At 46.2% G+C, this 125,562-nt stretch overlaps 4 protein-coding genes and 1 long non-coding RNA gene across 6 annotated transcripts; 3 read left to right on the forward strand and 2 right to left on the reverse strand.

Annotated features, from left to right (window-relative positions):
* The first annotated feature begins 26,708 nt into the window (after positions 1–26,708).
* Positions 26,709–47,211, forward strand: GLRA1 (glycine receptor alpha 1). Its single transcript, XM_085236934.1, has 8 exons — positions 26,709–26,787; positions 30,964–31,031; positions 39,131–39,354; positions 40,933–41,015; positions 41,942–42,079; positions 42,623–42,837; positions 43,470–43,616; positions 46,881–47,211. Exons 1-8 carry the CDS (start codon positions 26,709–26,711, stop codon positions 47,169–47,171), a joined length of 1,245 nt encoding a protein of 414 aa, XP_085093060.1. The 3' UTR covers positions 47,172–47,211.
* Positions 47,212–59,719: 12,508 nt separating this feature from the next.
* On the reverse strand, positions 59,720–82,100 carry G3BP1 (G3BP stress granule assembly factor 1). Of its 2 annotated transcripts, none has more exons than XM_010719158.4 (12): positions 81,944–82,100; positions 69,955–70,068; positions 69,282–69,363; positions 67,926–68,099; positions 67,070–67,160; positions 66,518–66,611; positions 65,978–66,182; positions 65,148–65,249; positions 64,481–64,592; positions 63,975–64,100; positions 63,762–63,871; positions 59,720–61,948 (listed from the first exon to the last, which is right to left on the reverse strand). In XM_010719158.4, exons 2-12 carry the CDS (start codon positions 70,047–70,049, stop codon positions 61,742–61,744), a joined length of 1,398 nt encoding a protein of 465 aa, XP_010717460.1. In that variant the 5' UTR covers positions 70,050–70,068; positions 81,944–82,100; the 3' UTR covers positions 59,720–61,741. The 2 variants fall into 2 exon arrangements, with proteins under 2 accessions (XP_010717460.1, XP_010717459.1); XM_010719157.4 differs by having other exon boundaries at positions 63,762–63,892.
* A 1,905-nt stretch (positions 82,101–84,005) lies between these two features.
* ATOX1 (antioxidant 1 copper chaperone) lies at positions 84,006–88,529 on the forward strand. The gene is made up of 4 exons (XM_085236483.1): positions 84,006–84,150; positions 85,277–85,352; positions 86,699–86,851; positions 88,309–88,529. Exons 1-3 carry the CDS (start codon positions 84,145–84,147, stop codon positions 86,830–86,832), a joined length of 216 nt encoding a protein of 71 aa, XP_085092609.1. The 5' UTR covers positions 84,006–84,144; the 3' UTR covers positions 86,833–86,851; positions 88,309–88,529.
* A 21-nt stretch (positions 88,530–88,550) lies between these two features.
* On the reverse strand, positions 88,551–98,834 carry LOC146543342 (uncharacterized). The gene is made up of 2 exons (XR_014886532.1): positions 98,070–98,834; positions 88,551–89,312 (listed from the first exon to the last, which is right to left on the reverse strand). It is a non-coding gene; the product is annotated as an uncharacterized LOC146543342 (long non-coding RNA).
* SPARC (secreted protein acidic and cysteine rich) lies at positions 97,630–105,487 on the forward strand. Its single transcript, XM_010719154.4, has 10 exons — positions 97,630–97,694; positions 101,793–101,862; positions 102,105–102,155; positions 102,433–102,517; positions 102,699–102,820; positions 102,976–103,096; positions 103,230–103,363; positions 103,586–103,734; positions 104,449–104,597; positions 104,752–105,487. Exons 2-10 carry the CDS (start codon positions 101,806–101,808, stop codon positions 104,778–104,780), a joined length of 897 nt encoding a protein of 298 aa, XP_010717456.1. The 5' UTR covers positions 97,630–97,694; positions 101,793–101,805; the 3' UTR covers positions 104,781–105,487.
* The last annotated feature ends 20,075 nt before the right edge of the window (positions 105,488–125,562 follow it).

The following is a 125,562-nucleotide window of genomic DNA, read 5'->3' on the forward strand; positions in this document are numbered from 1 at the left end:
CTTCAGTCTGCCTGAAGTCCATTGGAACACCCTGTATCATTCATTTGCTACTTTGACCACCTCCTGCTATTAGTTCCATCATTTTCTAAACTTCTTTTCTCCTTTCCACCAAAACACTACAGACTTTTAAAATAAAATACATTAAGTTTTGGCTCATGGCTCCTATACAGAAAGCCCATGCAAGTGTTTTTTCACAAATAAATCTCCCAGCTCTCAAATACCAAGAAAAGAGTAGAGTACTTGTCTCTATGGAAGAAAGCTCTCTTAAAAATTGAACCCAGTACCCAGTACCTAACTTCTAGCTCTTCAACAGAGTTCTTCCAAATCAGACATATCTCCAATGTTTTTTGTCCATTTAGAAGTCAGGTGTTAGTAACCAATGTTCTGTTTCTCCTTTACAATGCATAAGATTGCTTTGAACCAATTCTACTTCCTGCTTTATTCTCGTCATTACAGTCCGAGATGGTTTAAGCACAATCAAATCAAAATAAAATAAAATTCTCCACCAGTCAAAGGCGTTGATTTGCCTATTGATGTTATCTGGGAAGAGAGGGGCAGATTTTCTTTCCAGTTAGGAAAAATCTCTCCTAAACCAATATATATTACATAAAAAGTTAAAAAGTTCTCTTTGCAATATCATATGCAAGCAGAAAAGTGCATAGATATGTTACTGCATCTGCTACATTCAAATAGCAAGCCAAGGGAGAATACAGCATCACAATCTTCTTTGGTTCCCACCAAAAGATGCCCATTGATTTGATTTACTGCCTTTTGTTTCCGGACAACAGCTTCATAGATTCAGTAACCAAGCAGCAAATGCAAAGTGAGGCCACGTCTGGTCATAGGCATGGAGATTTAATGAGAGGATTGTGATTCCCCATGTCTCAGCCAAGCTGTTTCTCACCCTCAGTGTTCCAAATCTTCGCTGAAACCTAACAAAGCCTTTTCTCTGGCAAAGCCTACATAAATCACTTTTGTCTAATTCAATCACCTTGGTAGTGAACTATCTACACGGGAAGAAAAAGCTATATAAAAGAAAAATGCTGTCATGTTGCAACATCACGAATGGGCTGCAATTTTTCTCTTTGATTTTTCCAAAGAAAGTGCATGATAATATTCCAGTTTTCACCATAAAAAAACTATGTTGGTGGTTGGAAGAAATCAGAACTAGCATTTCGCCCTTTCTCCCCTCCCCTCAGGAAATTCACACTGTTTACATCCTGGGTTTTATGCTTCCATTCCTCTTAACAAATAACGGCCACTGATGCTTTGTGGGAATTTGCAGAGATTTTGCAACTTTAGCTTTTTACCACGTACACAGGAGGCGAAGGCAGCAACAGAATAGCACCACAGCACTTGTACTCAGCAGCACTCTAGTGCCTTCGCTATAGCTAAACTGCAGACACAGAAACCGCCTGCCTTCAGAGTTTCTCAAACCAGCAGTTATGTAAATACTTTGGAAAAAATACGAGAAGATTTGGTGCTGTTCCCCAATGCGTGACTTAATACTGCTCACTGTGTAGAAGGAAGGTCATTAGCCACTTAGTATCTCAGGAACATAGTGAGATTCCATTCACTGACAGTGGCAATCCTTTGGAGGAGGAGCCTTGTCAACTGCTGCGATCAAGTAGGCCATGCACAAACTGTCAAAGAGGAATGTTCCTTCCATTCATATTTCGCAGAGTATATCAGCAAAAATAACTATGCCAAATTCCCTTTGCTAAATCTAATGAATAGTCCATGTTTTCTAGCACCTTTTTTCCAGTGGAGAATCAATTGCATCACACAAAAAGTGGATAACAGAGAACATTGAATAAACTTCAGAAACATCTTATGGGGGCAAAATTTTGCCTGAGCCCGGGGCAATGAGCAGCCTGAGAGATGGCATGAAAGCAGGCTTGTACCTGTCACAGGATTTAACACTGCAAGCTGCAAGGGAAAATACTGCCCAAGGCAACAACAAATTACTTGGCAAGTGTGTTGAAATCCCAATTTTTTTCCAGTCTTTATGAGAAGGGCACCTGAGGCATGAGGTACCTCACCTGGGGCAGTGGGGATTTAGGTGAGGTGAGTGTGTTGATTTGCACACAACCCAGCCAAGATTTTCAAATGACACCTTTCACCTGCAGGTGGATTTCCAGAAACAGAAACGTGCAATCCTAATGCAGAAGCACTCTTAGTAACCCAACAGCAGCTTTCTATCTCAAATAATGGGGTAAAAATAAGGTGGTTTTAAGAAACATTGTAGCTAGCAAGCTGACTGTTTTGGATGGCACTGAAGCAAATAGAGCTTCCAGAATATGCTAATAAAATAAGTACATTTGCTAATCTGAGCAATGCAAAGAAACTGCGACGCTGAAGCAAAAAACGCTTGTAGAGAGAAGCTTCTATCAGAACAGTACATCTCAGCAGAGCAATCAAACCTGGAGGCATCTCAGGTAGGTGAAAAGCTGTTTTTTCTGCTAACGCAATATGAAAACATACCCTACTTACAGCACTTTCTGGAGCATGGAGATCGTTGGGAAGAGCAGTAATACTTCCCTTTAGAGTCAAAGATCTTCATTAGAGTGGATGAAAGATCAGACCATTTTTATTCACTAAAAGAAGAATGATCCTACAGGGTTTCATTTTATCCTTCACATGTTTGACATCAAATATTTCCGTTGTCAAAAGCCTTAAGAAAACAAACAGAAAACAACCACAGCTTGCTTCTTTCACTCCAGAAGACAAATTATTCTACTTGGTCCTGTGAGCAAATTTGGGTATGTAGGAGGATGCTTCAGCTTCTAAACACATGGACACTGAGGGGCCACTTCAGCATTGCAGGCTGTCATCTCATTTGCTTCCTCAACCTGCTGGCAGTTGGAATTTTCCTCTGAAGGGTTCTGCTTCTTGATGTCCCTTCCACACACTCCATTGAACTCAGCAGAGAAATAAAACAATGGAGGTAAATAACATTTGTTTCTTTCATTTCATTTTAATGTATTTATTTTTAAACCATGACAAGAGGAACGAAGAGGATGAGGTGAACAGCTCTTGGTCTGACATGCATGCCTCTGTGTAAGCCTCTCTCAAAATCTGGTCACCTCCACCTCAAAATAAATGGCTTCTTTCTTCTACAAGCAAGACATAGGGTAGAAAAGTTTTATTTCCTGCAATATCTGAGAGGGATGCTGAGGCAGGAGCAGGGAGCTGCACAAAAAATAGAGATCAAGAGAATATTCTCAACAACTGCATGATATTCAGCACCTGGGAAGTTCTGGCAAGACTGGCTCTAGAGGCAACTCTGGTTTATTTCTTATGCACATGATATCGTAATCTAAGATGTTTTATAGGCAAGATCTTGGAAAGAAATAGTAGTTCTGGGTTCTCAGGGATCGCCTGGTAATTATTTTGTACAGGTCAGTACATAATTAACTTCTGACTTTTGGCTCAAACTTCCCATGGAAGGAGCAATGTATTTTCTCCAGGGCTACAAGGCCTATGCTGCATCTTAATAGTTACCCTCCCAATACTACATAAATTATAATAGTGACAAGCCCATGAAATGCAGCAAGACAGCTCACAGCTAAATTCAGGTGTATAAAACACAAGACATTGAAAACTATTAATAAATCAGCACTGATGGGGGAAAAACAACCATCCTTTCCTTTTCAATTCCTCTTTTTCAGGGATTACTGCCTTAACCTGACTCACACATCTGGCACAGTAGTCAAAAACACTCACAAGAAGACCTGAATGCCTCACTCAACAAGCTCTTCACACAGCCTTCTACATGCATACAATCTGTCATGCAGTCATCTAACCAAGGGCTTTGCACCACTTCCCAGGACTCCACAACCACAGATGGGCTATGTCTAAACTTTCCATGGAGACTTTCCTCCAATGATAAACCAACACAGCCCCTAATCCTTTTGTCAATAAATACATTGCCCAGGAGAATGAAGGTCAAGTACGATCTATATAAAAGCAGAGAAAGATGTAGGGTAGGGACCTTCATATTTAAGATATTGAGCTAAAGTTTATATATGGCCTTACAAGAAGGGAAAGCATATCTGCATTGGTTGAAACACAACAGTCAGCAGACACTTTGAATGACTGCAGGAGGAAGACAATGCAGCCTTTCTGTACAGGCCACTTCTATTTTGAACACCCTTGTCAACCTGAGGTGCAGCTCCCAATAAAGAAACATACAGAAACCAGGAGATAATTTTATAAGGATATACCACACATGATGGAGTACTTCATAACCAATAAGCTCCAGCATAGTGACCAAATACAGCTTTATTACTTTATCTAATAAAAGCTCTGTTTCTATGATTAGACCTCTCATTTTTTTAAACAAATTGAAAACATTTTGTCATGCGATACGGGGTCTGAATTTCAGCCAAACATCACTCACTCACCCCACAAATCCCTCACCTCCACTCTTAATGGCCTCTAACTTCACTCTGCAATTTTCTCTGCAGAGGTCTCCACTGGATGTTTTCCACCAATCCACTGCATATCAAAACAGACCTCATCCAATATCTTACCAGCATTCAATTTTAAACATACTTTTGGCACTGTAGATAAAACAGACCTTTAAATTAGTTTGAGTGGATTCTCTTTCATCTGGATATCTTTTCAACAAAATTCTTGACTAATCACTTTAGAAAACATTGCGGGAATGTTCTAGGGTGTTATTTTACCAGTAATTGTGAAAGAAAATGCCACAGGCTCTTGAGCTTCTAGGAAATTTTTATTTAGTTGCACCGTCTTACATACAAATAGTTTACTACGCACAGAAATAAACAGGATATGAATGTACTTCATAGAATTCTTTGTAAAATCCACTGAACTTACATTTCAGATCTGCTTTTCATTTTACAGCATCAAAAAGGCAAGCATTAATACTGCAGCAATTTGAACCTCTGCATTGAGAAACACAATGAAAATACTTGGGGCACTGTTTCCTCATTAGTTATTCTCCACAGAACAAACTGGCAATAATGGATTTAGTATTCCCAAGATACTCTGAGTGTACTTTACTGTCATGCTAGCCACTTCTTCACTGTGACATATCTGGGGAATTCATTCTGTAACATATCTGGGGAAAGAAGGCAGTGTGCATGTTCTGTTTTCAACTTGAAGGAGCTTACCCTCATGTATGGGTTTAGTATCAGAATTTTAACAAAGGAAAGAAAAGAAACTGAAAAAGGTGCTGCTGTAAAATCCAGAGATGAAAATCAGACCATGAACAGAACCAACTTGCAGCTGTGAATGAGACTTCAGGTGAATCATCCAAATGGGGTGCATTTTCATTTAGTCACAGAGTGATTTCCACTGCCTTACAGCTTTTCCCTTTTCTTAAAATGATAACAGGGGTCAACTATCAAAACCAAAATGAATTCACAGACTTCCAGGAGCATTGAAAGATTCATTTTCTTCACAGAAGAAGAGAAGGAATTCACTTACATGTTTCAGAGGGAAAGAATCAGTGAGTAATCATTTCAAAGAAGAACAGACTCTAAAGGAATCTGGAGGAACAGGTACTCCCTGACTCTCACGAATAGAGAAAGAATGAAGAAAGAGGAGACAGTTAGAAAGTGGTTTGTTTCCAGCCATGAAAGGCTTGGACCTACTGACAGATGCATCGCCTGAATATATGTACACCCTTTTCTAAAGGTGTGCATGCAGAATAACGAGTTTAGCAAGCCAAAAGCATTCTGCACATTTCCCATAGCATCCTACTGAAAAGGATCTGCTCCAACTGCACAAGGGATCAGGAAAAGAGATACTGAAACAGGCTTACAGCTATAGGTGTGTTGCAGCAACTCCATCCTGGATCAGATTCGGCCTTTCATCTACAAGTAATATACAGCAAATAAAAATGCAGTGATTTTGATTCATTTCAAGCCTCACTCTGACAAATAAAAATCTGAAAGCTTCAGACACAGCAACTGAGATTTTGGGAGAGAAAATAGGCTGGGAATGTTTTCTTGTACAATTGTCTTATAAGACTGACCTAATCCCTCTGATCTAGATGATGAAAGAGATGAGTTGAAGTAACAAGAGAAGGCAAAAGAGTTATTTCACAAATTCTTTGCCATGTTCCTGTTTCCATTTTCCTCAACAGCTGCCATTCATTGCACTGCTAATATGGTTCAGTCTTGATTACAGTCATGTCCTGTTCCTGGTTATCACCATTTGTAGAACAGCCAAACGTAACACTGAAGATTAATATCTCTTATAGGAAACAAACATCAGAAGCCAATCATCCCTAAACACTAATGAAAACACGAAGGAAAACAGAAAAAACATCAGATGCACTGGATGGACTACAGAGGCCTCAGTCATCAATACTAACTGAAATGTTTGAATCACCAGAAGGAAGGATAACAATCAAATGCACCTGTAGTGAAGACAGTAACAAGGCTGTGATGATAGAACAGTTAAGATCTAGCCCACTGTTGTAGAACAAGCATCTACAATCCCAACCATGCAACACCAGCAACTTCATTTTTATTGAGGTAAGCCTAGAACTGCAGAGAACAAAGTCCCGTCAGTTGATTACTGTAAAGGTGACTCTCCACTGTCAGCATCTGCAACATTTAATAGTATCTTATGATGAAAAGTATCTGTCAGTCGTAGACCAGAAAGGTGATGACACAGAAGTTTCCAGGACAACTTTATCCAGAATGAGTTCTACAGGATTGTTATTGTTTTTATTAGTTTGTTTCAAAATGCAACAAAGTGAATACACAGCAGGTAATTCTGGCTTTGAAAGCCTCACTGAGATTATTATGGGTTAACTTTTATCCTGTTTGAATGAGTTCCACAAAAGAAAGGCATTTTATAAATGCCTTTCAAAACCATTTGGACTCTACCTGAAAAATAAGAGATCTGGCAAGTAAGCCCTCCTAAACATCACAAAAATTCAGCAAAAATCATGCACAGAGCTAAAATCCAGCCTATGAACAAGCCGGGGAGAAAAGTCCTGCTAACCAGTAGCATAAGGATCCTTGTAGAAGGGTTTCAGCGGGGGTCAGTTTCCTGTCTCTTGAATCAGCTGGGTTAAGCCAGAGAATGGGAACACCAAGGAGCAGGAGCCAGCCCTAACCACATACATAAGTAGCAAATATAGGGCACTGTACCAAGACAAGCAAGTAACAATTGCCTTGGCACCAGGAGGACAGAGAAGAGTATATAATCCAGAGGCAGACATCCTAGTCAAAATAAAAAAATAAACAACCAGAAGATACTCTGGATAACAGCAAAACATGTAATATAGGAAGTGCAGGTACATTTGGGGCCTCCATAAGGAGACATACAAAATTCACATCTCTTAAATTCACATCTCTTGATTTTCTTACCTGATCTAAATTGTCTGAATTCCTAGACATGCTTCAAAACATCTGTTATAACTTTTTTTTTTTTTGCCTTAGTTTCCCCAAGTGTCAGAAAAAGCAAATTCTTTTCTTTCGCTCCAGTAACAAGGAATGTTCAAGGACCAGCAGAAGAGTCCCCAAACCTAAACAAATCTCTCAAGTCTGCCAAAGCATCACCAGGACAGAGGACTGCAAAGCAGGTAAATTCTTCCCCTGAGAAAAAAAGGGAAAAAAAAGGGGGAAAAAAAAAAAAAAAAAAAGCAGTTTTGCAGCCTTCAACAGGAACAGCTGTAAAGCATCTTGTGTTATACACACACAGACATCTGCTTTCTCAATCTTATGCATAGCCACCCTACTCCCTAGCCCAGGGCAGTGCAAGGAGAGCAGGTGGTTGGGACAAAAGAAGGCAAGTCTGAATTCCTTTGTTATAAAGATGAAACTTGCAACCAAAGGAGAAATCCCATGAGCTGTCATATCTTTCACAGAGCAGATTTCTAAGGGAAGCAGAGGTCTGACTAGCCTCAACATTTAAGGCACAGCTGCCAAGAGATGTTTTTGCCTTCTGCCCTTGGTCCTGCTTTCCAATAGAAAACACAGGGAAACACCATTTCCCTCCTAATCCGTGGGTCCTATTAGCGTTCCCTGTTTGGAGCTCCTCCTCTCGACTGTCAACACAGTGGGGGCTGGAAAAGAACTGTGACAAGAAGCTTGTCCATGTGGGGATAAATATCAGTAAAGAAAGTACAGCAAGGAGCCAGCAAGCAGTAGGGAGGACACTTCTGCACAGAACCACATCCCCAGGAGTAACCATGAACTGAAATCAGAGCCTGTTATTAATCTAGGTAGACACTGAGACCCAGTAGCTGATGTAAAACAGATTAAACTCCTTCTCTTCAATAGATGGGAGCCAAGCAGATTCTTTTCTTTCCCTTTTGCTTTGAATGACAACCCAGGGGATATTTTTGTCTGTTTTTGGCTATACAAACATACTGATTGGAAACAAATAGAAACAGGAGATCAAAAGCATCAGGTTAATTTTGGCACTGAATAACATCCTTTGTGATACAAACAAATGTGAGAAGACTTGGGTAATTCCTAGCCTGGGGGTTACAGTACTGGTGAAACAAGCTGTCCATTTCACACATCCCCACCCCACCTCGAAGATGGAAAGATCCTTTGAACACATTGGAAATAAAGAAAACAACTAAAAAGGTGTTAAAAGTGACTCTTTCTTTTCCACAAGGAATTTTACAAAGCACAGAACAAGTAAACAAAGTAGGACTTAAAGAAGAAAAATCCCTTACAATGGGACAAAACTGAAGGAAAAAAAAAATATCCTATGCAACGTAGGAGTGCTACATTTTTATTTAAATATGCAGAAATTAATGAGAAGCAAAGCAGAGTGGCTGACTTACACAATGGCTGAGGAGCCCATTCCTCCCTCCCAAGCAACCACACTCAGCACCCTGAGAGCACAGCAGGAGCCCAGGGTACCGGAGCTTTTATATGAAACTGCTAAATGCTCCTTACCTGCCCCAGCCTTGATGGCTCTGGTGTTTGCCAAACCTCTTTGAAAAACCACATGCGAGAAGGAAAAAAGACAAAAAAAAAAAAAAAAGAAGAAGAAGAAGAAGAAAGAAGAGAAACAACAGAGATGATCCTTAAAAGCCAACAGCAACACATAGCAATTGCTACTCAAGTAGATCTTCCACGAGATGGAGACTTAAGGCACGTTACGCTTGCCATGTCAAGGGAGATGATTTCAGAGACTTCTTAAAAAGACAGTGATTTGAGTTTAAAAAATGGAAATAAAACAAAACGTATCAGCGCTTTAAAGGTTAACATCCTCTGCTGAACAACATGCGTTTATCCAACCACATCCTAGAGTAGTTTTTTCAACCCTGAGACCAATGAGCACAGCTAAGAGGAGGGCCTTTGGATGGTGGAGAGGCTGAGTTACCCCCTCCTTTCTGCTTTGCCTCTTTTCCACCACCACCCCCTTTTTTTTTTTTTTTTTTTAGTTTAGTAAATTAATGCAGCAAGAAACTCCCAAGATCTGGCAAGCCCTAGCAGGGGAGAGAGGGCAGAGGGGAAATGAAATGCATTAGGAGGACACTGAGCCACTTCCTTTCTGAACGCAATGGGAGTGCTTCCCAAGAAACTTCCCCTTCACTCCCCTCCACTCTGGCCCTGAGCAATGGGACATCTTCCCTACAGCAGCAATAACTTATTCAGGAGGAAAATAACCCAGGAAGCTGGAATCAACAGCAGCCAAACGGCGAGCAGGAAAGCAACACGACCGGGACTGCAGCACAGCTTCACACTGACAAATTCCTGTGGATGTAATTAGGAAGACACCCTGGCAAGCAGCAGAGATTAAAGCCCCGGGTTGTTGAGGGTCGCCCCCCTCCCATTCAACCCCACCATCCCGATGGCAAATCTACACCCCCTGCATCTCTCCCACTCGCCAGCCTGATGTCCGGAGCGGGATCCCGCTGAAGGGAGATCTCAGTGCTGGAAGCCCGTTCCTCCGGCCCCGAGCAGCACTGCAGTGGCGGGGCACAGCGGAGAGGCGGGCCAAGCTAAGCCAAGGCAGCGCCGGAGCGGAGCGGAGCCGCCGGCAGATCCGCAGGCAGTCGCGGAGCGCCGATCACCGCCGCTGTCCAGGGTGCTGAGCCGCGCTCCCGCCGAACGCTGTCCGCGGTGCTGAGCGTGGCCACCCTCTCTGCTGCTGTCCGGGGTGCTGAGGGAGCCGCCCCGGCCTTGCCCCCGGCCCAGCCCGTCTCGGGAGGGTGGCTCGCTTCCCTCACCAATTCTCCCCAAGTGCCGGGCTACTTTATTGGTCAACCCCACCGGCCCACCCCTCGCGGAGTACAAAATAAACATCACAGTGAGAGCTGGAAAAATGTGCAACGTCAACGCGCTCGGAGTCTACGTGTGGGAAACGGTCGTTTTCTTCAGGTAAGGCTCGGCTTTGCGGGAGGAGTATGTGCACACCGGGCTGGACTTCCTTGCCCATCTGGAGATTGGGGCACAGAGTCCGGCACGGTCTCGGCCTTAAGACAGAAGCGTTACGCCATTCTCGAGCTGCCTTTTCCCCTCCTCTCTGTTCCCCGAGATTAGCTATCCTACCTCCTCAGGTTCGAGACTTTCTGTAGCTTTGAGAGTTTCTCTGTTTAATTAGCACTGCAATCTCGCTAACCGCAGTGCTGAAAACACCAACCCCGGCTGGTTGCAAAGTGACAACTAGTGGTGGATGGGAATGCTGCACTTGAATTTGCCCGGGTAAATATCCCCACTTCACCCCCTCCTCATCCTAAGATTGCAGATTCAGATGAGTTCCATGGGATGCTTTCTCTCCTCAGCTCTGTTATCTTGAGATATATTGAGCTTTCCTTCCAAGGAGAGCACACCCTATTGCCCCAGTTTGCCTACAGCCACTGAAAGCTAAGAAATAATCCTCTTCCTTCTTCAACTTTGTTTTTCTTTCATGTTGTTTTTGGCTACTTTCACTTGTGGAATCTAATCAAAAGCAAGAGGGGTCAATGGGATTGTTTTTGCAATTATATCTATCACTGAGTAGCTGTATTTTGACTTTGTTTTAGATGCATTCCATTACTCACTTAAGGGGCAAGGCAGCAGAAGGAGCCGTTTTACCCTTCAAGAATTGCTTCCACTCCAGCTCTCCTTGCAGTGCTTTTATTAACCAGATAAGGGAAAATATTGTAAGGGAGAAAAACTCTTCCCATCTGCATGAATGGTGCAGCCAGCTGTATAGCAAGTGATAAGTGCCAGGTACATGCAACTGAAAAAAAAAAAAAGCTTTCATGATCTGAACTATTCAGTCTCAGATTTCATTTCAGTTACATGACTCTTGCTTCTACACTTCGGACTTTTTTCATAGTCTCACTTACAGTGTTTAAAGGGCAAAAACAGACATTATTTCTATGTATATCACTGAAGTAATACTTCTTATTTTACAAATAGCACTAACATTCCTGCTGACACTGAACAGAGCTTTCTAGCTAATGCTCTCTTTCTTGAAGAACATCAAACTGTTTCCACACACAAAAATCAGCATGTCTTAACAAAATTTATCTGTTAAACCAAGAAAGAGGTTCTGGAAATAACTGAAAGTATATTCACTTATATCTTCTCATATCACTTACTGTTATTGGGAATATCTGAAAAGTGATGTGTAATACTTAGTATTTCAGAGCTATTCTTTCCTGTGTTATTTAGTCACAAGCGTATAAGCAGCATTACAAAACACAGCGGGGTGAAACAAAAAGATGTGTATCTATGCACAATAGAAACTCTTGACTAACATATAACATTGAAACAGAGATGAAAAGCAAGGTTAAATAGCACAAGTACTCAGGATTGGTCTCCAGAAAAGCTAGAAGAGAAAAAGGGGAGGAAGGGGAGAGAAAAAAAAAAAAGAGTGCATTTCCAGGATTGAGTTTCCTGTGGCTGTAACATCAAAGCCATATCTCCCTGAACTGCCTGCACAAATGAATTGGTACACATTTGTCTTGCCAATCCTGTTTTATGATGCACACTGTTATGCATCACACTACACATCTGAGTACCTACAGGTTCTCAGCTCATCAGTTAAAGTCTCAGACGTTCAAAATCTTGGTAAAACAGTACATTCAGGTTCTAATGTAAATGTTTACACTGTTATAAATAATATATGTACAGTATATGTATATATGTGTGCATATTTGATTATGACACATTGCATAAAAAAGGTATGCAAGATGAAGCCCTCTTTGAATATCAAAGGTATGCAATATCAAATCAAGTATTCTTGAAATAAATATTTAAGAAAATCTGAAAATGTTTAATTGCAGGAAGTCATGAAACCAAATTGTTCTCAGTACTGCAATCATTTTCCAAACAAGAACCGATTCAACAATTCCTGCTTGAAATCGACTCTCAACAATGCTTTTCTTCCCACTCTCCACCCCCCTTCCATTTATTGCAGGCCAAAAATCTACCAGCCTTTCTAGTCTGGGAATAACTTTGCTATTTCAGCTTTAGTAAGAAAAGTTTATTCATTAAGAGTCATTCATAAACTTAGCATGCCAATTACTCAAGTGCTCAGTCGCGCATAATGTTAAAAAAAAAAAAAAACACCAACAACACACATACAAAATGATAATCCAATAATCCATAACAGAAGTATACATTGCTTAAAATGTCAGAGTGTACTACTTCATTGCCAGCCTGTTGAATATATTCTGGAAAGAAAATCCATGGTACACTACAAAAAAATGAAAGAAAAATCCAAAGTCCCAAAGGAAAATGCAATAGAGCTAATACAAGAAGCAAGACTAGATCTGTAGCTTAACAAAAGTGTCCTTTGCCAGCCTTTTAAAAAACAAGACCCTGTGGGAAAGAGTAACAGCTGGTGTGTGAACACAAACATTATGGTATTGCCAATGTAATATTTGTTTCTGCTATAGGCAGGATGTTTTAGAAGGAATTTGCCATCAGCAGTTCATTCCAATATGCCTTTCTTTATGGAGAACGTTTCCTCTTTTGCTACCTTTCTTCCCAGGCTGCAGCAACTTAGCTATGACTAAGACATTTACCGAGAATCTGGGTAGACAAATAGGGATGGAAGCTGGATTGGAGTGGGAGGAGAAACAGGTCTTCTGACAGTCAGACTGCTTTATCAATTCTTCCTTACACATCTCTGGAAGACAAAATACTATTTCTTGAAAATAATAATGGATTGGACAATATTTACACAGGTTCTTCCGTATGCACTCCTATCTCTGGAGAGTCTCCCAAAATCTAAATACGCACACTACATCTTTGTACTCCAGTTCAGCTGGGAATTCCTTCACATAGAGCAAAACACTGCCCATGCCCCATGATGATATTGCCTGGCCTTTTTGCTCTATGACAGCCTTTTAATGGCTGTAGTGATCCTGAAACACTGCTGCAGATGCCTGAGGATTAGGAGATAAGAGAGAGCCTAAGGTTTGCATTTTACCCAAGTGGACACTGTTCTGCAAGGCTCTGAAGTGGTTTGTGCCTCATTCTCATCTTAATCACTCTTCTGCATGTCAGGAACCAGAAGCATGACCTTCATCTAACCAAAATGAGTTAGGTCCTTCTGAACAGGGACTTATCAGCTAGCAGGAGTGATTCAAGCCAACTGCTCTGAGTGGTACACAGGCTCAGACACTATTGGATTCCACTACTAGCCTTTTCCTATTCCCTCTGGTCAGTAACAGAGCTCTTCAATTTCAGCTTTTTTAATAAGAAGATACTATTGTGATGCTATTCTTAACTTCAGAAGGAAAAAAAAATTTGCTTTCCACAAAATAGACTTTCAAGTAAAATAGGTAATTTGAGATCTCCTGATTTCAGCTCCTTGAAAATGCAACAAAATGGAAGGCAGGGAAAAGAAAAGGGCAATATGTATGCTTTTCCAAACCTTCTGCTATACCTCTCCAGTGCTAGATAGCATCGCAGAGATACCTGTGAATGAAACATTAACCAAAGACTGACAGAACTACAAGCTAAGCAATGTAACAAACATTGTCAGTAGATAAAGAGTGGTTTACTCACACTAAAATCTCCTAGAAGTTGTGCTTTTGACCTGTTGTGCCTCTGCTCTGAGGCTGTTAGCTCCTCCATGAAATAAAAGTGATTTAGCAGAGCCTTAGACTAGGCAGCTCTAAGGATATTCTTTAGCTTCTTTAATCTGCAACTTGTGATAGTTCCATTAGAGACCCTGCTTAAACAGTTACCTATTTAAGGTTGGAAAGCACGATTAGGTAGACAATTCTACCTAGAAGACCTTTTGAATCATTCAACAAAAGAAGATAAACTTGTTGTCATCTCACAGTAGGTGCAAAATATTTGGGACTCTGTCTTCTACAAGGATTTTATGCACACTTCCATCCATCCATGACAATTCACTCACAATTTAGGCAAGACAAATTAAAATATGTAAAATACTTTCTAACTTGCAGCCTGATCTTAACTTTTCCATCTAAACAGCTGGCTTAAAGAACCCAAGACCTACTCTCAGCGCAAAAGAAAGGCTCCACGTGAGAACAGAAACTTTCTGCTTTTACAATGGATGCAATGAACAGGAGAATAGTAGATAAGCAAGGCGATTAACAAACACATCACCAAAAAAGCTGTTGTCTCGCATGCATTAACAAAATATCCTAGAACTCTGGGGCACTGGCGCTGTGCAGAGTTTAGATTATGTGGACTAGTGTCCACTCCTACTCCTTGCACTACATTGCACTACTCTGCAGAGAGCCTCATTAGCAGAACATATATTTACTCTTCAGATACATCATGGGAGCTGCTTCCTGAAAGAGAACTATATGTAAAGAAAATAGTATGCATTGGGGCATTCCATCATATGAACTTTCTACAAAGAATTCCTTTAAGAACAAGGCTTTGGGCATGTGATTTTGGCCTTCCTCTTACTCCTCTCATGAAAGAGATGTTGGAGACACCTTGCTTGTATAGAGCAAGTCAGTAAAGGACCTTTGACTCTGTTTCAAGTGTCTCAGATTTGCTAGCAGAGACTAAAGGCTAACACGTTCATCCTGCTACCTACCAAGTGACTCCAGGCAGAAAGGAAAGTGCTTGTAAGCAGCAGCACGCTTATCTCAGCACGTTAGTGAGATGAATTTCATTAGCCAACAGACCCTTAGAAGACAACCTGGGCAGAAAAGGATTCCAGCATCTGAATTAGGATTTTAATCAGTGTCCAGAGTTAAATTACTTTATTATCCCAACACTGACCAACAATCATCTGTTATAGAAAACCAGCAAAGAAGTCTGTTTTCTTTTTATTCTAACAATACAGGTTAAAAGGGCTCTCCAAATTTCAGTATTAAGAACATGATGTCAGACCACCTAATGAATATAACTGCTATTTAGTTCCTGATGAAAGACAAAGGTTTTAAGAAATAAATCATGCTTTAAAATCACAACATCTAAGTATGTCAAATGACCAAAGTCCATTTACAGAGATTCACTTGCTCATTTTCTTTTAACTCTAAAGTTTCTCTGAGAATGCCGGAGTGACTAGCATTAAGATAGATAGAAATCAAAAGGAACTACCAGCTTACTTTATTTGTCTGTACCATCTCTTGTTGTTGTGGCACATTATATCAGGGCATCTCTATTTCCAGTAAATTACCCTTTTGGTTGGCTATTGTCTTGCATACTTTCTATTGACCTTTGTGCCCATCAGCAAAGGCAGAATGATTTCCATTCTTATGAAGAGTATGGTTACACTTGCACACTCTGCACTACCTTTAGAAAAAAATGGTTAATTCTGTTCTGATATAAGACACCCTAACAAAAAGAATGATAGTTTCTGCGTATCCTCCCCAGCATGTTTTGATTCACCAGCCCTACAAAAAACAAAATTCAAATGTTTTCGAGAACCTCATTTTGGAGGGAGAGGGAAAGCTGCTAACATCAGTGGTCCTGGGATAAATGAAGCACAGAGAAAGCAGTGAGATGTGCTCTGATGCGAAGCACAGGAAAGATCATTAGCAGCCATGAGCAGTGAGACTTCATCATCATGCTGTCTGGCTGCTGCCTTCTAGACCTGCTTGCAAAAAAGAGCAACTTCTCCATTGTGCTCAACCTTAAATATTGCTAACTCAACAGGTCACTTTTCCTGCAAGACAGCAAAAATAAATTTACCTGTCCTCTCTTTCCTCTTCCTTTCCCCAAATTATCCAAACAATTTACTTTTGCATTTGCAAAGCCAAATAACGGAGGGCATTTCCCCGGATGGGAAAAATTTACATCAGTATCTCTTAGCTATGACTACAGGATACAAAATAATACAGCCCCCGTAACCTCTTGGAAATCTGTGAATTTGCTGTAGCTGATCTGGTCTTGGAGGTCCGTGTGCTTTGATCTCAGTGGTACTACAGATTAGATATAGACCTCCCAGCTGCTACTAAACCTCTACAAATACTTCAGGAGGCCAATGCTCAAAAAATGAAGGAAGAGAAACATAGCTTTTGTGCTTCTCAGTAGGGCCAAAGCACAGAAAAATCTTGCAGAGAACAGAAATAGATGGAGACAGATGCACCCATCATTTACGCGTGCTGAGCACACCCCATTATGCAGACAATTATTTCATCCATATAATGCACCATGGTAAGCTGCTGATTTGGGGACTATACCACATCTGGCTGCTACATAGACACAGTTGGCATTCTGTAAATACATCTCTGTTGGATTTAAGTACTAGCTGAGAAAAACAGGAGAAATCTTAATTTAACAAACCCCATGATTTTGAGAGGGAGGGGGAAAACAAAAGTGTTCTGCACCTGCTTTCCTTTTGATTTTTCCTTTTACCATCTTTCCACTGTGGTTCACAGCTCACTAGTGGAAGGAAAAAAAAGGAAAAGAAAACAAATGCCTTAGCAGACAGTCAAGGAACTCTATTGTTTTTATCAGTGCCTCATTGTAGGGTGGGCAAAAAGGGGGGGAAAGCCACTAAGAGGTTGCCAAGACAAGGAATGTCGCATGCACAGAACAGCAGGGCTTGCAGTGCAATCAATCATCTCATGTGCTGCCTTCAGCTGAACGCCCACAGCAGCTCCCAACACGCCTGCCCTCCAACCACGCAAGCCAGAACGCGGATCCTGTCCCCCAGCCCAGATAGGGCTGCAACAAACAAACACACAAATCAATGTGTAACAGCTGAGATCAATGGTGGATCGGACCGCTATCACACACATCTGTTTCAGCAGTGAATTCAGTGAGCCAGAAATAGGGCAGGAAATCCAATAGAATCCCTCAGTTATCCTCTTTACTCGATTTCATTGGAAGTTTAGTTTGTTTTTTCATTTTGCATGATATGGGTAAAAAGGTGCTTTGCATAAAGCCCCAAGGAGCTCAAGCACCTCCTCCCCTCTCATACTGAGGAGGTATAAACCTGAAAGCATATAAGGGTCAGCTGCTATCAGCAGTGTTTAAAACAATTCTTAGTGATAAATGTCCCTATAGGTGCCAAGAAGCCCTAAGTAAGATGAGTAGAAATCTAGCCATCATAGTAAGATCTATGCAACACACACATTAGTGCAGCTGGGAGCAGGAAAGTAAGATGCTCTGAATTCTAAGGTGAGGCAGCTTTCTCTTATCTTGTAAGAATTGCAAAGAAAGAGTGTGGACAACAAAGTGACTTGTCATGGGTTATCCTTACAATCTTGTCTCCCTGTTGACTCCCACTGCTTTTCTCCTGTAGAAATACTGCTGAGCTGGGCAACTGCTCCTGGCATACCCCACACACAGTGAGATCATTTTCCTGCAACACAGCTCCCAAGATCTGATGTACAAATCAAAATGCATACACCTCACCCCTTTTGTTGCCCCTCACAGCTGTGAACCACAAATGTCTTCCAGATTCCAGCCCCGTCCATCAAACCATGACACGGGGCTGTGTGTTTAGAAATCAGCTGCTGACAAAATGCAAACTCCATCAAACATGGCTTGCTCTACTGCACCAATATGGGCCCTGCAGCATTGCCAGGACTGGAGCCATGGGGTTTTTTGGTCAGGGAGCTGAAGAACCCAGTCAGAGAGTGGTCAGGAAGGAAGAAGAGCCCACCTGGATTGGGGTCACAGAGCTTAGCCATTTGGTCCAGAAGTCACATTTCATTACAGATCATTAATAAGCTAATAAATTACACCAGAAATCAGATGCCACAGCAGAAAACTTTATCTCTTGCTGCCCTTATAAGGCAGGGCATTTGCTTTGTGTATGCATCCCCAAAGATATGCCAACCAAACCACACTATGCCTACAACGCTTTTGGACAAAACAACAACCATTTGTTCTATCAGAAAGAGACAAAATAAGTCCTCTTTCCTTGCACAATATAAGGTATGTACATCAGAGAATCCGAGCTGTACTGCAGGGACCACAGTTTTGTAGGTAGGTCGCATGTTAGCTCAGGTTTTTTCAGCGAAGGATCTGTAATAAAGTTTCAGAAAATAAAACCCTCCAAAACTCAGCACTGGATGTTAAATCCTTTTAAAAAGGCTTCTATTCATACCACCTCCAATTTATTATAAATGAAAAAGGCGCTTGCAACTTTCTCACTCACTCATAACAAGCACATAAATCCTTAAACTACAACTAATTTTTAACAAGCTGCCGTAGCAAAGTATTTGAACTGATGGAAACGCGGCTGATAGCGCAACTGCAGAGCTATAGATAGAAGAGCATCCGCGACTTCTCGTAATTCTCTGACACTTGTCTGGTCTGTGATCTAAAACCTTCTGACGTCAATAGAGGTTCCCACTGCAGCTCTCCATCCTAACATTAAATCAAGAACGCATCAACAAAGAGCGTATTACCACCTAGAATGTGAAATCTTTTCTTCTAGAGACGTTTCTCTTCTTTATTTACCACATTCAGGAAGGTGGTTTATGCATAGCTTTATACATCTGACTAGTCCCCTTGACTTTAAAGGGAATATTCAGTGTGTATGAGGATAGACACATGCTTTTGTCTTCACAGGGTCTTTTTTCCTTTGTTTTTCTATGAAACTGCAATTAAAAGTCTTTTTTTAAAACCCTTCAGTATACGCACATGTAAAACTCAGTGCTGGTGTTTGCTGGATTTATTTCACATTGTTGGAATCTGAGCACTGACTAGTGATCCTCCACTCTTTATGAGGTATATTTTCAACTCTGTCTCAATGGCTTGGGTTTATATATTTCCAGAAAGTCAGTACTTATGCTATAAGTGATGCATTCTCTTCTGGAGGAGATTGTAGTTGAGAATGTCACCAGATAGAATGCCTCTGGTTTCAAAAGGGTGAGTTTAACATTCTCCTTGACGGAGGAGAAAAAAACAAAAACAAACAAACAAAAAAAAGCCAACCTTAATGAAGCAGTATAAAGAAGAAAACAGGCTTAGTTTGAAATACTAGCCACTGAAAGCTTTATCTGTAATAACGAATGTAATCAAAGTCTTAAAGAACCTTCCCTGATAGCTGCCTGTGGCACATCTGGAAGCCATGGGATAGCAGGGAGAGCAGAGCTGCAAAGGTGAAGGGGCAGAGGTTCTGTGACACGCAGAAGGAACTGTGACAGTGCAAGAGACTTAGAACAGCAGTCCTTGGAAGAGCAGGAATCTTGCATGCAACTGAACACTGTTACCATGCAAACATTCATTCTCACTGAGCTCTTTCCATCTCAACTATATACAGCACAAATTTTTTTTGCCCCCTAGCTGGTTGCATAGTCATTTATTATTTTTTATTATTATTGCTCTGTCCAGGCAGTGTCAGCAATTGTTCCAAGCGCTGGTGTCTTTCCATAGAGTTAATCAGTGTAATTGGGATGCTTTATAGCTCCAGACAGGATGTTTTGCCATATGGGGTAGGAGCCATGGGCTGCAGGAAAGGAGCAGTGGAATACGTAGACATATGAATGCTGCAGTCTGACAAAGATTCCCTGACTCCACTAAAGTTGTCGCAGATTCCCTTGGCTGGGAATGATCATCAAGGGTTAATTTGCTGAAGGCTGTGAAAAAGCGACTCCCAGCTCCTCTGCTCCTCTACAGCTACAGAGACAAATGGTAAAATAGCGTGCGGGACCTTTAACCCACAGTATCCCAAAACACTCACAAAACTTTAACTGATTGTATCCTGCGGCTACTGCAATGCAGCTACTTCTGGTGCAAGAGCTGGAATTGGTCTAAACAGCTCACAGCAACTGAGTACAACCACCCAGGACAGAGACAGCAATATTTCACAAGCTTCCTTTCTCTTTTCTGCCTTTCTCTTTCCTCTGTGAAAAATAATATTAAATAAATAATAATAATAACCAAGCAGATCACTGCATAGCTTACTGCCCATTTCTTTTTCATATTCCATATCTTACCGGTCTCACTGCACACTAATATCTTTCTGTCCTGCCCCATGCTCCTATTGCACAGAGGTTCTCAAATAGCAGTCCCCCTCCTCTCAGGAAGCCAAAACACAGTAAAGTCCCAATTCTCCCCCATCCCCCCAACCCCTGCAGCACACCCCACATCTGTACTGCATGGTCTCAAACCTCCAGCAGCTGAGAGTGGCCCCATAGATTGCAATTAGCACACCTGTAGTGCTCAGAGCTCCTTCGGCTCTGCACCCCATCACACCAAAACCCAGCACCAGGGTTCATTGCCCCCCCTCCTCATCTCCTCTCCTTCCATCCTGTCCTCCTCTACTGCTGCAGACCAGAAATTCAGAGGCAACATGACAGAGAAAAACATGCAGAAAATGAGATTCATCCTTTTTAATTGAATTGTATATCAATATTGATTGTGCTATTCATTTTGATAGTAAATCTAATTATTTTTAAAAAGTCAGCTTGCAGTCTCTGGCAAGCACTCCCAGGCCAGTGTCTGGCAGCATTTCCCTCAAGATAACACATCGACGTGCAGTCAGAAATAGCAGTCTGGGTGCAGGTTTTAGGGCTGCCCCTTCCACCCCTTGCCGGGAAAGATCTCATCTATCTGCCTGTCTGTCCTTCCCCCCTCCCTCTAGCTGCTGAGGAGAAGACAAGCAGCCCCGAGGCATGCTGAACGCAGGTTGGGCTGTGCTGGGCTCCAGCTGATGAGGTCTCAGGGGTGGGAAGACAGCTCAGGAAGCCCAGGGGAGCAGAGTAGGATGGAAAGCGCTGGTGGCCATGCTGATGCCTGGCCTCACCGAGTTCCCGCAAAGCCCCTTCCCACGGGAGAGTTGCCATGGGTACAGCAGCTCTCGCTAGTTAATCATGGACAAGGCACTGCATTGCTGTGCCCAACAGCCTGGCGTTCTCCTTGCGGCTCTGCCTCTCCGCAGCGCCTGCCGGAGTCAATAAAACCTCTGAGTTCCTGCTCCGTGACGCAGGCGGAAGTTGTTGGCCCCTCTGCAGCACTTGATCTGAGCACCCACTGCTTCCAGGTGTCATCAGGACTACCTGAGTTTTCTTTCCAAGACTAAACGCGTCCAAACTGCGTCATCAACGTCCTTCTGCCCCTCCACCTCGTTGCTCAGAGTAGTGAGGGGCTGCTGCTCCTCCACCTCAACCCCAGCTTCTTCAGCTGCAGTGCTGGTATCGCTCAGATTCAGCAGACAGCATCAACTTAAACACTTTAGGAGGAAATTACTTGGAATTCAAATCCCAAGAGAACAGTTTCCACCAGGAGCTTAGCTGGCCCAACTCAGCTACTTTGGCTTACAGAGGGGTGACACTGTTTGCATGTAAAGTGGCCAAAAAAACTAAAAAGAAGGGAAAAAAAAGACACCAGCAAAAGCACACGGCATGCCAGCAGACAGGTGCTGTGCTTTATTATCACAATGCACAGTGTAGCTGTCGCTGGTGCAGCCTGTCTGTTCTACTCTTTTTCTTCTTTGATGCCCAGGATAGGCATTGTCTCATCCTCATCATGAATAACCCCCCTCATCCTTGGGAGAGGAGAAAGGAAAAACAGATATCTCTATCCCAGTGCTCACAATCAAATCAAACAATCCTCCCAGGGACAAACTGGGATGTTCTCCAGCCTGGGAAGATGCTTGTGGAGGTATCAGTTCTGCAGGACCAAACCACAGCCAGCTCCACGCACGTCCAAGTGAATAAGGCAAAGGCTGAGACCCAAAGCCGTGCAGCTTCAGCAGGGGTGCTGCTGTGTCAGAGCTAACGAGCACAGACAGCAATTTCCTTCTGCTACATCCCAAACTCCTCCAGTCACAGAAACAAGATGTGCCATGAAACTTGTTTTATGAAGGAGATATTCCAGACTGAAATCTAGCTGTACTGAGTTACTTCAGTAGTGCCTAGACCTAAATCTGCAGTAGCTGAAGATACGAGTAATGCCTATGAGAGCTGCATTGTATCCTGAAGGTCCTAAACCAGAGGCAAGTGGAGGATGTGGGAAACAAGCTGAAGTTCAGGGTAAACAATCAGGTATCTTCCTTTCCAACAACCTGCAGAGAGAGCCCAACCAGAGCGATAAGCCCAGAGCTGCTCCCATGAGCCACAGACTTTGCTCCTTTTACCCTCACAGGTATCTGATCCTTCCACTGTTTTCAGTGATACATTTCCTCTGCAAACACTTGTTTTGCAATAGTTTGTGCTTTTGCTGCCAGACGGTCTTTTGGGTTTTTTTCCCCCCTCAGAATTAAAGATTAACAATTAAATTATTTGACAGGGGAATAGAGGCCCTGCGCTAATTAAATTCCTTGGTCTCTCCTCTTTGCAGAAAGAAAAAAAAAAAAAAAAAAAAAAAAGATAGCTCTCAGTATCAGCATTCAACCAGAACAGGGCAATGTGTGATGTCGGAGTTAATTAGATGGGCGGCCATGGGCATAGTGAAAAAAAAAAAAAAAGAAGAAGAAAGAAAAAGATTAAAATATTTCATGAGGGACATACAAATGTTGGGGGGGAAAAAGGAAACAGCCAACTGGGGAGCTGGGAGCTGAGCAAACTGACATGCCAGACTGCAGCAGGCCCACCTTCTAAGCCAAATATCTGTTTATAAGAATATTTCATCTGTTTAGCTGAAACAATAATGCAGAGAGACAAAGCAAACAGCACTTGCGTAGGCTGGGAGAAACCAGGAACAGGTTTCCTGCAGAGCTTGACTGCTCCATTTTAAGGAATGTAATCCTTCAATGCCCTGAGCAGCTCAGTGGTACGATCACCCCAGATTCCACCCTCCTGTGCCTGCTGTTGGGCAGAGCTCCTGGGGTCTGCTCACACACCAGCACTAATACCACTAACATTGTCCCCGTGATGCAATCCTCTCTGTTGTTGTGACTGTGGTGATTGCGTGATGGCACTTTCTCAGCCAGATCCACTAGGGATTGCACCACTGTAAATAAGATTATCTGCTGTTTGGCTGCTGATAAAATGCACCAAGACACTCAGCTCAGGCAACATTCCGCACTGATGCAAGCTTCTCCCTCTGTGTTTTTGCTTCATTTTGCCTCTTTCTGTTTATGCAGAGAGTAATTTTTTTTCTCTCTGAACACAAGAACCTCTACCCTAAAGTTCCAGTTCTCTTTCATCATCAGTAATTTCCTAATCACTGAGATTTCCATCTCCTCATCTCAGTCAGGCCAGGAGATGACCAGTCCTGGGGGACTTCCAATGAAGCTTCTGCATGGACTAACAGACAGAGAAAACCCCAGAAAGCTCCCAGGGGAGAACCTGGCCAGGACAAATCTGGAGGAGAACAGGAACTGAAGGCTTTTTGGGTGCAGTCTAAGCTGCTCTGTTACAGTAAAGCTGTAAATCCCAACTGTTACACCCAGAGTGAAAATTCCAGGGCTACATTACATACATCTCATCTCTACAAATGATGGTGGGCTGGGCCAGCCTCTGCTTTATATCATTATGGGTGACTAGAACGTAGCATCTATCTGCTGCTGGAAATGTTTTGTTAGTTCCTCGTCCTTCATTGTCAAGACTGAGGGGAAGTTGTCATCCCTAATTTTAGGAGAACATTAAGTAAGCAGATACAAACAGGACAAAACTCAGGACTTCTCATTCCTAGGTCACTGCAGTACAACACACAAGCCAACAGAGCTCCTAAAACAAACACCAGGAGACATGAAACCATTCCTGGCAGTTCCAGCACATCCCTACTGGTGCTCACAGGAACTGCTCTTGAGGATGGGCACAAAGCTGCAAAAAGCAGTGCGGCTATGAGAGAGTGATCCTCACCCAGGCATCAAATTTATTAGACATATACTTCCATGCAGTAAATGAGCCTGTGAAATTAATTCTGCTTGCAGAAAGAATCAGAAAACGGCACCCAAGAAGTACCAGCAGACTTGTTCATTTGAAGCAGTGTCAACACATTCAGCATGAGCTCTCACACTGGTTTTACAGAAGAGCTGAACGCCCCTTTCCGTGCTCTTCCACCTCATTTGTTTTTTAAACAAATGCCAGGGGAACTGCAGGTTTTAATTATTTTTTTGCACTTAAAGGTTATTGTCTCTTTCTGCTCCCCACCCCCATTTTTTTCCACTTCCATCATTCCTCCAGCCTAGAGTTAATGAGAAGAAATCAGTGTATTGCACTATCTGGCATCTTGCTGCAGAAAGTGGCAGGACTTTTTGGTTACCAAGTCATTTGCTGCTTAATTGAAATCTTTTCTCTGGACTCACTGCCATGCAGGCACTCTATTGGAATGCAGCATTCAAGCCCAGTATTGATCCACCTCCCACTCCCAGCTTTCCTCTTATATGTTTGCAAATCAATTGCACCAGATTGTTTTCTTTCTTCAAAAAAATAAAAATAAGTAAAACAATCCCCCACTCCACAACCCCATTTATCCCTGGAACGCACTACTTGGGCTTTGCTTCAGCCCTTAGAGCAGAGATGGGGATAAGAAATGTCACGTGGCTATAGTAAAATCTAGATCCTCACTTTGTTGCACCAACTCCCAGCACAAGTGTGCAACAGCTAAGTTCAGATAAGGTTCAGTCTGAGAATAAACTGTGAAGACACAAGGGTAAATGATATCCTAGCTTTAGACCCTCACTGGAAACTGTCCGGAATTTATCTCCCCTTGTAACCAGAAGAGTGAAAAGGGTCAGAGAACCCTAACAGTCGCAGCTTGCAAGAAGTCAGCCTGCATTTGTGGGTTGGCAAGTCATCATCTGCTAATACTGGAAAAGAGAGTCAGTGCAACACATGTTACTACTGACAGCCCATTTAGCACTTGCTGGTTCAAAATGCTCTTGTGGAGGTTCATGTAGATAATATTTGTGTCCTGAGCCTCAGCTCATTGGCTTTGTACCAACAGGTCTGAGAGCTGAGTCACATTAATGCCACACACAGAAACGATCTCCAAATTCTTCTGGTGGATCTCATGTCAGTACTTAGCACTACACTACCAAGAGGCAGTGGGCCTGACTTCTGCAGTCTCCTCAGTGTTTTCACCTCAGAAAACACAAAACCTCCCAAAGTGATGCTCTCATGCTGCAAGAGGACTATAAGATGATGCAGCTTACTACCTGTGCCTGTTGTAAACATGCTTAGGCCTCTCAGCTGCTCAGCCACAGCAGTTCCCAAACAGCTCTTCTACTTAAAAAGTGGGAACTGAAAAGTATGAAACAGTGAACTGCACTTCCTACAGAGCATCTCTGACTTATTACATATGTGCATTGCAATACCTCCTGTAGGCTTCAGCCAGCAGTAGGCATCTGAACCCACAAGCAGACACAAATCTTGTCTTACGCAGCTGGCGAGTCACTTGTTGTTTTTGTTGTTGTTTGCTTAGTTGGAGTTTTATTTGTTTGTCTGACAATCTAGACAATTTCACACCACAGCTTCAGCCTGGGAAGAGATCTGTGTTTGCATAGATGCCATACATCCACAGGGCAGGAACCAAATGGTGTCTATTCCTGTCTTGGAAGTCAAACCTTCCAGCAAGACTGAGGACAGACATCTCAAATCAGGGGCCACTTGTTCCTGCACAGGAGACTTCCTCAGCCAAAATCACCACCTTGTATGTCCTGCACACTCCCATTTAGTCTGAAGACACACAGGCAGCCTTCATCAGGCTTCTAGAGGGGAAGATTTTCACCTTTAAGATATGAATTTCTAGCTTCTGTCTTTCTGCTCTAGAACCATATAACTTCCCCAAAGATTTCATTCCCTTCCATTCTCAGCCCAAAATAAGCACAATTTTAGAATCAGATTCCATACAACTCCTGGTCCATAGAATGTATTTCTGTATCCAACAGCAGATGCTGACTTGACCAGGAAGCAGGAGGCAAACACACCTATCCCCTACAGTCCCAAATGCTCTGCAGGAGATATGAAATCATACAACATTCATTATGCTTCAAATTCCAGATTGCTCCAATCCTACTTGCCTTTAGAAAATTAGACTGGGTAACAAATATGCTCCTTGCTATTTGCAGTGTAATTAAGCAGTAATTGCCGCCTAAGGCTAATCTCAGAGTGTATTTTTCCTGTGGAGCTCAGTGCCAAAGTTCACATTTGTAATTTAGTGGCATGCCAAGGAGCTGTACCTAAACTCACAAAAGGATTTTCTCCACTCATCTCTCTCCTACTTCAGTGGCAGCTGGGATTCTATATTCAGAGATGTTTGGGCTGGGCAAACAAATTAGCAGAGACCAGCCTCGTTAGGAATCCATGTGGGTACCCATCCTGCCTCAGTGTGGGAGTAGGATACCGACTGCTCTGTTTCTGGACCCCAAAAACCCCCCAGTATGGGATACGCATTAAAATCTCCTTTCTTTCTTTCTACTCACACAGCCTGGCAGCTTCCAAAGAAGCTGAAGCAGCAGCACGATCTGCTCCCAAGCCCATGTCTCCTTCTGATTTCTTGGATAAGTTGATGGGGCGGACTTCAGGATACGATGCCAGGATCAGGCCGAATTTCAAAGGTATGCACAAAAAACAACAGCAAAACAACACTTCCTTTGCAGACTTGTTTCATTTTGTAACTGCAGACTGCATGAATACCTCACTAATTGAGTAAGGAACATGATGTACCTATATGTTGATATGGAATATGTATGATAGTGTGATAATGAGAGATTTGGCACATAGATGCCCTGTGGATGTCTGAAAAGGCATCTTATTTCCACTCAGAACGAAAACAGCCTTTTAACAAATTTACATACAGTACCCATACATAGATAACAACACAAAGAGATGAGGGATCCTGCCAGTCCAAGCAGTGACCAGCAGGGAGCTGAACCTCTTTTGCAGGTTAGGAAAAAAACTAGCACCTTCTGTGATGCTCCCTTCTTACATCTACAGGAGCCAGAAAGAATCCCTTCCATCAGCTCCGGAGGAATTCAGGCAGATTTCAGGGACAGCATTCTGCAGTGCTCATTTCTTTCATTTTCTTTTGTTTCTTACCACCAAACCCTCCTCCTTCAGAGGAGTCACTGGCCATGCTAACACAGGACCAGGAACCATTAATCATGGTGACAGCACCTGTCATCCAGCTTCAAACAATAAGCCCTAGTCTGGGCTTTTAAACCCAAAGCAGGATGGGAAACTCGTGCCCTAGTAACCATCTAGGCAAAAGAAAGCACTGTCTGGAACACAGAGAGTTAAAAATACTTTGAAAACCATTACTAAAATATGCACGCACAAAAAAGAAATTAAACTTTAATATTTAATGAAATGTGTACATTATCATCTTGCTGAAGGCATCTGTATTGCAATTTTATTTGAGATAATTTAATTTCAGTTTTATTTCTGTGAACTACACCTTCCCACCAGGGCAGTTTTGCTGGCTTAGCCTCCCACCCATAAATCAAGCTCCAATTTATATGGGACATATAGGAGGGGTTTACGGAGCTTGGGGTTGCAGCTCTCAAAGCACATCATTAAAATTAACCATCAGTAACTCATACGGGCATCTTAATGGCTTAGATCTAAATGAAAATAATACCAAAGATCCCTATCAGATTGATTTTTGAGGAGAGGAAAATTAACAAAAAGATTGCATTTTCCTAAAGTGCTGTGAAGGCTGAACTCATTGTGGATTCACATTTTGAGAACTAAGGAAAGTGCATCCAGGCTTTTTGTTAAGACAGATGATGAAGTCCTAGAGGAGACTCAGGGGAGATCCTATATCTCTCTACAACTACCTGAAAGGAGGTTGTGATGAGGCGGGGTCTGTTTCTTCTCCCATATAACTAGCAATAGGACTAGAGGGAATGGCCTCAAGTCGTACCTGAGGAGCTGTAGGTTGGCTCTTAGGAAACATTTCTTCATCAAAAGAGTGGTCAGATACTGGAATGGGCTGCCTGGGGAGTCGCTGACACTGGAGGTGTTCAAGAAACATTTAGATGTGGTACTAAGGGACATGGTTTAGTGGGGAAATATTGGAAATATTGGCAGATGGTTGGACTGGATGATCTTGGAGGTCTTTTCCAACTTGGGCAACTCAATGATTCTAAATCCATAACTCAGGCAGTGACAGAGCTGGACCCAGGGGGTGTGGGACAAAGAACAAGGGCTGTAATAGCCTTAACACCACTGCTGGAAACCTGGATGCCTCTACAACCACATCCCTCTGCACAGGGGTTATGTCTCCATGGCAGGCAGGAAAGCTCCTAGAGAATAATAAAAACCTGCCTAAAAAAGCTCCTAAAAATAATAAAAATAATTAAAAAAAAAAAAAAGAATAGTTCAACCTGCCAAGTGCTCACAGTGAATGCAGCATGAAGAGCACAACGCTGAAGGGGGAATCTGTATTGCCTCAAGGAGAGATCCAGCCCCATAGAATCATTAAGGCTGGAGAAGACCACTAAGGTCACCAAGTCCAACCCCAACCCATCCCACTCACCACATCCCTCAGTGCCACATCTCCACAGTTCTCAGACACCTCCAGGGATGGTGACTCCATTACCTCACTGGACAGCCCGTGCATCACTGTTTTTTCTGAGAAGAAGTTTTTCCTGATATCCGTGTACTGGACTGAGCTCTGTCCATGCTCAGACTCACTGTAGCACACCAGCACTGGATCAGGATAAATAAGGCCAAAATCTTCTGTGTATACCAGAGGCAGAAGCATATGCATTCATTTAGGATGTTAGCTCAGAGGTTTTCTTATGCTGAGGCCATTTGGAAAGGAAACCACCTGTATGTTGACTTTCTATAGTTCACAAGCTGGATGTAGAGAGAAGCATCCTCCTCCTGAGCATTACAGAAGGCATAAGTGCTAAATCCTGGTCAGATGTTCCCTTTCAGCTGCTGGATAAGCTGCCAGCAGAAGAGTTGATTAGCTCCAGACCCCTATTATACAGGCTCATTAAAAGCAGGCCTGCCACAAGCCAGTTGGATAGGAGGGATAGCAAACAGGGGAAGAAGAAACAGTCACCATTTTGTATCTGATATTTTAGCCCATGCTTGTATTTAATCATCTGGAGAAGGAGCTGAGCAGATTGCACAGCCTGGGAGCTGCTGCTGAGCTGGCAACGAGCTGTCTGGGAGGTGGTTAGACAGAAACGTGCTCAGATTGCTTGGGACTCATACCAAGAAAATCCCAAGCCATGAAAAGCATTGCTGTAACACGGCTGCAGCCTCAGTCCTACAGGGGATGGACACAAAGTTTTAAATGAGGCCAAAGCAGGAGATGGGGAAGGGAAACAGGAGAGCAAACCAAGTTCCAAGCACACCATTCATTTCCACGCAGGAGGAAGTTTGCACTGATTATGGGTACAAGCTTCTTGTTAAAGCACAAATGAACGTTGTATGATTTCCTATTTCCTGCAGAGCATTTGGGACCAGAGGGGATAGGTGTGTTTGCCTCCTGCTTCCTGGTCAGGTCAGCATCTGCTCTCCTGCTCCCCAGAAGTATCTCATCTGACAGTAGCTACCAGACTGCAGATGTGGCCTCAGAAGGCAAGCATCACTCCCCGAGTACTGCAGAGCCATCAGGCAGTATTTGAGATGCAGACACTATCCCAGTAAAGGATGGTGGAAGAATCTAAAAATTCCCACTTGCAATTTCCACAGATCTATTTCTTCCCAGAAGCAGAGTACAGGGATGATGATGCAAGATTAATTCACCCAGACTTAAACAGGGACTTTTATTCCTAGGGTGTCCTCTGCGCCCAGTGCATGCACAGGGCAGCACCAGCAGGAGCTCCCTGGGCAAAATCCTGCCACGTGGATAAATCACTGGTGTCCCACGCACAGGAGGCAAGATATTGCTCTGGTTCCAAAGTACTCTCTTTTTTGCTCTGTGCTGCATAGCAGCTCTCAGCATGTTCCTGGGATCAAATACGGTATTTCCACCTCAGACTCACCAGGCAATATTGTTATTCATATTCATTGATACCAGTAACAAACATATTGATATCCCCCAAACCCTAACTATAGTGTTTTCGTCCTTTGAATCCCATAACTGGCCCCCTGACTTCCGTAACGTGTACAGGTTAAACAAAGCTTCATTCTAAAAGCAAAGAAAGCTCAAGAGAGGCATGGCCCAAAACCTGGCATTACTTTCACCCAAAACAGGACAGCCAGAAAACTTCTGCTGGCACATCCTGACAACCTCCTATGCAGCTGTGAGCATCAGCAAACATGACTGTTACCACATGGGATATTAGATCCACTGCCCCACCTTATCCCTAAGGCATACAGCTTAGTCCTGCACTAGGTCTATAAAGATCATAGGGTCCTAATTTGGACATTCAGAGGGAAAGACAAAGACAGAGCTCTAAACACCAGTGCCATTCAGTAGTCTGTTGGCTCTTTCCAGTGCCATCACGTTCAGAGTGAGCTTAGCACCCACACAGCAATGTCAAGATATCTAAAAAGCAGTCCTGCTTGGCTGTGATCTATTCATTTTCATCAAAACAGTTTACAGAAGAGGTATATAAACACTCATCCAAACAGTGGAGCAGAGGTGAAGCAAGAGCACTGTCTGACGTCAAACTGGCGTCAGATCCAAGGCTAGACTCAGCCGGGTCGTCCAGACAGTATTCCCAACCTCACCTCCCAGCCTCACAGCGAGCTTCGATATTGCAGAGTGGAAATATTTTGTCTTTTAAGCACACAGTGAAGTGCTGTTCCAATCTGTATTTGTCATGCAGGCCCACCAGTGAATGTCAGCTGCAACATTTTCATCAACAGCTTTGGTTCGATTGCAGAAACGACTATGGTAAGTAAAAAATCACAGCACAGCTGTTCTGCTACTGGCTTGGCCTCATTGCATTCCCAGCCAACACAGCGTCCTTTGCTTTAGTATGACCAGAGGGAAAATGGCTCTGTATTCCCAAGTTTACCTGAGATTTGAGTAAATTCCTGGCCATCGCGCACCTCTCACAGGTTAAGATCACAATTCATTTGCAACTCTACGAAAACATTGCACAGGCAAAATATAAAGGTCAAAAAAGGGAACAAATGAAGTCTTTCCTAAAACCTTGACCAAAACTCCAAGCTCCGAGACAGCTGCAGTTACTTTGTATTAAAGAGATCGTAGAACATTGATTCAAATCTCTTAAATGAAAGGAAAATAGCTGAATTCAAATCCAGCCTGCAACAGATTGCAAAGATTAGGAGAATCACTAGATTTGGAGTTTCTGGGAGACATAAGAAAAATCATTGCCTAGCAGAAGTTTTTTTTCTTCTCTTAAATCAATATCTGCAAGTTAAGGCCAACTTCGGACAAAATTAGTGAACATGGCTAAAAGCTTGATCTAATTGGCAAGGCACTAGGAGAAGAGAATCAGGAGAACAGGAGATAATTGCTCCATCTGAAAACTGTTAAAGATTGGTTGTGACATGATCAGTGAGCAGCAAACAAAAGCTCTGGAGGTGCAATACTTCAGCTCTGCGCTAATTAAAGATAATCCAGAAATATGGTGTTTAATTACACTTTGGTAATTCTTTACCTAGGGAGTGATTGAACAAAGCATGAACAAAGACTTTGCGTATGGGTCATACCCAAGTTCCTTGTAATGCACACCACGGACAGAGGACATCAACAGCTATCTCTCTCTCTATGTGTATATATATATACACACACACACACACACGCACAGTTATGAGTCTCTTCTAACACTATTCTTTATGCTTTTCTTCTGGCAGTGCTTGGGGTGGGAGGCGTTCAGTCCCAGGAGTATAAAATAGCCATGACTCTGTCCAAGCTCAAAGAAATAGGTGGGTTGCAGAATGTCAGAGTTTATAGATGGGAAGTGGACTCATGGCTTTATACACAAAGTAAGAGAAAGAACTAGAACTGAAATACACCTCTGTTCCCAGTTTACTGTTTTATTAGATGCATCCTATGATGTTACAGGCAATTCTTCACAATTCAACAGGGAAAACCCACAGACTGCAAGAGAGAGTGGCAGGCCCACAAGGGATCCCTGTGCAACACACAGAGCACATTACACAGTGACATGCTTTTTTTTAATATATCTGTCCTACACCTCAAGATGCATTGAAGCAGTCATACAAAGATGCCACAGTATCCCTGTAAGAAGGATGATTCATCAAATTAGCATGAAGTAGCGCAAGAATGAAATGCAATTCACCTCCAAGACATGCTGCAGGGTCTTGCTATCCTCTCCAGATGCCCCCCATTTCATATTCTATCTTCCGTAAAAAGAAATTCCCATGGGAACCCAAGAGCACCCTTCAGGCACATTACTTTGTCTAGAAATACCCAAGCCAGCTCTGACAAGCTAGTCCAGATGTCAGGCTGACACAACATTGCACACAACCTGATATAATGCACTTCTTTAGGGACTGTGTTTTCTCTTGTAAACACTGACAAGGACACAGACAACACAAGTACTGAAGCATTTGAAAATGAGGACCCAGCAAGTAAGAGCAGTCTTTGGAATTTGCTAATTTGGGATTTACCCTGCAGAGAAGCCAGGCTCTCTTTGCAGCAGGTCCAACAGGCAATGCCAGCTCTCCACCAATATTTTTGGGAAGGGAGGAAGGTCCTGACATGGAGCACTTGAATTGGAACAAGTGATCAAATTAGGGGAGAAAAGAAGTTTGAGTGCATAAAGGACAAAGTCCATCGCTGACTTGCAGGACTGATTACAATAAAACTCTACCAACTGCTTCAGTGATCACAAGGGAGGGAACAGTTTTGTGGTTTTAAGAAGTCACAGCCATTAGGCACCCAAATGTTAGCTACATCCAGGTCCAGGAATGCTGCATCATCCTATAATTTCACTAGTAGATTCAGGAAGAAACTGATTTTTATAGACACCACAAATAGAATTAGAGAAACCTTTAAAAATAATCAGTAATGGCACTTGTAGTTCCTACACAAAACACTAGTGTGGGTACTTGAGTTTACAGCGACTGAATCTTCCAAATCATGAGATCACCAAGCAGAAGGTTAGAGAGGTTGGAGGTGAAGGTTCCTTTACAACTTAAGGCATCACAGGGGATAGAGGAAGAGGAGAAAATTCCAAGTAGAGAATGAAGTAAGCATTTGGCACAGTCACTGAAGTCTACTAGTGCAACAGCACATCATCAGTAGGGTAAAACTAACCTGTCTCATGACAGTCTAATCTGAGCCTACGTTCCTTATTTGTAGGCAAACAATTTAACACTTAAGGTCTACAGATCTCAGAGGAGAGACAATGGATTGCAACTAAGAGAAGGCATGGAGTTCCCAACAGGTGCAGAAAGCTGGACTCTGTTCCACAAAAGTTCTAAAAGAGTCGGGCAAGAAACAGAGTTCTAGAAACTCTGATAAAGAGAGGAGAAAATAAATACAACAGAAAAACATAAGAGACAGTCATCCACCATATTGAAATCCCCAAAAGAGACCTGAATTGCTGAAAGGAGTTTACTTCCTTGCACTATTCTGAAGAACTGGAGACCAATCATAAAAGCCTTTAGTGATGCCCATAATTGATGGGACATTTATGCTAGATCGTGGCTCATACAGTATACTCATCAACCTTGATGAGTATACTGTATGAGCCACGATCTAGCATAAATCTTCTTGCATTCAGCTCTAAGGACAAGGGAGCATGCAATTGGGAACATCTCCCTGAACAAAGCAAGTGCATCTATTGGAAAGACACTACCAGATATAGAAGGCAGATGGGTCCAGACAGCCTCCTTCTGTCCCAAAGCATTACTACAATAGAGCATCCAACAGCAGGGCACTCCAGATGACAAACAGAGGATGCATCCACTTTATCAGCTTACTTTTATTTTAAAAACAAAAACAAATTAGAAGAACAAAAGCACTTTTCTCCCAGTCTTACCAAAGTAGGAAACCTACAACAAAGCTACCAAAATCATTCAAAAATGAAACAGAAGTCAAGCACCCAGGGAACAGTCTCTTTTTGTCAGTGAATAAACAATTCAGGATTATCTGAGCACTTCATCTAATAAATTTCCTGCTATAACAAAAGCCTTGGAATAAAGTGATGCCCTTGATCTCTTTTCCTGTGGAATCTTAGTTTTGTTCATAGACATCTGGCTGGCTTAGGCAGCTGGGAGTATTTTCTCCACAGTGAAGGCACATAATAAAGGAGAAATATTCTTGGATATCATCACCTCAAGTTGCCAGGAACTGGACTGAGTGCTCAAAGCAACTCCTTTCCATCTCATATTTTTAAAAGGGCTCACAAAAGTCTACAAAACTGTCAGCACAGTCTCCCTCAGACACAGCACACATATGCAAATTTATCCTTGCTGATTTCATGCCATAGTCATCTCACCTAAAAAGAGCAAATCAGACGTAACCTTCCAAACAGCTGCAGCACAGCCACATTTGCTCTCCCAGCATCTCCTAAGGACAGGAGAAGCTAAAGGCTGCAATCGTCCAAACGCAAAATACTTTTTCACAGACATCTGCACACAAGCTTCCCAATCAGATAACTAACTATCCCCACAGCAGCAGAGGTTCCAGCACAGGCTGCTGCCAGCAGTCCGAGGGGGGAGATTCCCCTGCCTGGTAGAGAAGCCCAGTAAAGTTTCCAGCAGCAAAAAATGCATATATTAATCATCAAGACATAATTTCTCCCCCTCACCATGCACTTACTTTCCATCGAGCAGCAGCCCCTCCTCAGTAGAGCCTCCTACAGCCACGAGGCAGCTCCCACTGCAAATCTGAAACCAGCTGCAGCTGTATGGGGCTATCAGGGTCTCATTAACTCAACCACAGCCTCCACCTGGTGGGGGTCAGTAATTAAAAAAAAAAAAAAAAAAGGAAAAAGAAGTCTTTGCTGCTATTCTAGAGAATTACCTCCATGAGACCACAGGCCCTGTGCTCTGCCAGCCAGGTGGGAAATTCACCTGAGGAAGTTCAGGCTCTGCCTTGTTTCTTCCATCAGTACAATGCAGAGTCTGAATCAGGGACTGAAAGCTTTTGGGCTCCCTGGCAGCCTCCATTCCCTCGACTCACAGCCCTTCCCCAGCCTGCCACACACTGCCCAGCAGCTCCCATGGTCATGGTACCTCGGGAAGGAACGGTCTCAAATAACCTTCCATCTCCTTGGCTCCTTGTGAGGCCACTACAAAGAATTTCACTTCAGCATTGTCAAGCTGAATACCTTGATCGCTTCAATTATTTTTTTCCTGCCCTGTGGCATTTTCCTCTTGGAAGCAAAAGGCCTTTGTGCTGTATTGCAGAGCTGGATGCCATCACAAACCAGGCTTGCTGCTCCCCAGCCAGCCAGAGGAGCGGGCTGCACAAAGTAATCAATGCCTGGATGTGATCAGCACACAAATGAGGAGCTCAAGTGATAAGGAAATAGAGAAAGTTTTTTGGTTTTGTTTTTGTGTGTGTGTGTGTGTGTGTGTGTGCTGAGTTTGCATCCCCAGTTCAATCCTTTTCTGCTTGAAAGTTCACATCAGAAATTGGCTTGCTCTGTCCATCATCTCGCACTGTGAACTTCTTGGTGATGCTAACTAAGATCTCAAACAATAGCATCCAGGAGAATTGCTGTATAACTCCAGGTGGCCAAAAAACAAGCATTATTCAGCTCATCACCTCTCAGCTTGACTGCAGTGCCTAGGCACAAAGCTCTAAACACACAGGGCCCTTTGGCTGGTACAGCCCATACTTCTGGCTGCATCACAGCCTCAGGCATGACATATTTGCTCTCCGTGCCTTATGGTGGCTCCTCAGGCAGTGTCATGTCCAGTTTGCAATCACAGTGTGTGGTTTCACATTGTGTTTAAATAAGCCTGGATGCAAGAAATCTAAAAGGCTGCTCAACATCTCCACTACTACTGCACGTTTCAGCTACCTATCATTAGGGAAAACTGTCTATGAGGAGAAAACCATTGTCCATGGCCAGGCCAGGACTGTGGAATAAAACTAATGAGAATAAAGATCTTCATACACACACACACACAACTGAACAGCCTCTAGAAGGACGTGGTGCAGTTTTCACATTCACAACATGCCTCTAGAGTGTTTCCACTTAGGACACAACCAGAGGACACACTGCAGATGTTGTCTATGCTCTCATGACTGCTGTAGTGACAAAGTGAAGCACACTGCACATCTTTTCTCACCTTTTCATTTTCTTTTGGCAAGTTTTGCAGCTGAAACAGTGATTTTAGTCTAGCAACAAGCCTGTCTGCAGAAACACAGACCACTGTAGAGAGATTGGCTCCTTTCCCCCCCTTCCAACACTCCATCAGGCTGAGAACACTTCTGGGCAGCTCACACTGAAGTTGCTTCCAAACATGAGTTTAATTTGTGTTGTACATGACGTAAACCCCCATCTAGAGCTGACCTGCTTGCATCTAGCTTATTTGTAGCTGAATAAGCAAAACAACCTTTTGCTTTCTACCTATTAGGTCAGCGACACTGATTTCCCCTGACTGCAATGGCTGCAGGTCTTTACATACAGAAAAGGGAGAATTGAAAGTATATAAGTTGCTTAAGGAGCTGCTGCGTGCCATGGGAAGTGGAGATTCAGGGTTGCTTTCCTCTTTCAGGTTTGCATGATTGCACTAAGATCTTAGTTCCTAGCTGTCTGCAGCTTTCTCAAGGCACATTATCTGGGGGGGACAGAGCTGAATAATTAAGTCAGAGGGAGCCACTAGGACTCATGAAGGTGACATTTGGAATGTCAGCAGAAGGAGAGAGTGTTGCAACTCTTTACATGTTCAGAAGTCTGCTCCTTTTAGCATCAAATCCTTGGTCCATTTGCTGTTGTCACAATCACTAATGTCATTACCAGCTTCTCTGCTCCGAGGACGCAGATGCCACTAAGTGGTCTGAAACAGAGTTCCAGAACACAGGCTATGAACTACCCTGTCCAAAACAGCAAATCACCCAATACACAATCATCTCCCAACCCTCCAGTGTGACAAGATCTGCAAAACTCACATCCTCCCACACAAGAGGCTGTAGGTTCATAGCTGAGTGAGCACAAGAGGCTGCAGTATCAGCCAGACTCTCCTCCAAATGAACTCTTCAAATCCAGAGCCTTGCGTTCTCCAGATGGAAAGAACAGATCTGATGGCAACATCAGAAAGCTCCTCACAGATGCCAAGTATTGTCTCACTGAAAAAAAGATCCTAGTGCCTGCAGCAGGTATTAGACACTGACAAGCACATCAGAGCCCTTCCATTACCCATCTCTTAATAGAAGTCTTCAAAGTACATCGGTATAAGAAAGGCACCAAAGAAACCCTTAATCATGATACGAACTATTAGTTTGGGATAGGGGAGTGAAATTGGTTTAATATGTGCTGCTCTTTAGAGATAGCTTGCTTCTATTCTTAGAAATGTCAATTAATTTATGGACATGGCATTTTCATTCCTCTCCTGATAGCTGGCATGTCCTCTCCCCATTTCAATTTGTTGGCTCACTTTCTTTTGTGAAATTCAGCAGAAAAGGGACATGCAGTTCACCCCAGGAGAACAGAAACTGAGTTTAATTGTCTACAAGAGCATCCAGGACATCTGAGCCAGACCTCAGCAGCCAGCCTTGGCCTGGAGAGCTCAGGGGAGCTGTAAGACACAAGGCTGAGAGGTAGATATCAGTCAGTGTGTTGCTAGGGGACCAGCTACAGCTAAAGATGGCTAGCCTATAAAATCTGCAGTATTCATGGCATTTCAATGTTAGAGAGGGGAAAACAGAACACTCATGATTAAGAGAGGAGATACCGTGCACATCCCTTCCGTGTTCATACTCTCATCAAAGGCATCAGCTCCCACTAGTTCAGCTGAACTACTGAATTTATATCACAGAATCACAGAATGGCCACGGTTGGAAGGGACCTCAAGGATCATGAATCTCCAACCCCCTGCCACAGGCAGGGCCACCAACCTCCACATTTAATACTAGACCAGGCTGCTCAGGGCCCCATCTAACCTGGTCTTGAACACCTCCAGGGACGGGGCATCCACAGCCTCTCTGGGCAGCCTGTTCCAGCACCTCACCACTCTCAGAGTGAAGAACTTTCCCCTTACATCCAACCTCAATCTTCCCTCCCTCAACCTAAAACCATTTCCCCTTGTCCTGCTGTTATCTACCCTTTCAAAGAGTTGATTCCCCCCCTGTTCATAGGCTCCCTTTAGGTACTGCAAGGCTGCAATGAGGTCACCCTACAGCCTTCTTTTCTCTAGACTGAACAAGCCCAGCTCCCTCAGCCTGTCCTCATTGGGGAGGTTCTCCAGTCCCCTGATCATCTTCATGGCCCTCCTCTGGACCCTCTCCAACAGCTCTCTGTCTTTCTTGTACTGGGGGCTCCAGACCTGGACGCAGTACTCCAGATGGGAACACTCCAGATGTACACACAGGGCATCTCTCTTCCATGGACTGCCTCTGTCACTGTGTCTTTTTTTTTTTTTTTAAACAAGACTGAAGGAATCATAGATAGACATGATATGGGATGGTTCAAAGCTGAAAGGAAGTTGGCTTCAGTGTCCCTCTCCCCTGGTCCTCTGCAACAGTTGCCTTGCTGATACCAGCCCTTATGACTACTGCAACTGAACATTGCTTCTCCAGCCCTGGGGTTAAGACTAGAGGTCCTGACACTTCACACATAGCTGAGTTCTGTGATGGAGGGATGCAGAGTTAGACAGCTGCTCGTACTATGAGATAGCTGTAAGCAACAGAAGCTACAGAGCTAAAAATATCAGTGGGTCCTTGAGAAATAATACAAAGAAGGCTTACCATAACTCGGGAACGTAGGTCTAGATGGGATTTGATTTTGAGAGCAATTTTAGCACATGCTCCCCATTTCTCAGCATTTTTTATCCGCCCTGAGCACTGATTGTGTTTCTCTACTCCCTGTTTGCACCGTGCAGGATTATAGGGTGAATATCTTCTTGCGGCAGCAATGGAACGATCCACGCCTGGCATACAATGAATACCCAGATGACTCCCTGGACCTGGACCCTTCTATGCTAGACTCCATCTGGAAACCTGACTTGTTTTTTGCAAATGAGAAAGGGGCCCATTTCCATGAGATTACTACAGACAACAAGCTGTTGAGAATCTCCAGAAATGGGAATGTACTCTACAGCATCAGGTGAGCTCACTGAATGGGGAGGGCTCCACAAAGATAGAGGAGGGCAGAGCTACATTCCTGATGTTTGAGCCTAAAATAGGCAAGTGGACACTTCGAGCACGCCTTTGGGTAAAGGGAACTGAACTGTAATATTTAAAAGAGAACATCCATTAACAGTGTCATAGAAATGTGGTGAGAAGAGACCACTGGAGGCCTCCCATGCAACCTCCTGCCATGAATATTGCTATTTGCAAGAGTCAAGGCTCTTGGAAGAAAGTGGACTTTGCCTCACAGACTCAAAGCTCAGTACTGGGTTCACCTAAAAACACCCTTGTGAATTTTGCTCCCTGATTTCTATTCAGAACCCACTTGTCCAGCGTGTGTGTGCTGCCCATTGCTGCAGCCACAGTCACTCATTTCATGTCTTGTAGATATTTAATATTAATTCTTCCCAAAGAGCTTGTTCAATGACATAATTCAAGGCTTATATCTCATTGATCAGAGGTGGAGTCCTCTTCCAAAGACGCAATGAGAAAAACATGGACAAAGGCTAGTGGAGGCTCTTTTCTACCCAGATATTGGTTTAAATACAGAAAATTCAGTTGTTTTCATAAAAAGAAGTTGTGAACAAGTCAATTCCTTCTTCTGTCACAACATCTTTTGTCACAACATGTCTCTAAACTCAAGTAGAGAATTTCTTTCAGCATAAAGATTGAGGTTAAAATATCTTTCCTTTCTGCTAAGTCCCTCGTACATCTGATAGAAAAATTCAATTCCTATCCTCCAAAAATTCTGCTATTTCTACATCGAGGCAAATAGCTGAAAAATCTAAATGCTTTAGGGAACGGCACATTGTCAAATCAAATAACACAAGTCCAGCTATCTGAATGAAATCATTTAATATCAGTTTGTTGAACTAAGCAAACATTTTGAACATAGATTGCAGTACAGGACAGCATCACAGCTTACCATGGGAAATGCAGCCAGCACCTAGTGGAAAGATGAAGCTAGAGGTCTCGAGAGACACAGTGGGAATTCAGAAAGATACAGTCACACTGAGTTGCCAAAGGGCATTTTCCTTGCAGAAAATAACACTCACATCTCTCGTTCCTCCCATAGAAATCTGCAATCTTGACCAAAGTTCTTTGTTTATTCTGATACAGAAAAGTTCTGTTCAGAGATTTCCAAACAGCGTCAGTCGCTAGAAATGTATGTTGGGTCCAGAGGACAGGTTTGGGCTCACTGCTAATCCAGACTGTTGTGAGCCTGAGGCAAGAAATGAAGGCAGAGGCAGCAAAACTTTGATGTGGGAGCACTCTCTTCTGCACAGTCCAAGATAATATTACAGTGAAACAGCACCTGCCGTTCCACCAGTCCCTGCCAGGAATTATTTCACAGACCCAAATTCTTGGCATTTCTGATGCTTTCCAACAGCACGTGTGAAAGCACAGGCAGGGAAGGAGTGAATAATCAGTCATTCCCTCCATCACACCAGACAAGTTACCAGCCTGTATGCAACATTTGGCGTCTGAGAAGGTTCATTCCCTCATCAGTACCACAAACTGTACATCACTGCCCTTTGCTGTCTTCTCTCCTCAGGATCACGCTGACTCTGGCCTGCCCCATGGACCTGAAGAACTTCCCCATGGATGTACAGACATGCATCATGCAGTTAGAAAGCTGTGAGTCCCACGCACCTCTCCATTTTCAGGAAGAGACAACGTGTTTCTCCTCTCCCCTTTCCATGCCTTCTCCATCCCCATCTGCAACTCCTTTCCTGTTCAGTCTTCACTGGACTCTCCCTGTATGGAAGAGAAAGGGGGGTGGGCAGTAGGGACAAACTTGCTCACTGTGCATGCCTGGGGCTGCTCTCTTTCAGCTTTGTTTCTCTCACTCTTCCCTGCCAGCATCCCCCTCCACAAAAACCACACGATCACCTGCATCTACATTTTCAGCCAATGCTAGCAATAAGGTTTACAATTAGAGACAGGAAACTCTTAGAACTCTTAGATGAGAGCACAGCCAATTTAGATGCCACCAGTACAAAAACCAACCTCTAAACTGCCTCAAGCAGTCCCAATAAGTGTTCGTGTAGGATTTTCAATTCATTCAGCACGTAACTTCTCCTAAACGAGCTAAACCTCATAAGGTCCCAAGAGAGATGCCTGGCTTGCTTGTATTTACATTGGCCTTTCAGTTTGGAGGAGAAAGGTGAAAGTGCTCTCTGCTGCAGATGGGATGTTTTTCTCTCTGGATGAACATTTGCCCCTTGTTCATGATGTTTATCCCAGAGGAGGGAAAGATATGAATAACTTCTTTCAGAGAACGAGGTCGGGTTTGAAAAAACAACAGCTCAACAAGCCCTTTTTCAAGTGAAAATATGACTTACTGCAGACAATATATTGAACATCCCCACAGTTCCAGAGCAGGTCATTATCCTAGCTTTTATCATATATACAAGCAGTTCTGCTTCAGCCTAAATCCCACACTTCACAGCATTGCCAAAACACCAGGCTAAGACCCCGCCTCCACGCTCCCTTCTACAAATGTGTCCCTTTCCAGATGAGTGTCTAGTATGCATTTCACATGATATTTGTTCTCTCAATAGTTGGCTACACAATGAATGATCTAATATTTGAGTGGCAAGAAAAAGGAGCTGTGCAAGTTGCTGATGGGCTGACATTGCCTCAGTTTATCCTAAAAGAAGAAAAGGACTTGAGATACTGCACAAAACACTACAACACAGGTCAGTGCTGTTTAACCTTAGCTCACGGATTTATCAGAGATGAACTCAGAACTGTGTGTTTACCAGAATCTCTTGCTATGTCTGATAACAGTCTGGTGACACAAGCTTTGTTAGAGATTATATAGAATAAAACATAGAAGTATAATATAGAAACATGGAAATAAAATACAGAAACGTAGATATATTGCCAATAAAATCACGTAGAAAGAGTCAATAAAAAGCAAATCTGTGAAATCCTCTTGTCTCCAGTAACACCTGTATCAGTTAAAGGGTGCTTGGTCTGGGCCTTTTCTCCCACCGCATTCCTTTGCCTTTAAAGTGGAGGAACAGGTGAAATTTACATGAAAAATGAAACTGCCAAAATCTTTCTTTAGTATGTTGATGTTGTGCATACGTAGTTTAGAACAGGTCAAAAGCTGTTTATTTCCTCCGCTAAACCTTCTGGTTCTAGGCAGTGTGAGGAAGGTCCTCAGACAAGAGCTGAGAACAAGAGGCTCACTGTGCCTTACCAATAAGCTTCCACGTGTCTCCTGTTCTTATCAGGCAAATTCACCTGTATAGAAGCTCGTTTCCACCTGGAGAGGCAGATGGGTTATTATTTGATCCAGATGTACATCCCCAGCCTCCTCATTGTCATTCTGTCCTGGATCTCCTTCTGGATCAATATGGATGCTGCACCCGCTCGTGTTGGCCTGGGGATCACCACTGTGCTCACTATGACCACTCAGAGCTCTGGTTCTCGAGCATCACTGCCCAAGGTAAGGGGTGAAAATAATTACCTTCTGGCGCAGCACATGTGTAAGCAACAACACAGATCCTCCTGCTTAACACGAGTTGTTCTGCTGCCATTGCACTATTCCAGTTTAAGGGCAAGCAGAACAAATTCCAGTTCCCTCCTATACAATTTTTAACTCAATTTCCATGACAAGGAATAGAGCTTCCCTAAAGAAAATGCTCATCCCAAGATCCATTTCAAGTCTCAGTAGCCAGGAGCCAGGAGCTCTGCACCTTGCACGGATATGCACGCAGCAGTCCAGCTTAAACTCATTTGATCATAGTACTTGCACAATAGCACTAAATTTAACTCTTACAAAGACAGTTTGGGTTACTATTTTCCCTGCATGTAAACCATCACAGTGGAGACATGGCTGAATTGTAAGCTGTGGAATTATTGCTACTGAATAACACACAAAACATTTCGGTCATCTGTTAATACATTCATATTAAATGAGACAGATTTTAGTATCCAAGAGCAGTTGTCAACCATAGCATGGCTTGGCCAAATCCTTCTAAAGATTTGGATTCCAGGGAGCAACTGGAAAGAATGGCAAGTTAAAAGGCTTTTGGATGAACTAGCTATCACAACTTTGTCTCTCCTTCTGATTCATAGGTGTCTTACGTGAAGGCCATAGACATCTGGATGGCCGTGTGCTTGCTGTTTGTGTTCTCTGCACTTCTAGAGTATGCTGCTGTCAACTTTGTGTCCCGGCAGCACAAAGAGCTTCTCAGGTTCAGAAGGAAGAGGAGGCATCATAAGGTAATACATAAGGCATGAAGGACATGGCTGGAATCTCTCTCAGCAGAGCATCACTTCATGGCCAGCTGTCCAGGGCAGCCCCCTGTGTATGGTCAGATAGTAAGGAGGGCCATACACCAAGGAGCAGGGCAGGCTCAATAAATTTTATCTTTTCTAACAGCTTGCTGACCCCAGGGGTCTAGCAAACTGGTTTTTGTGAGCTAGTTGAGCAATCTAAGCCAAAAAGGTTGTTCTCATCAGAAAACAGAGAGATGTTCTGTTCCAAGCCCTCTTTATAAAACACAGCAATGGCTGGGGAGGTGTAAGGGATGACACAGCATCCCCCCCCAACAAGTCAGTCTACATTAGTCTGGAGGTAAGTGACACCACTTTTGTCTCTATTATCTGCAACTGCAAAAGCATCTGCTGCTCAGACTGACTGCAAATTCCTCTTGGAAGAAATACGCATTCTTCACAGCCTTAGCCTTGCTCCATGCTCATTTGCCAACCCAAGCATGCACATGTCACAGAGACATGCACCCCCTGCAGCCTGGACTCCACAAGCTTTTGGGCTGAGGTAGCACAGCAAAAAACTCATTCCAGAGGATGCACTAGAAGGAAACACAAAGGTGACTGAGATAAATTAAAAATTGCCTTTAATTAACTAGTAGAATCAGGTGGCAGTACCAGTTTTTATCACCAGCCCTAGTCTATTCAGGACGGGGGGTAAAGAGTGTTGCACAAACACAAGGAAAACAAAGTTACAGATAGGACTGTTGGTAGCCAATAATTTCATCAGCCCAGAGCAAGATCCTGACATCTCTAATCAGCTGCTTTTGGTCAGAAGATGTTTAGTAGAACCAAAGCTAAAACTACTCATCGTGCTTTTCTATCTTCATCCAGACTCAAGCATCCTTTCTCTCTAAGCCCTGCTGTTTCAAGCAGATCACTCTAGACTACTGTTGATAAAACAATAAGAAGGAAAGTATACACTAAAATACAGAGGAGTTTAAAAGATATTTCTCAAAGTTGTTCCACTGAACACAAGGCTGCTATTGCAATCCCTGCCTAATCTCACAGCACTTTTAATTGGAACAAAGCATAAACAAAAGCACTTGAAAAAGCAAAATGAACAAGGTTTGCAGGCTCATCAAAAAACTGGGAGCTGACTGCAGATGTAAATGGATTAGTACAGCTGCCAGAGAGCCTAATTGCTCCGTCTCTGCGTCCTGATGTGTCTGGGTAGTTCTGCCTGGGTCAGGCCTGGCATGCCTGGCTGAAAACAAATGAGATGTTGCACTGTTCATACTGGCTGAGAAAGGACTGCACTTAGTAGATCTGCCCCAAATGGAACCTACTGGTCACTCTTCACAGCAAAACACCCCAGACCACGTGTCACAGTCTGGCATTAATACAAGTGAATTCAGGCACATTTCTTTCCTAATTTCCTCAGAATTAGACCCAAGGTACTGGTTCATAAGAATTTTTCTTCCTTTTTTAAAAAATAAAAATGAAATGACTAGATAGCTGTTGTCAGGTTTTTAGTTGGCTCTTTCCACCTCTTATCCTCCTTCTCTTGGGAGGGAGAAGGTGAACTAGACTAGAAACTGATTAGACAGCTCTCTCTGAATCCTGAACTATATCCATATTTACTGGGTGATAGGTCTTGTGGGAGCCACAGTGACTGCAATGGCTAGGGAGATAAAAATGAACTATCTTTGTATCAGTGCATCCGTGTTTGTGCAAACAGGGCACAGCAGAGGCAAGTTTCAATTTGAACTGCAAAACAGAGACGCGATGGTTAAGAAGAAGTCTACAAGCTCTCAGCAGCTCTCGTTATTGCTAGTGCTCAGCATCAAGGATCAGCCAACCCCAGGATCACTCAATCACTAGGATCACTCAGCTCCAAGAGCATCTGGATGCTGATTTCTAGTGCCTCAATATTCCCAACCAGGCACTGTTATGAGACAAAGACATTTAAGAACTGTCTCAGACACCAGCAACCAGATGGAGCACAACCAGAGCAGGGAACAACTATCCAAAGCCTGCACAAATTGTCTCAGCAAGAACTCTGATACAAATAGTCCCGCTGATAGGTCATACAGCTCAACAACCTGCCACCCTGCCAAAAGAAAAAAAAGAAAGAAAGAAAAAAAAAGGCTTGATTTTGTTTGGTTTTGCTCAGATAACAGCAGTGCACTCCTCCCTCTGCTTACCCAGCTCAGAGCAGCACAGTGCCTCCATCCCACGCAGCTACGCGCTTGGTGCAGGGGCCATCCAGAAAAGACACTCTGCAAAGAAAAAAGGGCAGAAAGGCACATAGAGCTGGTAGATCAAAGGGAAGCGGTCAGGATGACAGCACTAGGACACCAGTCTGTGATGGGGGACACGGCATGCATCAGCCAAAGTGGCAGTTAATTACTGCCATTAGTCTAGCATTTAGCCCTAATGACCTGTAGTCAAGACCCTGGAGTTTCTGGCCCTGCCTCTGCAGCTGATGGGCAGGTTGTGTTATCTTAGCCACACTTGATTTTCCTTATGATTACATCTTCATATGCAACAAAATAGGGCTCTGAGAAGCCCGCAAGGCATCCACCAAAAAGCAGTAGCTTGCTTTTAGTTTGGCAAATAAAGGCATTTTCTGCTCAATAATTTGAATTAACATAGTGAGCCACGTCTTACCACTGGCACATGGAAAAGGCATGCCTGTTCCTTGCCTGGCAGAGGGCCGGGCAGAGAGGGGCTGGGAATAAGAGATGTCCTGCAGGCAGGCGGGCTGAGGGCTGGTTGTGTGCTGCCTGCAGAGGTCTTTTCGTGGACAGGTCTTGGTGCCTGCACATCCATGTAACTCTGCAGGAAGCCTCATTTCAGCTGCATGAGTTACATGGAGCCCACTCCTTCTGGGCACACAGGTACCCCATGGGCAATGCAAAGAAGGTGCTGAGGGCAGTGGGGGGTGGGAGGGGCAGAAGCAAACCAGGGGATGCAAGTGAAAAAATAAATGCAGTACTTTAAACCATTCAAGTTTATGTCAAAGATACCAATGGGGTGGAAGCCAGTTCTCCACTGGGTGCCTGGATCCCCTGATTTGCATCTGTGCATCATGCAGCTGGCACCCCTCTATAAGGCTGCTCTCCTGAGGAGTTGTACAATAGTGCTGAGGCCGGGGTGTGAGAAGGGTATTTTGCCCTTACAGAGCAGGGAGCAGTCAGCGGAGAGCCTTATAGCGAGGGTGCACTGTCTATATCTCATTTTAAGTAGAGTCCCATGCTGAATCTGTTCCAGGAGGATGAAGCCGGTGAAGGCAGGTTCAACTTCACCGCCTACGGGATGGGGCCAGCTTGCCTCCAAGCCAAGGATGGCATCTCCGTCAAGGGTGCCAACAACAACAACACAGCCAACCCGGTCCCCCCGCCGTCCCGCTCCCCCGAGGAGATGAGAAAGCTCTTCATCCAGAGAGCCAAGAAGATCGACAAGATCTCACGCATCGGCTTCCCCATGGCGTTCCTCATCTTCAACATTTTCTACTGGATCATCTACAAGATCGTCCGCAGAGAGGATGTGCACAACCAGTGAGGGAAGGAGTGCAGCTGGGAGGGAGAGAGCAATCCTTTATATATGTGCAATAGCAATGCAGCAATGCATGAATTTAAGAATGTGGCAATATCTACTAAAAAAAAAAAAACAAGGGGGAGGGGGGGCTGGGAGGGACTTTTGATCATGTGAACCAAGGGTAAGAGGCACAGGGAGGAGAAAGCAAGCTCTTGAGTTGGGGAGCGCAAGGGTGGGGTTTAGTTTTACAGCATAGGAAGGTTTGGATTGCTCTGCTGCAATCCAAGCACTGTAATATATTAATATATATTCATGCTTAATTATAACGCAAAAGAAAACAATCAAAAAATGATGAAAAAAATCATTTTTTTAAAGCCTATTAACAGCTTAGATTCTCAAGTCACTGGAATGATCCATAATTCCATGTGCAGAAACCACCACAATCATGCTTTATCTGACTTTTGCTATAGAAAGGCCATACCAGTAAAGCACGTGGGGGAAAAAAAGCCCTAACAAAAGGGGAAAAAAAGGCGAGAAAATCATTCTATGCTTCTCTAGGTTTCACACTTAGAAAACCGGATAGATGGGGAAACTTAAGAAAGAGGCTGCGGCTTGTTGTTTATTTTATATATTTACTTTTTTAGTCACGAGCTTGCTGATCAAACTTTATGACTTTTGGATAGAGGAAAGCAAATACATTCTCTCTCTCATCCCCATCAGAGAGCATCCAATGGAAAATCCAAGAAGGACATCAGGGCCTCCATCAGAAGTCACAGGTACCTTCTGTCCTTTTAAACGACCTGGTAAGATTCGAGTCCCAGGCGTCAGAAATACCATTCAGATCACTAGAAATGATGATGGATTTTTCAAATTGCACTTTCTGTTTTCCAATCCCTGCCATGTTTGTTTATAATGCGGGGGATGGAAGCATTGGGTGAGTTAAAGCATAAGTTCTGTTTAAAACCTGGGCACATCGATGCCTTGTCACAACAGAAATGGGCGAATGGCAATATTCTCATGAGGGGTGGGTGGGGGAAAGGTGTGTACAGAGAGAGCAGTTCTTATTTTCAGACATTTCATAGCAGTAATATTAATAGTGAAGTTGGGCCAAAGGACCCGAAACTCTATTTTTGTAACTATTTTGGTGCTGTATTTAGCTTTAATGTGGATGGGAGAATGGAGCAGGCTGCTTTGCTCCTCTCTTCCCTAGGGAGGCTGGCAGGGAGTGCTAGGGATGGGGAAGAAGGGGAGGGAAGGTGGGATGGGGCCCATATAGGGGAACAAAGAGGTCTTCCTTTGGCCAACGTTGGCACAGGTTGGCGTCGGTGTTTGGGGTGGGGGGAGACATGCCAGGTGTCTCTGGTGTGTTATGTGGAAGGCCTGGCTTGGGGCAGGCATGGGTAAGGGTGATTTGGTCTTGTTTGTTTGCACTTTAGCAAGTCAGGTAAAAGGGATTGGGAAGGAAGACAATCGGTCTGCACTGAAGCACTTGGCGTAAGGTCTGGATTAGGCACTAAAAGGCAGAGAGATGAGTGGCACCCAGGGATGCTCCCACTCTCCCTCCATCTCATGCTCAGGACTGCTGGCCTGGGCTGCAGGTCTGATGCCCACACTGGGAGCACACAGACTGCCGCTTGCAAAAGCTGCATCCCCATAGCATCTAGAGCAGCTCACAGCAAAGCGTCCCCAGGCACTGCCATCCCCAGGTCTGCAGCACCCAAGCACGAGATGTGAGGCTGGGGAGCTATGTACAGCCACCCACGTCCCAGGCAGCATAGCAACAGACAGCTATGGGACAGGGCAGTGAGCACAGGGACCTGCCAGCTGCCCCAGCATGGAGTCAGTGCTGAGAGGAGAGAGCAGGAGAGCACCAAGGCTCTCCTGGGCTGTACAAAGGGACACCCATCTCCAATGGTGCCAATTTAGCACCTTTCACCAGCACTAACTACACTTTACTTAAAAAAAAAAAAAAATAAAAAAAATAAAAAAGAAAGAAAAAAAGAAAAAAAGAAAAAAGAAAAAAGAACAAGTGAAACAAAAGGAAAAAAAAAAACAACAAAAGAACAAGAAGGGAAAAATAAGAGGGAAAAAAAGCAACTGTCACTGTGTGGAGTAGGGCAAATGGCAATATTTCCTAACATTTTGGCAAAGGCCACCTATCTTTGTCTCCCTTGGCACTGTTGGGATAGGGAATGGTCACGCGATACCAGTGTGAACCAGTACATCAGCTTCTTTCCTCTATTCAAACAACAGAAAAGCTGTGGGCTGAGGATTGATTCCTCCTTCCCCTTGCAGACAGTGCTTTCCCAAGGAGGGAGATCTCAAGCTGTTGAGCAGAGCCGCTATCTGATGCTAGGACAACTTTCTGAGCCTTGGCTGCAGCCCAAGCCTGCTGCTGGCTCTGGTTTTGCTTGCTGAATTATTGAACTCTCCCTGCGTGCGCGACGGCTGGGTGTGCCAACTGCAGGTTGTGCGATCGCTTTAAGCTGCTCATTCTTGTCTGAGACAACGAGCAAAACTAGAGAGTTCCCCCACCTGCCTGGCAGCAGAGGAACAGCCATCGTTCTGCTCTGGCTTAGAGGTGGGTCAGGAGTCCAAAGGACAACCGCATACTTGCCCTAGAGCTGCCAATGGGTAGATAAGCTCACGGTCACTTCTTGGCAGTGGGTAAGGCCAAAGGAAGGCAAACGAGGGGGGTGGAAATCATCATCAGGGTACCTGTATTATCTGTTCGTATAGAAGTACTTTGGCTGATAGAGGAGCCCATACTAGTTTAGGGACAGAAATAAGAATTACATGCTTACCTTCTTGCCTCTGCATCCACTGCAGCTCTGCCAACTACTCAGCACTGGATGCTCACCATAAGCAGTATTACTTTCTCTTCATTAAGCAGCCAGTTTCCATTCGGGCCACCTTCCAGCCCCGAGGCTGCACGATGGAAGGGAAAGCTCACAGCCGGACATGGAACACACTGGGGTTTTGGCAAAGGTCTGATGCTGCTGATAGCTGTCCCACAGACATTTTGCCAGATCACTTCACCACATAAACGAGACCTTAGGATTGTCCTAGGAGGACATGGAAAATCTGTGGGATTTTCAAAGTGAAACACAAGAATGTACAGATGAAGGAAAACATTTATTTTCTGTGCTGCAGCAGAACTTGCTTTGATAACCTATCTCATCTCCAAAGCAGGCTGCTTTACTAGTGCCAACAATTATGTTTATTAGTAAAAGGTATAGGATTTTGATATTGCAGGGCAGCTTCCAGGCATATTGATGCAATTTAAGTTGTTAGCTTTCTTTAAACGTTGGACTCAGAGGCAAAACCTCTGAATAAAATCAACAGTGATCAGTCTGGCAGTAAGGTCCTAATTCACTTGGACTCTTTGGAAAAACAAAGCCTTATCCCAGAACAACATTATTTCCAGATGTTGCTGAAGATGTATCACATCATAAGCAGGGTAAGGTAGGATAGACTTACTACTTTTTGCTTGGGTAAATGGGTTTTTCAGTCTCTAATTCTCAGCAAAAGCAGCTCTCCAGCTTGGATCCCATGGACAGCCAGGATTGGGGCTGAAGAAGTTCCAGGGCAGAGCAGGGAGTGTGGGCTGCTGCAGCTGCGAGGCTCAGTCCTGATGTTGGCCAACACCAACTTGCCTTCAAACACATGGGCTTGCTCCATGGGTCACACAGTGCTGCAGCCCTTCTGTGCCAAACCTTCCTGGAAAGTTTGTTTTGCATTTTTTACTTTTTTTTAATTTTAAATTTCCTCCACTTCTGAAGATCTTTATTTTTAAGTCAAACCCAAGGACCATGGAGAACTATAGAGGACCATGCTTGGTGCTGGTTGGAAAAGGTTATAAGCACGTATATTTTTAAAGAAAGGAATGTATGACAGAAGAGTATTTTAAATGGCATCACATTTTTCACAGATTTTCTACAGTTCTATTTTTGTACCATTCCTTAAAAAAACCACAGCTCCTCACCCTATGCAAAATAATGACAACTTCATCCCTTTCAATGGCTCAGCATCTGGAAGCATTTGAGCCCTGCAGGAAGGCACCTTCCCTCTCCTCCCTTGTCTAAGGGAAATGTAGATGGTACCTTCTGATGTTCCTCCTTCTCAATGCATTCCAATTGTTTCTATAGCAGTACGCTATTTAAGTAGAAAGTTGTCACCTGATTGCTCTTTAGAGTGCTGGGATGAGCAGCAAAGCAGAAGTTAACAGCCATTAATTTAACATCTCCAAAGTTACTTCAGGTCCATTCCATCTTTGCAGCCCCACTCTCCTTCACCTGAACAAGTATTTTATTTCTTAATGGTAGTTTTGCATCTCAGTGAACCCAGCCTGTGAGTCTCTTACCTCATTCAGAAGTATCACTTTCTTCTGCATTCACCTCCCTTCTTCCTTCCCTTGAATTCTCATTTCTGTGGGGATATGTTCTTCTGCTCCACAGCCTTTGTAGGACCTGGCATGGGTTACTATCTTGGGAAATGCAGAAAGAAACAGAACAGCATTCCTCCAAACTAGGCAGCAGCTACCAAGTAGGCTCCCTTGCAGCAAAGCGCACATGAAAATCACAAGGGTGGGTCAGCAGCATCCCTTCTGACTGTACCCTGTGTGAAAGCAAAGTGGTGTAAGAGAAGAGAGAAGGCAGAGCTGCAACTATTTGCCTTCTGCAGCTCCATGTTTTTCAGTGAGGCAGCTATTCACTGGAAATTGGGTTCTCATCTTCCCAGTATCCTGCCACCAGCATAAGGCAGAAGAAGAAACAGCTTGCTGTGAATTAGGCAGCGTGTGAGGATGTTTTGCACAGGGCATCAGCTGGCAGCTATGCCAGGCACTGCCTTGAGCTGGTGGGGAGATGCTGGTGCTTACACCAAGTCATCCTCCCAGAAACACTGGGATGGGCAGCCCTAGGGGATGGATGATGCCAACACTGAGAGAGCACTGAAGGACACAGCCTGGACCAGCGATACTGGAGTTCGCTCAGCAGAGAGATGCAGAGGGTGAGAAATCCTGCCTGGGATCTCCCTCATTCGCATGCCTCATCAGCATCTTCTGTCATTTAAAGCAGAAAGTGACAACATGTTTGTGCCATTATCAAAGCTGTCAAGAGGAATTAGACTATATGGAGCAAACGATGAACACTGAGAAGCAAACTGCAGTCACAGCCCTCATGCACTTCATTGTCAGGCTTCCAAACAGCAATAACAGTGTCTTGGCATTGTGGTATTACATCTCCTGGGTCTATTGCACAAGAGCCCTGAAGCCCATGCTTGGACACAGCCAACTCCTGGCAACAATGGGGATGGAGAAGTCAGGGCTTGACCCAGCACACACTGGGAAGAGCCTCAGCACAACGAGATGCTGCTGTTTTGGGGGAAGTCAAGGATGGCCTTACAGCAGTATAGGAATCCCATCAGTCCCCAAAGCAGTGCTGATGGGACCTGAAGGCTGTTCTTAGCACTGGCACCACCACTACCAGTGGCAAGAAACATAAAGCACAAGGAAGAGGCACCTCAGCCATTTGCAAGCAGGGCGAGTATTCAGAAAGGGGGGAGGATACAAAGTCTCTCTAATTCCCAGCCTGAGGTCGAAGGACATTGACACCGCCACTGTAAAACCAGTCATCTTTAACTGGGCATGGAATGATACCACCAAGAAAAAAAAAAAAACAAGTCTAGCTTGAAAGTAGATTCTATTTGTAGATTCTATTTATAAGGTTTGCCACTCAAAATGTAGAAGCAGCTCACATCAAACAAGGTCACCTGCAGAAAGAACTTGGCTACACCCTATTGGGGCACTAGGCACCATCATTGACTACGTGCCCTGGCTCCATGCTGCAAGCCATGTCTTTATTGCAGGTGAGTGAAGCTTAGCATAGACAGGAACAGGTAGAACCAGCCTGGAGCAGCCAGGGCTGAAGGGCACAGGAACTCAGCACCTCATGCTGCTGGAGCTTTGGGGAGCTGAGTCACAGATAGTTAGTACTGTAGCATGATGGAATGGCCTTCCCCAGAGGAGGACAGGTCTGGCTTATTTAGGCACCCCAGTACCAGGGCACTGTCAACTCCCCAGTGGTTTCTCCACATCCTCACTGCAAAGCATTCAGACCAGCTGAGCAAGCTGTCCAGGGTTAACAGCATTTGCAGGTACAGAGCAGGTAGAAGCCTGATTCACCCTTGCAGTGAGGATGCCCTCACAGTAAAGGTGGAGACCTGACAGCGGCCTTGCTTAAATCAGCATTGCCCTGCCATGGTCCTGCTGAGAGCAATGGGCTCTGACTTCCAGTACTAGCAGCATCAGGGCTTGGGCTTTGAGGGTCATTGCTTCGTATGTAATCCATAAATAATCCTTGTTGAAGTAAAACTATGCAATGCTAAACAGATTGGGTCAAGGAGGTAACTTAGCCACGTCTCCTGGATATGCACTTAGACATTTTTAAGACTACCCTCATCACAGTTACTTGTAAGATGGGAAAGAACCAACACGAGCCCCTGTGGAGCAGAACCAGCTCTGGGGTTTGTGACATGCCATAGCTGAACACAAGTGTCATGACCACAGCTGATCATGAAAGGCTGCAGTGAGAATTGAGCAGAGGACCCCAGGCTCATCTCACTGCCAGAGAGAAGGGCAAGGGCAGAGCAGGGGCTCAGGCAATAGACAGGAGCTTCTAGTACTTCTCTCTAAATGCAGCTATGCTTGCAACTCCAGCCCATGTGGTCTCTCTGAGGGCTGGGGTTGTGAAACACAGCTGATCATTTCTCAAGGGGTTGGGGTGAGAATTCACAAGGCTTGATGTGCCCTGTGGGCAAGAGGTACATAATGGGCAGCATCAGCTCTGAAACCAAACCTTGACAAACCAGCAGTTAATGAAAGGAGGCTGAGGAGAAAGGACAACAGCAGTAAGTGTAATAATGTGCTGAAAAACACATTTCCTTGAACAAGTGCATCCTAAACTGAAGGACACTGGTACGTCCTTCACAAACGAACACTCCTGGCAAGTCCTTGTGTGTATGGATGTATGCACAAACTTGCTATCTTTTTTTTTTTAAATAAGGGGGAAAAAAAACTAAAATCACACTAATGAATTGAACTATCACTACACCCTCATTTGTTATTTTGTCCAAGTAAGCATGGCCAGCACTACGGGCCACAGTCAGTGTAGCAGAGCTCAGCAAAGCTCTGCTACAGGCTGGCCGCACAGCACCTTAGCAGAAGGGAGCACAATTTCTTTTTCCTTGTGCTCACCTAGGCTGGGAAACAACCAAACAAGGGCTTTGAGACACTCTCCTCTGCCTTTGCCTACATTGAACTTGCACTGCTTCCTTTCTCTCCTGCTATTCCCAAACCCAAGTACGTTTCTGTCCAAAACACTTGTGTTCTTCTAATGCCAAGATTAAATCAGAGGTAAGCAGGGAAAAGAAGCTCAGAACAGCATAGACCAAGCTGACAAATCCCTACGTTAGCCAACTCAAAGCACCCACACCCCAGGGCAATGCCCCCTCTGCAGCACTGAGCTGCTTTACTAAGCAGGGCAGATGGAAGATACGTGTATTTCAAATCCTTGATCGATACATCCCTCCTTAGATGAGCAGGTTAACACAAGGATCTGTCAGCTTTGGAATTCTTTGGAACGGCCTTTTTTCTTTCAAATTAAAAAAAAAAAGCATAAAAGTGCAAACAACAACATTCTTTAAGAATCTGAACGGCAGGTATGAAATCCACCTTCTCCCTGAGAAGGAAGAGTGATCCATTGGGCTTGAGCTCTTCCTGTGAGCCCATCCTGCTGCTCGGCAGCACTGTGCAGTAGCACTCAGTGACTGAGGCAGTAAGGCAGCAACCAGCCACCTGCAGAGCCATGCAAGCTGACAGACCGGCCCAGGTGACATAACTCAGCACACATGGAGTAAGTGATCCTGAAATGCACTGCTTGGAGCATCTCATCCCTACTGTGAAATGGAATTCAGAAGCAAAAGATCAAAGCTTGTGTTCGCTGAGCCTGGATTGGGTATATTGACAGCAGTGATCACAGCCAGAGCTCACTCCCTCTTTCATGGGCTTACTGAGCTGCAGGAAAGAGATGACTTTCTCAACAGAACTTCGAAGGCCACTGTGCTAAAAGCCATTCACACGTGCGTTTGAGTGACAGTAAAACTTCAGTGAAATAAGACGTTCACTGAGCCATCTAGAGCTGAAGCAGACACTGAGGACTTCACCAAAAATGGCCTGACATGCAAAGGTCACACAGCACATCTCATAGCAGTTTACCATCCCTGCAGCATTGGTGAGCACCATTCTGGAAGCAGCCTTTGAAACCTGAAAGATGCACAAAGCTGGCCCAAGCAGCTGCTTGCAACCACCCACCTGAGATAACAGCAGCCACAACTGATCGTTGGCAGTGACACTGTATGGACCGTGTTGTCTCCTCACATTGACCACGATGTACAGCATATCATGCTTATTATATTAAAACTGAGATGAAGAGTAATGAAAAATTTATGCATAAGCGATATAAAAAAAAAAAAGGAGGGGAGGACCCGGGAACTTCTCCTTTCCAACCTACAAACGCACACCCATTTACATTGTTTTGTAAATGAATTTATCTTTAGCAGAAAAAATAAAAATCTTAAGGTATTTCTGTTCGAGACAACCATTGCACATTTGATTTTACTTTGGAGGGGAAATACAAACACACAGCAGGAATACTTTCTAATTGAAAACATACAAAATAAATAGAAGTGGGAACAGTTCAGCACAGAGTGTGTTTTCATTGTGTCCTTTATAAACGCATCTCAGTTTCCCAGAAGTACCCACCTCACCAGCACAGAACCTCCTATCTCTGAAGGATACCTCCCCCAAACTTACCAACAAAGGAAGCCAATGAAGCAGATGCATTTTGTCCTATTTTCTGTATCTCTCCCATCTGTAAGCCATCTGCATGAAGAAAACCTTTGTTTCAAAAGCTTGCTTGACTTAAAGCTCATTTGTTCCGAAACACAACAGAGCCTTGATACTGTTTATACCGGGGACAGTCCAGGGCTCTGGGCAAATCTGACAAATGAGCTGGGTTGGATTTGGCAGCTGCAGTGTAAGAGGTTACTAGGAACCCCATCTCTGGGCCAGAAGCCACCCTCCACTCTGCTGGAGCTCAGCATGAAAAGTTGAGGTTTGTCAATACAGAGGGAGAGCAGAGCTGTGGAACACCTTCCTGAGAAGGGGCAAGGCAGACACCTGTGGGTTCCACCTCCCTTGACATTCCCACCCACCAGAGCCCACTGATCAATGCCTTTTGTAAACGCTAAATGCGGAACTGAGCTTCATTTGCTATCTGTTTAAGCTCAGGATTCAGGTGTTTTTGCCCATCATGCAGAAAGGAGTGGAGAAAGAAATGCAATGAGGCTGGACTCTTCGCTCTTCAATCACACTGAAGCCTCAGAAGCAGTGGCATTAAAACCACTCTGTGTTCATTCACTCATAAGTACAGGGAAAAAGAGGCACTGCTGCAGCTAAGAACCAAATTCAACTCCCACTAAATCAATTTGTACAAAACAGAGGGAGAAATAGCTCACATTCACTTGTTTCAGGCTGCTTCCTTACAAGGTGAATGCTAAAACACCATCAGCTTCTCACAAGGGATCAGAGAAGTATTCAGTCAGAATTAATCACGAGAGTTTAGGTGATAAGGAAAACAGGCAGATCTGACATGTTCTCCAAGCACCTCTGCACGATCACTACCAACAGCTTCCAAAAGATATACTGGAGAAGGCAGTTTTCACATTACTTTCCCCTCAAAAGGGTGAGGAAAATATAGAAAGTCTTAAGACAACAGAATTCTGAATAAATTGAGAGTTAACACGAAGTACTTGCATGTCTTTTCCTTACCCACCTTAAAAATAAACCTTCCTTTCCTCTATGAATGCAGTCCATCTACATGCACAAGGCTGGCAGGCACTGCACTCCATTTAAGGACATTCTGCTACACAGGTCAGAGCACAAAGCAGCTGCTTCCTTACGAGCAGTGTTGTAAAACCATGCTGCAATGAACCTCCACCTCACACAGCTTGCACAGCCATCCAGATACAGCGGCAGATAATTTCTCTGGCTTGTAAGAAGTTTTACAGTACAAAGCATTTCAGCAATTTCAAGGTATAACAACAGGAGCTTCTCTTCCCATGTCTGCAGTCATTGAACCATACATTCACACTGATTCCAATTTAAGAAAAAGATTTTTACTGGAATTCTCTGCATAGACATCTAATGCCAGAGCTCCCAGGCTACAGCCCACACTGCTGGTACAGCTGTGCCAACACAGCATCTGCCTGTGCTAACATAACATGCAATGAAAGCAAGGCAGAAGACCAGCATTACAGTTAAACCCCTTTATTCTGAATCATCTCCCCCACTGTGACCTTCTGAGTTCTACCCCACACAGCAACTCCTACAGGACCAAAGGAAGACTCTGGGCAGCAAAGTGTTGTGCACATGTATTGGGAAGACAAACCTATCATGTCTCCAGCCTGTATAAAATATACTGCTCTGCTCTTTCCTACAGCAGTGACAGTCACACAAACAGCAAGTTCTGGTGATGTTATCACACAATTGCTCAGGTTGAGAAAGACCTTCTAGATCTACCTTCACAGCATCCTGGATTTCAAAGTGTCTCATAATAGTGGTCCCTCCTATAGAGCCCAACTAGGCCTTCAATTCCCACACAAGCTGCAGCAGGTCCTGTCAAGAAACTTAGCTCACAAGGAGCTCTCAGGAGAAAAGAGAAGGGGGGAGGTTTCCCCACGCCTTTTTGCAACCACTGCACAGCACTGTTCACCTTAAAATCCCTTGGGAAATAAACCTACCATGGTGCAGACAGCCAAAGGAATATTTGGGGGATGTGAACAGACCATCACTGACGCTGAATCAAGAGAGAAAAGATTAAGTGTTTTTCCTTCAACAGTCATAGTGTCTGAATGCATCAGTGCAGCAGCAGATCTCACCTGGCACGGCAAGTGGGATTCTGTAATGGAACACAGAAGGGCAACATTCTGCCCTTCAACTCTGAGAACACATCAATAGCTCATAGCCTGTTATCTTTAAGAAATGGAGTTTAAAAGGATTCAGATTGTTTTCTGTCTCCTGAGATAAGCAATTAATACCATGCCACTCACACACCCTCTAACCCACCTCCCACACAACAAGCAAACAAGATTATCAGGATCTTAAGAGTCGTTCTTCCACATTACCAGCCAAGGGAAGAATGGCACTGCATGGAAGTGAAATAATCACGGAGATCATTTGTGCATGCTTTAGCAGGAAGTAATTAGGGAAATTGCCAGCGTGTCATTTGCTCTTAGCCCCAGGCAGCACGTAAAGAACTAAAAATACAGTGACTGAAAAGATTGGCAGACAAAATCAAAAGCTTCTGGGATCAACTCAATCTTCATGCTTGCACTGAGAACCATCCTCTTCCCCAAGGAAAGCAGGCTCCCATGTGTACAGGATATCCCTGCCACTGCTGAAGTTTCTTCAATACTGAAGTTTCTCCTCCAGATTCATGTTGGAGCTTGCTGGAAGCAGTGTGCGAGCACACAGCCTCTTTCTTGCTCCAGTAAAGAAACTTATTTCTACACATCCTACCCTATGCTATAAAGATCAGTCAGAAGAGACAGGGCAGAGATCTCGCCAGGCATACATAGAAGCACTGCACCCCCAGATCAGAGTTAAGGTAAGGGTGGTGGTGAGGTCAGCCTTGTACTGTGCATGTTACTGTAGCAGGTGAGAGCAGCCTTAACAGGCTGACCAACTTTCACTACCATTTTCTACTCTGCAGCACACTGGACATCAAGAATACTTCAAAGAACCCAAGATCCACCACTCAGATTAAAGCAGAGGTGCTAGCAGGGAACGTGGGAGTTCTGTTCACTTGAAGTCTCCTTGCAGCCTTTTCTGTCCCAGAACAGTTTGTGGACTTTAAATATCAGACATTACCTTTGCTGTAGGTACTCCAGCCTGTTTGTAGTCAAAGACAACCAAATCACACCTTCACCATTAAAACACACAAAGCATCGAAGACTTCAGACGACAGAGGTTTTAACAGCACAGTCATTGCACAAACCAGAAGAGCACGAAGCTACTGAGCGTCAAACAACAACAACAAAAAAACAATACGAAGTTTCAAAGGCCTTTTCAGCATGGGTGGTTGTTCGGTAAGCACAGAACCACAACCACAAATAAAGACATTCTCAAGTGTCACTCCATGTTTTGTTTGAGATGCTCTCAGCATTACTTGCTTCTGAGAAGTGTTTCTGCATAAGATACCCCCAAGGAAAAGGTTTCTGTAAATATTTTATTTTACCTGTCATCTTCTCTGACAAGATCACTCTCTGGGTCTTACTGTTTAACATACTGAGTATGATTAATACAAAACCAAGATACACTTCACTTTACATACTTCAGTTCTTCACTGACATTCCTCAGTCATTTTTCAACTTGAAGTGAGCCAGAATTGTTGTCTGACTTCACCACTACAGAAAAGTCGGTGTTTTTTCACGTTTATGGATGCTTTCACAGATTTTAAGAGCAATAGAAACTTTTATTAATAGCACCTCCACAGTTGGGAAGTGCAACCTGTTACTGCAGTCCTGGATTTAACATCAAGAACATCAGAAACAACATATGAGAATTAAAAAAAGACACAAACAAGGACAGTTCAGTGAAACAGTTCTGTTGCACACCTTCACTCGATGGTCATTCCTAATGAGAAGAGCTGTTTTTTTTTTCCCAAAGAAAAAATAAATACCAGTTACCACCACAAGAGGAAGCAGTATGCATTTGTAGCACTTCTGGCTGCGAGAGGGCACACACCACAGCTATTGCTGTTGCACTTCAGCTCTCCTCCATTTCATCAAGAAATCTGAGAAACATCCATAAGGAGGGAAATGATGCAACACTAAAGATGAAGCCAAAACAGAACAAAACCCACTCTACTGACATTCAGTACAACCAGGTTCAATCACTACATTTGGCAAGTAAATGACAGTAAGTTACTGCTCTGCAACAGGTAATACCTACCCATCCTTTGTAGTTAGGGCAGTTTTGCTCTAGCTTTAGAGCAAATAAAGCACAGAAGTTACATTAATAAACCAAGAAAACATGGAAACAGTAAACCCTAGCACAGATAAAGAAGCTTACTACACAGTTCTTTTATATAATCAAGAACTCTGAGGTCTGGTGTAAACTCAAGACTGCCATTCCTATCCAGATATTTACACAGAAATATAATGGTGTTTTGTCTAATACGATCTTAAAATCCCCGTAATTGAAATTTCATCAGTTTCAGCTTCTTTAGGAGTACTGGAGAGTGTTCAGTGTAATAATTTCAGGACAGAGAGGCACCTCCTATGCTTATGCCGTCTATCAGGTCTGGCAGAAGCAGGGAATTAATGCCTAAGTGGCAAAACTATCACAAGTAGTGAGAAACTTAAAGAATGTGACAGAAGTACTTGTACAGCATCAGTAATGAAAACTGCTCAGCTTCAAAAGCTCAATTTTTTTGAATTCTGCATCTACAAAATCCTTGTTTTTGATTATTCAAATGCCATCAATCTGATGAAGAACAGACAGTATTAAAGACTTGAGCTGTAACCACCTCTACCTAGCAAGCCTAGTGACAGAAGGAAGTACATCTTCCTCTTGGAAGAACTCCAGCGTACTCTTGACTTGATAAAGCAAATCTAGACCTTTTTTATTTTTATTATTTTTTTAAACAATTTGCCAAGACTGGAATGAGAGATAAATAGAAGGCACAACAATTTTGCTTTTTTTTTTTATACAAATACAAACTAAACATGAAAAAACCTCCCTAGTTCAATAAAAAAATTCCACAAGTTCAGGAAAAGTGTTTTGAGAGTCAAGTTCTAGACATTTAAAACCTATCCCACAATCCAAAATTTCAAAGTGGTAAAACAGCAGTTATAATTCTTTTCCATGATCACGTATCAAAAGAAAAAAAAAGATTCTATGGATATTCATTATTCCACTTTTACAGCGCCACAAAGAGAAAGGTGAACGTCAATTTTCGGGTGGCAATATCTCCAGATCAGATGATGTTCATATGACCCTCAAGGGATAAATCAAAGTTTTATTTTCCTGCCCTTGAAATACTTGCCAAGTACTATGTTTTCCTATAGGCTCTTGAACGCATGCATGTGAAATATTATTCCACTGACTGAAATGCACCCAAATTCAGTAGAGAGGGGAGGAAAAAAAAAAACAAAAAGACATTCTTCTAGGAAAGACCACTGGTACCAAAAAAAATCCAGTCCGTAAGTTTGAGGTGAGCAAGGAAATTCAGTTCTTTTCTTTTTAAAATCCACTCTTCCTAAAGCGTTGTTCCACAAAGCTGGAATCTGGGACAAGGACTAGAAAAAAAAAAATCACAAAACCATAACACAAACAAAAAAAGGGGCCAAAATAGTATCAAACGTAGCAGTCTATAACAGGCTAGGGCCACATTCCAAGATACCCAAGGCTGAAATTCACAAATCTGCAGGTAAAAAGGGTTTGCACCACCACGTCAACATCCACGATGCATTCACTGGCGTTGCCCGATCCCCCTTCCAGCTCCAAATCCTGGCTTCTGGGACATTCCTCCACGTGGAGGCCCTCGAATCCCACCTCCCAGCCCCCCGCGAGTGCCTCCAGGTCCGCGTGGTCTGTTATCTCTGCGGTCACCCTCCCTGGCAGCTCGTGTTTTCTTCTCCTCCACATTCAAGCGCACCTCTCCCCTGAACATGATGGGCTGTAATAGAAGAGAAAATATTTTCTTTAAGAATTCATCCGGAAGCTCCAGAAGTCAAGCAGATTTCTTTCCTTGGATGGAAAGAAGAGGATGAGAGAAGGTAGCAGAAAAGCATTTATAACTTATTATTGAATATAACCGTGGTCAAACAACCAGTCTCATGCTTGACTAGAGAAGATGAAAAGTGGCTGGAGATGTGGAAAAGTGACACTTTGAAAACATGATATAAAAGATGAGCATTCCAATACCTCTTACAAAAAGAGCTGACCTATTAACAATACCCTGATCTCATTAATACACACCAATTCAGTCTGTCATCAGAGTCCCAGATGGCTTAATCCTATGACACGAAGAATGACAGATCCTCTCTATCACTGGCCTGCATAGCAATGTGAAGCCTTTCACTTTGGTCTGTTTCAGGATACATTTTTTGCCCAAAGCACTGGGTCTCCTTGCAAAGCAACAGAATTTAGTGTTCTTCAAAGCAAGGTAGGAGGTGCGTAAAATCGTTTTCAAACGTTTAAATATGTATTTAAAAAAAGATCTTAGAAAAGCATGTCCATTCATTATAACTTAAGCATTTACATGAACCTGCATGAAAGGTACCCTGAATGAACCAACTCTGAAAGCCTACTACACATTCCCACGTCTAAGAATTCAGCATCCACTTTGTTCTAACTGCTCCAGTCTAACTGGAGCCAGAGAACAAGTACACAAAGGCCACAAAATTCAACAGCTGAGCATGCCTCTGGGAGTGTACACTCCATACACAAAGCCCAGCACTCAGCCCTTAGCTATCTCTCCCTGCAAAAGGACACAAAAGTGGACTTCTCTGGTTTTAATTCAAGAACAAACAGGCAAGTTTAAGTCACTACTGAAGGTGATGTTTGCACACTAGCTGCAGATAACTTCTTAAGGACCTACTGCCACTGAACTACTTGCTCCCAAACCAATTAGGGTTGAAGTCAGATCAACTCAATCTACATTTAGCAATGGTTTCAAGTCATCCATTTCAAACTTTACCCTAGACCACACTGGAACTGCTCTGTCTGCAAAAATGGGAAAGCATTTAAGGAAGCAACTCTTATCAGTACTAACATCTTAAATTACCAGCTCCCTTTAAGAGCTTCTACAATCACACAAAGCTCAACAACACTAACTCAAACTTTGCTAGAAATGCTGCTGGCATTCCACAGCTAAAGGTGCCTAACCACACAAAATATCCTAATCTCAAACTGAACCTCAGGGAACCAAAGTCTGCCTAGAGAAGTTGAAGCCCAATCCCTAGAGGCATTCAATGCCAGGTTGAAAGGGGCCCTGACACAGTAGCTGGCAACACCATCCACAGCAAGAGGTATGGAACTATATCTTTAAGGTTTCTCCCAATCTAAGCCATTCTATGATAAGCTACCTTCCAATTTAAGGTCAGAAATACAGGAGTAACACTGTCATACAGTATTAAAGAAAAGAAAGTATGCCACTATCTGCTGAAAAACCATGCTGTATGGGAGCATGTGGCACAGTGCATTCAGATTCACTGCCAACCATCATCCCATACATACTCATGGAGTGTACATCTTCCATGAACAATCACTGCTGATAAACTAAGCAGGTACTTTTCCTTTGTTTCAAGGAACTCTTCTCAATCTGAACACTAGTATACTTTCTCCCTCTCAACCCCTTTTGTCAATAATTCAGTAAGGAAGATCTTACTTGTTCAGAGGATTAGACTCTACTTTTTTTGTATTAGAAGCACCTGGAAAACACTGCCTGTTATTAACAGAGCAAGAAGCCCGACTGCAAGTTTATTTACCCTGTTGCTAAGGATCTTCTGAACTGGTTCAGGATCATCAAACACCACAAACCCAAAATTGGGGAGCTTTCCACCACTGTTGATACGCAGTTCAACAACATTGCCATAGCCTGCAAGAGAAGAGCCAAGTTCTTGGGTCATACATTAGAATGTTCTGTTGACCACACCAATGACTGCAACCCCAAAGCCTGAGGAGTAGAACTACCAACTTACTTTGGAAGAAGTCTTTTAGCTCACTTTTATCCACATCATGGGGAAGGTTCCCAACAAAGAGCTGGTGACTGTCTGGGTACCTCACAATCCGCCTTGTTTCCACATCACCTTGTTCACCCTCACGAACTTGAACATAAGAGAAAAGTTTAAGAAAAGACAGTTCCACAAACAAACAAGGACAACATCAGTTAGAATTAGCATCCAAACTGTGTACCCATTTATACATATGTATTTATACCCATTTATACATACCCTACACCAGGAATTTTCTAAGTGCTTGCTTTCTGTCATCTGACTGAAAGCAAATACCAAATAAAAAACTGGATACTTCAGAGAATGCTAGAAAAGCTCTACAGCTTGACAGACAGAGACCAAAACCATTCAATATCCAGGTAAGCAGAAAAACCTCACTGTTTGTGAGATTCTCAAAACTCTTGTTTACTGATTTCCCCAAAAATCACCAAATCAAAGAGCAGAAAAGTTTCACATTCTGTAGCTTTTCTTACTTGGCCTAGGACCCCGCTGTGGTGGGATGCTTGTTCGCTGCTCCCTCACTCTCTGATCCCTCTGAGGTCTCTGTGGTGGAGTCTGAGATTCAGGCTTGGCCTCAGGACGGGGCTGTATAAATTCAGAGGAGAATTATCATGCAAGAATAAAACAAACAGTAGTGCATTTAAGAACTCACTATCAAGTAATTTATCAATTCTCTTGAAAATTGAGTCAAAAGCCTGAATTCCATTCTTCTCACCTGTGACTAAACACATTAGGCTGTGGCACTCAACATCAAGTTAAATTTCCCAAGTCATTCCATACTCAGTTGCATAAAAAGTGACCGTCTGAACTATGGCTACATCACAACACACTCATTTCATGACAAAACCTTGTTCCTCAATAAGCAAAGGAAGAAAGTAAGGGAAACTGCTTCTCCTCTTAAATACATTTGTTTTAGACCGCAGATATAATCAGTCACAATCTCTTTTCTCCATGAGGAATTACTCCTCAGTCCAAAAACCAAGGAACAACATTTATGACATCCACCATGGAACACTGAATTAGACAGTCCTCAGTGCCTAAGAATTCAGTTCATCACCACACTGATTTCAGTACTTTTCCCATCTCAGCTTCCTGCCAATCAGTTTAGCAGTGAAACAGCTTTAGTTGCTGAATTCCTACCTGTGAGACTGGTACTTTCACAACATGAGGTGGTATCCCCGATACTGGAACAGCTCCACTGGGAGGGAGGTTCTTACTGGTTACTGATGCCCAGGAAAATGTCTAAAGAAATGAAGATTTAACTCAACTCCATATTCCTGATGTAACTATGTCTGTTAGCAGGATCAAAGTTTTAAGTAATCCGTGACATTATGGATTCACCTATTAGCAGTTTGCCCACAACCCCCTTCAAATCATCCCAATTCAGAAGACACTATTACAATAACTGAATTCCACTTTTAACCTGTTTCTGACACGCAAGTAGAATTGAAATTTGAGACAGCAACAGTCTAGCACTAAGTACCACAATAAAGTTAATCAAAGCATTGCTCTATGGAATACTTATTTATCAACTTCTAATGCCTTTGACACTACAGAGCAACAACAACAAAAAAAACCAGCCAGGAATGAAGATCATATCTCAACCATTTTCCCCAATTCTGTATCTTGGCTACTGTCTGTAAATAATGTCAGAAGCTCTGTTTATAAACTAAGAATCTAAGAAATTGAGCCTCTTGCTGTTACGAAAGTTCTAACACCCCCAACTTTACAAAGCTTTCCTTTAGATCATAGTAATTTAGACAAGTAGTTACTACCTAGAAATTCAACTATTTACTGTTGTATAAAAGCCAATGAGAAAAAGGCAACTGGTCATAAAAAGAGCAATCTGGACTCAGGAAAGAGTTAGAGCATTTAAACACTTATATCTAATTCCAGATAATTCCCTCAACAGAAAGTAGCATGTCAAACTTCCTGATGAAAGAACATGAAGAGTCACACTTGGTTATTACCCTGGAGTCTTCTTGCACAGCAGGAGCTGGATCAGCAGGAGCTGGAGAAGGACTTTTCTCCACAGTTTCTTCTGGAGCTGATTCCTCCAATACTGGCTCAGATTTTTCTTCCTGGACCTCCGGCTCAGGTTCCTGTTCAGGTTCTGGCTCTGGCTCAGGCTCTGCCTCTGCAGTTGTCTCTTCCAGGTGTTCTTCAATGTCATTGCTATTAGCACAAGAAAATAAGGATGATATTTACTGCATCTGATTAGATTACTGAGTAGTAAGGAATGCTACCTGTCTAACAAAGAAGCCAATCACATTTCACTAGAGGAAGAACAAAGGTAATCTAAATAAAACTACATTGTAGAATTACACAAGCTTCACATTATTACACTTCAAATCAAAGCATTAAATCTTCTGATAATCTGGAGTCTCTGCACTAAGCGTAACAGCATTTAAGTTTCAGCTGTCTTTCAAAAGGGAAAAATCATTTGTAGCAGCAAGTTCATATGACTTGTTCTATAAGTAGTCAATATTACCATCTAACAAAGGTATTACCTGACAGTCTGCTCATAGTAAGCACCAGTATCATCAGGAACAGCCTCAGGTGTTTGTTGTCTTTCCTCAGGTTCCTCCCCTTCTTCCTCCGATTCTGATTGAAGTTAAAAGAAACACCACACACTGCTTTAGTACTCAATTCCAACTTTCCAACTCATCTCCCACCAACACGCATTTGAAGTCTCTACTGAGGAGCACAAGGAAACACTACCAAAACACGGCACTAAACAGACATTTCCTTATAGTTATGCTTCCACTTGAGTTACTTGCTTTTGTCTGATATCAAATAACATTTTCTAAATACTTCAGACAACAATTGTTGCCTACAAATCTGATTGCTACTGCTCAAAAAAGGCCTTGCAGTTCTTTCAGTAGAGAAGATACCAGAAAACTATAGACAACAGTGTTAAAACGATAGAACTACAGGCAAGGAAAAGACCCAGAACACCATAAAAATTAATGCTGTAGAAAGAGACTTCCTGTAGTCTGGAAACAAAGCATGTAACAGACCCAGGAACAACACCAAATCACACTAAGTCTGCTAGTGCCCACCTTCAGGAGGCTCAGTGTCAGAGTCACCAAAAACTTCATCTTGGTAGCGGAAGATATCATTGTGGACATAAAATTTGTTTGCAACAGAGCCCTAGAAGAAAAAGAGGAGAAATAATTCAATTACATGATCTGCAATATCAAAAATTAAAGTAACAAAACACAAACAGCTGAAGCAAGTCACCCTTCCCCCACAAATACAGAAGATCAATCCAAAACTGCCTCCTTTAAAAAAGTGCACTACACAGATAGAAAGATACCATGCTAGAAAGTCAAGCATGCATGAATCAACAGGAGGTTTAATGCTTTTTATTCTTATAGCTGATGGAGCAGTAAGCAGAGAACCTTGAATCACGGGTTGTTAATTCTTAGCCCTAAGTCAACCTGAAAAGTAATGTGAATTTGCAATCCTTCCCCCTTTTCCCATTATCATTTTGTTCAAATAGTGTATTTTGAAAGCCACCTCAAACACCGTGTAAGTGCTTTACCAAACAAAATCTAAATGCTGCCTTCAAAGGACAGAAAGCATTTTCTTCCCACTTTTTCCAATACAAGGACAAGCAGCTAGGAAGGCAAACTGAGGACCACTTTTAAAAAATGCATAAGAGAAAAAAAAGTGCTGTAGCTATCAGGAAGCCACAAGTCAGGGTATTTACATCTGTAATTATGATACCCAAAGTCAATTGATGAACACACAGAAGTAGCACAAATTCCTATGAATTTGCAGAGTACTCCTACCCAATTGCATAGCAAACTACCTTTCCAGTGTAACACTGGAGATTTCAATACTGAAACAGGCCTCAAATCCTGACATGATAGTATAAGCACTGCAATAATGCTCTCACTCAATATAGCATACCTCAGGTGCAAGTACAAACGTTTGCATGAACCTGCGCACGGGCTGCATGTTATTGGAGAGCTCTCCCATCACCTGCACTACAACACCATCATTGAGAGTAGCATGGGCATCCACGTGACGGATCTTTGTGTGGCAGTCCTTGAAGTTTAATGACAGAACCTTCTTGTGGATATCCTATAAAGGACAGAATACAGGTTATACTGTAAGAGTCATTTCTGATAAATTAGCAGCTTCCAATGAAAGAAGAAACAAAACACTTATATTCTCAAACTTACACAAGAAAGTTTGACAGTAAGCTCTAAGTTCACTCTGCTATTTTATACTATGAACTTCAACAAAAGGAAGCATACCTTGATTAAGCTATTGCTGTGTAAAATTAGGCAGTTGTTCCTCCCCTTTCATAGAACAGCCCAGGTTAGAAGAAACCTCAAGGATCATGAATCTCCAACCCCCTGCCACAAGCAGGGCCACCAACCTCCACATTTAATATTAGACCAGGCTGCTCAGGGCCCCATCTAACCTGGTCTTGAACACCTCCAGGGACGGGGCATCCACAACCTCTCTGGGCAGCCTGTTCCAGCACCTCACCACTCTCAGAGTAAAGAGCTTCCCCCTGACATACAACCTCAGTCTTCCCTCCTTCAACTTAAAACAATTTCCCCTCATCCTGCTGTTATCTACTCTTTCAAAGAGTTGACTCCCCTCCTGTTCATAGGCTCCCTTTAGGTACTGAAAGGCTGCAATGAGGTCACCCCACAGCCGCCTTTTCTCCAGGCTGAAAAAGCCCAGCTCCCTCAGCCTGTTTTCATAGGGGAGGTGCTCCAGCTCTTTGATCATCTTTGTGGCCCTCCTATGGACCCTCTAACAGCTCTCCATCCTTCTTGTACTGGGGCTCCAGACCTGGACACAGTACTGCAGATGGGGCCTCACAAGGGCATAGTACAGAGGGACAACCACCTCCCTGTCCCTCTTCTGATGGAGCCCAGGATACCATTTGTTTTCTGAGCTGCAAGAGCACAATGCTGGCTTACATCAAGTTTTTCAGCCATCAGAACCCCCAGGTCTTTCTCCGCAGGGCTACTCTCAAGGACAGCTCCTTCCAGTCTGTATACGTGCCTGGGATTCCTCCGGCCCAAGTGCAAAACCTTGCACTTTGCTGTCTTGAACCTCATTAGGTTCATCTTGGCCCACCTTTCAAGTCTGTTGAGGACCCTCTGAATGGCATCCCTTCCTTCCACTATGTTTTTCCTACAGAAAGCCACTTGACGAAGTGAATGAATCAGAGCTGGATATGTGTCTCAACCACAAAGGAGACAAGGAAGTAGTAAATGACAGTAAGTTTTTCCCAATACTTACAGACTGCCCATAAACTGCATCAGCAGGTTTTCCATTGGAATCCAAGCCACCATGGACATAGGAAGAGTTCTTTCCATAAAACCTGTTGGAAAGAAAGATCTGTATAAGCTGCAGTGTTCAGGTATGTCAAGTACCCAAACAATAACAGCCAAGACTGAAGTCCTTCATAGGAACTAGATGGTGCACCCTGTTCTCCTTACCCTGCAATAAAGAAACATAGTACTCTGAATACACAGGACACTGGAGGCTTCCCTCAAGCTCTGGCTTTAAGTTTGAGGCAAGAAGCTTATTTAACTAAAGCACTGCAGGTAAGTTACCCATTTTATGGCTAGGGATTGCAAGCTGAAGCTAAATATCATGGAACTATATTCTGACAGCAGATAAAAATCTGGAACTCAAGTTCACAATATGTCCTAGACTTTTCTCTCAGCTAAATAGAGATCAGCTGACCACTTAAGTGGAAAGGTCTGAGAAGTCTTTTAACAAATCCTGAGATTAGAAGGAAGGTTTCAGAAAGACTGCTTGAATACCACCTCAAAGCACAATGAAATGAAATGCAACTATCTTCAAAAAATGAAGCTAAGACATGGGAATAATATTACTTACTGATTTTGAACATACAATTTAAAGAAACCACACAAAAGCTGATCATGAAGTGAAGCAAGAGCTTTACCTGTGCAAATAGTCAGGTGCCTGGTTCAGCAGAGTATAGTACTGTCTCACAAACTCCCGCCCGACCAGCAGGGGACTTGGCTTCTCCATCACCATTTCTTTGGTCAACTGAAAACTAAAGAAAAGCAAAAGCTCTATCAAACAGTGGCATTTTTGTGTTGCCGTTCTCATACAGACAGCGTAAGCCACATAATCACAGTAGAAAGCACACACCAAAACCTATTAGCAGTTTTACACAGTAAGCAGTTTAACCAATGTATTTTCAGAGTCATCAATCTTTGGTGCTGAAGAGAGGGAGAGGACTGCTGGGGAGCAAACCAGAGGTGGGAGAGGCTGCACAGGCAAGGGACATTACCTCATAGCATTCCAGCATTTAGTCATCCTACATACCCTCAGCAAAATGCAGGTAGCAAACAAGTATGGTTCTCCAAGAGGATTTGCTAAGTAGCTAAGTCATTTGCAGTTGATCCAAGTTCTACTTACCTCACTTGACTTCACAATCAGAATTAAAAGTCATATGTTTCAAAGTAAAGCCTGTGCTACTGTATTAAGGGCATTTATAAAAGGTCAGAAAAAGTCCAATCTATTTTTGTCAGCAGTGCAGCACTTGCTGCTCGGGAGCAGGGAGCACTGGAAGAATATCGGATTATATCAAAGGTACTGCACTACAAACAAATGCACGCTGCTCTTCTCTTATTTCTCCTGAACTCAAATCCACTATCATTTAAATCCAGAAGGTCAGATGGGTTCCTTTGCAGACCTATACATGATGTGCATTTGAGCTGTCAATGCAATAGACTTCTGGATTGAAACCCAGAATGGGTACCATTCCCAGGCCAAGGAACAAATTGATCTAGGTACCTCCTATCTCATTTCAGCAGGCCTAAGTTGTAAGAAAGACGTCTTTGTAGGAAGGTTACATAGTGTGTATGTTTCCCTCTGTTCAAGTATTTGTACAAACTGTTCAAACTGGTTCAAAAAGAAAAAAAGCACCACAGTATTCCTAATTCTGCTTATATTAGGAAGCCGTGTTAGGTTATCTGCTTTGTGTTCTGTGATACCAAAAGGTAGCAGAATAGGTGCTGAGCTGACAGTTTTGCTGTCCATGTCACATAGGCTACATAGAAGTCAGTTTCCCTGAAACTATCCTGGCTTTGTAGTGCTCACAGAAAAGAGCTTGCAGTGGTACCCACAATGAGGCAGACAAATGCTATCAAAAGGAGATCAAAATCTAGATGTAAAAACTGAACTTTCTCCATGTTGCTGACCTATGGAATCCTTTCCCTACGCAACACACCCCAAACAGAACATACTTCAAGTGTGTGCTGCAAATCAAAACTAATACACCACTGACTTGAGCCCTCTAGGAAAAAAAGTCAGTAACAACTCCTGAATTTGTGTTCATCTGCTTTTATTTAATACTACAACTGTGTAAGTGGCCTCAAGAAGTAGCAGTGCTACCTAGAAATATGAAGTCAAGCTAAGCCAACACAGCAATCTGATGGAGCCTGCAGAGCACAGGCCTTGGCAGTTATGCTGGAGCTAGCTCTCTTGTCACTGCACAAGACAGCATCCTTTACCCTAGGTAAGTAATTGCCCATGGGTATCATGGTTCCTCCCCTGGCTTCATTCAGACTGCCTTTCCTCTGTATTGCTTTCAGCCTCGCTCCAGTTCATTCCAGTATCTTGTATGATGCTTTCAATGTATTTCTTGTACCTCAGACAAGAAGCCCCATAAATGCTAGGAACCAACGACAAATTACAGCTTCAGCAGGGAGATGATCTACCAGGGAAGTCTATGGCTTTGACAGCTCAAATGCACATCATGTATAGGTCTGCAAAGGAACCCACCACACTGCAGGTGGTATCAGAAACATGAAACAGAAGCTTCAAATGCCAAAGAAATCATAAGCGACCCAGAGATTCATGATCCTTGAGGTCTCTTCCAACCCTGGCCATTCCGTAATTCCGTGTGATTCTATGATTCACTGCCTTTTTCCATTGCAGGACAGAGCTCCTACTTCACTAAATTCTGCAGAAGAAATAGCCCCTGACATTGAGTGACAAAGTGACAGAGCATGGGATTTCACATAAAGCTGAATCAAGTCTGGCACCCTTGTTCCATACCAAACCATAGTGTAACAAACATACTGTAAGCAAAAGACAAGGCAATATTGAGGCAGAACATAATTTCAATACACTAAGAAGCTTTCCATGTTTTCATATATTCACGAGCTAACCATGAAGCAAGTGATATGCCACAGCTGGGTCTGTCCTGCAGGAGATGCATCACTTTCATTTTAGGAAGTTCTCAGTATCTGTGGTTTTAAAGAAACCTTTCAATCGTAAGCACAGTATATTACATACACAGATGTCTAAGAGCATGGACTGAAGTAACTAAACCCTCAAATCTATGAAACAGATTGCCTTCAAACGGACATTAAATAAGATCCCTACAAAATATAGGTGTTACCCCACAGGGAAAGTAAGGGTAAGCTGTGAGTACCGTAGCTGATGTCCTCATGCAGCCATCTCCCACAAAACACTTCTGAAACAGCAGCACAGCAAGAGCAGAACCCTGAAGGAGTGGGAGCAAGTGGCAGACAGCACCTCCACATTTAGACTGCAGTTTAACTGGCAATACAAAACTGAACTGTTTAAAGCCTTGCCCCTGTGCCATGAGTTTACTATTAAAAAACAGTCCTACAACATCGCCTCAGATCACAACTCCATGCAGAAGAACATTATGAACTGCTTGTTTGCTCCTCTATTCTGGAAGGTGAGGGTATGGGCAGTGCATCACTCCTCAACAAAGACCCCTTCTTTGTTTTCATTGATGTCCAGAAGACTTCCTACTCACTTGTGTTAAGTGTTACATCAGGTTCCTCTGAGAATTATTTTCCCATATCTTCCGGAATGAGTGTACAAAGCTTCCCCTCCTCGCTTGATGTAGAACCGTTACCTGCAGCACTCAGATCTCAACAGCTCACCTGTATGAACCCACCAGCACTCTCATCTGCAGAGCTGTTCAGACTTACTCCAGCACTGAAAGCATACAGAAGGCAGTGGCTTGTGATTGAATCTCATATTTGAGACAAAAATATATATAAAAAGGATCTCCCTACTGAAAGGGGAAAAGGCACAAGAAGCCCTCTCAGAACTGACTCTTACCAGAGAAGGAAGAATAGCAGAGTGCCCACTTCTCATTAAGATCCAAAAAGAAATGGGAAAAGCCTTTGTATGATTTGATCAGAGGACAGCAATCTGTTTTCACTCCTGCTGCACCTGCTGCTATTCTGCCAGCAGCCATCTGTTCCTGATCTCCAGCCAGCACAACCTGAACGATACATGCCAAGCACCTCCAGATATTATTTGCTGCCTACTACTCCAAGCAATTTTTACTGTTCCTCTATTCCTCGACCTACAAATAATGACAAATGTTTCATACTGCACAGAACATGACAGGACCAAATGTCTGGGCTATCACTGTATTACTTCTGATAGAAGCTTATCCACACATTTTTGTCAATTGAAATGGAAGGGTGTTAACAGGAACAGCTGAAAATTTGATGATTTAAAGTCCATCCAGAAACACACATTCATATTACTCCATATACGTAGAGCAGAGAATAACTCAAATTACAGCAAATGGATCAGAACAATTCTGTAGTGTGATGCCACTCCTTAAGCCAGGAGACTTAAGGGAAGACAAATAGCTCCTTTACAGTGGTTATCACCTGGCTGGTGGAAAATTCCACCATCTGTTACAGTGCTCCTACTTGGCAGAAAATCAATGCTAGGCACTGAATTTCTAGAGTACAGTTATGTAAAGTAAAGCCATTTATGCAAATGGTGTATTAAATTTAGATTTATGTCCACAGAACCCATCAGCATCCACAAAATTAATAGGGTCAAAGAACAGCTAGCTAGTTGGTTCTGTATACTAATTTGGTGAGAAAAGTGGAAAAAAAATCAACTGACCATTGGCCTACATTTAGAAAAACTCAAGTCTCCATCTTGTTTCTATTACTGCCCATGTATTACCAACATCTCTAACACACACTACAGCATTCAGGTTCTCCGGACAACCAGAGACTCCAGACACAATGTGGTAAGCCAAAGCATCAGACTTCACTAAGTCTTTCAGAGTAGAATAAAACAAATCTCATTTCCTAAAGCACACTGGGATTTTAATTATCTTCTGTCAATAAAAATGACTGTACTAACAAAGACAAGCACAATTTTTGAAGTTGGAGCCCATTCCAAGCAGGCCACAGTTTGCTTTTATATCATCCCGGTGTCTTTGTTTTCTGCTTTTTATATCCATATTTTTAACTTCTGTTCCAACAGAAGCAGCAGTCCATCCAAAAGCCCACAAATTACTACAGTGCATCACAGTTCCATTTGACTGGAATATTACACAGCACACACAGGGAACAGCCCTACAGCAGTCCCACATGCTCTTCTGGCTGTCGCTGTGCTACATAAGCAAGAATATCAAATGAGTCCCTCTCAACGGATTGGTGCATTTTACAGAGCACCAAAACAGTTTCCCCCCCATGCTTTTAATTACAGGTTTAACTGATTAAGATACTATCAGAGCTGTTACGCTGCTTCCAACGCTGTAATCAGCTTCTGCTAAGTGGAATTCATGTCTCTCATTTCTGCAATTTTACCTTTCTATGTAAGGTAATGTGCTGTAACTGATGTGCTCCCCATACAGAGATTTTTCCCATTTATACCAGGAATGCCAAACTCCTGACGCAGCTCTACCCCCTTATTTTCATGTCAGTTAATTCCTTCACATAAAAAGAGCTAAGAAACACCCAGAGGAGCTCATGTGGAAGAAAGATGCCTGCATCAAAGCACGTCACAGTACAAAGCTGGCAAATGGCAGTTTTGCTGGACTTTAAAAGGTTTCATCAACAGTTAATAAGGTTGTGTTATTAAGTATCATTTTGGATTTCTTAAAATGCTCTGGTGAGTGTTGAAAGCCACAAACTACCTGAGTGGCCAGCATTAGAAACAGATAAGATTGCTGTTCCAGACAAGAGAAAAAAGCCAGTACAAATAATGATGGAAGTGGCCCAATATGCTTCCAGCAGGCACAATCTGCAGTAGAAGTTAATCAACAAAGGGAAAGAACTCCAGTTAATTCCCACTCCCCACCATTTTACATACCCACTGTTTGCTACTGCTGTTGATTAAGCAAAAAAAAAAAAAAAAGCCAGTACCTGTGTGAACTGAGATACAAAACATTGGAGTGAACAATGAAACACAAACAAGCTAAACTTGCATCACTAGGCAAATTCCAGAGCCTGTCTCATCCAGGGGGTTAGGTCACTGCACCAGCTTTCTCTCAAGTAGGAAGAGTAATGTAAACCTTTCCAAGGGAATGCATATTTAAAAACAAGATATCAGATACACTGAGATGTGAGACGCTCTTCTTATTTTAAAACAGTCTTTAACTATTTGAGGGAGAGAAGGAAGAAAGAACTACCTGTTGTTGACCTCAAGACCCAACTATTAATAAAGGACTGAAAAAGATCAAATAAGTAGGCAACGGAAGTTTCAGAACTGCTCTGCTTTAGATGTTACACAGAATTCAGAAGTGCAGCACCACAAGGAGCAACACAGCAATACAGCCTGCATTTTATATAGAGGCCATTGCATACCTGCCCACAGCTACTCCTATTTTTTTGTTTTGACAGAACCAGAGGAAAAGGGTTCTGTCTGAAAAATCACCAGAAGGCAGCACTATTTCACCAAGGCAAGGCACTCTGCAGGCAAGTGCTGAGAGCTCAGTGATGGGATAACTTGTCTAAAGAATAATGACATTTAAAGAACAAACTTCGTGAGATTATCAGCTTTAAGTCTTAGAAACCCCAGAATACCAGTAAGTCCATGGGAAGTAAGTATTGACTAGGAAATGCTACAAGCAGGTACTCCTCAAAGAGGAAAGCAGCATACAGTCCAAAGCATATCACAGATGAGCCTTCAGCAATAGCCTTCAAGATGCGTATCTGGATCCTTAAACCAAACTGCCTTTCCTCCATTCGTTACGAAGAAGGGCATCTTCTGTACCACAGTTACACTACGCACAAAGAGGAGTGCCTCATAGTGTATCTGAGGCATTTAAGAGCTGAAATCTAAGAATTAATCTGGAACCAGAATGTGCCATCTTCAGGCAAACATCTCTGTGCTGTATTAGCATCGTGCTGCAGGAAGGGAGAGCAGTATTTGAACCACTTTCTAAAACCTTTGACACGTACCAATGAAGGACACCACAGAAGAGCTACACATTGTACCATCTGCAAGGCAAATCATTACAAAAAAACTCCAAATCAAAGCTTAACTGTTTTCTATTCGTACTATCCAAATAATCAGAATAAGAAAGTATCCAATGCTACCTGTAAATGGAGTGTTTCTATTACAAAACTACAAGAAAAGTTGCTCAGAATTACATTCAGCACTGCCCATGCTGGTACTGAACAGCCCCTGCTGGCTGGGGCAGATGGGAAGCCTCACCCAGGGGCAATGCACAGCCCCTTGAACACTCTAGGAATACAAATAAACCATGAATTGCTGCAGAAGAGCTGTCATTCTACAAATCAGGCTGTGTTTTTGCTAACAAACCTAAGTGTGAGCCACAAGTACACAGATGTGATGGAGTCTGACAGTTTCCAGTCAACATTCAGCATTTCTCTTAATGTTCAGCTCTGCCAAGCAAGAAAGAGACAAACTTGTATTTTTACTGCTATTAGTCAGAATCTAAATGAACAGTGATACATCGAGGAATGCAACTTCAAGAATGTTAAGATCAAAAGCAGAGAAACACAATACAAGGACTACCCAAAGCATAAAATTGAAGCTCGTTGGGAGCAGCATCTGTACCTGTGGGAACAGTGAACCAGGGCAACAAAGCATCAAAGCCCACTTACAGTGTGAAGATGGACAGCAAAGTTAGGTTCTGTTTAAAAGGGAAAGGATAGAAAGGGATCAAACTTGGAATCTTAACTTACAAATATCACAAGTGTTTCTCACCAATTTTTTTCACCTTCACCCATAAAGCACTTTCCTTTTCCTTAATGTAGGGTCTACACCATGAGTAGTATTTTTCCCACTCCTCCTTTTTAAAAGCTCTTTCAAGTGGCTTCCAATTTCCTATTTCACACCATACAATCACTCCTACTCAACAAAAACCAAAATTAGCTACACACAGAGGGATAACACTGCAGCAGAAGCATTTGTGTTCCTGCTTAAAATTATCATAAAGAAACAGGTTTTATTGTATAATGCTTACTACAGCTGCCTCACATCCATGACTGCTCAGGTTTTACAGCCATCTACTTGAGAAGCTCACTTCACACTGCCTATTTGGCATTACTTTTTGGGAAGTTCTGCTGTTCTGTACCACGGGGGAAAAGTACTCCAACTTAGAAGACAGCCAAGCTATTCCTTATGTTACCAAGAGATAACAACGCTGACTTTCACATTTACTTTTGTTTCAGTAACACGTACTACAGATTTATGATATGGGAACATGAAACGTCTGCATTCCTCAGCAAGTTACCAGAAGCTGCACGTCACTCCTTACATAAAGGAGACACAAAACAGGTAAGGGAGAAGCTCTGGGGAGCACACAAATTTAAGTTCCTAATATCTAATACTCATTGACTTAAAGAAGGGTTACCAAGGTACTAAACTATACATCTTAATCCCTGATCTTTCTAGAGACCCAAAAAGCAACATACTGATAGCTACTGCTCTGAATTCTTCCTGAGGGAGAACTCAGCTATTGAGAACAGTGGTACATGGTCTCATATGCACAAACTGAAGTGCAATAGCTGTATGAGGAAATGTTGAGAAAGCAGCAAGAGCCAGTTTTCACCTACAATAGGTGTCTATAGAGCCATTGTAAATAGTCACTGTTTTTAGAGCACCCCAAGACAGTCTGGAGTCCCCCCAGGACCATCACAACAACCCCCACATACACTAAATCCTTTGATGTCCTTTGTGCATATCTGGATATACGGTTTTACTTCTGAGAAGCTGTAACCAGGGATGCAGTGTTAGGCAAACAGCTCCAATACATTGGAGCACGTCTCGTTCCATTTCCTCTTCGTACTGAAATGCTTTTGGGGCTGCTTATACCCTGCGTCACTTTGATGGAGGAAACTGGAATTGTCCTGATACCAAAACAGAACAAGCTAAGGAAGGCTACTCTACAGAACTTGATGCAGGAAACTATGATAACCTGCCTTGAGCACAATTAATACACTTCAGATGATCACAAGTTGCTGCACTGCATTAAGCATTATAGCAAATGGCCCTTGTGATATGACAGAAATCCAAAGTTAATTCCTCTTGAAAATCTGAGTTCTCTCAATTCACAAAGCCTCGAAAATCCACAGAAATATTTTTTTTTTTTTTTACTGAAGGAGTAGGAATAGCAGCTCCTCCCAAAGAGGCCATTCACCTCAAAGGTGAAGGACTTTCATATCTAACTGGACACATTCCAACTTCAATTATTCTATGACGAGAAGAATTGTTTTTCCACAGATTTTAGCCATGAAAATTCAATCTTTAAGAGATAGCAATAATCTGAATTGTTTATCAATTATGTCCTTAATGAAAATTTACAACCAGCTTTGAGCCCACACTGCTCTCTAAACTGCTCCTCTATAAAGCAGCAACTCAAACCCTATGATTTTTTCATTAGGACAGGTTTTGTTTTGACATCCAAGAGCTGCTCCAACAACCCGATGAAGTTGGCAGCAGGTCCAGTCCTCTTCTCTTAGCTCTGCCATTTTTTCCATTTGGCTCCACTGCAGCTTCTCAAAGTAAAAAGGAAAAGTTACTCAGGAGCAGTCAGATGAACAGATTAGAACACCTAGCTACTCAGATATTAGTGTGAAATTCGAGCTCACTCCCATTTGGATTCGAGTCACAAGAATTAAGATTTTAACAGAAATGCTTTCTGCATGCCAAGCAACAGATTCCTTTCAAGAGTCAACTACTGCACTGCTGTCCATTTTGCTACAGAAGACTGGTAATCTTCAGGCATCTATCAGCCAACTCAGACTGATCCATCCCTTGTTAAGATTCATAATCAAAACAAAATCAGCGTAACAAACCATAAGCTGAAGTAGAAGCAGGATGAGGCAACACAGAAGGAAGTGGAAAATGGCCACCAATGCTTCGAAATTCAGTATTTCACATTTGCCTCAGGAAGGAATGTACAAATCTGTAAAGAGCTCCATAACTGACAGCTCACCATCTCCAAGCTCTCAAAGCAAGTACTCCACCAGCTATGCCTTTCTGGAAGAGATCCACAGTCTTAATATAGCAAAACTAGGACTCCACACCAGGAGAATATTCACTGCCTGCAAAGTTTTGGGCATTCCTACAGTAGTTGAAGATAAAGGGTTCTGCCTGGTGGATTTTTGTTGTTGTTGGGGGCAGCATTTTGTTAGTTTTAATTACTCGGTGAGCTAACTTAAGATCATCAAGACTATTAATTCCCACAAGAAGTTCACTGCCAGTTGCTTCACATCAATTCCAGATATTTCACACAGGCATCCATAGAAAGTTTTGCCTATCACCGAGTGGATCCTATCACTTCCCCCCTTTGGTTTATTTCAAATACAGCAGATTACATCTAACAACCACCACCCAAAGCCCTGCTCTACTTTGATTTCCTCTTTGATTTTTTCCAGCAGGCCATTCACTGTAATCTCATGAACTGCTCTCTCAGAAGTTACAAATAGAACTATCAATATGTACATACAGTAACACCAGTGTTGTTTTCTTTATTGCATTTTCATTAACTTATGCTCCTCAGTATACACTGCTACAATCATTTGCAAGGAGAAAAAGGAAACTGCTGTTTTTTCTTTTTTTATGATCGTAGAACACATGATTCCATGATTCTGAACCAGCTTTCAGGCGCACCTTCAGCCACTACAGAAAGTGAGTGATAACCCTATCAAGAAACATTAGCATAGTTTGGCTCTTTCTGAACTAATTGTTACTCTAAAGTGCAAACTGTGATACCGAACTCAAACTTCTGCAATACATTTGCAAAAGACTATAGATAAATACTCAGAAATCAAGACTTAAGCAAAGAGCTTCCTGCCAGGTCTTCCCCTCTGTGTTCTCTAGCTTCAACCACACATATTCACACTCAGGAAACACATTAAAAAAAGGCAGTCTCCTATTTCCAGCAACTTGAGAAATAGAAACCATTGTTCACAGCCAGATTTGATGTATACAGGATTTTTTAAAAAGATTATTTACACTTACAAAATGAGATACATTTTGTTAAAGCTCTAGAGTGGATGTGATTCTTTTTTTAAGACTCTGCAGAATCCCACTTCCCAGTGTGTTTTAATGCTGTCTTTCAGGCAAACTAGAATGCCCTAGAATAGACGTTACTATAAAAAAAACTAGAGATTTTTATCACAAAGACATTCTGTGACTTCTGGAGTACAAGATCCCTAATCACATAAATGCCAAGATGTAACCTTATATTTTGCTATGAGGTCTACTACTAAGCTTTTTTTTTTTAATCTCAAAAATGAGATACTGAACTTCTCTAAATATATTGACTAAGTAAATACAGTGAATGAAGACTTAAGTCCACTGAATATATTGACTCAAACCCCTCTGGAAGAGTTGAGCCCAGTTCACGGGATGCACACATCCTTATAACAGCACCGTAGAATGATCATGGAATTATCTTTTAGCAAAATGATTAGGCTTCCTCTTTACAGAAAAGGAAGTTATTATTAAAAAGTGAAAACCAGGCCAAAAAGGAAGATTTTAGAAACAAACTCGAGTGCGGTTTCTGTCTGTCAGCTTCTGCACTCCCACCTCTTTTTAATGCCCGTCCACAGAGCCTTGTTGGCTGAAAACAACCTAGCATACAACGTTCAATTCATGGCACCTGAAAGCGTGAGCTTCCAGAGCTCGATAGCACCGTCCAGGTTTCTTAAAGCTGTCACTTCACCCTGTGGAACACAGGCTGGACAAAAATAGCACGCCTGGAAACATGGCGGCTCGCTGCAAAAGCTGCTTTCAGCCAATCGTGGGGGTAAAAAAAAAAACAAAACAAAACAAAAAACAAGTCATTGTTTTTGCGATGAATGCTCACTGCGCGTACGAAAGCCATAACAAAAGAAGCCATCAGGTAATCCCGTTAAGATTAGCAACTCGTCAGGTCACGCAGATCCAAGAGCAAAGCGCACGTGGACGACACCCAAACCTTTCCGCCGTTGTTCCCCCCGCTCAACCAGGCGCATTTCGGGCCTCGCAGGAGGCTGAGCGGCCTTCTCAGCAGCACCGCTTGAAATCTCGGCTCGATCCCGGCCCGGCCAAGGTCACACGGGCAGCGGTGCCGCGCCGCAATCCTGCATCCAGCGCCCCGAAATCACGCGTGTGGCACCGAGCTGCCCGGAGGGAGCGCTGAGCCCTTACAGCCCAGCGCCGTTTCCTCACAGCAAAAACAAACCGGCCAAAGGATAAAAAGGACGGGATGGAAAAGAAAAAAAACAGAAGAAAGAAAGAAAGGAAAGCACGCAGCGCGCAGAACAAAGCTCGCAGCCCCGCATCGCGCCGGCCGCTCCTCCCCCCGCGGCCGGTAAGCACGCAGCCCAACGGCGCCCGGCAGCCCCGCGCCCTCCTCACACGGCCCCGAGGGCGCTGCCCGCCCCGCCGTGTTGCCCACAAAGCAGCGCCGGGGCCGGGCGGGCCTCACCGCGGGGCGAGGGCCGGGAACGAGCGGGGACCGCAGCGCCGTCCCCATCCCCGTCCCCGTCGACCCCTCCAGGCCGCGGCCTACCCTGGGGGTTTGGGGGGGGAGGGGGGGACAACGTGGATGTGAAGGAGGGAAAGGGGATCGCCCCGCCGCACGCGGCCTTCAGCCGTCCCCGCGAGACCGCTGCCCCGCCGCCAGCTCCCCCCCGCACACCCCCGGCCCTCCCCCTCACCTGCGGGCGGAGCGGGACGGGAGCGGGAGGCGTCGCTTGACCACAGGCCTGCCCGGCGGACGAGAAGCACCTCACGCAACGGCGTGCTCTGCCGCCGGCTAGATATATCCGGCGCGCAGCCTAACCCGGCGGGAGGCAGCTCCACCAATCAGAGAGCGCCGCTCTCCCTCACTCGGAAATCGGTTGGTTCAGAGAGGAGAAAGGAGGCGGGCCGGTAACTGAATGGCAGCTCACTCCATCAACCACGAGGCCTGGCTCCGCGAAGCAGGGAGATTGACCGACACCGACCTGAACCAATGGGCGGCGAAATTCTCCTTGCTGAGGCAGGGCGAGACCTGATGGATTTTTCTCGTAGCCAATAGGACGACGCTTCCCGCGCGACCAAGCGCGAAAGGCGGGGCAGGCATGACGCGGTAGTGTGGTTGAGGCGCACGGCAGCGCCCTTGAGAAGGTGCTGGTAAACCCCGTTATAGATAGGGACGGAACTCCCATGCGGCACGGGGCGCAGCGACCAATGGAAGAGCGCGGCGGGCTCTGACGGACAGGCAGGCGTCGGCATCCTTAAAGGGACCGTCAGCCCGCACGAGGCGCGGCACTGGATGCCCGCACCACCCCCTGCTGGAGGACGGGTCTGGACCATCGCTTCGAGCTCCATACAAAACCACTAGGCCTCACTAGGCTTCATCCGGCCCTTGTAGTGCAGATCCTGAGGAGAGCAGGATGGAGGAGAAGCAGGCAGATGGCTGAGCAAGCCCGCTGTGTTTATATCACATCCCATCACATCTATGCCGTGAAGCACTCTGAGATATATTTGACCCTCTCAAACTGATTTCCTCCCCACCACCACATCCCTGCCCTCTGCCCAAACCCCTCCCCGGGTGCCCGGTGCTGGGCTGTGCTCTGCCTTAATATCCTTCCCCGCACCGCCGCTATTTATAGAGCTGCACTGCAATCTGCCAGCGCATAAATCACAGTGCGCTGCTGTGGAGCTCAGCGTCAGACTGATGACCCACAGCAACAGCTAAAATAACTGCTGCTGCTGGGACCACGGCGGCAATGCAGGGATAGGGAGCTCGTGTTTTGATAAAGCAGCACAACAACCAGGTCCTGTGCACGTCAAAATGAATGCCTGCATGGAAGCGTGCTGGAAAAAGGCATCCGTGGCCCCTTCTGCTCGGTCTCCCAGCAGAGCTCAGTCTGGAGGGTATAAATTCAGTGTATGGGGGTCAGCCAAAGCCTGCCGAAACCCCAGGCCACAGCCCTACTCAGTGTGTGAGCAAATAATCAGATGCATTCCCGTTATCCTTCCAGCTACAGGTTCAGCTCCTGAGCAGGAGGACTGTGAAGCCCAGCACTGCTCAGGAAGTCTCACACCCATGCAGTGCTCCTCAGCCCATCTCATTCCCTGGAGCACCTGAGCTGCTGGGCTCTGCCCCAGCTCCTCCACCTTGCTGCAGCGTGTAGGAAAGGACTTGTTCAGTTTGGAGAAAAAAAGGCTGCAGGATGATCTCACTGCAGCCTTTCAGTACCTAAAGAGAGCCTACAAACAGGACGGGAGTCAACTCTTTGAGGTCCCTTCCAACCCTGGCCATTCTGTGATTCTGTGAAAGGAGTCCATCCTCCTTCAGAGGGCCAAACAGCTGGGGAGAAGCCAAACAAAGCAGAGAGAACCATCCTCAGGGACCAGCATCCTCTCACTCAGCATGCTCTGAAGTAGAGATGACTCCTGATTCCTCTATCTGTCTGTAACCCTACGGTACATCTCAAAACCACTTTCTCTAAGCCTCTTGTCCTCTCAGTTGGAATTAGCCTTGCTCCCACCTTGGGTGAGCAGAGTGAGGGCTTTTTAGCAAAATTCTGCTTCGCTGTGACCCAGAGAGCCGCCATTCAGCCTCAACAACTCCAACGCACAGATCAGAAAAATGGGAAGAGAAACATAACCAAAGTGCGGTTCTCAGAACAAAAGCAACTCTCCTAAAACTTACATTGTCCCTAAAAGCCCATTAAAAACGCTTAAGAACACATCGAAACAAACACCCGCAGCAAACGGGTGAGCCGAAGCCGAGAGCTCCGAAGCTCCCGCTGCAGACACGAGCAACGAGTAGGCGGCGGAGCCTCCCGGGGCCCCGGGGGCGCTGTGCGGAGCTGAGCTCAGCGCCCGCCCCTTCCTCCGAACCGGGAGCCGGGAGCCGCGCCGCGCCATGCCGGTGGGTGCGGGCCGGGCGGGCGGGCTGCGGGGCGGCATGGGGCGGGGGGTGGGGGGGGGGGGGGGGGGGTCGAAGGGCCGGGGCTGCAGCCAGCGTGGCGAGCTCCGACCTGTACAGCCTGGGAACTGCAGACCCGCTCGCTTGTCAAAACATCAAGGAAATGCCCGTTCTGTTTGAAAATGGTAATAAATGGTGATGCTGAGCGCTGTGGTTCTGCTCAGTTCCGGATTGATCCGTGCTGTGAAGATGGTGGGGGGCGAAAGGCTTGGTTTGGAGTAAAAAGATGGAGGGGTTGCAAGTAGGAAATAGAAGTCCTGCTTCTCTTTTTTAAGGAAGTCTGGTAAAGAATCACAATTGCAGAATGGCCCGGGTTGGAAGGGACCTCGAGAATCACGAATCTCCAACCCCCTGCCACAGGCAGGGCCACCAACCTCCACATTTAATATTAGATCAGGCTGCGCAGGGCCCCATCCAACCTGGCCTTGAACACCTCCAGGGACGGGGCATCCACAGCCTCTCTGGGCAGCCTGTTCACCACTTTCACTGCATCACTCTGGTAGTAAAAAACTCCTAAAAAAGATGATAGTAAGTAAAAGGAAAAGTAAGAAAAGTAGAAAGTAAAGGAGATGAGGGTCTGTCCGGTACCGAAGGCTGAGAGCAGTGGTCAGTGTTCATTGCCCGGTGCCACTCATGAGTACTGCAGGTAGTGCTGGGGAGCAGTCCTCAAACTTATTTTTGTGATGTTTTTATGGGTTTGTGATGTTGGGGCCCAGAGGCACAAGAATGGGGTGGGCATTGCAGAGCAAAGCAGGGGACTTGCTCCTCCTGGGCTGTGCATGGTGCGTGGGTCCAGCAGAACCCCCAGAGGGCTGTACTGGCCCTGGAGGTGTCCTGCTTCCAGTGCGGTTGGACCAGGCGGTCTCTAGAGGTCCCTTGCGGTTGTTCTGTGAGGGACATCACGAGGACACCACAGGGAGAAGTACTGAGAGCTCTCAGTTTTCAGGAACCCATCTTGGCGCATTTGGACATTTTGACTGAGGAAGGTTGGAGCTGTCCTCTCTAAGGCCAAAGGAGAATGTGGAGGATGGTGGTGAATGCTCCTGACCCCTAGTCTGTCTTTTTGCAGAGACACGAGTTCTTCGTGGACATGACCTGCGAAGGCTGCTCCAATGCAGTCACCCGTGTCCTGCACAGACTGGGAGGTGAGTCAAGCTACAGGTGTGTGATGACTCTGGGGCCAGACATCACTGCCTCGTGGTCCTCCGTTTTGAGCAGGAAGCAATGTGGGTAATAGTTGGAAGTGTCCGGGTGGAAAACTCTGCACCAAATCGCTCTGCTTTTGAGCTGCTGGTAGCTGATTGCTAGCAGGGCTGGTGTGACTCTTGGAGAAATAGCATGGGAAGGAGGAGGTGCTGGGGATGCAGGAGGCTTCAAGCATCAGGTGGCTCTGTGCACCACCAGGACCTCATCCCGAGGCTGCCAGGAGCTGCACCCCACTGCTCACGATGGCTGGGCAGAAGAAGAGGTGGATCTCCTGCCAGGTGCCATTCCTTAGGAGGCCAATGGTAGTTGTGCTGCTTCCCTGGATGTGTCATCGGCATCCAAATGCAGAACAGTCATGGTGAAGAGCTGCTGAACAGAGGGTTTGGTGGCTGCTTGCACAGCCTGCTTTTTGTACAACCTGGAAAATTATAACTTGTGTCTCCTCTGTGCTGAGATCAGCGGGAGAGCAGGATCTGACCTGCACTCACCAGTTATGAGGACTTGTCATCCTGTTTACCCATCCTCACCGAGTGGGAACAGCTCTCAATCACCAAGCTGAAGGCTGTGAGAATAGAATTCTTCAGGACCCCATTGCCAGGCTGTGGTGATTCCTGTTCCTCTGTGTGTGATTTTCAGCACCTCTGTTCTCCCATCACTCTTTGACATGCTGGCCAAATTCAGCCTCATGGGATGGAGCAGCAGAGCTGCCAAAGCTATTACATAGCTATTACATACCTACAAGTTTTGTGACATTGTATGGTTGGGTAGAAGCTTCACTGAGTTCTCACTGGTTTGAGAGTGGCTGACCAGTGGGATACCCACATGGAAGGTGTCTTTGTCTTCCTCCTGCTTACAGCTGCTAGCTAGTACTGCCACTGTTCAAACCTGCCCCAACCCCATCTTAACTTCTACACCATCTCTTTCATTAGTGTCCATCCACTCCAAATCTCAGTACAGAGTGAGCTGTCTGGAGATTACAGTGGTTGGTTTAAAACTCTACTTATTCTCGTTAATGCTTGTGATTGTGCTAGTCTAATAAAGCCCCCCTAATAAAGCTATGGTGCCTAATGCACATCTATAGGCAATCTGGCTTCCTTTGTACCAGTGCTGGTGGGATCCCGCTCTGGTTGTGCTGGCTGGTCACAGGATAGAAGTTTGCTGACAAGAGGCATGTACGATTGACTTGGTGGCCTTGGGAGCACAAATGCATGAAAGTGAGCTTTTCCCTGCTCTCATACCATTTGGTTGCTTCTACCTAAGCAAAATGTTTTTCCTTTTCTTCCAGGTGTCCAGTTTGATATTGACCTGCCTAACAAGAAGGTGTACATTGAGTCAGAGCACAATGTTGACACCCTATTGGAAACTCTAAAGAAGACTGGAAAGAGCGCATCCTACCTGGGGGAGAAGTCTGTGCAGTAGCCTGCTGTGAGGAGGCTAGGTATATATTAGGTGTATGAAAAACGGAAGAGATCTGAGCTTGTTCCAGCTCTCTCAGTAAACCAGACTGTTTCCTGGGAAGCACAAAGAAGGAGAGACTTGTAGGTCTAGCTTTAGCAATCCCCTCATACTGGAGAAGCAGTGGGAGCACATGCAGCCAGCACCATTTCCATACAGGACTCCTTAGTTGCTCTGCCAAGCCATAGGATCCCAACCATGGCTGTAGTATCTGCAGCCAAAGGAGAACTATGGCATTTGATAATTTGAGAGGTTTTGGCTGATACTTGTATGATCTAATTGTGTGGAGAGGTAGAACATAGCCTCTGTGCAATTACTAGGTGAACCTAGAGTTTGCCAGAGTATATCATGGATGAAAACATACCCCAAGAACATTGGTGAAATGGCCAGGGAGAGTGACCAAAAATGCTGGGGACAGCAATGAGACAGAAAGACACCTGTGAGTAGGTGCTTCAGGGGGTTTGTTAGCAAAGGAACCTCCAGCTTTTGATCATGGTGTTACTGCAGTTACACATCCTCCAAGGGATAGAAAGGAGCAGCACCCTGTTGCTCTTACAGGCATGAAATGCTGGTTTCCAGATTGACTCCCAACTCTTTCAGCCCCTGGCCAAATGGACATCTATCTCAGAGACAACCCAATTCTTGCAGCCTGTGGATTTTCCTGGAGCCCCAATGATGCTGACATGCACCCTCCTTACTGTGAAAGGTTTTTGTGGACAGGATTTAATTTCAGTGAAAGAGAATGAAGTGAGAGGAGAGGGTTGCCCGCTCACTGTCTGTGCTGTTCTTTGGTGTCCTTGATAATTATGCAGCATCTCTTAAAAGCTTTGCTCTGTACTGGAGCTTTCTAATGCAGTAGCATTGTTTTAAAATGGCCTAGTTTGTTTTAAAATGGTCTAGCTCGATCTTCACAATTATCCAGCAGAGGTGCACCAAAATCAGTTCACGCTGATTTAATTCCCAGACAGTAAATTAAAGGAGAGGTTTAAGCCAGCAGGACTTAAAATGATTGAAGAAAAAGTCGAACTGATAGTAATATGTGCATGCAGTATATCTGCACTGTTTAGTAGACTGATTTAACAGGTGAAAAAATCTGCAATTTGTATCATATGAGCGTGCTTACAATACTTCTAAGAAGTTATTTTAAATCCTAACTTGAATCAAATAACATTGCTATTTAAAAGAGAGAGGGGGACCACGCTCTGACTTGATTGGTGCCTCAGGTAGCTTCCAGCTCACAGCACTGACTGCAGGAGCCATTATCAATTCGCAGGGGAACCTATGAACTACATCTGAAATATCTACAAAGATTAACCATCACCTTTTCCTTTGACTTGTGGCCAGCAGAGGGCATCTTTGCATAGCTTTATCTCCTCTGTGCCTCTGCTTTTTTTTTCTCCCACTTATTTGTTTGTTTGTTTGTTTATTTATTTATTACAGGAACTCAAAACCTGACCAGCAAATAAGACGGTTTAAGCTGTTTGCGTGTCTCCCACCTTGCTCTGCCATTTGACCTTTGCTACCCTGCCAGATGTCGGAAAGGAGAGAGCTTGCAGGATGAGACAGCTGCATTTGGGCTTTAAAAGTGGACATATCTAGAGGAGGTTATATGCTGTTTCTAGTCCCACAGTAAATCGAGGTGCTGCTTCTATCTTCCAGCATTCGTCTGTGTGTCTTGTGTGTCTTTATGTGGTTTTCTGTACAAGTGGCTTTTAAGGATGGGAAACTACCCATCACATGCAAGGCAGGTCTGAGGAAATTGCACCTATCTTTAGAAGCTGACTGCAACCTCTGCCTGAGAGACATGCCTCAGGAAAACTCAGCTGAAGGTCACTTAGATTCAGGGAATCTGTAGCGGATGTTTGCTTCCTCCACAGAACACACTAACTTTCCATTCAGAATGGGAAAAAGGAATTTTTGCAGAGTGGGTGCTGTAGGTCAGGGAGAACCAAACGTGCTTTTGGGCTGCAGGAGACCATTGGGCAGAAATCAGTGGATTCCAGTAACATGATTTAGCCGACAGGCCAACCACATTGCAGGTAGGAGCAGGAACACAGACTTGGCACTAGTGCAGTGCTTATCAGGTCAATACATTACTATAATACATTACCATAAGAATCATTCTGGATCCTGAGTCCAGTTCAGCACATCTAGATCAATCCCTTCACCTTCTTGCCTCTTTCCATGCCTACTTACCAAACAGGTTAACAGCACCACAAAGCCCTGATGCTGGGCAAGATCCCCAGGTGTGACTGGCATGGTAGGAGAACGCCCAGCTGATGGGAAGTGCAGAAGGGATGTGGGACTCTCTCTTATGGGCTACACTGTTGCTTGGTCTGGCTTCTGTCCATTTAGTTCAAGTCTCTCGGCCCACTGATAGGATTGTCCACGGTCATTTCACTCAGAGGATGTCTTCCATGTCTACCAGTTACGCGTGGCTTGATCTGCAGACAGGAAAACCAGCTGAAGTGGTCACTTTGTATTTAGGAGATATTTCACACTTGTACATTGAGGTTACATTTGACACTGTTGCAACTTGATCTTTTCCTGGAGAGCTTCAATACCTCAAGTTCTTCTTGACCACCGATCTGAAGCACAGCTAACTGCTGCAGATGCACTTCCAGGGGCTGCAGACATTTCAAGGAACACATTGCAGACCCTTTTAATTACTTTTTAATATAAGAGAAGCTCAATGATAAAAGTAACATCACTGCATCATTTTCTTGCATTTTCTCAGCTGGTATTCTTGCCAATATTAGCTAATTTTTACTTTCAGCTTCCTCCCAGACACAGCCAGCCCATTACTGGCAGCTGCGTGCCCAGCAGCTCTGCTCTGATGGCCATGTGCAGGGACAGGGTGCGTGCCATTAGCTTGGCACGGAGCTGAGTGGCACACTGTGGCACTGCTGTGCCTGGAGCCAGCTGTCCTTGTCGTGCACACAGGGGAGTAACTCCCAGTCTGGCTTGCTGGGAACCAGGCTCCTTGTCCTTGGCTGAAGCTTACGCTGTCCCTACTCCGCTGGCTTATCCTCCCTGCTGCTGAAATGGCTGTTTTGCTTGAAGCCTGCTTATCACTGAGCCAGACAAGCAGAGGTTTCTGCCCTCCACCAGCTGGGAGGCTCCTCCAGATGCCTGAAGCTTCAGCATCCATCTGCAGGACTGCAGCCTCCCAAACCTCCCCGAGGATGTCCTTGCTTTCCTATGGAGACTCTGTGTGTGTGTGGCTCACGGTGTTTGCTGCCTCTGCTGCACTGACCCTGTTCCTAACAGGCACATCAGGGAGAACACCAAACAACAGTGATTCCTATTAGATCAGGGCTGGTGGATCAGCCCAAGCTGCTGCTTGTTTTCTCCATCACAGCCCAGCAGGATAGCATCTCCTGTGTTCCTGCATCAACCTTGCAAGTTTATCAGGGAACAGAGCGTTTCAGCCAGACCGGGCAGCCTGCAGAACACTCTCTGCCTTCCTTTGTCTCATTGGGATAAGATAAGGAATCTCCAGAAAGATTACCTGCTGGTGTCCTGCCTCCAGGGAGTGCACTGTGCATCTCCAAGGCCACGAGCACGCAGCCAGAGATGGGTGATAACACTCTGTCACCTTGCTTAGGTATGCAGGGCCATGTCTAACCGCAGCACCAATAAGAGCTGGGTGAGCCCAGATAGATGGGCTGCAGCAGTGCTGTAGTGCTGCTACGCTCCTGGGAGGCATTTCTCACCCCATGTTACCTTCCTTCCCCTTTTTAAACCGAAATCTGAAATGTCTACTGCTTCCAAACTCAGTCCTTTATCCACAGAAGTAGAAGCTGCCTTGGTTACCCCGGCACTGCCTTAAGCACCACTGGCTTTTTGATGCTTTCTAATTACCAGCTGACTGACAGGATATGATTTTAGCCCAAGGAGAGGTTGGACTCAGCTGAACCACCCAGTAAATGAGAGAATCTCCAAAATAACCCCACAGGCTGCAGAAAGCAGGCAAGGGATGGGAGATCCCTCTCAGTTCCTGCACATGGTGATCCCCGATGGCTTGGAAAAAAACATCCCGTGTCCCGAAAGGGAGGGATTTTCTAAACAAAAAGAAAAAATAAATAAATAAAAAACAAGCTTAATTAGGGATTTCAAGAGCAGGAAGCGTGCACATGTGCTAGCCAGAGCACAAATATTTTCTTTCAGTGCTGCTGTCTTAAAGGGTTCAGCAAGGCGATGGAGGCTGGGTTACAGAACGAGGGTGGCAAACAGTGCCCACCCCTCCGGAAGGCAGCGGGCACAGGGCACTGCTGTTCTGCATCCTTCCCACTGCTCCAGCCTTGGCTTTATTCTCCCACAGTATATACTGAAGCTATTCACCCATTTGGCTGAAAGCAGATGAGGAGGGAGAGAAAACAAAGTCAAATGAGAGGGAGAAAGGCAGCTTTTGTGCTGCATGTGTTTGCATGCAAAAAAAAAAAAAAAAAAAAAAAAAAAGCCCCTGTAGGACTAAGGTATAATTTATCAGGCTCTGGGCAAGTGGAGTTTCCAAGCAGCTGTTGCAGGTGGTGGCACTGGGGGCAGCGGCAGGGAGCAGGTGGGGAGGCAGTGCATGGGGCACAGTGCAAGGTCCCCAGTTTGCCGTCCTGCCCTGCCGTTGTACCCTCCCAACTCCTCCCGAAGGGCTGCTGGCTGCTGCCCAGCTTTGTCCTCACTGGTCCAGACCAGTCGTGCTGTGTTGAGATGCTGCAGTGTGTCCGAGTTTCCCACGGAACACAGCTGTTAGGGAATTCCCAGGACAGGGCCATCTCTCAGCCATCAGGGATCAGCTCACCCATTTCCAACAGATGGATGAGAAAATGTTGAAACAACAAACTCAGCCCGTTCCCTGGTGAGTAAAAGGAGATGCTTGAATGCAGCAGGAATCCACTATGTCCGAACGCACTCAGCTGAGCTAAATCCCCCCTCTGAAGCTGCTGCTCGGCCATGGATGGAGCTTGGCCCACAGAAACCAGCGTCAGCACGGAGCACAATGCCCAGCAATCATAACAGGGACTGCTGGCTTAATCTCTTGTGCATACCTTTAAATAATAATAATAATAGTGCAGTGCTGGCATCAGAAGGCTGCATGGGACAGGGTGCTGCAGGGAGCACTCATTGCAGTGCCCATAAAGGTGGTGCTGGGCACTGATTGCAGGGAGTCTTTTCCTGCCTGGTTGGATTGAAGCATCGGTCCACTGCTCCTTCCTAGGGATGCTGTGTTTCTGGGGTTGCTGTTTCTGCGCTGAGCACCAGCTGACTCCCAGGTTCTGTGGATGAGCCCCATTGCAGGGCTGCAGACCCACAGCCAGCCCCCAAAGTGCTTGGATTTTGCCTCACTTTGAGGCTGAGCTGGTGGGGTTTACTTCTTTAGACTGTCTCCAAAAAGGCATAGGGAAAAGAGCTTGGGGTCTCCCTTAATGGAGAAAAACCTGATACCATCATTTGCATCCATATTCCCTTTTGTTTTTTCCTCCCTGGTGGTTCTGGACATTGCTCCCCCCCCCCAGCAGCAGCCAGCAAAGTGGGCAGCTCAGTGGGAAGCATCCAATTTCCAGGGCAACCAGTACAGGACTGAGTCCAGAGCTGTCCTCAGCACACAGTGCCGCCGTTATTCCTCCCCGGTTTCCTCTCCGTTTGCTTTCTTAATTCAGCTTTTCCTCTGCCAGGGGAGAAGCCAAGAAAGCAGAGATGTGGCACATCCAGAGCCCTCTCTGTGGCCTTCCAACCACTGGGGAGGATTTTCAGCTTTCAAGTTTCAGGAGCAGCCCTCCGAGCTCGCCCTGCCCTGAGGTTGGCATATGTCAAAGTGATGATCAGAACACAAAGCTGAGGAAACCGGGAGGCCAGCTCTGATTCCTTAAGGCTTCTCACCAAGGGCCCATGCACAGCACCATGCAGCCCAGATAGGGGTCAGCCAGGGCCACCCCCTCCACAAACCTCCTGGGCACAGCAGGAGCCATGGGACAGACACTGGAAGGGCCACGTTCAGACAGAGGGAAGCTAGGCAGGAACCAACACCACTCATCATCACCCTGCAAAACAATGGGCAACCCAACCTCGGGGGCAGGGTTTCAAAATTCACCCCCACAGGGGGAAGAAGGCAGAAAGCCTCCAACTCTTATTCCAGATTTACAATCGTGGCGGGGGAGCTGTAACATTCTCCATAACATTCCTTGTTTCTAAGCCTGCGGATGAAGAAGTGTGGTGAAATTAAGGGACTGGATGTGTGGCATCATCAGTGCTCATTTCACTCCTCTTTAGTTTTCTCACTGCTCTTTGCAGACTCTTGATATAATTAATTCATTTGCAGTCACAGCATCACAAAGGAAAGAGCCTAGGGACCTCCCCAGGGTTCATACTGCAAGTAAAGACATTTTTCCACGAGTTTTGTTGTTGTTTTTTTTTTTTTCCCCACATAAGTGAGACATTTAAAGGGGAATTATCCATATCTAACACTTTTACTTTTTTAAGTGTGCTTTCCACCCCCTCCCCATCCACTCAGCTGCCGATAGAGCAACGCAGGGCATAGGGCAGCACTGTTAATTTTAGCAGAAGGTCCCAAGAGAGGGAGGCAGCCCCGGGCTGGGCAGGGGATGGAAAGTCACAGCGTTCGCCCGCAGCCCTGCTGCTATTTTGGGGCTGACCACGTCCCACCTTGCCCAAACCCACAGGCACGGAGCAGCCCCAGGTCCTCCTACAGCCCCACTACTGCTGCCAAACCCAGCCGAGCTGGGCAGTGGTTTTCAAAGGGAAGTAAACAGGTTTCAGGGCTAAACTGAGCTCCCCAGAACTCATCACACTGGAGCAGTGATGAGGTATTTTCTGCATATGCCCTCATATGCAGAACACAGCATCCTGCTGTGTTTTCAGCCAGTGTCCTCTCTGGTTTCTTTCAAGCTGAAAAGTGAAATCCTTACAAATCAGCTCGGGTCAGATGACAGCCCTGCTCTCAGAAAGCATCTCTTCCTGTCTCCCCTACACCATCCTTGCTCATTTCTGAGCCCACCTGTGACTGCTTTTTCCCTCTGTACAGGATCCTCCCAAATATGTCCTGCCAAAACCAACTCCGTTTTGTCTCCTGCTTCTGGAGCTTCCTGCATCTGGCAGCCCAGCACGATCATCTGGGACACCTCAAGCCAGGGCTTGTCCTGAAGTGAGCTTGGCTCCAGCAGAAAATGTCAGAGCAACAGACTGAAAGCTGCACATTCCCAGGGTGTGTGCGTGCACATGGGGTACTCCAGCACTCACCACGTGCCCTGCTGAGCCCCATCGGGGTGCCAGCGTGGAGGCAGCTGATCCCAGAGACCTTCCTGAACCCTTCAAGGGTTCAAGCCTCTGGGGGCTCTGTGCTGCATTTCCAAGCCAAGGAGCTGCCCTGCAGCCCAGCAGCTTCCTTCGCTCTGTGTCCCAGGGGCTGGAAGTTGGATTCATGTGTATTTCCTCAAGTAGCTCTGTTTGTAGCTTCAGGAGCTGCCAAGCTGCACCTGTCAGCCCCAGGAGGATTCAGGAGTGCACCTTAGGTAAACACTTGAAGCAAGGTGGGACTGCCTGCAGCCTCCAGCATTCGCTGCACTATTCTCAGAAGCTTTATGGCACATTCTGCACACCACATGCACCAAAGCCAAGAAGTTGGGCTGAGCCTTCACCTCACAGCCCAGGCACAAAGCACTCCCGTGCTCATGAAGAAATGCAGAACAGCCTCCTGCAGCAAGGAAGTCCTTTTAAGAAAGGCAATGAGGCCCGTCGGATATTGGAGATGCTGGGCTCATGCAGGGACACACTGAGCAAGGAGTGGAGGAGCCCACGCACACAGCAGGAACACAGAGCTGCTGCTGGGCTGTGACTCACTGCAGAGCCATGCACAGCTGGGCTTCTCCTCCCCTCCCACAGCCCTCTGGCTGAAAATCTGCAGTAACAGCCACTCTTCTCTCTCCATCTGCCTCCAGCAGAGCCAGTGCCTGCTCACCTGTGTCACCCTCTTGCAGGAACAGGCACTGGAAGAGATGCTGGGAGAAGCAGCGCTCCACACTCACTCATTCACTCATCTTCCCCTCCCACTGTCCTGAGCTCACTGCACAGTGATCAGTGACATCTCAGTGAGCAACATTCCCACAACATCCCAGGGCACCCTGCCTATCTCTGTGCACTTTGGGTTTGTTGTTTGGCAGTAGCATCCACCAGCAATTAATGCAGGAACACTCCTCTCCAAAAACGTTCCTTGGAAAGTTCTTCCCTTCCTACTCTTTGCTCTTCCTCCCAGAGCTGAGAGCGAGGAAGACTGCTCCATCAGCAGGTCTGTGACTGCAGGATTATGAATCCCTTTGTATCTTTACCACTCACTTTTTCTCTCCTTCCATTAAAGTAGATTTGTTCATCTCCTGGGGAGCCCCAGGGTTCCCTGCACTGCTCCAGCCCAGATCTGCCCAAGAGGCTTCCAGGATGATGAAGAAATTTGGATTTGAAAGTGGGGTTATCTCGAGTTCAGCCCTGAGCCCTGCAAACCTCTTGGCTTTGCTGCAAGCTGAGGTCAAGCCCCATGTGCTCTGCTCTTGTTTGCATTTCCAGTGGAGCAAATGTCAGGGTGCCGTGAGGTGCAGGAAGCACCAACCAGGCCCAGGAGCTGGGCAAAACACCACAAGCACTGTGAAGATGACGAGAACCTTGGCCCACCTTCTGCCTGGCACCTGAGCTTCAGATACATCTGATGACCCTCAAGATGTGTGAGGTGCACACTTTCTCTTGGCAGCCTGACATCTCCTCTCCGACAGCCCTGCTAAGCCTTGTGAATGCAGAAAGAGCTTTTTTTTTTTTTGCAAGCTCTCCATCATTTCCACAGCTCCTTAAAGCCTGAGGTCACAGAGCCAGCCAGCTGCTCCAGCTCTGCCTCCCAATCCCTGTCATCCCCTCAGGCTGGGCAGTGTGCCCCACACAGGAGCTCGCCTCGTGTGCAAAGCAGATGGGGGTCCCATTCTTCCCCATAGCCAGGAGGACATCAAGACTCCTCACGCCAGCACACTGTATTTCCAGAAGTGGCTGCACTGCTGCACCAGGCTTCTCATTGCTTTCTCCCAAACCCAGGGTTTAAGCCGCCACGTATGTAAAGAAATCCCTGATCCCTGTTATAATTATCTTGCTGGCACTGCCATTTGTCTGAGCTATTAGAAGAGGGCTTAGCTTTGGGCTGCAGTAAAGCACACTGAGCAATTGCCACGTTGTCAGTTACAAAAACGTGGTTTCTTTTCTCTTGCTTTTTTTTTTCCCTCCCTAAAATTCTTTCCAGATGTCTCTTTTTTTCTTTTTTTTTTTTTCCTTCCTCCACAGAACTACCAACAGCTGTATGACTTCAATGCGAGCCGTGACTAATCCAGCACAGAGAGCATTCAACTCCTCGGGTGGGGATCTGCCAAATGAAACTTGGATCCTGGGGATGTGTGACCTCTGGAGCCATAGAACCTATGAGTGACACTGAGCTGAGGAGCAAAAGGTGCTCCAGATGTTCTCGTCCCTATTAGAAGGACCCATCTGGCATCAGACACCATCACCAAGTGACCTCCATAGGCACAGAGGTGGTCCCTTCTGGGATGTCCATGTGGGCGACAGCAGCATCCACACAGCATCCAGGGAAGGCTTTTGGGGCAGCATGCAGCCACATACAGGGATCTTCCCTCTCACCTTCCCAGGATCCCGACTGCAGATATTCCTCATCTCAGTGGGAAGTGGCAATGGTGACCCAGCCCCCACCACAATCTCTTTTTCCCCTTCTCCTTTTCCTTTTTGTTCCGTTTATCTTTTGCTTCTCTTTGGCCGTGCGGATGTTTGTGCTGATATCTGCTCCTTTCACATGCAGCAGAAGTGCTGTGAGGGCTGTGCTGACAATATAAATCACAGAGTATCAGGCACTCAGTAGAGCCAGGAGCCAGCACCGGGAGCAGAGACACTCTTCAGGGACAACCCAACAGCCTCCCTTCTTAGCTGCTGCTTTTGCTTTGCAGTGCAGCACCATGGCCATGCTGTCTATTGTGGTGAAATGCAAGGAGAGGGGTGCTGGGGACTTCATCCTAAGCAGGAAGAACAGAAGTGCAAAGACAGCCCCGAAAGGTTTGGCTGTTTGGCTGCCTCTGGCTGGGCAGCTGCTCAGGCTGAGTAATGGCTGTAAGGTCAGAATACTGAGTAATATCAGACTGAACTGGCCTGTAAATTTCCAGGATGGGGGCTTTGCTTTTTCTCCCAGCTGAGCACTTCTGTGCCCACTGGGAGCATGTCTCAGACATGCCATAACTCTGGAGAATGAGGATCAGGCTTTCCTCCTCCTTCCCACAAGGCATTTCCTTATGGCAGCAGAGAACGCAGGAGCAATGCCCCTTCTCCTTTCTTCTGCACCCTCCTGAGAATGGAACGCACCAGTTCAGAGACCAAACTACTGCAAAACAACAGCATTTCATACTTTAATGCAAGCCACGGTGCTAGGAGCTGCACAAACCGAGCAGGGTCACGGCTTTCCTCCCAGAGAACTGACAAATTCATCTCAGCAATGTGCGTGGGGGGTTCAGGGTCCCCTCCAGCCCCTCCGTCGGCTTGACTTCTCTGGATTGCCCTGCGCTCCGGGCCGCGCCTCTGCCCGCACTTGGAGCTGGGACAGCCCACCGCGGGGAGAGGGAGAGGAAGGGACCGATTTGGAAAGATAGCGAGGAGGAGGAGGAGGAGGAGGAGAGGAAACCCAGCCCACACTTTGCCTTCCTGCTGCCTCCTTCTAAAACCTGCAGACTCCTCCAGTCCTTCCCAGCTCCTGGAGTTCCCCCAGCCCTGCTCAGGACTACGAGGTACGGCCAGAGCCCCGCTCTTTCTTACCCCCCCCCCCCCCGCCCCGTGACACTCAGTCCCGACCACCGCCGTGCGATGCCTTTGGGGACCCCTCCTGCCTCTTTTCTCGCTTCTCTTTGCAGCATCTCAGCTCTTAAATTGTCGCTCAGTTTCACCGCCAGACCCCCGGCTTTGGTGTCACCTGGCCGCCCCTAATTACCGGACCTTACCCCTTTCCCCCCTCTGGGCTGTGGGTTATTTCCTTACTGAGATACGCTGGACCGAGGTCAGGACACGCAAATATCCCGAGTTCGAAGGGACCCATAAGAATAACCGACCTGCAGCAAATCGGCCCCAGCGTGCGCAGTCCGGGCTGAGGCAGCGTTGTTACTCACCGGGATATCTGGGGGGACGAACAAAAGAGCTCTCGGCTTTATCTCAGTGCGGCCGCTCTCGTTTTCTCCTGCGAAAACAACAAAACGAGACACTCAGTTTTTTGTTCCGAGCAGATTTTGAAACCTTTTCAGGTCCTGCTGGCTGTCCTGCTTTGCTTAGCTCCAGCTGCTCAACTGTCGGAGGGAGAGGCGGGGGAGGAAGGACAAAGCTCTTTTCTTTTTTGGCTTAGCTTTGATGGCTTGGAATCGGTCAGCCTCTACCCCCGTCCAGGCAGAATAGCCCAGGGCTCGCTTCCTTTAAAGGCAGCAGCCGACCGCTGGGTGCGGTGACGTTCAGCCTTAAACTCGGTTCTTTGTGCCCCCGACGGAGCCCACCGTGCGGGACGGGAGCTCGGCTCCCAACACAGCGAAACGCAGCGCTTTCGAGCTGCGGTGAAATCGGGGACACCGGGGAGGCGAGCGGAGCACCGGGCGCTCGGAACAGCCCGAAACGCTCCGCCATCCCCTCCAAGGACGACAGTAAACCGCGGCAGCCCGACAGGGTGGGCCGGATGGGTTTTACGTGGAAATTAAAAGCTGTCGCGTAGTGCGCAGCTGCTGCAGCCCGGCTATTGTCTGCCACATCGGCAGGAGACGGGATGCGGGCGGTGATGGGAGGGGGTAGAGCAGAAATAAACTTTTCAAGCTTTCTGCAAGCCCCTCCTTCCGCAGCCCTCTGCTCTTCCATGACTCAGCCCCAGAGGAATGTCGGCTCCCATGGAAACTCCTCCTGGGTCCGCTGCTCGGATGGATGTCGGGGCTGTTATCGCCGCAGCGGCTGTGGCAGGGCGAGCCCGGGGAATGCTTTGAAGATGGTTCGCATTTTTGCAGCGTATTTAGCGGGGTGTTGGGAGGGGTTCTTTGCTCTCTGCTTTGTGGAGCTGCGCATCAGTGAGAGATCGGCTTTCCGTGCTCCCCGGGAGCCGGAGGGACCCGTTTGCACCTGGCGCGGCACTCTAGCAAAAGGAGAAGCTCAGGCAGGACAGCCAAAAGCTGCATTGCTTCCTCTTCCCAAGTGCAGCCTGCAAGAGGCTCATCTATGCTCTTCTCTTGGTGCTGCTTTAACTGTTTCCCACTCTGGAAGCAATTTGCAACAAGGCAAGCTGTGACAGCTTCAGGCCAGCGCACAGCTGCATTGGCATGAGGGCTCCCATCCTGATAGAAGTGAGCTCTGCAAAGATCTGCTGTTTTTATAAATGCAGTCACAGCACCTCAATAACTGTTTGCAAGGTGTATGGGCTAATAGAGCAGCAGTGGGTGGCTGTGCCTTTAGTGACTGCATGGGGAGATGTGGTGGGTAGGATGTGTGCAACCATGTGCATGGGCTGAAGGGAATTTCTCTTGGCCCTGTGAGCCCACAGTATGTGAGGGGACCCTCTGCAGTGGTCACACTTTGTCACCAAGTGAGACGTGGGAGGGTTCTCGCCCTGCCGTCACCCACCCCTGCTCATGGTGCTGGGAGGTGGCATTGGGCCTGGGGTCCTTGCCTGTCCTGTGCCTCAGGGAGGAGCTATCAAAGTAGCCAGGCAGAGGCTCCTCCCCACGCTAACGTGGCATCCCACGGGGCTTATGCAACCCTGGCCACGGTCAGTGCCACATGGACCACGTTCCTCCATCCCCTGTCCTCCTCCACCCACAGAAGCACTCTGGTGGGATGGGAGGAGACATCTAGGACCGAGCAGACCCATCAAGAGGCATTTGTGGGAGCCACAAGACCATGTTTACGCAGCAGCTGGGAGATGAAGGCCTCACTTAGGATGCAAGTGGGGTCAAGTGTTGTCTGGGCCACGGGGACAATGCACTGTGACCTCCCCCTTGCTCCCCACGTAAAACCCAGTCAGAGCAGAGGGAATATTGCTCTACAGCCCCTGCATGCAGCTCTGAGCTCATCGTGGTTCCAGCTACCAGACAGCAGCCTCACTGCTGTGCCAACACCACACCTGTGCCAGCCCTCAAGTGCCATCATTGGCACAGAACACTTTCTGCCTGGCATATGCCCTATGCCCAGGAGGTTCTGGCTTCTTAGAAAGCACTGCCTCCTGTTGGTACCTGTTGGCTGGTAGCATCCTCTTGGCTGGTAGCATCCTCTTGGATAGCAGGACTATGGCAGGTCCACATGGAGGGACACGCTGACTTGCTCAGTGAGCCGTGCTCTTCTGCCAGAGCAACGTCAAAGGCTCCTGTGCTGTTATTTCAGGAGTTCTGGCCATCAGATATTCAGGAAAGGCTGTGCCCTTGCAAAACAGTCAGGGTCTCACAAATACTGCAACAGCCTCTGTGTGCAGCCTCTGACTCCAGGAAGATGTTGTTTTTCAAATAAACTTGTTTTCCTATCTCTGGCATGGGACGGCTCGGCAAGTTGTTTGCTCAGACTCCTTCATGCTCCTTCTTCCTCCAAACACAACACCGGCAGCTCCAGCTGTCTGCTGGCTCCTAGCAAGCAAGTAATTCCCTGACCCCGGCTCACTGCATGCCCAGACTTTGAAACTCAGTGCTTTAGGAGCTTGGGGAAATTATCTGAGAGGGCCTTGGTCTGGGGTTGGGTTCTTCTTCCACGTGCACATGCCATGGCCTCTCCTCCAGGCTGGGCTCTGCCCACAGAGCATCAGTGAACCTCAGAGCACCTTCCAAGGCAAACAAGCCCCTTGGGAGAAGCCCAGGAGCAGCCCTTACAAGCCAGGGGACGGCAGCAAGGGAGGAAATGGCCACATTCAGTACTTTTCCACCTCCTCTCCTAAAAACCACCTCACCAGGAGGGCAGAGTCAGCCATTTCAGTCAGGACCAGGCAGGGCCCTCAACAGCCTATTAAGCAAATAAAGGCAGAGGGCTGCCCCCAGCCACATCCACGCAGGGCGAGTAAAGGGAGCCACAGCAAGAGAACTGACTTCAATGGTGGTGGAAGCATCACCCCAGCAGGTAGAAGGAGCAGGTACCCCATTGGGGGGCATGGGATGCTGCTGGCATATCCAGCACCCAGCTGAGGGGCTCCGTCCTGCCAAACAGGAAGCAGGGAGCACACAGGGTGAGCTCACAGCTGCAGCTCTCCTCCCAGATCACATCACAGCCCTCCAAGCCAGTTTGGGACCTTCAGGTTTGGAGCAGGAAAGAGAAAAAGCATAGCAGAAACTCCAGCGTTTGGGGTGCCAGAGATGGATGCCTGATCCCTGCCACTCATACAGATGTCTGAGTCCAAGTGGGAAGCATTTTTCTAAGAGATTTAATCTTCAAAAGGCCTGCTCCTCTGTTCCCTCTTTCCTTCCTCCACTTTCTCTGAATGACAAACAAAAACATGGAGACTTTCACTGCCTGTTCCTGGGGCTTTCAGCAGGGGCTTTTAGCTTTTTTTTTTTTTTTGGTCTGAAATAATTCCTGTGAGGGAAAGGTGAACAGCCATCTTCGTGCAATTCTTCTAATGCATCCTGGAAAGCGATGAAAATCTAAACCCTCACCTTCTCACTTTGCAAAATAAAAAGAATTTGTCTTGGAAACAGTATTTGGCCTATGGTCTCAGCCAGAAAAGCCAGAATGTAGAGCTGCAGCATTGACCAGACAAGGCAGGAAATAGAGCAAGCACTCTTCTCTGCATGTCTTACTGCCAGTTGTGAGCTCAGCGTGGAGCTGAGAGGCACAGGGAGCTGCAGTGCCCTCATTGCTCATCCCTCTTCTTCCTCTCCTTTATTCAGGGTTTGCTGAAAGATGAGAGCCTGGATTTTCTTCCTCCTCTGCCTGGCAGGCAAAGCCCTGGCAGCTCCGGTGAGTAATGGAGCCTCCCTCTCTGCTGCACCTAACAGGGATGTATGTGACTCCCAATGCATCCAATGGGGATTTTCTTTTACAATGAATAAAACTGGGACCCCACTCCCAACATGGGAAGGACAGAGCAAAGGATGGGGGAGGTAGAAATCCAAAGGTGACCTTACCACCTGCCCCAGGGTGTGACCACGTTGGGATCATTGTCCCCACAGCCCCCAGCTCATGGTCCTTTTTCCCTGCAGCAAGAGGCTCTGCCTGATGAGACGGAGGTGATTGAAGATCTCACCACAGAGGTAGGTGACTGCGCTACCCCTCCCCCCCATCACCCATCCCTTGTGGCACACACTGCCCTGGGAAGAGCAAAAGGCTTGGAAAGCTTTCCTTGGGGTGCTCTCCTTCGTGCTGTGGAAATTCCCCATAGTAGAAATGAGCAATGTTTCTCAGGTTTCTTCCTCCAGGTATCAATGTTTGCCAGGAATAAGGTCTAGCATCAGCTCTTCCAAAGCATCTCCAAAGCACAGGGGAGTGGGGGCTGTGCACACCCCATGGACACAGTGCCCTCTTTTGCAGGAGCCTGTAGGGGCCAACCCTGTCCAGGTGGAGGTGGGAGAGTTTGAGGAGCCTACAGAAGATGTAGAGGAGATCGTTGCAGAGAGTGAGTCACTCTTCCCATGCCCCACAGCTTTTGCCCTCCAGCAGATGGCGATGCCATCCCTTCCTGGGGAAGGAGAGACACAGTCACTCCAAAGAAGCCCAGGAAAAGCCCAAAGGATAGGATCTGTTTCCTCAAGAAGAGCACAGGGCAGGTTCTGACATCACTCCCTGGTTTGTCCCAGATCCCTGCCAGAACCATCACTGCAAGCACGGCAAGGTGTGCGAGGTGGACGACAACAACTCACCCATGTGTGTGTGCCAGGACCCCTCCAGCTGCCCAGCCACCTCCGGCGTCTTTGAGAAGGTGAGGGTAGAAGCTGGGTGATGGGTGGGAGAAGGGAGGGACGCCCCAAGGGGCACAGCTGGCTCCAGAGGTGGCAGATCCCCTTGCCCACCCCAAGGAAGAAGCCATGTGCCTCTTCTGAAGGCTCTCACACAGCATCTCCCCATCCTGTGCAGGTCTGCGGCACCGACAACAAGACCTATGACTCCTCCTGCCACTTCTTTGCCACCAAGTGCACCTTGGAGGGAACCAAGAAGGGACACAAGCTGCACCTGGACTACATTGGGCCTTGCAAATGTAAGTGGGATCCTTGCCTTAGTCAAAAGGATGGCTAACCTGAGCATAGCCACTTAGCCCAGGGATTAAGCAGAAGTCCAAGTGGGTTCAGGGAGAGGGAGGGAGGATGCTGACCACTGTGTATGGCTTCCAGTCATCCCTGCCTGCCTGGACACTGAGCTGACAGAGTTCCCCCTGCGCATGCGGGACTGGCTGAAGAATGTGCTGATTACCCTGTATGAGCGTGATGAGGACAACAACCTGCTGACAGAGAAGCAGAAGCTCAAGGTGAGGGCTTGGGGAGGGAACCCAGGAGCTCACCCTACCAACAGAGCCCTGGGGGGCAACCCCACACACACCTGTGCATCAAAACCACAGCATCATTCCCAAACACTAAACTAAACCCTGCATCCTGCAGCTTTCTCCATGCACCCAGAGAGCTCTCCCTCAAAATGCTTGCACCCCACGTGCAGCCCGACTGACAAATGTCCCCAATCTCTCCTACAACAGGTGAAGAAGATCCACGAGAATGAGAAGCGCCTGGAGGCCGGTGACCACACCGTGGAGCTGCTGGCCCGCGACTTTGAGAAGAACTACAACATGTACATCTTCCCTGTGCACTGGCAGTTTGGGCAGCTGGACCAGCACCCCATCGATGGGTGAGCATTGGCAGAGTGGGATGGGCACCTGGCACCTCTCTCTGCCCAAGGTGGTTTGGTGGAGCAGGAGTTAGAGCAAGCTGGAGGTGTGACACGAGTATGATGGAGAACAAGAGCTGAGCACATCTGGCAGGGGCTGGAGTGAAGCTGGGGAAGAGGTGGCCTCACCTTCTGCCAACAACTCTGCTGCAGAAAGAGGGGCCTAAGCTGCTCCCACCTCCCTTGGGTGGAGTTTCAGCATTCTCAGATTTACTGCTGGGTGATAGTCCCCTAAAACACCACAGGGATAACTTCAACAGCTGAAAGAGTGGCTGCTGGCTTAGCTGTGAGCTGGACGTGTGTCTGGGAGCGATTGCACACACAGCCCCATGGAGGGAGCAACCAGTGAGCACCTCCATCACAGGCTCTTTAATGACTAGCACAGCCGGCTGCATAACCAGACACACATCTGTGACAGTGCTCAGTAGGGGATGCTGGGAGGGCACTGGCAGAATCACAGAATGGCCAGGGTTGGAAGGGACCTCAATGAATCTCCAACCCCCTGCCACATGCAGGGCCACCAACCTCCTCATTTAATACTAGACCAGGCTGCCCAGAGCCCCATCCAACCTGGCCTTGAACACCTCTAGGAGTTAAAAACAAAGCGAGGGCTGGGGTCCCACTCTGGCTCCCACAGCCAGCAGCAAGATGCTGACAGTATGGGAACCTTGGCAGGTACCTGTCCCACACTGAGCTGGCCCCGCTCCGTGCCCCACTCATCCCCATGGAGCACTGCACCACCCGCTTCTTTGAGGCCTGCGACTTGGACAACGACAAGTACATCGCCCTGGAGGAATGGGCCAGCTGCTTTGGCATTAAGGAGCGTAAGTACCTGCCTGCAGACCCCTTCTAAAAGCCCTCATTGGGATGAAGCTATGGTCCCTGGGAGAGTAATGCAGGGAAGAAGTGGGGCTGCAGCAGTGACCCCTGCAGGGCAGCCTCGTCCTCTAACTTCAACTCTCTCTTTTCCTTCCACAGAGGACATAGACAAGGATCTGGTGATCTAAAGCCCCAGCTTTCTCCTCTGCTGCCAACTTTGTCTTGTTTTAACCTTCCCACTTCCTTCAGTTTTTGAACTGCTTTTGTTTTGTTTTCCCTGGGAACAAGGTGCTAATATAGGTCTAAACGTATGTAGTATTGGTGCTAAGAGAAATAACAGTCCTTCATAGCTAACCTCTTACCACTAGATTACCCACCAGCTACTCCCACCTGCTCTCACCAGCCCTCTCTTTCTCTCCAATGTGTCTTCACAATTGACCAACCCTGTTCCTGTCCTAAATATCCACTCCATCTCCGTATCCACTCTCAGACCGACTCCTGTTAACTCCTGACTAACAGCACAGACTGCCCGCATGCAGAGAAGGCAGAGTCAGAGGATGTGGGAAGTGGGGCTTTCTGAGCAGAGCAGCTGCAGGTGACATTGTGGCCACCCAGCTTGTGGTAAGGGGAGAGCTGAGGAAGGCACAGAAAGGCGGGATGTCATTTTGCTTTATGGTCCCCTTCTCCCCCCCCCTCCACCCCCCCCCCCCCCATAAGTTTCATTCCCAGGGCTTGAATTTAACAATCACTAGGCACCAAAACAAAGGGCTGATCCAAGAAACAAGTGGGGAAGCACACAAAAAAATAACGAAAAAACAAATGAAACGAATACATCCCATCCTGTAAAACCCCCTTGAAAAATAAAGGTTTGAAAGTGCTTCATGCTTTACCATTACTCACCAGTTGTACTGCAGTTGTGTTCTGTGTGCTGTAAGGTGCGATGCGGTGCAGACGTGGGTGCCGGTGGCTGACCTGGCTCTTGTGGTTCTGCTGCAGCTGAGATAAGGCACTCAGCTGTCCCACATCACGGTGTCCTTGAGCACATCCCACCTCTGCTTTGGTCATCCTTAAATTCCAGCCCTGTTCTCCCAGGGGAGCTGCGTGTGCCACACACACACACCGTGCACTGTTTCCTCCTGATGAGGATTTCTGGGTTGAGGGATGGGTGGGAAGGGAGAAAGTGTTTGGATTTTGCTTTATGGAAAGAATTCTGATGGGAGTGAAGGGGTGGTTAAATCTCACAGGCTGAGAACTCTTTCTTACCTCTGAATGTTCCCTGTGCCTTATATTATTACATTTCTGCCACAGTGTGAGCAACCCAATGAGTCTCTAATAAAAAAAATACTGATTTGAAACACTGACGCAGAACGAGCTTGCAGTATTCCTCTGTTTCTTCCCACTCCGAACTGGGAGGAGGGCAGCACATGGATCCCACAGAAAAGCACTTCCACACATCTCAGGTTTGACCTCCAAGACCCCAAAGATGCTGAATATTCAGGGTCTTCATCAGGATAGCAATAGAACAAAAGGGAATGGCCTTAAGCTGTGCTAGGAGAGATTCAGGTTGGATATTAGGAGAAATGTCTTCTCAGAAAGAGTGGTGATGCAGTGGCACAGCTGCCCGGGGGGTGTTTGAGAACTGTGGAGATGTGGCATTGAGGGACAAGATCAGTGGGCATGGTGGGATGGGCTGAGGATCTTAGGAGTCTTTTCCATCCTGTGAAATCATAGGTATTCCAAATCACAGAATGGATTGAAGAATGCTCGGTTCCCTCAACCCAACAATCTCCAAGAAGGCATCAATGTGAAAATCACATTTTGGGAAGGAAGGTGGGCTCAGTGCCATGCTTTATGCCAAGGCTGAGAAGAACTGCACGGACTGCGGCACACGGGAGGGAGCTTTGCAGGGTGCAACGTTAACAGAGGACTTTGGGAGGCGCTAAGTAATTGCCAAATAGCTGTGCCTGGGATAAGCTACACTCCTGCTGGGAAAAGTGAAGTGTAATGATGGGAAACCTAAACAGATTCTCCTGGAAACTGATGTGCCAGCTGCTGGGAAAAGTGAAAAGGCACAGCAGTAGAAAATAAACACTGGCAATTGCACAGGCTAAAAATATCCACATGGCAAAGAGTTAGGCCATGACATCCCTATGCATCTCATCCCTTAGCACAATGCACTCAGGTGCTGTAGGATCAGCATGCAGGTGTGGATGGCTGCTGCTCAGCCAGGAGCTCCTCCTGCTCCACTGAGATGCAGCTGCACTCCTTCCAGCCACAGCTCCCGTGCAACAGAAAGCATCCCAGCCCTCCTCTCCAAAATCACAGCCAGCTGGGTAAGCCAGCAGCTCCATCAGCAGAACCAGTTATCACAGCTCAAGGAGAAGAAAGGATCCGTCTCCAGAGCTGTGTCCCATCTGAGGGGATGATGTCCCAGCAGTTTGGCAGAGCCCAAAGGATCCAACTCAGCACAGCTGCCCTGGCTTCAAGGCAGCATCAAAGCCGCCACAGAAGGTTGCAGCAGGGCTGCTCTTAACCCTTAGAAGCTCACAGCCTGAAGTATCAGGTTGCTGGAATTTCACTGCCTTGGGGCAAACGCCATACCTGGGGTTAAATCGGGACTTGAGGAATAAACTGGCCTTTTTAAACTTGCAGACCCAGACAGTGGATGAGAACAGCCATCTCCCTGTTATAGCTGAAATTGAGCCATTCAGAGCCTGCTCAGCAGTAAAGGAACACGGCTGTACTTTCCACGTGGAAATTCTCCCTGTGGTTAGTGCTGACTGAGGACGTGGTTTGCAAACACAGGGGAAAAAAAAAGAAAACAGAAAAATAACGTCAAGCTCTGGATCCAAAGGCAGCATGACATCGTCTGGCTCAAGCACTGCAGAGCACTCACAGGCAGAGCTCATTCACTTCATGGGTTGGCTGCAGTCCTCAGGGCAGCGCCACAAAGCAGTTCACTGAGCATCCTCCCGCCTGCATTCATCAGAGAGGATGGGAAGGGAGTGACAGCAGAGAGAATGCACGAGGAAAGCCTTTCAGACCTGGAGTGCCTGAACTCCCTCCCTCTAATTTCTGGACCTACTGGTTAGTTATTGCTTGATTCAATGGGGTGTTAAAGCTCAAAGATGTTTTGTTCCTCCAAGTTCAGAGCAGACAGAGTGAAGACACAAGTGTGATCTGACAGAAGCTGGGTTAACACTGCCTCCCAGCTGCTCAGGTGCAAAGCAATGGCACAGCAGGTAATTATTTGTGTAGGGGACTACGGTGGCTGCACTGACCACAGAGAATCATAGAATCATTAAGGCTGGAGAGATCAAGTCCAACAATCCACCTGCCACCAGCACTGCTCATTGAGCACATCCCTCAGTGCCACATCTCCACATTCCTTGAACACCTCCAGGCACGGTGACCCACCACCTCTCTGGGCAGCTGTGCCACTGCCCAACCACTCGCTCAGAGAAGTTACACTATTTTATTTCATGGCCTACCACATCTCTCATGGCTACTTCTCAATTAAACCCACTTTCCTTCAGCTTTGGTGTTGCACATCCAACAATCACAGAAACTCTGATTCAGTGTTTCTTCAGAAATGACTTGCCCCAGGTCACATCTTTATGTGCATTCCCTACATTTTTCTTAATTTCATATTCCTTTTGATCATTGCTTCAATTGAACCAGAGCGACTATGCAGAACTCGTTATTTCTTGCCTGAACATCTCACTGATCACCTTTGCTGCCCGGGTTCAGGAGCTTTGTAGCTATTGGGTTTGGGGCCAAAATTCCCCACACGCTATGCCAAGCCTTCCCCAGTGCTCGCGTCCCCACATGAGTAACACTGGCCTGCAAGCACCTGAGCTGGACACTGATGGAGGCTGTGGTAGCCTCTCTACATTTGCCACAGCCTCTCTCCCTGAAGCATCTGCTGCTGGGTGTAGAGATGGGTCAAGGCAGGCCTTGGTCCTGCCATCATCCTAGATGAATTACACCACAGTCATGGTCTGGCTGCCTGGGCTTGAACAGAGTGTACCCTGTGGGATTCCTCATTTCCTCTTGGTCACGGTGCTCCAATGAAATCCTCACTGTATCACATCAGGTGGTCCTACACCACCTGGGATCTGGCTGCAGGGTGAAGCCCCAGTGCAGATTTTCATGCCCTTCAAACAGCTGTTCCCTATCCTGAGCACTACCCACATGCAGGTGAGCCTCTACCCTGTTCCACAGGAACACTTCCTCTTCCTGTACAGCTATTCAGAGCACACATTGGATCCTGGAGCATGTTGCTTGTATGCCTTGTTTGCATCCCGCTCCTCAAGCCAGCAGCTGGCATCTGATGAGCTACCTGTGGCAGGAAGAAACATGCTGCAATAATCAGAGGGCAAATCTGGAGGACTACAGTTCACCCCTCAGAGGCAGATGCCCACATCCCTCACACATTAACCATAACACAGGGCCTGTGCGTACAAATGCTCTCAAACCAGTGCTGACAAACTTCTTCCCTGGCTGTGGAAGCTCACTTCCCTGAAGATCCTGGCACACTGCGGGCAAGCTGGAAGGAGCACCAAGATAATATCCCCCTTCGGTAGTGCAAATGAATGAATGAGATTTGGAGGAGAAGCCCAAACTCCTCTCCTCAGCTGCCTCTCTGCCTAAGAACTGGCAGGGTGAAAGTGCCCTGCACATTTCACACCTGAAAACCTGGTTACCAAGCAGCTCTGCTGCCCCAGTGTCATTATGCTCAGCCCACAGCACAGTGCCTAGCCCTTCTCCCTCCATTCCAGACCTCATCAACATCAGCCCAAGCAGCTGCAGTGCCACAGCAAGAAGCCCCTGGCTGATGGACTCAGCATCTTTGGGATGGGTCATCCACCCAAGAATGATGAGTCCTGGCTTTAAAAGCCAGATGTTGGATGGGAAGGAACTCTTCTGGGGTTCCCACTGCTGGGATAGCCAGGTTGCCTTCCTCATGATCGCTGGGTGCAAGCGCTCAGCTCCGGGCTCTGCTAATGGCTCCCTTTTTCCTCTGCACTGGAGCCTTCCTTTCTTTTTGCCTCCAGCCATACCTTTAACATGTGTGGGCAAACCCAGGCTCCTGAACGCAATTCAGTTCAAGGCAAAGGTGTCAGGGCATGTTCTGCTCTGAGAGGAGGAATGGTTGAATTGCTGGGGAATGGCCAGCCTTGAGCTGCCAGGGCTGAGAAGCTTGGCTTCCCTGTTGGTCCATCTTGGAAGCTCCAAAGCTAACCCAAGGAGGAATGGGATGGCAGATGGACAGGGGCCAAGACCCCTTCTGCAAAGGGTTCTTCCACAAGGATGCCAAAGGATCTGAGGGAAGAAAAAGTGAATGAATTCCCCCTGCCTTGGCTTCCCTTCTGCCAGTGCTAGAAGGAAAGTCTTCTTTCCTTCTAGGAGGAAGATCAAAAAAAAAATCTTTCCCTTTTGTGCAGACAGAAACCATATGGCAGAGCCATACTTGCACACTTGTGCGCACACACACACACGTCGGCTCCTGGTTTACCTGCCAAGTTTCCTTTCCTCCTAAGTTGTTCCACAGCCCCCATGGGCTCAGCCCGTCCTTGCACAGCCCCTTTGGTCCCAGTCACTGTTACACCATACACATACAGGGCATGAAAAGCTGGGCCCAGACAGCTGTGAATCCTCCCACCAAGTCTGATGGAGGGCAGCAGTCAGACTCCTCAACCTAAGCCACAAGCCTGCAGGTTGGCCCTGCTGCCAGCCACAGCTGGTGCCTAGCTCTGTGCATCCTTGCTTTGCCTCTGCTCCCCTCCAGCCTGATATAAGCTGATTGCCCAGGGCTGGGGAGGGCAGCTGGCCCTGGACCACATAGGGCTGCAGCATCAAGCTCTTCAGAGTTGGACACCCAACTCCCATACCCATTTCTCTGCATATTTACTCTGAGCCCACACACCTTCCCAGGAAGTGCTGCAGGGCATTTTTCTGCTTCTTTCTGCTGGAGCTTCCAGCTTCCCCCATATCTCCAGATCTGAATCACCAGGGACGGGCCATGGCCAGCAGCCATCCAGCACAGCTACCCCATCTTAGGAGTGACACTAGCCTTCCCCCAGAGCTAAACCAGAGCTTCCACTTCCCACCTCTTGGGCTCCTTTAGGCCATCTCTTCCCACTGACTTCTGCACTCTTCCAGTTTTGAACATTTCTAGCGCTCCTGACCCTGGAGAGGAGCCCTTCCAGCACAGACAGGTGTTCATTGACCAAGATCTACATTCTTTCATTTATTTACTTTCCTATCCACCTACAAGTAGCCAGACTTCAGCACTCTGAACAATCAGCCCCTTGGCGTTCCTGGAGACTCATCTACAGTGATAATCAGCACAGATGCCCTCAGCAGGTTTGAACTGTATGTGGAAGTGAGTGCTGATTTCTTGGTGGGAATCCAGTGAATGATCTCATCCTAGAAAAGAAGCTAGAAGACATCCTCTCCATTGGCAAAGCACGGTGTTAGCTGTTGATGACAAAGAGAAGCCTGTACCCTCTGCAGATGGTCTGTGGTCTCTTTCCACCTCTCATGCATGTTCAGCCTCCCAGAGAGACTTATTCCTCATTCTCCTACATGCTTATGACCTTCTCTTTTCCCTCTCACCTCTCTGTATCCATCCAGTCCTTCAGACTTCCAGCCCTTCCTTCAGACTGGGTCTCATTGTTATTTTTCTCCATTCACCACCTCTTGCCACAGCCTCTGATTACACACACCTCACCTAGTTCCTTTTGCTCCACTTCTCTATTGCTCAGTCACATCCCTCATCAGGACCCACTTCCCCTTCCAGTTCCACCTCCACCACCCTTCTATCTGCTCCCAACCACAACCCTGCCTACCTCCACCCCAGCTTCTAACAACACTGCCTGCCTCATAGGTGGCTTTTGAGGCTCCCTTCCATCCTTCTTATATCCAAGCAGCCACAGAGCCATCCAAAAAAAAAAAAGTTTCCTCTTTCAAGAACGATCTGCCTACCCAAGGTCCCCTTCCCATGGCTGCAAGAGGGGTGAGGTACTGGAGATGGGTGCCTCTCTTGGGTGGAAGGTATTGAGGTCCCTAACAATAGGGATGGAGAGCCCTGGGCACCTCTCACTCTCTCTGGAGACTCCAATGCATCCTCTGACTGCAGTGAGCACCTACTTTGTTTCTCTTCCAATCCTTCACAACACTTTTGTTCACTGCAGATTTCACATTGCTGAAGGATTTATAAAGCCACAGCAAATCACAAGACCTAACACCCAAACAGGGCATTAATTATCATTACAAAAGCATTAAACAGCCATCCAAAAAAGAAGGGGGACTGCTGGGCTCTCTGTGGGTATAACTCCCCGTTGATGTGTTTGGGTACATCCCTTCCCCCCTAGTAGTTGTATGCCAGTGCACGAATTCATCTTTGAAGGCTTTACAAGAATGTGTAATCTCCCTCTTTTATGTGTTTCCATATCTTTTCTCATCTTGATTATCAGGAATATTCACCCTTAGCCATATTGATACAATGCCATGACTAGCATTTGTGCACATCCATGGAAGAGAGCACAAACTGGTGTTTACTAACACAAGATACACTTCCACATAGATACACTCTGCATAAACTTCTGCTTTAGCACCTTGCACAGACATTCTGATGCATGTGTGTGCTCACACACAAGCAAGAGTAAGCTGTGTCTGTGCTGTTACTGTTTCCATGCTCCCTACAGCCACTCTGCCTGCTGGTAAATTCAAACAGAAAGACTTGTGAAATTATAAACTACAAGGTAATATAGAGGGCCCTTTCAGTGCTGCTGGCAGTCAGACAAGAGGCTTTCTTTCCCCAGTCCTTCACGATTTCAAGCATTTAGAGGACACAAGTCTGAGATAGCAGTGCTCATCAGGATCCACATACTCTCCCGTTCTTCCAGCATACAAAGAGCAGAAGAATTGCAGACCCTGCAGCTGAGAAGCAAACCTCCCTGCTCTGATGGATGTCTTTCTTCTCAGGACAACAGGACTCAGCACAGCCACCAGGCACTGGGTTCACTCCATGCCCAGCAGGACACACTCAGCAGGCAGCTTCTGCCCACCTTAAACCCCTTGGATCATCTGCATCCACTCCTATTCCCTTTATTTTTTTCCTCCCCATTAACACAGCATTTTGCTTTTACAGAGAAGAATCCTTTCTGAGCGCCTAACAAGGCTACAAACCATTATTTTTTTATTAATTTGGGAAGCCTGCACATTGCTAAAGCCAATACTATAGCAAGCTGTGCTGCAGACTGTCTGCCATGAGCTCTCTGTATTTCCTCTACTACCAGACCAGGGAGTATTAAGACAACAATCGTAACAATCCAGGCCTGATGGGGGATCAGTCAGTGCTCAGCCACATCTGAGCACATCACAGAGCAGACTAGCCATTAGCTCCCAGCAGCAGAGCCCAAGTGCGTTGGAGCAGTGAGCTGCAGCCACCCCAGGTTCTTCTCATCCCAAGGCTGTAAACGTCAGGTTCCTCAGGCTTAAAATTGGGTCAAAGCATGGCCCCAAGCTTAACCAACAGCAGTTCTGTGTCTGATGTCAGTGTAACAGCCACATCTTCCACATCTTTACACAGCTCCTATGTGAAAGGACCACAGGTGGCTGATGGACAGAAGGACCCTCCACCAGCTGTGCCACTGAGTGACCTCAGATGATCCCTGTAACAGCAGTGACAAAAAGAGGCTCGGGATGTGTCCCCCAGATTCAGAACAAGGTGACATCGAGGATCACCACACTGTGCTTCAGCATTGCTCAAACGAGACTCTGGGCTGAGCAGAGCCACAGCAGAGGCACTGGGACACCTGAATCACCCTTCCCTCATTGTGAAATGTCTGTGCGATTTGCATAACAGCAAACCATTGCCCAACCATCATGTTTAGGTTGTTCAGAGTCATCCTACACACATGTACATCAAACCCCCATGTCAGGGTTGGTCAACGAAGAGCAGAAGACCACAGCCACCAGTGTGCAGGTCTCCCACGGTTGGCCAAGGAACATGATGCTATTTGTCAATTCCTGCTCTATTGGTGTTGGGAATTACTCATTTCAACAACTCTGTCTCTCCAATTCAATACCCAGGATGCCCAAGCTGTCTGCCTGCAGATACACGGCCAATAAAGATGTCATTTAGTTCCTTGCCAAAGATGAGACAGGCTCAGACCCCAGTGGTAAAAAATAACCTCATGCTCCGAGGATGCATGGCACTGATTTGTCATGACAGCAAACCCAGGTTTTGTCCTCCTTTCCTTTCCAGCTCAGCATGCCCCCAGAATTACTGATTTTGCAATATGGGTAATTAATAACAAAGGAAACACAGCTGATGGGAGACACTCCTCCGGAACCAAAGAAAAGGGCAGAACACTTCCACGCATCAGCTCTGCCACCCAAAGCATGGGCAGCCCCCAGCAGCCCGTGAGCATGCCCTTAGGTTAATGCCCTGTGACAAGACTGCCTGACACCCAGAAGCCTCTCCAGCATCTCAGCAGCAGCTCTCTGGTCTCAGTCAGTCTGGGGAAGGGACCACACAGCTTATCCACAGAGGATGCTGAAAAAGAAGGCAGCTTATGCCATTGCACAAGTGACACACACCCCTCTAAACCCACAGTCATGACTTTTTGGAGCCCATGCAGATGCCCCTGTGCTGCTTCTGTGCCCTCTGCAAAGTGTTTTCTGCCACAGGTCTGCTGCCAGCTGCATACCTTCACTCCAACGCACCAAGAGGAGTGATGCAAGCTTTTCAGTGGGACTCTTTTTCCAGGCAAGTCTTTAGACGTCTGGGAAACAAAACCCAGTGAGAGCTTCACTCTGGGTGGTACCCACAGGAGATAATTGCTGCTAGATAATTGCCTGGGGGCTAAGGAGAAGCGCCTGCATCAGCACCATGCAGCAGCTCCTTGGGTACCCCTGCTGCACTGCATCCACCTCATCCTCCCCCAAAAGGCACTGAGCAAAAGCCAGCTGCATCATGCAGATACCACAGAGCATTCAGCTCAGCTCCACAAGGGTGTGAGCTCTGTGTGCCACCTCCATCCTCCCTGAGCTGCAGACCCCACAGTATCCCACTGGGACACTGAACCAGACCAAGGGATCTCACCTAAACTATTCCCTACATTTGTGGGCCTATTCTGTGATAAATCATGAACAAAATCAACTCAGATAAGTATTCATGGCTGTGTTACTAGTCAGCAGTCTGCAGGCAACTCCCCATCCACAGCTACAGTGTCACAGCAGTCACTGAGTGTTCAGGGGGTTGGAAGCAGGGGTTTTATCAGGATGTTTGGTTGCAGAAGAAATGCAGAAGCTGTGGGTCTCCTGACTTACTTTAGAGATGTGCACCTGAGATCCATCCCCTGTAGCTATTGATGGCATGTAGCTGTACCACACTGGAGCCCCTGTCCTGCCGTGCCTCAGCACCAGCTGCACGGATGCTGTGTGGATGGTGCATGGCAGCAGTGCCAGCATGAGGGTGAAGGACAAAGACACAATATGAGGGAAGGTTGTGAGCCCTCTTCCTCACCCTAGGAAGCAACAGCCCTCTACCTGGTACCCAACAAAGGATTTCACCTGAGTGTATGCTCATTAGACTCATCCATTCACTCAGCTTTCTGAGTAGCCCAGAGAATCCTTACCCTCAGCTTCCTTTAAGCCTGCTATCTTTTCTGTAGGATCCTTCCCAACTGATAGCGATCCCAACGGTACCACTGGGACAGGTGAGACTCACCAAGTGGGTGTCCTTTAAGCCTGCTATCAGTGCCACAACACATCTCTTCTGGCAGTTCTTCAATTAGACACCCTTAGCCATTTTCTGTAAGCACCAGCTAACAAAAAGTTGAAACCACAGCAAATTAAATCAGCTGAAAGAAAACACAATGGAGGCTCAGTCAAAATGCCACCCACAGCTGCTGGAGGTGGCAGCTGAGGAGCACAGCCTCAACTCAGCTTCCCCCCATGGAAAACCCCCTGCCTCTAGCTCTGGCCACCAGCTGTGGGAACACGAAGGGAGCTCAGCATGACAAAGCAGACATCCTCTGCACGACTGTGGCCTTGTCCCAACCTGCCCAAAGCACCCACAGAGCACCAGTCTGCCAACAATGCCACGTCTTCACTTAACTCTACCTCCACCACACCTCAAACCCAAGCACTGCATTGCAAGGCTGTCCCAAACCCAAGGTCTGGAGGAAGGTTTCTGCACCAGTGCATTCCTAGCCACGCTCCCCCTCTCCTCCATTCCCTTCCTGCTGGCAGGGCGAGCCGCTCCTGGGTGATTCACTCCCCAGCAGGCAGAAGTGCTCTGCTGGGTACACACAGCTGGGCATAGCATGGAGGCACAGGACCCGTGAGCTGAGCTGAATCACTGAGCCCCAAATGAGCTCCGGCGTGCAGGGACACGGCTCCTGAGGAGGTCGCAGCAAGGTGAGTGTTGCAACAGCACAACGTGTGACTCACCTGCAGAGAAAAATGCAGTTTGGAGTATGAATCGGTAAGGCAAGGAGGAGAACAACCCGCTGGGGCACAAACCAGGGGTGCAAGTCATGGAAACACCCAGGGCTGGCTCAGGGTGAAAAGGAGAGCAATGTGGAGAACAGCAGGGTGACAGCTGTGCTCCAGCACCTTGTTATGCTGATGGGGCTGCTGCATCCCAGCTGTGCTCAGATATACCTGCATTCAGCCAGAGTTCTGGAAGCTTTTTCTTCTCTTTCAGGATATGCTTTGCTCACACAAAACCCCACGCAAACAGGATAGTCACCCACATCTGGGCTGGGTGATGCTGGAGCTCATCCTGCAGAACTGTGCTGGAAACACAGGCTCTGGCAAGGTGCTCCCACACCAGTCAAAGCTACAGCAACCCAACCAACATCACCTTCTCCTCTCCAGTCCCTGGGGCAGGACCTGCTCCCGTGCCCTGGCAGGAAATCAATGTCCCCAGTGCCTGCATACCTCCACAGGCACTGCTTTGGGTAATACCAGTTGCATGCACTGCACTTACCCTACAGGATAACAGAGTTTTTCCCACACCGCATTTTTTTTCTAGCTTGTCCCTGAAGGCAAGCCAACCTCAGACAACATTTCCATTGAATGTTGCAATAAGACACAGGCTCCCTGAAATGAGCTGTCCCAACAGCTTTGCCAGGGGCAGCAGGAAAAGTGGGCAGAGGCTCCCTTTAAGGTAGCAACAATTGGGAAAGCCTTGCTAGGACACACATGCCCCTCATCTGGGGCAGGCCGATACCCACTTCCAGCAGCCACTGTCTGCAGGAAGCAGGGAGGTCAAGATGACAAGAGCCATGGTAGGAAGCTGGCAGGGCATCCTGCACCCTCCAAGCCAGCTGGATTTCTTCCCAGGACTACAGGGAAAAGGGTGCCCATGAATCCTTCACATACAGGCAAGCAGCAGGGGCTCCCGTCTCCCTCTAGCGACTGCAGCCTTCAGAACCTCCTCCTGCTTTTAGGCTAACTGGACTGCACCATTAACTCAACAGATTCATGAACCCCTAGGAATTATTCTGTTGACATTGCATTCCTGGAGGCTCCTCAGAGCCCAGGGATGTGCTTTGGGATGACAGCAGCACATCAGGGCCCTGTTGGACAAGGTGTTGTACAAAATGGAGAACAAAAAGAAACATATAAATCAGCTGAGTGCATCTCCACTGAGAATTTCTAAAAGAAAAAAACCAACAAAACAAAAAAGCCATCACAGCCTTTGGGATGCAAAGCAGCCAGGCCTGGGGAGCAGCTAAGCATCGTTATTAAATAAATTAATTAGCCCGGCAGAGCCCGCCAGGTACTGAACACTTTCCACTTCCAAGCAGGTAAATAAGTCCGTGGGAACAGAGGCAGCTCCCCGCTCACCAGGCAGCACAAGCTGCATTTGAATGGAAATGCAATTCCTGCAGCCTCGCAGGCTGAGCATCGCCTCCGCCAGCACCGCACATCGCCTGCTGCGGCTGCAGGCAGGCAAGGTGCTTTGATCCCCTCCCCGGCTCTATCTCAGCACCTTTAAAACCAACTTTCATCACCCTGGGGTCTGGCAGGAGCTGGCTGCGTAAACTCTCTCCTCCTGCCCTAATTGCAGCCAACAGACGACACTGGCAGGCACAAGCAGAGCAGCGTGCATGGAGCGCTGCGCTCCTGCTGCTGCCCCGGGTGTGAGTTTGGCTCCCAGCCCTGATTCGGAGGTGGCCCAGGGCCAGGTTGTGGGGCAGAGCTTGGAGAGGAGGCGAAGGCAATGGAAAACAGGAGCAGGCGTGCAGCTGTGGGGAAACAGAGGGGGTTAGAGGGGGCCCTGCCTTCCCCATCATCCTGCAGGGCAAGTTTAGCTGCAACGGCACTTCCTAGCTCTCTCCCTCCAGATGTTGTGCTCCAAAAGTGACCAAGACCTATGCTTTGGGACTTCCAAAAAGAACACCAGAAAACACCAGCACGGCCCCAGCCTCCATTCTTAAAGCAAGCATTCACTAGAGAAGCAAAGAGATAGAGCTCTGCCATAAGAGGAAGTTCACAATTACAGCACAAGTCATTACTGGCAAACAAAATTCCCTGGCATGTTGCAAATAAAATCCAAATTCCCCAGGCTGGGGTACAAGACAGCCCACAGCATTCATTCCAGGACCCATTTGAAAGAGAGAAAATGAGACAATATTTATGATGGCGGAGACAGATAAGAGTTGGTAGGGAAAATCTCCAGGGGGGGAGATTTCAAACAATGAACATTACACCCAAAGCTGCAAGAGCTTCACTTGCAAAAAGAAGTCCCCAGTGAGCATGCACTGCTGACAACTCCCAAAATTAAATCCCTGCATAATACCCCTGTAATCTGAGCAGCAGCATTGCAGACAGCTCCGAAGAGCAGTCACGTTATTTCTTCCTATGGTCATCCAAACACATCCAAACACTGTCCTCCCAGTACAAGGCAACCAACAGCCACAGGAGCTCCACCACAGGTCACCCACCATAGCAGATAACTCATGATGTTGTTAAGATACTGACTGACTGCAGTGGGAAAAATGAGGCTCCACAGGAGCAGAAGATGCTCAGGTCTCCTTGTAAACCAAGCCATGGCCTCAGGACAACCCTGTTTGTTCAGGGCTTATCTGCACTCAGTTGGATGAAACTGGTTGCAACACCTCTCCCCAGCCCACCCTGATTTAGGAAGGCAATATACTCCATGCAGTATGGGACAACCTCACTGAGAACTATCATACTACCCTGAACTCCTCGAGCACAGCATCATCTCCCATGACCAAGCCCTAGCACTGAGCCACAAGGGGCAGCTCAGAATCACAGAACAGAGTTGGAAGGGACCCATAGGGATCACTGTACCCAGCTGCAGAAGCCAGTGTTCATTTTGCCAGCAAATAAATGTCTCCACTGAGATTGACTTACTCTTATGCTTCTCTTTCCCCCACTCCAAAGCCACTACTCCAGCCATAGCCCAAATCAGACAAAAATGATCAGAGAGGCTGCAATCACTTAGCTCTTATAACCTTCCAGTCACAGAGCAGCCAGGACCCACTCCCCTCCCATTTATCAGGTCCCAGTTGCCCCCACCTGCACCAGCCACCAGCACTGCTTCCTGTAACCCTTTCTCAACCTGTACATCAGCATGAAGTACATCAACCTCGCTTCCAAACTTTGGAAACCCAAATAAAAAATGGGACAGGGGGATAAACCAGCTTCCTGGGTTCATTATTATAGCTCAATCCATATCAAGACAGAATCCATTTTGAATAAAATAAATAAATAAAAATAAAAATAAATAAACCTTGATTCTTATTGCAGCACGTGGAAGGGGAGGGGAAGGAGAAGGGGAGGGGAAGGAGAGAGGAGGGAAAGGGGAAGGGGAACTGGAAAGGAGGGGAAGGGAAAGGGGAAGGGAAAGGGAAAGGGAAAGGGGAAGAGAAAGGGAAAGGGGAAGGGAAAGGGGAAGGGAAAGGGAAAGGGGAAGGGAACCCTCACACCCATTGCTCCCAGTAGTTCAGGCTCTGGGGCACTGCTGGGAACAGCGTCAAGAACACCAGGCGGGGGAGTCACGTTTGAGTCTGTGTGACATCCAAAACATACATAGATGGTTTGGATGCCAAACCACCCGTCACACTTCACTTTTTTTTTCCTTTAGCCTTCACTATAATCCTTTAATGAATTAAGTGTAGCAATTAAAGAAGGTTTTTTTTTTTTTTTTAAGTGTACGTGCCTTAAAATGGAGATGGTTATTTTGGCTGCTCAGGGCACTTAATATGATAATAAATGCAGAGCCCCTCAGCTTCAGGGATCCTCCACACCTCTCACCCAGCCCTTTTTCTATTTATCTTTCTGGCAGACTGCCTCTCATATTTATCCTAACGAAGGTTGCCCCTTCTTGCTCTACCCAAAACTTCACAAAACAGAGGGAGGAGGTGGGAGTGGAGGCTCAAAACTGTTTCAGAGCAAAAGCCCCAAACCAGCAACAATGGTACAGAGCCCTGTCATTGCACAAAATGGAGAAACTCCATTTCAGGGCGGATTTGGAGTGTCGCACTCTTTCTCCATCCCTCTGCTTCCCCTCAGCCACATAATCCCTGTTTGGCTTCATAAGCACAGATGAACATCTGCATGCCTCAGTTTCCCTTCCTATGTAAAGGAGGTTAACCTGTCCTGCCACATCCTTCAGAGGATGCAGGCACTGGGAGATGCCAAACATCTGGGAGAAGCTGCCGGCCTAGAGGTGTCCCCTAGAGGTTGAAAGTTCCATCTGTACCCCTATGGGCTGGTGGATCTCATGGCCTGTCCCACTGGGCTGGATGGTGTCCCCCAGCACTATGATACGCTCTTAGGGCTGGGGCAATGCCTCTGTAATCTGCATTTCTCTCACTTTTCAGTTGTTTTTAACTTTCTCCTGGTTTGATCCAAACACAATTCTTGTCACCATAAGGTCTCAGTAAACGTTCTTTGACTCATGGAATTGGCCCAACAGATCCTCTGCCTCCACGGGAACTGGACCGTCCTGTTTGTGGGCACAACAGCCGCCCCTAGCTGTGTGCTGAGGGCAAAGAAAAACTGTTCCCACCACAAAACACTCCCTGCCAGATGTGGGCAAGCCCTCCCCCACATCTGGACAGCAGTCAGCCATTTTGATTGCCTCTCCGTTGTTGCTTTGCCCCAGAGCAGGGCAAGCCTTGGAGATGATGTTCTTCACGCACTTCTGCAGAGCAGTTTACCAACTTTTTGCCCGTGGGACCACAGTTTTGTAAACTCAGATGGAAGGTAATGACGCCCACAGAGAAACAGCTTCATTGCTGGGAGAGAAATGTCTCCCCTCTCCTTTGATAACCTGTGAGAAATTGGTGGGAGTTTGGGTAGAAGGTTTGTTCACTATTAGAAATTTATGGAGATTTGGGCTACTAGTACCATGCCTGTGGGTGGCCATCACCCTTCACAACATGGCCGAGACCCTACTTTCATCTCTAGCAACACCAGTCGTGGTGGGTAGGTTGCAAAGCCTACAGTGACTGTGGCCAAAAATAACAGTCAATAAAGCCAGTGACCTTTGCTTGATTGTCCAGTTCAGCTATAGCAAACACTTTTCCCCCCAGGCTGCTGCACAAGATCCTTCAGAAATGAGGGAAATTGCTCCCACAGCGTCCCTGGGAAATCTCAGGGACACACCATCCATCAATACCAGCAAAATATTTTGCAGTGTGAGACAATAGCAACATCTCCTGCTACACTGGTACAAGCCCAGACACTGTGCTCTGGCTTCCTGTAAACAAGAGCTGTTTAGCTCTAAATTTTTCTTTTGGCTCAGTCTCCCCTGGTTCAGTGAGGATGGTATCAAGATAATCATCACCCAGATCGTATTCCTGGTACGAGGCTCCGTTGCACAATGGCACCTCTTCATGATGTCCTTGGAGCAAGGCTTGCTATCTGCAGGTGTGACTGGGCATCAGGTCTCAGCAGCAAGCTGAAGGAGAAGCGGGACACAGTGTGGCTTGAAACAGGAGCAGGGAATCTGGGGCTGAGATGTCTCTAACGTTTCTAATGAAGACAGACAGATATGCCATGGGAGAAGGGGTTTTAGACAATGGGCTGGAGTAGAACAGACTTTTCCCAAAGCTAGACGAAGGAGAGGAATGGCGCTTCCAAAATCAAAGAGTTGGTGGTCCTATATTTTGACATGCAGACCAAAACAAACAAAAGCTATTTCACTGCAAGAAAATTGAACTCTATTTTGAAAGAGTTTTCTGGTTGAGTAATGGGGACATCGGGGTGAAACGAGAATGGGTAGTGCCTGCTCTGCCCATCCTGGTCTCCTGGTGCCTGTGTAATCCCTGACATACGACCCAACGCACTGGACTGTAGAAGTTAAACAGCCACTCTAAGTTGCTTGTTTAGGGTCAGTGAGGAGTGAGAGGCATCTCCTTGAACAGCCCATTCACCCTGGATGGACACCTGGACTCATGGACTTGTAGTTTAAACTCTCATCACTTCTTTACCCTCCACATAATTTTAGTTCTCTGTCTTTTTTCCCCACTACCTCCTAAAGACCCAATCATTTCCCATCTTCTCCTCTCCCTTCTCTTTCACTGCTATCCTCCCCAAGCTCGCTCTTCTGCACAAACCCCAAATGGAAGCTAGGATGACGAAGTTCCTCAGAGACACCTGCAGCAGGATTTCTCATCCCCAGTTTGTTCTGATTAAACCACCCTTTTGGTCCAGTGGTAGATCTGTTGGAAGTCCCTTCCCCATGTCTTGCAGGGCCATGGTGGACTGACGGCCACCCTGCAGGGACCACAGGCACACACCGTGCCAGATTCAGTCACTGCCACTGCCGCCAACGATGAGCTCAGCCATCCGGCACACAGTGCAGGCTGACTGGCTCAGGGTGAGATAATGCTGCTCAGTGCAGACGGATGGAGTGGGAGGAGGGAGGAACGCTGATCACTAGCTCATCCTGTGACGAGAGCTGTGATCTGGCCCTTGCCATCCCAGAAAGACCGTGAATGGATATGGGGTTCCACTTGGCCCATACGATGAAAGTAGGACTGCAACACACTCTGGTGCTCCCTGCCAGAAGGTCTTCACCTCTTTCTCCTGGGGTCTTGCACAGCATCTCACCCCATCCCATCAGGGTCCCATCTGTTTGTAGAATGATGACATCCCCTCCATGGGCTGGCATCCCAGCCTTCTGTTGTGCTGAACTCCTGACTTTGTCTTGGTGCCAGATGGCTTTAGAGGCAGATGACTTCATCCTTTTTAAAGGGGCAATGGATCTGTCAGCAGCACCTGTAGGAATCAGTGCGTGTCGTCCTTGATGGCGAAGTCAACAACGGGAGCATAGCACAGCAGTGGCTACGACCCCACAGAAGACTTGAAGAAACCTGAACTCCAGTCCAAGATCAACACCAACCTAATGACCCTCATCCTCGACAACCTGTTGGGTTTGTACTGTCCCTCATGATGGCTCTGTGCAATCGTATGGAGAACAGGGGACCAACTGCAGCATAAATTCTGTGGCAATGCACTGCTGTGCACGTAAGGGCAGGGACTGATCAGCATTCAGCCTCAAAAATAGAAAATGTGTCACCTGCGCTGGATGCTAAGGAGACCAAGTGTGGTTGATCAACACTGTTCATATTTGCATTGCACCAACTTCTATCCCCAAAACAACATACGATGGGTTTGATCCAACCACCCATCAATGGGCTCCTCTCAGACCTCAGGTCAGCATAACCTAGACATGCTCTAAGAAAATTCCATCTGAAATTCGTATCAGCCAAAAAAGCAGAGTCTCATAGTGAGAACCACGTTTGTGGCACAGAGCCTCTGGGTACCACTCAGAGGAGCAGCTACAAAGAGAGCGAAGCATCTACACCATGCTTCATGTAAGGCTCCACCAAGCACACCTGCAGAGTTCAATGTTGGGACCCAGAGACACCCAACTAAGCAAAACCAGGCCAAGAGAAAAGTGAGTTTTAATCAACTCCCTCTCTTTAGTTGACTTTCAGTCAGGAAAATGGACATCTATGTCCTTAAAATCTTCCCTATGTGATGGAGAAGGACTGCCAGTAAGAAACCTCTGGGTTTGCAGCTGCAAGGGATCCATCCTGGCACCTGGGAGCAGCTCCCTGAGGGTGACGGTCGGTGCTGGTCAGTGAGGTTTCGGTGCACACACAAACACAGGCAGCCGATTCCTGCACAACTCTGGATCCTCCCCACCCACAAGCTCCCGCTTGTTGGGGAAAAGGCTGCTGTTGTTCCAGGCAGATAATCGCCCCTTCCCTAGCAAGTCCCTGCACGCTCCCCTGCAAACAAACCCACAGAGCATTTCAGCAGATACCGAGGCTTAAAGGCCAGACCCGTAGACTGGATCTCCTTCTGGAAAGGGGAAACAAAAGGCGTTTGTCCCTGCAGGAAACAGCTCACCTCAGGCCCTCCAATCCTGGCACACGGTGAGAGGACATTTGGTGTAGATTTAGAGGTGGCCTGAACAAATCAGACACTATGGAAGGGCAATGGGAGCTGGGTCCATCTAGAAAGCACCTTGCATGATAAAGGGATTTTACCCTCAAGTCTGTTTCTGAGGGCATGAGGGTCTGGAGAAGCACTGCAGTGCCACATCTCAATGGCACTCTCAATGGACGTGACCCCACGTCCAAAGACGCCACATGGAGGACAGCACACATTTAGGAGGTGGCAGGTCTAATCACTTGGGCACCCAGTAGGCATAGCCATTGGCAGCAAGGACCCCGTAAGTGTTTTTTTGTTGGTCCAGAGAGGCCCGTGGTGATTTCCCTTACCCAGCCCCAACATGCCGCTTATCTGCACAATGCCTCGCGTGCATATAACCTGCAGCTGAACGTCTTGGTGCTATCAGCTGAAGATCTTGGGAGGAACCAGGAAACAAAATCTCTTGCTGTGATTAGAGGGAGAGGAGCACCTCGACAGTGAGGTGGCAGAGCCAGACATTCCCCATGCCTGTGGCACCCACCAAGTCAAGCTCCCAGTTGAGAGCCGTTGCAAGGTGAGATGTTGACACCACTTATGGGCTTTTGTTGGCTTGTTTGATTTACTGTCCGAGCAGCGTGAAGCAGTACTCAGGGCAAAGCCAGGCACCATGCATAGCTCCATCTTTCTGCCTTCTTTCCTCATGGCACAAGTCCTTCTTCAGGTCAGGATTTGCATCCCCAAAATGCAATCTATTTTTTTTTTCCAACTGTACTTGAGATCATATCTTTCGATGTTTCTCCACTCTGTAACCAGGGAGCACTTCTCTGAGGAGGGGAACCAAGTTCCCTGCAGCCCTCCGCAGCAAGCAAGGCTCTTAGCAGGGCTCTGCCCCTGCTGTGGAAAGGAAAACCTGGTGCTCGCAGTCTGCTGGCCATGAGTTGGAGTTGCCAGTGTCTTTTGCATTCTGGCAACTGGGCATTTGTGGGTATTTTGTAAGGGGCCAGTCTCAAAGACACCCTAGACTTCTTCCCAACCACTCTTCAGGTTCTGCCTGATACGTGGCTCTTCCATAAGCACCAGCATCTTTGATCAACATTACTGCAGTGAAGAAAAGGGGCTGAGAGAGGGCTTCTGTCACCACTTGTAAAAGCAAAGAGTGCAAAAAGGACATCTGTCTTGTGGGTGGCACAATAACCTCCTGCCTCACTGAAAAACAGCACTGCATCCTTCCCAGCTGATAGCTCCCAACTTGCTTCACAAGATGAGGCCGAGGCCCCCAGCTCTGTGGTCTCTGGAGTGACCTGTGGACCCAGATGCAGGAGAAAGGAGTGGTGCACATGGTCAGTTGTGAAAGGCTCCAAATACAAGCAACCCTTGCAGCAATCAGCTGATGCCCTGAAGCTGGAGGTTTGCTCATTTGTACCTTGGTGTGTCTAAATATAATACACCCATTGTTCTGAGCCCTGTCTCAGCCCCATTGGAATCTACCCACCAATACCAGATTTTCTTGCCTTCCATGGCTGC

This window comes from Meleagris gallopavo, chromosome 15 (genome assembly GCF_905368555.1).
Source record: "Meleagris gallopavo chromosome 15, MGAL_WU_HG_1.1, whole genome shotgun sequence".
NCBI classification, from domain to species: Eukaryota; Metazoa; Chordata; class Aves; order Galliformes; family Phasianidae; genus Meleagris; species Meleagris gallopavo.

Coding starts and splice junctions, on each gene's coding strand:
- GLRA1 (XM_085236934.1), top strand. CDS start 26,709: ATGTCTCCTTCTGATTTCTTGGATAAGTTGATGGGGCGGACTTCAGGA. Junction 42,080..42,622: donor CACAAAACACTACAACACAG/GTCAGTGCTGTT, acceptor TGTTCTTATCAG/GCAAATTCACCTGTATAGAA. Junction 43,617..46,880: donor GGAAGAGGAGGCATCATAAG/GTAATACATAAG, acceptor AATCTGTTCCAG/GAGGATGAAGCCGGTGAAGG.
- G3BP1 (XM_010719157.4), bottom strand. CDS start 70,049: ATGGTGATGGAGAAGCCAAGTCCCCTGCTGGTCGGGCGGGAGTTTGTG. Junction 65,250..65,977: donor CTGTGCAAGAAGACTCCAGG/GTAATAACCAAG, acceptor TCATTTCTTTAG/ACATTTTCCTGGGCATCAGT. Junction 63,893..63,974: donor GCTAAAAGACTTCTTCCAAA/GTAAGTTGGTAG, acceptor GTATGACCCAAG/AACTTGGCTCTTCTCTTGCA.
- ATOX1 (XM_085236483.1), top strand. Junction 85,353..86,698: donor TGTCCTGCACAGACTGGGAG/GTGAGTCAAGCT, acceptor CTTTTCTTCCAG/GTGTCCAGTTTGATATTGAC.
- SPARC (XM_010719154.4), top strand. CDS start 101,806: ATGAGAGCCTGGATTTTCTTCCTCCTCTGCCTGGCAGGCAAAGCCCTG. Junction 102,821..102,975: donor CCTCCGGCGTCTTTGAGAAG/GTGAGGGTAGAA, acceptor CATCCTGTGCAG/GTCTGCGGCACCGACAACAA. Junction 103,364..103,585: donor CAGAGAAGCAGAAGCTCAAG/GTGAGGGCTTGG, acceptor CTCCTACAACAG/GTGAAGAAGATCCACGAGAA.